This window comes from Paroedura picta, chromosome 3 (assembly GCF_049243985.1).
Source record: "Paroedura picta isolate Pp20150507F chromosome 3, Ppicta_v3.0, whole genome shotgun sequence".
NCBI lineage: Eukaryota > Metazoa > Chordata > Lepidosauria > Squamata > Gekkonidae > Paroedura > Paroedura picta.
The window spans coordinates 27,253,186-27,397,364 of record NC_135371.1 but is presented as its reverse complement, the minus strand read 5'-3'; the positions used below and the strand labels follow the sequence as shown (position 1 = coordinate 27,397,364).

General features: G+C 44.2%; 1 protein-coding gene and 2 long non-coding RNA genes across 6 annotated transcripts; 1 reads left to right on the top strand and 2 right to left on the bottom strand.

The window, feature by feature from the left end:
* Nucleotides 1-5,743: 5,743 nt before the first annotated feature.
* Nucleotides 5,744-37,585, bottom strand: LOC143834556 (uncharacterized). 3 transcript variants are annotated; one of them, XR_013229821.1, is made up of 4 exons: nucleotides 19,839-19,978; nucleotides 18,459-18,538; nucleotides 16,280-16,422; nucleotides 5,744-6,004 (listed from the first exon to the last, which is right to left on the bottom strand). It is a non-coding gene; the product is annotated as an uncharacterized LOC143834556 (long non-coding RNA). The 3 variants fall into 3 exon arrangements; XR_013229820.1 differs by lacking the exons at nucleotides 5,744-6,004; nucleotides 19,839-19,978 and adding an exon at nucleotides 37,529-37,585 and having other exon boundaries at nucleotides 15,979-16,422; XR_013229819.1 differs by lacking the exon at nucleotides 5,744-6,004 and having other exon boundaries at nucleotides 15,979-16,422.
* A 31,461-nt stretch (nucleotides 37,586-69,046) lies between these two features.
* LOC143834555 (uncharacterized) lies at nucleotides 69,047-76,686 on the bottom strand. The gene is made up of 3 exons (XR_013229818.1): nucleotides 76,552-76,686; nucleotides 72,450-72,582; nucleotides 69,047-69,689 (listed from the first exon to the last, which is right to left on the bottom strand). It is a non-coding gene; the product is annotated as an uncharacterized LOC143834555 (long non-coding RNA).
* Nucleotides 76,687-79,907: 3,221 nt separating this feature from the next.
* On the top strand, nucleotides 79,908-133,234 carry RYBP (RING1 and YY1 binding protein). 2 transcript variants are annotated; one of them, XM_077325187.1, is made up of 5 exons: nucleotides 79,908-80,618; nucleotides 81,822-81,947; nucleotides 125,024-125,200; nucleotides 125,740-125,838; nucleotides 129,002-133,234. In XM_077325187.1, exons 1-5 carry the CDS (start codon nucleotides 80,587-80,589, stop codon nucleotides 129,252-129,254), a joined length of 687 nt encoding a protein of 228 aa, XP_077181302.1. In that variant the 5' UTR covers nucleotides 79,908-80,586; the 3' UTR covers nucleotides 129,255-133,234. The 2 variants fall into 2 exon arrangements, with proteins under 2 accessions (XP_077181302.1, XP_077181303.1); XM_077325188.1 differs by lacking the exons at nucleotides 79,908-80,618; nucleotides 81,822-81,947 and adding an exon at nucleotides 122,434-124,592.
* The last annotated feature ends 10,945 nt before the right edge of the window (nucleotides 133,235-144,179 follow it).

Here is a 144,179-nt window from a genome sequence, read left to right as displayed (position 1 = left end):
AGATATCTCCTGCCACTTCTGCCCCAGTTACCGTCCTTTCTTAATGGAGGGACAGTAACAATATGGGAAGGAGTGAACAACATCCTATGGTACTCTAGGATCCCCCCCCCCAAAAAAAAAGAACCCTGCTATGGTTTTTACCATAAAGTTTGGGAAATTTTCTAGAGTGTTTTATAACACCTTTCCTGGCTGGCAATTATGGCTTTTCAGCATGCCTGTGGGGGTTGTTTACTCCTCTTTCGAAAGATACATCAAACTCTCCACTTCCCTCTATGCATTTCGTATTACCTTGCTCCAGGTTGCTTCATGATAGTCTTATGTGTGAAAACCTCTACGAGAGTCAACTGTTTGGCAGGAGAAAGGGCTGTACAACTGTGCTAGGTCTGTAGATAGTGCGGAGCTTCGGCTAAGAAAGCTGGCTGCTCCTACCATTGGCCTTTAACTTGCTGCTTCTTGATGTTATTTTGAGTTTTCTAGCCAATTTATATGTATACTTATACCTCCGCTCCCAGCAAGCTGGCTCGCAGTGGTTTACAGGGAAAAAATCCTATAATCTAATAAAAGCACACACATTAGAAACACCTTAACAACAATCCCCAGCAACGCACAAGATGGCAGGTTCCTATATGACCTAAAATTAAGTCCTTCCCCATACTCTGGACTTTGTCTTGGTGCAGATGTAATTGGGTTGGCAGATAAGAGTGACATAAGGCTCCGAGAACCATCTAGTGCCACGCACAAGAGCCGGGGGGGGGGGGACCAATCATATACCCCGGGGCTCCTACCCAGCCTCAACCAAATGCCTAGTGGAAGAGCTCTGTTTTGCAGGCCTGTGGAACTCAGACAGAAACAGCAGGGTCTGCAGCTTGTCCGGGAGCTCATTCCACCAGGTAGGGGCCAGTACCGAAAAGGCCCTGGCCCTGGTCGAAGCCAGGCATGCTTCCTGGGGCCCGGGACCCTCATGTAGTGCAAGGTTGAGCTCATGGAATTACAATTGATCTCTAGACTACAGAAATATTTCCCCCCTGGAGAAAATAACAGCTTTGGAGAGCGGAATCTATGGCATTATACTCCACTGAGGTCCCCCTCCCCCAATCCCAATTTCCCTTGGCTCCATCCCCAAATCACCAGGAATTTCCTAACCTAGATTTGGCAACCCTGAGCTGTAGATGCTGTTTTATGTCACTCTTTGAAACTTGACCTCTGTCGAAATCAGAAAATTTGAAACACAAAGGTGACCTAGAAGATGGCAGCAGATGAATTCTGTGGTGAATCCCAGATAAAGAATTTCAAGTCAGAATCTGCTAGGCCCATTTTAAAGATCCCATCAAAGCACGTGACACTTCAGGTTGCCATGTCCAGGATGGGGCATACCTGGAGATTTGGGGAGGGGAGGAAAGTCAGTGGGGCATAATGTCGCACAGACTGTCTTCCAAAGTGACCGTTTTCTCCAGGCAAACTGATCTCTGCCTCTTGCAGTTCAGTTGTAATCCCCAAGTCAACAGTGGGATATGAAGGCTGCAGCTTGCAGAAGCCAGTTGCTCTGAGCAGAACTGATGGAAGAATACAAGACAGAACGGCAAATGAACCCACACAAAAATTTGCTGGTTGCATTTTGCTGGGTAAAGATAACCAAATATTATATGTGAGGCTGTTTTTGTAGACCCAGCTGCTTGCATTTCCCAAGTCAGTGTGGGAAAAATGATCCCCGGCACTTTAAAGATGTATGCTTTGGAACTTGACAGGGGGAAAAAGGTCACCCATGAGGGAACTTGAGAACAAGCAAAAATAGTAGGATCTAGGTGTTAGCTTTTCTGTTTGGAGCACAGCTGAATTGCTTGAAGTCCTATACTGGTTCAAGAGCATAAGGACAGGATGAGGAACAGGAAGAGCTGTGTGCTCAAGGCAACAACACGACAGAAATGCTCCTTTGCCAGGTGGCAGAGAGCCAGAGCTGCGGGCATGTGAGAATGCACAAGAAGGCAACATTCAGCAGCCCTCACGCATTTCAGGTTGCTAACAAGATTCTCGTGCCTCCTGTTGCTCGGAGCTCCAGGGGAGGGAGACACGAGGAGAGAGTGTGAGAGAGAACAACGAGAAAGAGTTGGAGCTGCACTGACTCAAAGCGGAACAGTCGGCAGCAGCAGAGCATCCAGAGAGAGAGAGAGAGAGAGAGAGAGAGAGAGAGAGAGAGAGAGAGAGAGAGAGAGAGAGAGAGAGAGAGAGAGCGTACTCCAGCAGGGCGATGCTATCTTGCAATGGACATCTCTAAAGCTGACACGGAGGTGAGTGACAGTATTTCTGGTTTAAATCCTGCTCATTTGCTTTCTAATTATTGTAAAATGGAAGCAGATCTGGATTCTAATGGCTCGTTGATTCATTCAGCATGCTGAAGTGGGCAGCAGTCCAGAGCTTGCCGTGTTCTGTTTTGCAAGTGCTCCCATGTTGGAAAACAGTGGACCAGCAGATGCCTGTGTAGATCCGAAAACACACTACGGCAAATATGAAGCGGAAGAACACTCTTCAAGGAGGAAGGGAGGAGGTAATGAACCTGAGAGGGTTGGCGTGAGATGCGGCATACATCTATCGCTGCCTATCCTGACTATTCAGAGGAGCAGTCCCGGCTCAGTGGGAGAGCCTCTGCTTAGTGTGCAGAAGGTCCCAGGTTCAACCCCCTGCGTCTCCAGTTGACAATGGTCTGCTTCAGTCTAAGGCAGCTTCATGTATTCATGAGTATGCTGAAACACACACAAGCAAAGGAAAACATTGCAATCACATCAAATGACTCAGGAGGACATCTGATAGCAAACTGTTTCGCCCAGTCTTCAGAAGCAAAAAACAAAGCTGCCAGAGCAGCCAGGGAAAGCTTGCTAAAGTGAAGTAACTTTGCAGGATTTATAGAATCTTATTAGATGAAAGCTCTCAGCAGCGCTCTCAGTGTTGGTGTAGGTGCCGCCACCGTTAATGACAAAGAAACCTCTGGAAAGGTGTTCGCTTCTAGGTCACCAGGTCTACTACCTGAATGGCAGTCCTTCAGGTATGCATAGCCCAAGCCATGAAGGGCTATATAGGTTAAAACTTGACTTGTGCTTGGAAACAAACTGGCAACTAATGCAGTTGTTGCAAGATGGTCATGACATGTACAAGCTGAGTATCTGCATGCTGGTTCAGAAGCAAGTTCAAAAAACTTGGGAGAACCAAAGGCCAGCAAAAGAAAGAAAGAAGAAAGTCTTTGCCAGGAGTTGACCTTTGTGTGAAAGAACGGCAGTGCGATCCTGTGCAGAGTCTCTACAGTCCAATCCCGTTTGTTACCTGTTCTTCTGTAACGTGGTGTAATGAGGATTGGGATGAGCCGCCTTGATCTTTCCTTTTGAAACTTAACAGTCTGCCCGAATCAGGACTTGTGCATTACACTGAGCATGAGTCAGCAGTGTGACTTGGTAGCTAAAAAGGCAAACGGGATTTTGGCCTGTATCAAAAGAAGTATAGTGTCCAGATCACGGGAGGTAATGTTACCGCTTTACTCCACTCTGGTAAGAGCTCACTTGGAGTACTGTGTTCAGTTTTGGGCACCATAACTGAAGAAAGATATAAAGCAGTGGTTCTCAAGCTGAGGCACAGTCTCCCACCGGGTACTCCAGGTGGTAGCACACCTTGGTGGCCTCAGGTACAACTGGTGTTGGGATGGCGTTGGGAGCGGGGGATACGGTTGCCAGATACAAGTTAGAACACTCCTGGAGATTTTTTTTTTGGGGGGGGAGAGAACATGGGGAGTTCTTAGTGAGAATCTGCAACATCCAAAATAAAAGGGGACCGATCCCCACAGGTGAGCACGTTCATGACAGCGCATACATTAAAAATGGCAGCAGCAACAAGAATCAAAGGAAGGGAGCAAGTGCTGACACGGTTACTTGCTGCTTTGGGAATACTGGAATATAGCTGCTGAAGAAAGGAACATTTCACCAGGCCAAAAGGGGGAAAAAAGCGAATCTGAGAAACTTCACTAGGACTATGACCACAATTTGACACTGACTCCTTTGCTAACTAAATTATTCTTTAGTATTGTTAGTACATGTACTTAATTTATGGTCCATCTTCCCAATGGGAACCTGAAGTTTATGTCATTTGCCTCTGTTTTATCCTCATAACTGCCCTGTGAGATTAGTTGGTGTCACTAGCCCAAAGACATCCAGCAAACTTCCATGGAATAGTGGGGTTTTAAACCTAGGTCTCCTATATCCTAGTCCTACACTCTTAAACAACACCACACAGGCTCTTGTTGATATGTAGACTGCTATGTTTTCCCTTTGGGTTTAACCTTTTAAGACACTTTTATGTCCCATTTGGCATCTAAGAAACATCTGATTGACTATTATATTTTTAGCTGCGTGGTTTCCATTTTCTTCTTCTTCCCAGCATTCCAGTGGTGCAGTCTAGGACTACCTAGCCACAACTTGTGCCAGTTGATGACATCTAACCATTTTACACGTTTTAAATGTCAAGAAGAGGTAACATGGTGGCCCAAAAAAATGTGCCCTTTCTTGTGTAAATATTCAACCTAAGAGTTCTGGAGAAGCATGTGTTATATGTGGTGTTGATCTGAGAACCAGCTTGGTGTGGTGGTTAAGAGCAGTGGCTTCTAATCTGGTGAGCCAGGCTTGATTCCCCACTCCTCCATGTGCAGCCTTGGACTTGCCACAGTGACCACAGTGACAGCACTGAAAAAGCTGTTCTGACCGAGCAGTAATATCAGGGCTCTCTTAGTTTCACCTCCCTCACAGGGTGTCTGTTGTGGGGAGAGGAAAGGTGATTGAGAAAAGTGGCATATAAGAACCAAAGCCAGTTGTACCCAGGAATACAACAGGCACTAGGATGCACACCTGCACTATGGCATTCCTGGGGGGTGGCTACATGGCAAAAGCTCCTTCCCACACTTGAGGTCCCACCTTCAAACCTCAAGGAACATTACTGACCCAGGGGGTCACAAATCTTCAGCTGCGGCCTGGAAATCTCCTGGAACTGGACTATAGAGATCAGCCCCCCAGGGGGAAATGGCTGTTTTGGAGGAGGGGACTCTACGATGACAACTCATCTCCTGGCTTCTGTAGATGAAAGGGCTTGCTTGGGAGGGGGGAACTCAGCTGCATAATGGGAGAAGTTGGGACTTGGGGATTTGCTGGAATTGCAGATCATTTCCAGGCAACAAAGATCCGTTCCTTTGGAGAAAAGCCCTCACTTTGGATCTCGTGGAGGTGCAGGGATGCCAGGCTCCCGGTGGGAAACAAAGAAAAATGCTGGGTGGCAGTAATTTCCAATAACAATAAACATCAAATAATTCATAAACATGTCCCAGCTTCTTCCTTTAATGAAAATATTTCATTGATAGCAACATTTGCTTAAAGAACCGAAAACCTTTCATTCAGTTCAGTTCAATATCAGACTGAATCAAAATCAGTTGTATGTTACATTCAAACATGAAAACATTGGCTGACAAAGAACCTCCAGCGGGTTTCTCAATTACTGCCTCTATGTCAGCTTTTCTCAACTTTTTGACCATTGAGAAACCCCCGAAATAGTCTTCAAGCTTCAAGAAACCTCAGAAGTGGGAACTCCAGGTCTTAATGGCAGTTATCACATTGATTTTTTTTTTAAGTGGGGGCAATGGGCAGCAAACAGATCCTGGTCTCTGAACCAGCCAAACATCTCTAACTTGACTGTTAAGACCACTGTGTCAGTGATTCCCGTCCCACTGCTTGGGTAGGGAGTGTGCTGTGGTCCCTGGTAGTCTCGGACACTTCTTTGGGCTGGGGGGCAACAGTCAAGTGGACCATCCTGATTGCTGACTTTCTTTGGTGACCATTGGGGCAGAGGACTTCAAGGGGAAAGGTTCTTCCCTTTCCTGGATGTTTCTCACACTTCTGGTTATGTTGGCCTCAGTCATATCCCAGGCACAACTTTGAAGCCACTAGAAGTTGTGTATTCAGTCTTCATCAGCGTCCTACGACTGACAAATTTCAGGATTTCAAATTACAGGAGGTGAGAGTGTTTCTGAGTGTTTCTTCAAGCATTCCCCCCCCCCCAAAAAAAAGGACCCAAAGTGATTTTCAATAAGGCCAATACAATTGAAATAAACATTGTACATAAACAAAATATGATGTCTATGACCAAAGAGGAACAAAAAAGAAATGGTACAATAAACATCCTGGTTTTCTCAAAGGTTTGCCTGGGATTACAACTGAACTTCAGTTTACAGAGATCAGTTTTCCCTGGGAAAATGGCTGCTTTGGAGAGTGGACTGTTTGACATTATACCCCACTGAGGTCCCCTCCCCTTCCCTAAACCCTCTTTTCCCAAGCACCACCCCAAAACCTTCAAGAGTTAGTAACCCTGTCTCATAAGGGGTTCACCGGGTGGTCCATCAAGGCAAAGAGCCCTGTAGCTCTAGCCAAGAGGCTCATACCTCTGAGCACATCCAATCCAAGATGGAAATAATAGCTCACTCTAGTCTAGACCTTGAACAGCTGGCATTTATCTTCCCACATGTCCCCAAATGCCAGACGAACTAGGCCCACTTTGTGGTGCATGCCATTTAAAGTGGAATATAAGAGGTTTCCAGATGTGGCTTTGGGGTTTCCACCTTGGCTTCTAGCCCCAAGTCAATCATTGTAATATGTGTCCCCTGATCAAGAACAACTCTGCTTTAAAACAGCAAGTACAGTACAACAAAAGACATATGTGAAAATCGCCTCAGTCTTATTGCCGGCCATTTCCTCAGCAGTGATAAACCAGCATAACATTGCACTGGTATCAATTTATACAAGAAAAAGGATCCCATCTTTTTTTTACAATGGGGTAGAAAGCTTGATTCTCAAAGTGTCCCGTTGAGACAAAATCCATTTACTTCAATAGGGTCTTGTGCTGGGGAATTTTGTGGAATTGATGAGGGAATATTTTGAGAATGGAGCTGAAAGCCTGCACTCCCTTAATTTGACTATAAATAAGCACGCCTTCCAGGTCTTTATGCCTGCTTAATCTTTTAAGTGATTCCTTTGGAGAAGGCCTTGCTCATTTTAAATGCTAAATCGGTTCACTTCTAAGAGACTTTCAAAGATTGTGTCCAGTGTGAGCTGCCAATAAATAACGCTGCAACAAATCCGAAGGTCTTTACAGCTCCCCTTGTCTGTTTCTAGACAGCAAATGTTCTGGGTACTGAATCATTCACTCTGGAGACAATTTGGTTTGTTTGGGTTGGCATTTGTTCCCGAGATGGGGGAGGAGGGAGGTGAACAACCTCATGGTTGAGATTTAGACCCACACATTTGACCAAGTAATAAAACAGAAAGGGAAGGGCCGGACAGTTTTACATTAGGAAGGTAGCTATTATGGTGCAGCTGTTAATTAAAATTATGACTTGATTACCAGTTATTTCTGAATTGCCAGGGATATGAGCATAGTAGGGAGAGACAATGTGTACCAACATAGACTGTTAGTTCTCAGAGAGACAGTGTGATGTAGTGGTTAAGAATGGCAGCCTCTAATCTGGAGAGCCGGGTTTGATTCCCCACTCTGCCACTTGCAGCCGGCTGGGTGATCCTGGACCAGTCACAGTCCCCTTGGTTTTCTTGCAGAGCAGTTCAGAGCTTTCTCAACCCCACCAACCTCACAGGATGTTTATTGTGGGGAGAAGAAGGGAAAGGGGTTTGTAAGCTGCTTTGGGGCACCATTGGGTAGTAAAAAGTGGGGACACAGGGAGCCTGTTGGGAGCTACACTTCACCTAGTCCCCTCCAAGCTAGTGGACCTTCATGGTCATATTTGCAGGCACCACTTGGCTCCCATGGGGGCTCCTGAGGCCCATTTCAGGCATCATCCATTAAGTGCATAGGAAACCTTAAAACGTAAAAGTATCCCCTGTGCAAGCACCAAGTCATGTCTGACCCATGGGGTGACACCCTCTAGCGTTTTCTTGGCAGACTCAATACGGGGTGGTTTGCCAGTGCCTTCCCCAGTCATTACCGTTTACAGCCCAGCAGCAAGCTGGGTACTCATTTTACCAACCTCGGAAGGATGGAAGGCTGAGTCAATCTTGAGCCGGCTGCTGGGATTGAACTCCCAGCCTCATGGGCAGAGGTTCAGACAGCATGTCTGCTGCTTTGCTCCTCTCTGAAACTACGACATTCTGGATGCAGAATTTCAGCCAAAAATAATGTTAACAGAATGGGAACAACTTTGGAAAAAAACACACACACACACACACTAAAGTAACAAAATAAAACTATGACATGGGAAGGTAGGTGGGTGGATGACCACTAGGGTTGGGTGCTTTGGCGCCCAAAGTGGACGTTTGTTCCCAACGCAGCCAGCGCCGCACTGTGGGGAGGAGGGGAGGCACAGGCGGTGGTGCACTGGTGGTGCACACACACAGGTGCAGAGTTCCATGTGTGCACCCACCATCACTCTGATGCCCGTGCTTCCCCTCCTCCCATGACGCAGCGCTGGCTATGTTGGGAGTGAAGGGCCACTTTGGGTGCCAAAGCACCCAACCCTAATGATCACTTCCCAGGGCCAAAGGGGAGAAGGGTGGACCCTGGACAAGACCCAGAAACCATGTCCACAATGAGGAGATACAGTCAGGGGGCTCCACAGTGAATTTCACATGCTTAGAACCCCAGGAAATAGCTAAACAGTTAACCAACTCAAGCTAACCCAAAGGTTTGTGAATATATGGGGGTCCGTGCAAGTTCAGGGTTCACGACTTCCCCCCGACCTCCGACCACCCACAATCTGGCGACTTTCCATTTTCCAGGTTCGTGCTCATTTAGTACAATGCAACTTCATATGTCTGTAGCATTTGAAATAAGATTAGCCATATCAAGAACTACACTGCCTAATATATTTTCATTCTTAACCTCCTGCATTCAGTTGGGGGTAATCATCTCAGAAACCTTTTCCTCCCACATTTCAGACAGGTGTGATCTAAGTGCCACTGGGCTTCTGTTTTAGCTAATAAATGACCCAAGTTCTTGCTGGTACAGCATGCACAGGGGGTTGTGACTTGGATCTTGAAGGTGCTTTTTCTCCTTTCCTCAGATCATTGAGTGACACAAGGGGAAGATGTCTGATTTTTCATTAAAAACGGAACAGGCAGGCAAAAGTTTCCCTGGTCGACTTCAAATTACCTTAGTGAATTCTGTTAGTCACAGCACAACTGAGCACAGACCAGAGCCTGGTTGGAAGAGAATATGCTTCAGACATCTGAAGTAACGTGGGATGAGGGAGAGTTTAACTAGCTGATCCACTCACTTGGGATATGTTTAAATTTAAATACCTATCCACTCTCTTTACATGAACAGGAATGTCAATCCCTATGATGTATATAAGTGTGTCTGTAAGCCCTCAAGAGCTAGTTTCTGTTTCTTCGCTCAAGAGTTGTATGGGAGAAGTTGGAATACTGGGTGTTAGCAGGTTTCAAGCTGAAGAGGACTAGGATCATCATCATCATCATTATTATTTGCATACCAACTTGAGCTTGTTATTTCCACTCCCTCAAATTCCTGATGCAACTTGAGGCAAGGTGTGCGTGTGTGAGGGTGTGATGTTCTACATTTTCCTTAGGAAGTTTTAGTGGATGCTGGCTTGTGACAAACTCATATCTGGATTGCACATGCTGTTCTGTGGGAAACCACCCATTGAGTTCTGTTTCACTTTCAGCTAGACGATAGATGTATTAGGTGGCCTTTGGATTCTTCCAGCTCTGTTAGTCCATCTCCTTCCCCCAATTTCCATTAGGCTTGCCTGGCCTAGGGCTTTGCCACTGAGGCTCAAATGCTGGGGCTTATTTTAAGGGCACCCAGTTGAAATCGATGGCATGTCTGCTTGTGGTAACCACAACATAGGTCAGCTAGACACTTCCCTACATTTTACGTGTAATATGGAGTTCATTTCATTGCTGTTGTTAATTGTTCATCTCTTGAAAGGCACATGTTTGTGAGATGGCACAATTCCTCAGATGCAGTTCGGCACCTTTCCTAGTGGCCCATCATTGTGACATCACCAAGTCCTGCCCCATGATGTCATCAGCCCCTGCTCCATGAATCTCAGGGTTTGGGATTCTAGAAACCTCATAGCCTACTTTCCATCCAGGTAGGTGTAAAAATGCATTCATGTTATTGCTCAGCTCTAGTTTTTCACAGTGAGCTTTTTAGAACAAAGTTTCAAAAGCCTTAATAAATTGTGGAAATAAGCAAGGCAAAGAGAGGTGGAGGAAACGAAAACTCCGCTGAGAGGTGCTTCTGCAGACTCTGGCACATTCTGAGCAATGTTCAATTAAATTAGTGTCCCAAATGTTTAATTAATTTGTTTGCCCTCCATGTTACCTGACTAAGATAATTGACTGTGTTGGGATTGCACAGGATGATACTTTATTCTTTCTCAACTCAAACAGGTGAAAATTCAGGCTTTGAGCACTGGTACTCACTCCGCCGCTCATGGAAAGCCACATTAACCATTACAGCCAGTCAAAAGAGCCACACTTACTTCCATCTTATCAGGCCTGCACCTCAAGGAGTCTTGCAGTTTACCTATTTCTTTGGCAATGGTTGCTTCAAGTTAGGAACCACCTGTCAATCAAAAGCCCCACCAGGCAAGGACTTGGTGACTTTCCTGAAACATGTTTGAGGGGCAGTGCTCAGAAGAGCCACAGGTAGCTTCTAAGCCCCTGAATGAGTATCACTGGTTTTAAAGGCTCGGACTTTAAAAGGGAATTAGATAGATTCATGGAGGATAGGTCTGTCAGTGGCTACGAGCCGTTATTACTAAAGGGAACCTCCATGTTCAATGGCAGTCAACCCCTGAATCCCAGTGCCAAAAGGAAACATCAGAGGAAGGGCCTCTATGCCTCACTGTTGGTCCTCCAGTGGAACTGGCTGGCCACTGTGTGAGACAGGATGCTGGTCTGATGAACCACTCTTCTTATATTCTTATATTTCTAGGGTCAAGTTTGAAAGATATTAAATTCTGGTAGACTTGTGATAAAGTCTTAATATCCTGAAAGTTAGCAGAGTATCTTGTATAGTGCCATGTTCTGAGTGCATGTGGTCAGAAAACAACAAAGAAAAACACATTCTCCAAGGTTGTACTTAACTGATTTATTAATCTTAATTCTACATACTTGGAGGTAAAGAGAAGATTCCTATTCTAGTCTAAATAGCTGGATGTGAGAGAGTTGCCGGAGGTATCTCTGCTCTAAGATGTTGTAGGCTTGAGGAATGGAGGAGAAGAGAGAGAAGACTCGTGGGTCAGGAAATTATCTGCTATGTGAGATCAGAAGGTGAGTGGTCAGTGTTCCCAACTGTCTCACTAAATTTATGGTGAACAGTGTTCCTGTTTGAGCCTCAGGTCAGGAGACATTGCACAGAGACTTATTTCCAAGAAAGTTCTGGTTTTGTTTAGGAATGTATATCAAGTTCAGTTGGGTATGTCTTTGTTTTGTGGGTTTTTTGTGGGCTCAATCCAGGAAAGGTCAGAACATCAAGAGCTGATTCAGAGTGTAGTTTGTGCTGTGGCTAAAGGCAGCTTCCCTTGTCATGGTGGAAAATGTATGGGTATGTGACATTCCTCAGTTGGATTTGTAACTTGTGAAATAGCCCCTTCCACTGTTCCTTTTATAGCCGTTTGATAAGTAGCAATCGGCACGTGATATTGCCAGGAGAAGCTTTACCTCCTGATTGCTTCTATTAAAACTTCTATTAAAGGGACAGGGGCACTTTAGGCTTTTTTTCTTGATTATTTGGCAATTGTACAAAGCAGGCTGTTGAAGGCAACTGGGAAATGCTTCAACCCATATTGTAAAAACATTTTAAAACGTGACATATGAAATGTCCCTCTAAGACGGATTGATGGATGCAAAAAAGAAGGCGCCCTTCTAAAAAGCATGTGAACTGGAGGCAAGTTGATGTTAAATATAGCAGCTGTTAGTTTTATTCCTTTCTGTCTCTTTGCACATTGGAGATCATCTCTTCAATCAGAGGCACTTAAAGTAATCTTTGACAATTCATTCATATTCTACTCTTAGCTCGAGGGGGGAAAGGAATGACTAATAAAAAGCCCTCGCATGATTGCATTCGTAATGGGATACATTTAGATCCTACTTGCTAAAAAAGAAAAAAAAACTACATAGAACATAAAGTTGAATTTTGTGCAGGGAAAGGCCTAACAGCCATCAGTCCATAAAGTATGTGGTGTTGTGACTTGTTAACTCTTTATCTCCTGTCTCTAAGACTCAGGGCCATTCCGCACTCGTTCAAAATTGCACAATGGTTGGAAATTGAGATCGCTACTGATTTGCTGTTATGCACAATGTCGTTGACAATCTGCAACACTCCTGAAACCGATCCGCAAAAAGCACTTCGTTGTAGCGCTTTCAGGGAAATCCCAGAAAGTGGATTCACCCTCCGGAAAGCGCTACACTCTTGCAACCAATCTGCAACACTAGCGGGAAAGTTCTGTGCGTTACCATTGTTGCGGTTTCTGCAAAGTCCCTCCCCCTGGCTCTCTCCTCTGATCTTCCGGTGAAGCAATCACCATTTTTTTTTCTCGGAGCGAGTGGAGATCAACGCACCGGCGAGCCTTCGTTTACCCAGCGAGGCTTCCCCGGCTGCAGTCCCTCCCCAGAGCTGTTTAAAGTCACCAAGCACCAAGCAACACACAGCCCCGTTTGCTGGTTTATTTTCCCTTTATTTTTCACTCTATTTTCGGCTGAAAATCACGCCCGTGCGGGGGGGGTATTTTTTTTTCACTCGGGGGGAGCGTGGCAACAATGAAACGGCAGCTCAAACACCACTTCCTAGCTAGATGGGTCTCTCCATTGCAATGAATCAACGCAGATTTGTTGCAACGTGGTTTTTTTTTAACCTTCCTTAAAGGGAAAGGGGCTTTTCGGGAGCATGATAACGGCCACCCATTGGCTGCTCGTTTGATTGATGGCCAGGAGTGGGACAAAGCTCGGCAATATCGCTTCCTGGCTAGCGATTTTTGCCGAGACCGGAAACCTGTGGGAAACGATAGAAACGCAACTGGATTCCACTACAAAGGCAGGTATGCATAACGACAAATTCCACTATTTAAAATAGTTCCACAACCAATTTGCTACATAGATCCTGGTGCGGAATGGCCCTCTCTCTTTGAATACATAATGGCAGTCCCCCTTCAGCTCATGGCTCGTTCCAGGTTTTGGTGGACCCTGGGCCTATGGCCACTAGTATGGCCACTATGGTGGGCCCCTCTCCTTGTCCATTCACTTGCATGCTCTCACCTGCCTGTTCATTTTCCCCCTATCCACTCACCATCTTTCCCACCTTCTGCAGATGTAGCTGCCCCTACTGCCAGCTCACCTGTCCCCTGGTGGTGCAGGGTGGTGGTGGTGGTAGCTAGGGTGGTCTTTGCCATCGCCAGCAGGGATGCTGATGCTTTCTGCACCACTCACATGTCCTTCTCCAGTGTGGTGTAGTGGTTAAGGGTGGTGGCCTCTAATCTGGAGAACAGGGCTGGATTCCCCTCCCCTCCGCATGCAGCCTTGGGCCAGTCACATTTCTTTCAGAACTCTCTGAGCCTCATCTACCTCACAGGATGTTTGTTGCAGGGAGAGGAAGGGAAAGGCAACTGTAAGTTTGAGATTTTTGAGTAGTAAAAAGCGGAGTACAAAAAACCCAGATCTTTTCCTCCTCCTCCTCCTCCTCCTCTTCCTCTTCTCTTCCTTTTCCTCTAGCAGCATTAAGCAGCAGATGGAGCTGGGAGCAGAGGAGATAAAGCATTCACTGACAGGCAAACAAAAGGTCTGAATGCTTGTGTCAGAGGAGAGGCTGTCATCAATAGTGGGCCCTGCAGCAGCCATGGGCCCTGACAACTGCCCCACCTCAGGGTATGCTTCAACTAGTCAGTGAAGCCTTCTCATTCTGAGCTGAGGGGAACCCCAGAAGAAAAGCAGAAGAAGCTGATGTGTTCATGGGAGGTGGATGTACCTGCCTCAGATAAGCACCTGCAGAAGGGGATGATGGGAGGTGGTGCTGTTGCAAAGGGACAGGATTACAGGGTGCTTTCCTGAGGACCTCTTCACACACTGTGAAGTCCTTGTGTGTGTTTGTGGTGATGACACAAGACCTTTGAACCAGACATTCAATGGGAATTTTATATCACCCAGGCTCATCATGACCTTTTCCTCTTGTGACTTCTGAGGTACATGGGCAGAAACAGCAGCTACCCTCCCCTCTCTCCTCTTTTCTTACTGGCTCCTTGATTGCCAAAGCAACCGTCATTTCTAAAGGGCTTCACATGTCCCATGAACTCAAGAGGTTCCATTTTGTATTATCTCTGACATCACTGAGAGATCATAGTCTAATTTTTCCTTATTAAAGAGGGGGAGGGGGAATCCAGTGAAGGAACCTTCTCAGTGTGTCTCAGTATTTGCAAAGAATTTGGAGAACAGGTACTTCCACAGTACTATCTGCTTAGGACTGCAGATGAACATCATTATTAGTTATTGTGCAACCAGATTATCCTGTGTAGACAAGCCAGTGTAGTGGTGATTGGATTGACCTTGCTGGCAAAACATAAATGTGGGTGAGATTTTGCACCAACTGAAACCTCTGAACCCTCTTCAAGGGCAGCCCCACACTTAATGCATTTTAGTAGTCTACTCTTTCAGTAACAATGATACTATAAACAGCAACAACTCAAACCCTGAGCAACTGCTATCACTCTATTACTCAACAAGACAATTTGGTGATATCTGAAGAAAACCAGAGGACGGGGGAGGGGGCAACCTTCATGTCTAACTCCCAGTTTACTCAGAAGGAAATCCTAGGTGGCAATGTGGATTGCTTGACTCTCTTTTCCAAGGTAAGTGGGACAATACTAATTCACAGTCACCTCTCTAGCAAACAAGCTTGTGAGATTGCTTCCACTTCCATGGAGCTGCAAGAGCAACAGCCTCAGATCAAATCACCCTGGCTAGTTTGTCATACAGGCAGCTAAAAGATTTCTTGAAGGCAGCTGAAGTTGCTCCCTGAGGCTGTGCCATGTGTTTGCACCCTTTGTCCTTATTCCTTGGCGGCTGACAAAAACATCGCTGGAAACAGCTTTGTTAGGACGGCACTCTCCGCCAGCTGGTCTGTGGACGAGGTCCGATCCTGTCCTCGTTGGCTTAAGGAGCACCCTCTGGTCGGTTTCAGTGGAGCCAGAATTGGACTCTTTGTTCCCCATTTGGATTTATGAGAGGTCAAGTGAAAAAGGCCATGGTTCAAAGGTCAAGAGGGAGACTAAAGAGCTACATTGTATACTCATTGCACAAACAAAATGAGCCCTCTCAATGATAGGTGGTGAAAAGTCTCCTGCTGTTGTGCTTTCTTCCTGAGTAAATGTGCTGAAGTGAAAGCTCCTCCCTCCCAAGGTTTTTAGATAAGGTTGCCACCTATTGTTCCTCCAGACGTTTAGATTAAAGCTGGCAAGGCAGCAAGAGTTTCAGGCCCACACCCTCTCCAGGGGAGGGGACAACTCTCATACCAGGACTGATTCTCAGGTCCATTAGGGCTTGGGGCAACCTGTGGGTTAGGTAGGAAGTGTGGGAATCATTTTATTCAATCGCCATCATTGTGAGTGAGTCACTGTTATGAGGTTTTAATGGGGAATTTTAATGGGTTTTAATGTACTGATTTGTATTGAAATATTGTGAACCGCCGTGAGCCGGTTTCTGAGAGGGCGGCCATACAAATTGAAACAATAGCAATAGCAATAGCAATAGCAATAATAATAACAATAACAATAGTTGCAGCCATACACATCACTACTTTGTTTGCACCAGATCGGCAAACCTATTATTTAGGTTTCTTTCCAGTGGCCAATGGAATAGCTCTGGATTTAAGAAGAGCTGGCTTTTATATGCCGCTTTTCTCTACCTGAAGGAGGCTCAAAGCAGCTTACAGGCGCCTTCCCTTTTCTCTCTCCACAACAGACACCCTGTGAGGTAGGTGAGGCTGAGAGAGCCCTGATATTACTGCTGAGTCAGAACAGCTTTATCAGTGCCGTGGTGAGCCCAAGGCCACCCAGCGGCCTGCACGTGGAGGAGTGGGGAATCAAACCCGGCTCGCCAGATTAGAAGTCCGCACTCCTAACCACTACACCAAGCTGTTATTTCCAGGTGAGTAAGAGGGGATCCCTGGCTGTGTGACAGATTTAGATCCTGATATTTTTCCGCTTTAGAACATACAGACAGTTCCTGAAACATACCCAATTGTCCAGTCTTTTCATCTGCATTCATGGCTGGTGTGCTTGAGCCGATTCCTGCATTTCAGTTGATTTGTGTATTTCGGTTGACTCAGGGCTGAATTGCACATTTCAGTTGATACAGGTTGTATGCGGACTGTTGATTTCTGATGGAAAGGTACAACAGACACCTTGTGAGGTAGGTGAGGCTGAGAGTGCTCTGATATCACTGCTCGGTCAGAACAATTTTCTCAGTGCCGTGGGGAGCCCAAAGTCACCCAGCTGGCTGCATGTGGGGGAGTGCAGAATCAAACCTACCATGCCAGATTAGAAGTCCACACTCCTAACCACTACACCAAGATGTGGTTTTCCTTAATAGTGGCCCACTGGGCCAATTTGTTATGTCTTAGTGGCTCTCTGTGCATGTAGGTTTATGGTGGTTTGGACTGAGCCCAATATTGGATGAAATAGGTGTGGCTCTATTTCCCCCTCCCCTGCAGAAGCCACATTCTTGACATCGCTGCCTGCAGTGGCTGTTGGATCCCGGCTGCCTCTCCACAGTTGCTGCTTCCACAGCATTTGCTGGTACGGTTGCTTGCAATCCAAGCACAGTTTTTTCCTTCTCCCTGAATATTATCCCAAGCACCTCCTCTTCCAGACATATCTTTAAGAAAGTGGCAGTCAATCAACAGAGTGCGGTGTAATATGTAGAGTTATTGCACATGTTGAAGCTTCTGTTTGGAAGCCCCATTGTGCAGCAGCAACAGGGCTTTGAGATGGTGGGTTTCTCCTCATTTTCCCTCTTCCGGTCCACATGGCAATCTTGCCCCTCTCAATGCCAACAGAGAAGGGGCTTTCTCAAAAACAATTCTACCAGCAATTCCCCACAGCAATTTGCTGTTGTATCAGTATGTGATACACCTCCCAATTTGGAAAAAAGTCCCCCGTAGTGGTGTGTGGGAGGGGGTCCATTTCAGGGACTGAGGAAGGGGAAATAGCTGCTGTGAGAGCAGAAACCGGGAAAATCCAGACTTGCTCTCCTAATCAAGGCTCAGCTGTGAACATTCCTAAAACTTCACAGCAAACTCGATTTGTGAAAGAAAAGCTGGGGGAAATTCAGGAGGCGCAGGAATGCCATCACGTCGCTGTGGGGAAACAGGGGCAGAATTGGCTCCCTGACGGAATTTGGCCTGAGGCAAATAACCCCTGAAGAAAAGATCAGAGCCGGGTGAGGATTCTTTAAGTACTGCAAGGGCTTCTTTGCCGCTCCTCCAATGAAAAAGCCTGCACCTTTTCATTTGGGAGGATTTTTGCCATAGGAGAAAGCTTCAGCATGTACACAGTGTCTTCTGTACGCAAGTGAGGACAGTAAGGGCTTGGAGGAGGTGAGGAGAACTCCTTCTTCATACCCCTCCATGGTCTTCCTCCATGGAAGAGGCAGAGATTCATGATTAATTATATCATGCTCCATTAGGTTACAAGGGAAATACATCACCACCTTAAAAGAAAAGTTTCAGTGTGGGATACAACCGCCATGTGCTCAAAGACTGGAAGAAAAAAATCGGATGAATACATCATATTCTGCCGTGGCAGCACAGCAGAAGCAGCAGCAGCAATTCCCTACAGTTATACAAGTTTTATTGAGATAGTTTCCGTTCTCAGTGCATTCTCAGCACTTGCTCTCCTTGGCTAATCAGATGTGTCAAAAACAAAGGGGAAAAAAACTTGCATTGCTTTCTTTTTTTGCCAGAGATAAAGCCAAATTTGTTGGGATTGCAGTGGTAAGCAGCCTGTGGAAAGTTTATGGCTATGAGGCTTTTAAAATTGATTTCCCCCCAGCACAGACCACTGATTCTCCCTCATGCCCTTCTCCCCCCAACGACAGATTTTGGGGATCATTCTTGGCTGCAGCAGGGGGGGGGGAGAAGGGGGGGGAGAATCCTGTTCCACTGATGGAAGCAGGTTTTACCACATAATCCAAGCTACTGGGAGCTCCTAGCTGACATGAAGAAATCTCTGCAAACCTGAGGGACTTTGCAGGACTTATCAGTACATCAAAGTGTTGGTCTCTAGAGGCTGCAGGTTTGTGTATAACCTTATAAGTACTAAGCATAAATGATGGCTACCCCACCGTCTGACCTTTATATTCCAGAGGAAGAAGATTGAGGTTGATTCACAAGCAGTATACTCACACGACTATTACCTTTAAGGCCATTCACATTCTGGGCTTGGCATACCCGAGGGACCGCCTCTCTGCCTACATCCCCCGTGGAACGCTTTGCTCTGCAAATAAAAATAAAACACCAGCCAGTTTGCACTCCCTGGCCCCAAAGAAGTATATCTGTCCTCAATTGGGCCAGGACGTTTTCAGAACTGGTCCCTACTTGGTGGAATGAGCTCCTGGAGGAGCCACCAAAGTGGGACCAAGGCCGAAAGTGGTCAGTTTTATCTCTTTCATTCACAGTATGTGATTAAGGTAACAGGCCTCAAGAGGTCTACTCAGAATTATTCTCCATGTTATTCAGTGGGAGCTTACTCCTAGGAAAGTGTCCTTGGCTTGAAATTGCTATCCTGCAAGCTGCTTACCTAACTTCTCATTACAATCTAATTAGCAATCGTTGCTTGCTTAGACCGTTGTGCAAAAACAAGGGGAGAACATTTGAGAGGGAATGGCCAGAACCAACTGTACTTATTACAGCAGCCCACAAGCTTAATATTGACACAGTCTCTGCTTAACTATATGTACAATAATTCCTGTGTAAATATTGCTCTGAAACAAATCAAATAGTGCTATCAGCAAGACGTGCTTTGGAGTCAGGGCTTGTCCCTCACCTCCCATGTGCCTGTGGTTTCCGTCCAGTGTTCCCACACTGGAGTATGCTGCTCATTCACCCTGGAGCAGCCAAGTGCTTTGGTGGAGGCGGGGGGGGGGGTTTAAACCTGCATCTGGTCTCTTCCTCCCAGAGGAAAACCTTCGACGTGCCCCCATTCTGACACTCACTCGTCCACACTCTCCTTCTTTGCACCACCCACAATTTCCCATGCCAGCTTTTGGATGCAAGTACATCTGCATGACGCCTGGTCATTTATTTGATGGTTCTATCCTGTTCTTCCTTTAGAAAGCTCCATGAAGAGTGCCTTTCTGCACATAAAAGGCCTAACCGCACTCTTGCAGGATTTCACCACCCTGGAGTTCTTGCTCCTGCTTTATCGGTTCTCTTTCCCTCTTACCTCGCCTCCTTTGGAATGGTTAATGGTTCTCAAAGAATACAAGAGATGAGCCGAGAGGAATTCGAGGGGAAGCCTATGGTGCACATTCCAATAGAAAAATGTTTAGAAGCCTGAGTGCAACAGTTGGCCTCCTCCCACTCGGGAGGAGTGGAGGAAAGAGGGAACAAGCGAGCACAGAATGAAAACCTCTGTCTCTTCGTCAACCAAAGGAATGAATCGCCGGAGTCAAAGAAGATGCACACAAGCAGAGTGGAGCGCTGCTGTGAATGTCTCCCCCGGTAGAGTCGTTACCATGGCAAAATTTGCTTGTTGACTGAACACCAAATGGTGAAGGAAATTGTATGAAACCTACCTGCATGGGGCACTTGCAGAGGAACGGCTGCAAGACTGCCGAAGTTTCTTCCTTGCTTGCTTCAGACTGACTTTCCTCAAGAAATGATATTCAATTAAATATTGCATCTCTGGCACTAGTCTGATTTCTTTGTGTTGTTGTTGTTGTCTTCTGGAAACATTACAACCAGTTTGATGCTAGTTGTGTTATCCAAACCACAACACTTCCCCCATTTTAGTGTTTATCCAGCCAATCTCTGTGACTTCACCTCAGGAACAATACATTTGGAAACTGCCAGGCCTTACGTGTGAGATAGTATATCGCCATATGGCATATTGGTTTCCCAACAACCATGGAAAGCCCCATGTACATATGCCCAACCCAATATGCCATAATGAAGGCTGAATGTTTTATGCACAGATTTTTCTTAAACACAGTGTGATATGAAATAAGTGACACCCAAGCTCTCACAAGTTTCAGGACTTCTTTTCTCCCTCCCCCTCCATCCCTCTCTTACACACACACACACACACACACACACACACACACACACACACACACACACACATACAGACCCCTTCCCGCCCCACTTCTCCTTCTCCAACCTACTCCCCGGTTCCCCCCCCCAGGCACGTGCACGCATGTGCGTGCACACACACACACACACACACACACACACACACAAACAGTCCTCCCCCTCCCTCCTTATCTCTTCTCCCAGGAGGGCCCTGGCCTTCTCCAGCCTTGAGGGTAATGCCTGGGCCTGCGCTGGCGATGCATCCTATGCCCTAGTCACTGGAGGGCAGTGTTCCAGCCCTGGAAGCTGCACAGCCTCCACTCCAGCACCTAGAGGCCTCTGCCTTGGCCCCCAGGAGCCATGTGGCTTCCGCTCCAGCACCCAGAGGCCTCTGGGGTGGGGCTTCAGCCTCTGCCAGTTGTGTGGCTTCTGCCCAGGCCACCAGAGGCCTCTGGGTCAGTGCCTCAACCTACACCATCAGTATGGCCTCTGTCCTGGTCCCCAGAGGCCTCCCCACCACCCAGATGCCCTGCTCCTTCCCCTCACCCGGACTCCCAGCTCCCCCCCCTCTCCTCACTTTTGCAGAGGTGCTGGCCTCAAACAATGTGCATGATGTGACCACCGTGCCACCCCACTGCTCCACGACTGCACAGACTGCCTTGGGCAGCACGGCAGTGGCCTAGCCTCCTCCGACAATGGCCCATTCTGCCCTAAACAGCTGCCTGCCGCAGTGCTCCACAGCTCCACAGTCTCTTCTAGCATGCTACCTGGGGTGGCGCTACAGATGTCATGTCCATTTCCATTTCTGTCCCAGGGGTCACACCAGAAGATGTGTTCCACATCAAAAAAAAGTATTTCTAATGTTTACCATTTTATGGGAGTAGTATGTATTTAGCCAGGTACTTCATAGGGTGACTCATCTCCTGTAGCAAGGTACTGAACTGAAGAATATAGGAGAGACATGCAATTTTTAAAAAGTTTTCATTTGCAAAATGTTATTAGTTTTTGTTTAATTTATTTTCATTTCCCCCTGAACTTAATGACAAATACATTTCTTGCAGTCTCATTTTACTTCTCATCTCTTTTCAATTCAATCCTCTAGGATTGAACATTTCACTCCAGGGCTCATGTCAACTAAATCTCAGATAAGAGACAAGAAGACTAACTAAGTTGTATAAGCCCTCTGGACTGCCTTGAGGACTTTTGATCAGACAAGCCTTGCAGCTTGTATGTTCAGAAGCTGATTCCAAGACTCATGGAGGACTAGAGTTGCCAGTCTCTCCCCACCCCTAGTGATGGAGGATCCCCTGCCCTCATCCGGCATTTATCACAGCTGCTCTGAGTAGGGTGGGGTGGGGTAATTTAAAAAAATGGCCATTGGGCAATGGAAAACCTGGAAGTGACACCACTCCACTCTAGGAATTTATTTAAATGCTGTTTTTAAATCATAGAATTCAAGACAAGAAGGACTGGAGGAAACACAATGGAAAGACAGAAAAGCTGCAGGAAAATTATTCTATGGCAAGATCAGTTGACTGTGCTTCCTTTTCAGTTTCATTGTCTCTTGACTCTCTTTCCCCTTCCTGTGAGTCTGAACACAGCTTAAACTCTCTAAACCCAACAGCCAGGTGCTAGAATAAAGAATTTTAACTATTATGAACTTACATATTTATTTTTGCAGAAATATAATAATTTATATGAAGATATCTTAGTTCTTTTTTCATTTATAAACAGGTGACTGCCCCTAGAATATAGACTAATCCCCAGGCTAGAGTGCATGACAGAAAGACGAGACACACATGGAATATAACTACAGAACGTATGGGGAAAATCTTACGTGAGCGATTTTGTGGTAGTGGCAAAGCCTTAAGCAGCTTCAAGGAGCAAATTGGCTGAGCTGCTAGGATTTCACAATATGTTCTAGGAACAACAAGAAGAAATGCCATAGAAGGAGAGGGGATAAGAGTGAATGGGAAGTAATGAAGCAAGACCCAGGTTAATAAACAATCCAAGGTAAGCAACAGTAGAAGAAGGTACAGTCCACAGTAGTAGTCAAACTGCGACCTTCCAGATGTCCATGGACTACAATTCCCATGAACCCCTGCCAGCATACGCTCAGGGGCTCATGGGAATTGTAGTCCATGGACATCTGGAGGGCCGCAGTTTGACTACCCCTGGGAGAAGACCAAAAGGAGGGATCTCTGGTTATGATTAGGTCACTGATTCAGTCCCCTTACAGTGAACTGAAACAAGTTGCCCAGATGCTCACCCACCTCCCACACCCCTAATTTGAAGAGACAAGCTTAATTCATCCTCACCTTACAGAACAGATGTGGTTAATTAAATGAACAATTAACTACAGCACTGCACAACACTTAGAGGGTTAGCTCAGTAGTTCTGCTTGTATGCTGGAAAGCTGCACTCAGCAAGACACATCCCCTGGACTTCCAGCTTCAAAGCAAACAGCTGCTTCCTGGTACTTGTTTGCACTCCACAGAGCCCATCAAATGTCTAAAGCTACTTCACATATAATTGAGGGGCTTCAGATTGAAGATTCAGTGCTGATCCGTCATACCACGGACCATCCATATGACCACAGCCGTCTTTGCATACAGGCTAATGTTTCTTTTGTATGGCACCCTGAGTCTTGATTCTACACAAAGTGGCAGCTGAAGGTAGCTGTCTGATTGCCTGTGGGGAGCTGATCTCTAACAAGAGTTTGGAATCGTCCTCACAAATCCTGTGATCATGTGACACAGTCCTGTGAGCCTTCTAACAAAGATATTAGCCTGTTCCATGGTGTTTTGGCGAGGTGTCTATGTGGGCAATCTTACTGCCTGAAAATATGTTACTGTAGTTGTGGGATTCTAGACAACTTTAATTGGCTTTTAGACTTGGTTCTGTTAAGGCAACTCACTTTACTTTTACAAAAAAACAAAAAACAAAACAGAGTTCAATAGCACCTTTAACACCAACAAATATTTATTCAAAGTGTGAGCTTTCAAGTGCGTGCACTCTTCCACCTTGATTAAATATTTGGTCTTAAAGGTGCTATTGGACTCTATTTTTGTTGTGTTACTTCAGACCAACACGGCTATACACTTGAATTTCTCACTTAACTTTTAGTATATAAGTAATATTTCCTACACAAATTGATACCGATTTTTCCATACAAGGTCATAGCGAAGGCCGATGCTTATAAGAGGTATTATCTCATATATTTCTACTTGGGGCAAAAAATAGATTGCACAGTTTTATCCTGCATAAGAATAGATGCACTGCCAATATTTTTTAATAAAAAGAAGTCCTGAAAAATTCTCTTCTTGCCTGGACCTGCTAGGATATCCCTTGGATATTTACTTTGGAAGATATTACCTTGCATAATACGAAAATCAAAATGTCAGTAGATTGCAGACATTTCTGCAGTCTTGGCAGAGATTTTTTAAAACTCGGCTCTTCAAGACCAAAGCTAATGGCACGATTTCTCAGTGAAGAAAATAGGTAACTGTTTGAAAAAATGAATGTCTCCCCGACTCATTAATGGCAGAAATATATCTTACATTCTTGTGATCCTTGCAACAGATGCTTTTGGTGTCTTTGAAGAGGAAGACTGATATCAGCATTAAGGAACTTTTTGTTCCTTTCTCCTTTGGCCTGACCCAAACTGCCTTAGTCAAACTGCTTTTACCCCATTCTGAAAAAAATATCCTCCACCCTAGAAACCACACTGATATTCCAAAAATTTGTGCAGTCTATGAACTGGAGTCCAATGGCAAGTTCATAGGTTGTCAATAGGATGGTGCTGGGGGATGTCCTCAAACCCCAGGCACAGAGGACTTCAGGGCTAAGCTATGCAGACAGACCTGCCCCATGTAGTGAAACAAAAGTGTTACTATCTAACGTATTGCTAACTCCTAGAAGACTAACAAGGCCATGAGACTAGATCATATTTCTTAGGACTGACTCCAGAGGTGGTGGATTCCCAATAAGAGATTATAAATTCTCAAGACACAAGAAGAAAGCTCTCTTGATCTTAATCTTAGTCTTTTTTGGGGGGGGGTCATGTATATGCAAAGCATGAGTGAATAAGTCTTCACACTCCAACTTGACCATGTATTGAGGAATAAGGGGGAAAGTCCCTACTCTGAGAACTAAGGTACTGATAGACTTTTAAATGCTTCAGCTACAATAAATACTAATGCTACTGTATTGTTTACAAAAGCCAGCTTGGTGCAGTGGTTAAGAGCGATAGCTTTTAATCTGGTGAGCCAGGTGTGATTCCCTGCTCCTCCACATGCAGTCAGCTAGGTGACCTTGGAATAGTCTCAGTTCTGATGGTGCTGTTCTCACAGAGCAATCCTGTCAGAACTCTTTCAGCCTCACTTACCTTACAAAGTGTCTGTTGTGGGGAGAGGAGACTCCTTCAGGCAGTGAAAATCAGGGTATAAAAACCAACTCTCTTCTTTATTGTAAAATCTCTTCTTCATTATTTGCCTGTAAAAGGAAAATTATGAGTACATTCAAGCTCCCCCACAAGAGTAAAAGCAACCTGGAGGTGACTTTTTCGGGCAAGAAAGCAGGAGAGGAAAGGGTTAAAGTTTCCATTGGCCCCACCCCATTCTTTTTGGAGATCCTGGCTGTTCAATTTTCAAAAGAAAACAAAAGTTGTTTCAACTAAACACAGAAGGAATCAAAGCAGGGTAGTTCAGGCCTTACTGGATGACCTTAGACCGACCTTAGACTGTATCAGCCCAGCCTATCTCACAGAGTTGTCCTGAGGATAAAATGTAGAAGGGAAGGTCAGTGTATGCTGCCCTGACGTCCCTGGAGAAAGAGAATAACTCAGATGTTTTTTGATAATTAATTTGTCTTAGATACAAACATTGTAGGTTCCCCTTATCCTTTGGGTCATTTATATTTCTGTAGCACTTCGCTTTGCAACCTATTTGGTTAATTGCCCTGTAATAAAGTCTCCATTTCTCTTTTAAAAATGAGACTCCAAAAGTGGCACGAAGTCACTTACCCCAAGTCATCCCATTAAGGTCAAGGATTCCCACTGTTGCAAGATCTGGCAATAATTCTTGCCCGCTTTCCGTTCAGATGACTAACTGGGCTGATTTGCAGCTTGGCTGCTTGATACGTTCCTTCATTAATGGTATGTAATCTATAGGAGATATTACTGCATTCAAATGTAGATGTAAAAAGCGTATTCCGGCAGGGATTGAAAAGCCCACACGGAGACCATTGGCATTATAGCTGTGCTTTTGAGCCCCCCTTTTTTTACTGCACTCCACAGGCACAAAAGACCCTTCTTGGAGAAGCCAGAACAGCACGAGAACTTGCAAGCAGAGAAGAGGAAACAGGAGAAGCCCTTTTTGTGCAAGAACATAAATCCTAAGTGTCTACATCCATTGAAACGCAGATGTCACGCTGATCACATCTGGGGATCTCCCACCCTTTCTCTCCCCTCCCTTCCCCTCCCAGTCTCTTAATTATAAAAACAGACACTTTATGTCTTTGCTGTTTCCTGTCTTTCATGTGCTGCATCAAAAGACATCTAAAGAACCTTTCCAGTGGTGCCTACAATTATCGACCATTCTTGCAGAGCTTCTAATCTGCAAAGTGTTTTACGGAGGTCTACATGGACAACCACCATACTGGACTCAACCCTGTCTAGTGTTGCGAGCTCTGGGTTGAAAAATCCCTGGAGATTAGGGAGGTGGAGCCTAGGAAGGGCTTGGTTTGGGGAGGGAAGGCGTCTCAGCAGGTTGTAAAGCCATAGAGTCCACTCTCCTAAGCGGCCATTTTCTCTAGGGGAGCTGATCTTGTTCAACAGGAGATCAGGAATAATAGCAGGAGATCACCAGGTGCCACCTGGAGGCTGGCATCCCCAACACTGCCCCTGCCCTCTGTCATAGAGACATACGACTTGTGGGTTCTCCTCAGTTCCTGTATGCCTCCAGTCCCAACTTTGGATCAGAACCTCAGTGAACGTTAAGAAGCAGATTTATCTTCACACACAACCTCCCTGACATTTTCTTAGTCTTCAATTGTCCCCAGGACACTACTGGCTTATAGAAGAAGAAGAAGAAGAAGAAGAAGAAGAAGAAGAAGAAGAAGAAGAAGAAGAAGAAGAAGAAGAATTTAATAGTGCATTTCATGTTTTCTTGTGAGTGAAGCAAACCACTATAGAAGATTTGATTGTTATACCTCGCTTTTCACTACCCAAAAGAGTCTCTCAAAGTGGCTTACAATTACCTTCCCTTCCTCTCCCCACAACAGATACCCTGTGAGGTAGGTGGGGCTGAGAGCACTCTGACAGAACTCCTCTGTGAGAACTGCTCTTACAGCCCAAGGTCATCCAGTTTGCTGCATGTGGAGGAGCAGGGAATCAAACCCGGTTCACCACATTAGAAACCACCGCTCTTAATCACTACACCAAGCTGGCTCTCAAAGTAATTAATTCTTAAATGTAAATCTTGAATTTACTCTGAATATCTAGTCTATATAGTGAAAAGCTCCTTGAATTTTTAATTATGGTAATCCTGGAACAAATCACTGAAGTGGACTTCTAAATCTGACCTTCCCAAATCTGGTGAGATGCCTCTAAAATGCAAATATTGCCCTGAGTTTCCAAGACTTCACTGCTTTCTGGGTTCCTGGATATTTGGGGTGAAGCCTAGCGTGGACAGAGCTTTGGGGAGGAGTAGAACTGATTCCGCACAGAGGTGTAAAACGCACGACACCTCCTGCTTGCAAATGTGCAATAGGAAACCGTGCATTTGCAAGCTTCCATATGGGAAACCCCTCCTGCGTTACCTCGCAGTCTCTTCATGGCATTTTGCCTCTCATCAAGGTGGCAGAGAAGCAGGAAGCGTGGACAACCCAAAGTTTCCCTCTCAGCTCCTCAGGTTGTCAATCAGCGGAAGTCACCAATCCCTTCACAGCGGAGACTGGAGGCAAGGGAATAAATATGCAGTGGTCTCTTAATTAGAGGCAAGAGAGCGTGCTTTCTGAGTGGTGGCACCCCATAATGCCACTGCAATGCTGCCCGTGAATTATCTCCCTTCTTGCATCTCATTCTTTCAAAAATTCTCTCTCTCTCTCTCTCTCTCTCTCTCTCTCTCTCATACACACACACACACACACACACACACCCCTACCTGCTTGTGTTTGAGTCTGGGAAGGCTTTCCCAGCTACCCTCCTTCAATTCTCTCCCTGAACTCTTGTTGCATTGCAAATTCTTTCAGGCTGCTTTGGCACCGGTGTGAGTGGCAGGTGTATTGCCACCTGGGTCACACTGGCACTACTGGAAACAAAGGAGACAATAGACTTCCAGCTATAAAAATCAAAAGGCAGCTGCTTAGCAACTCCTGCTTTCACTGTTCTCTCTCCCCCTCCCCTTCCCCCAAGCAAACAAGCAGACAACAGCAATGCAATGAAGGGGAGGAGAGGGAGAGAAAAGATACCGGTGCTGTTTGTAGCAAAGGGCCCTCTAAGAAGTGTGTGCATCTCTGGGTGGAAAGAGACTGAAGAGGATTAAAGCTGGCGACATTCTAACCAAGCTGTCATGGGGCAAAGGGGTTCTTTTGACCACTGTCTTTGTTCAGTGAGCAAGAACTCAACAGGTAGCTTTGGTGGTGGGACCCACGAGGGAAGTTTTGTGGTATGGAGAGTCACTAGTACACCTCGTTTAACTGCTGTGTTGCTCTGCTGTTCTGTCTGTTAGGAGGAGCTGGAGCTGAGCTGATGTTATTTGAGCACATAATGGTTAGTTGCTGTGGACTCCTGGGATGGAAGGGGTTTGACCAAGCCCGATGAAGATAGGTTGAGGGACTTGGGAATGTTCAGCCTGGAGAAAAGGAGGTTGAGAGGGGACATGATAGCCCTCTTTTAGTATTTGAAAGGTTGTCATTTGGAGGAGGGCAGGATGCTGTTCTGTTCCCATTGGCTGCAGAGGAGAGGACACACAGTAGTGGGCTTAAACTACTACAATGATATAGGCTAGATATCAGGAAAAACCACCCTGAGCCTCCGGGGAGGGCGGTATATAAATATAATAAATAAATAAATAAACAAGCAAACAAACAAATAAATAACCATGGTGTTTTTAGTAATCCTGGATGAGAATGACTGGTCTAACAGAAGGATTGTTTTTCCCCAGAGAGTTCAGCAAGTTTGCTTTGGATGTAGGAAATGAACACATGAAGTGTCTTTATTGGGCATTAGACCAGTGATCCTGTAAGGTCATTGCTGTCTGATCTGACTAATAACAGCTTTGTCCGGTCTCAGGTGAAAGTTTTTCATGCCACCTATTGCTCAATCCTTTTCACTGGAGATACCAGGAATTGAACACTGGCTCTTAGGCATGCTAGACAAATGTTGTGTCATTGAAATACAGCCCCTCTCAGATATAGTTTCACACCCCTGCTGGGCTGTAATGCTCATTTCACAGGCAGGGCATTGTCAACCTAACCTTCCTTGAAGTAAGGCATAGATACAGATGAGGTGAATATCAATGAAAAATGGGTGTAGGGCTCCAGTTTCAAGATTCTATCTGCACATCACTGGATCCTGTGTTATTGTAAAGAATCACCCCCTAGATTTTCCTGTCCAACAATATCCTGTGATGCATGGATCAAATGACTTCTGCAAATACATTGGCAAAAATAGTCTTTGACATATCAACAGTGCTGTTGCTTTTTGTTCAGATTTTAACAGCAGATTTCAAATTTTGCTTTTTAAAATCAGACACAGCATTAAAAAAAAGATGTGATCCAGCCAGAGGTAAAACAGTTTAGTCTCACTGATTTAAAATAACTGGTGACTGTAAATGTATCTGATGAAGGGAGCTGTGGCTCTTGAAAGTGTGTACCCTAGAGTTGGGACTTGGCTTGGTCCTGAGTCTCTCCAGAGAAACAGAGCTGCAGAGTAACATCATTTTAAAAGTATGCAGTTATTAATTACCTTTGTGGATCAGGCACAGATCCAGACTCACAGAACCTTGAGGTTTAAAAGAGAGTAATCTTTACTGGAAAGATTATTTACAAATATATATCATATTCATCTGCTTCAGTCTCCTTACTGAAGCAGAGTACAAAAACATAAAGAATAGTTACAAAAGCAGTGCATTGCAAGCCTCTATGGCTAGGCTGCAGGCAGACTGTATGTCACACATCAGAGAGAGCTGAGCCTAATGGTGGCTGCTTGTTTGCTTCAGCAAAAACACATGCAGCCTCTCTTTCTGAAGAAGGAGGAAGTAGGCAGGAGCCCATCTTAAATAAAGGAATCCCCAGAGCATGTGCTTGGAGCTTTTCCACTGCAATCCCAGCCACCCACTTCTTCCTCTCCCATCTGAACTCTCTCTCCAAGTAGAGTGGGCTTTGGGCTCTGTATTAATCACCCTGATGCATCCATTAATCACTGATCCTTGGGAGGCTCAGAAAGCATCACCTTTTTGCTATATGGCGGCCCCATTCTAGGCTACCTGCTCTCTCAAAGTACATGTGAAACGCATTAGGTGGATCCGATCCTTGCTCATAAGATAGAAAAGATAAGGTAAAGGCCCTATTGAAGAATTAATGCTGAAGAATCAGGTGAAAATTAAACTCTCTGGTAAAACAAGGTAAGGTTGCACTGTAGAAATGGTCTCGCTTGGACTCAAGGTGGAGCACACAGAGTGAGACTGATCCTGATCCTGCGGTCTGTCACTGTGCAAACACCAGGTCATGTCTGACCCTTGGGGTGACGCCCTCTAGCGTTTTCATGGCAGACTCAATACGGGGTGGTTTGCCAGTGCCTTCCCCAGTCATTACCGTTTACCCCCCAGCAAGCTGGGTACTCATTTTACCGACCTCGGAAGGATGGAAGGCTGAGTCAACCTTGAGCTGGCTGCTGGGATCGAACTCCCAACCTCATGGACAGACAGCTTCAGACAGCATTTCTGCTGCTTACCACTCTGCGCCACAAGAGGCTCATTAAACAACTGTTGGATGTCAAAAACGAAAGAACCTTCAATTTTGAAAGCTGGCCTTGGAAACTGGATCAAGGCTCCCAACATGTTGCCCTTCAAGCAGCCTGATGCCTTACTTGGTGATATTACAGTGGAGCAAAGGGGCTGGAGCTGGTCTCTGTGACAATTGTACAGTTCCCTCCATCTCTTATGAAGTGTGTGGAGGGAAAGACTGGTCCACATTGATGTTCTCTGACCGTTCATGCACTGGGAACTTCACTGCCCCAGCTCCCATGCAGGTGCACAAATCGGGGACAGATGAGGTGCACGAGGCTAGATGCTCCCCCGTGTGGGTGCAGGAAGAGGTGGGGCAACCTGCTACAACTAAAACTCCAGCCTGCAGCCTGGCATGAAACCTCCAGTGCGTAAACGGTCTCTGTGTCTCCTAGCATGGTGGCAGTTCAAAGTCATTTAGAACTGGCGGAGAAACAGGCCTAAGCCCCTGAGGCCCTTGCCTTCACCTGCCTAGTTTTCCTGCCTTGCAAATCAGCCTCTGACACCAAAGCTCAAATGTGCCACCAGCGAGGGGAAAGCTGGCAACAGGTAGCTGGGTGCTGAGCCATTAGCAGCAATTACGTCCCGGCTCCCTTGAAGGCTTCAATTAAATCTCGTGGTTCTCCGGGAAGTATTTGCCTCACTAAAATATGAGCCTCATTAAAACTGGAATATCATTTGCAATGTACATTGGCGTTCACTGCTTGTTAGCCAAACTGCCGTACATATTTAATTTATGAAATACTTTGAGGATTACTTTTGTTCCTAGTGTGTACACAGAACATGAGAATAACAATAGTTTTGGTTCGCTTACAACTGTTTTAAAATTGAGTTGAAGTTCTTATTTCTTATTTAAGTTATCCAAAACCACTTCTGTCCTGTTTCTCAACCCCCAGTGTCCAAGCTGGCTCAAACAACTTTGCAGTGGAACAGTCAACGCTGTTTCAGTAAAATTACAAAGCAAAGTACCCCAACAGAGATTGTACCAAACGGGAGTCAATTTCTGTTTGGTTCCTGAATAATAATAGACTCTTGAAGAACAGATCTAGAAAGGGGGTCCCACAAAGTGGGCACCATAATAGAAAAGGTCCTCTCCTTGATACTCACCTACTTTGCATCCAATGACAGAAACATACACAATAAGATGAAATATTCAGATCAGTGATGAACAAAGATTTCACTGAGATTTCTACATGGACTGGGGTACTCTTTGCAAAACTATGAGCATTTACCAGTAGGAGTCCAAAACCCAGACGGCCACCAAAATGCTGTCAAGCAGAGTCACATAGACATTTCTGTCACCACAAATTGCCCCATGACTACTACATGCCCTGTGAATCATTCTATCAAACACATGTATACAGCAATAGAAAGTATAACTTTTAATATTAAATGTATAACAATAACCTTTTCAGTTACCAAAATACCTCTGGCCATGTAGGGTTGTCTTCACAACTGAACCTTATCCAAGGGCAGGGATTCCCAACCAGGGGTCTATGAGCCCCAAGGGGTCCGTGGGAGCTTCAGAGGGGGTCCATGGCTTTCCCCTCCTGCCTTGATGGACTTGGCCACATGCTAGGGAACCAGCCACTTCTATTGCTCCCCCTTCTCACCATCTGAGCATGAGTGAGATCTCTCATGGTTTCTGTGCCTGGGATAGGGCATGGTAGAGGGTTACCACCTTCCAAGAGGGGCCTGGATATGTCCCAAAGTTACAACTGGTCTCCTGGCAACAGAGAAAATGGTTTCTTTGGAGGGTGGCTTCATACCTTGCTGAGGTTCCTCTCCTCCTTAGACCCTGCCCTTCCCAGGTTGCACCCCCAAATCTCCAGGAATTTATGAACCCACAGTTGGAAACCCTAGGCGACAAGATTTCTATACTGTCATTGGCAAAGAGGAATATAGTCATGAACGAAGAGGAGGGTGCTTGAGATGGGAGGAGAATAAGGAGATAATATTTTGAAGAATTGGGACAACTCGTGGGATCAAGAAGCTGGGCAAGTTATGTGATTGGGTTTTCTTGTGTTTGTGTCTAAGGCAGGGTTAGTCATCCTGTAGTCCTCCAGATGTCCATGGATTATAATTCCCATGAGCCCCTGCCAGCATTTGCTGGCAGGGTCTCATGGGAATTGTAGTCCATGAACATCTGGAGGACCACAGGTTGACTACCCCTGGTCTAAGGGATATAATGAGAGGGGCCCAGAGGGGGTACTTGTGCCTGAAGGGGCCAGCTGTTCTAGCTCTAGCAGCCTGCTTGCCATAACAACAGCAGAGAAGATGGAAGGCTTAACAAACATGCACATACAAGCCTTCTCCAGCTTGGTGGTACTGAGCAGGTATAGGGGCCAAATGTAGAGAAAGTTCAACTTGGAGCAAGCAACTAGACTGATCTGGAGAGCACCATTTCCAGCTCAGTCTCTCTTACTTTCCACATGGCTGTCCTAGTGGTGCCATCTCACGACACTGGAGAGCATGGGGGTGGGGGCAGAATTCACTCCCTTCTTTCTCCTCAGGCCACAACACTCCTTGGAAGCAACGGCCCCACAGCCACTCTTACGGATACCAAATGCCCAGGAAATCCATCGTCCCATCAAAAGATGCACTGATCTGGAGGCCAGAAGGCATCTCAGTGTACAGAATGTGGACCTATCCATGTGGTTCCCCATTTTGCTGGGAAGTCTCTCGGCTTTCTTCATCTGTTCTGTTACTGCTTTTTTGCAGCTTATCTTGAGGGAACAGGAAGGATCGTGCAAAGTGTGTAATCTGAACCTAATGGACAATTTCAGAAGAGGAAAAACTGCTTGGAGGGAGTGATTGGGACTGGTGTGTGTGTGTGTGTGTGTGTGTGTGTGTGTGTGTAAGGTTTAACCCTTTTTTTGGTCTGCCTCCAGTGCTCAAACTAGCCATTTGGAGCATTTCCCACCTTAGGAAAGTGCATTTGAAATCGTGCTTATCTGCTCCATTCCTTCCCTCTCAATGGTCTTTCCTCTTCAAGAAGGGCTGTCATTTGCATATAATATTTGATAGGGTCCTGAGAGTCTAATATTTTTAAGTTCAGTCATGGTGATTATGTATCCCACCAGGAGAGCTGGAATCACAATATTAATGCCTTTTTGTATAAAATACACGCAGCATAACTTTATACTTCTTAAAAAAAAAAAAAAAAAACCCCAAACGGTGATCTCTGTGTGTGCAAATCTTTGCAATAAATCCACTGGCTTTGAAAAGCCGTCGTAGGAGGCCCGGTTTCTATGAGCACTGGGCTTTTTAAGAAGAATTTGTTATACTCAAGTAATTATGTTTTAGATCACATTATCCATTAGCTGTAACCTGACAGTTTCATCCATCATAATATGCTATTTCGTAGAAATGGATGAATGACTCCTTCTCCCTTAGAGGACCCTGATAAAATTCCTCGCTACCAAGCTGCTTAAAAAAAGCTTAGAGAGGAAAAGCACAAAATGGAACCTTATGTCATATTTATGTTACAATTTTAGAGTAGTTCAAACTCAGTTTTCCTGTCCTGAAAGAACCCTAGGAGATATTTGCCGAGGTGCCAAACATTCTTTATTACAGGTATCAGTTTCCCTTTAGAGAACTGTCATTACCCAACATGTTCCTAGGTTGGGAAATGTGGTTTCAAACTAGTATAAAACTATTTTAACTTTAGAGTGTGGACTTGACAGTAAGTGTTGGCTATATAGTCAGTATAACCAGATGCTCTTACACAACCATTTCCCATTTTTTAGATTGGTCCTCCAATGTATCCCTGGGACAGCCTTTCTCAACCTTTTTACCACTTAGAAACCCCTGAAACATTCTTCAGGCTTTGAAACCCCCCAGAAGTAATGTCAGCAGGCCACACCTCCCTGCCACACCCCTGGAAGTCACATGTCACCAGAAGTGACATCACCCAGACACTCCCACCAGATGTGACATCATGCCCCATGACCACCATTCCCAACTCCAGAAACGGCCCAACAGCTTACCCTGCTGGGCCAGGAGCAAGGCCGGAACAGGCCTCAGTCTTCCCTCCGATGCTAGACTGCTCTCTCCAGCGTTCTCTCCCTGGCCTTAACACTTGTTTGCCTGTCTGTTCCTTTGCCAAGCTCCAGGCATGCCAGCAAGAAAGGCACCTCTTGCACGTGGCTTGGCGGGCTGCTGCGATCGCAGGGCTCAAGTGGGCTGGCTTATGAGAGGTGGCCATTAGGCCACACTGTGCTTCCTTTGGAGGTGGCCAGCCCTGGCCTGGAAAGTAAAGTAGAAAGTGGGTTGCAGGGTTGAGGATTCCTTGTGCATTGCACATTGCAGGGTGCTTCCTCCATTAGGGGGACAAAAGCCGTAGTAATGCCTCTCCACCCACCCACATGTGTGCTTCCCCTGTGCTTCCCTTTCCTCCCCTGCAATGAATGAAAAAGAAAGGCCAGGTTTTATGAAGAAAAGTCAGTCTGGCACGTTGCAAACTTCCCACTCCCTGCATGGCTCTTAGTCTTTTTAAAATGCCAGCTTGCAATGGGTTGCTTGGGTGTACAATGAGGGTGTACAAAGTGCCTTAGCTATTCATCCCTTCCCTTTCTGCAGCCAAGCTGGGAAGGGAGAAGCTGAGGCACTTCCCCTTTAACTCCCCCAAGAGCAGCTTGAAGAGGCCAGGATTGTGCCCAAGAAGGCACAACACAGCTCTCTGTCCTTGCCCAAAAGTGGAGCAGCTGCAGTGTGTAAGGGGCTGGGGGCAAAGAGCACTCTGTTGTGTATGCAGACCTGCTGATGACCTGAGCTTGAGGTCCAAGGCAAGATTGTAATCCTGCTACCGTGATTGGCCAAGGCACAGCTGGATCCCGACTGCCGGATCCAGTTAGTTTGAACTGAAATTGACCAATAGCGCACACTGGCAGGAAGTTGCTTTGGTTCTACCCTGTATATACGTTGGTGTTTTCAGGGGTTTCCACAGCTCTATTTTGGTTCTCTGCATTAGAGCTGGGGCCAATAAAGAGCTGAACTGAATTCCCAGTATCCTGCTCTCTGAATCCATAGATTTAACATGCTCCATCACTCCTCATACCCCCCCACCCCCCAATTCTAGAAATGGCCCAGTGGCCTACTCTGTTGGGCTAGGAACAGGGTTGGGGCAAGCATTTGCCACTCTGTCACCCCCCCCCCCCGCAACCACCCCACTATGCAGTTAAATGAGAGTACTTACCTCTCTGCACTCCAGGCACTACCATGTCCAATGAGCCCCGGCCAGCAAGGATTTGTATTGCTGAGCCCCCTCCCCTTTCCACCCCCTCCAAGCCCATCATTGGCCATTTCGGGAGGGGAAAATGCAGCAACATAACCATATATGGTCATATCACCCAATTAATTTTTAATTTTTAATAAACTATATAAAAATTAACTCCCACCCAATTGGAAAACCCTTCCGGGGCCATCAAGAAACACCAGGGTTTAATGAAACCCCTGTTGACTTAGAAGGACAAGAGGACATGTAGTATTTCTGAAAGGATTTCCCCCCATGAACTGGCCATCTACACCGAGAAGATGAAGGATACTTCATGCTGATCTGTGTCTGCTGAGGAGAGCACCTGGTCCTCAGGCAAAAATAATCTTGCAATCCATTCCACTGGCAATTGCAATGCTATCATTGCTGAGAAACGTCTTCAAGTGAAAACTCTGTGGAGTCCCTAAGGAAACCTTTGTCAGCCTTGCAGGGGAGATGTTTTCAGGTAACAGGAAGTGTTCAGGTAATGCCAATTTTTTTTCTTGGCTTCACTGTAAGGTGTAGGATTAGGTGGGGGGGCATTGCTGAGAAGAGAGACAATATTTTTGCAACTAATTGCTATGGCAACCATGGCTACATCCGCACATCACTGGATATTATGCTATAGCCGACTGGCTCGCCCATAACAAGCCAATCATTGGTATAGTACAGAAACAGTATAACATTCAATGATGTGTGGAGACAGCAGGTCTCACAACATTTATAAATACCTTTAGAAGTAGGCCTCTTTGAGTGCTGTCCTGTAACACTGGACTATAGGGAGGATCCTTACTGTAAACGATGAGATATGTAGACCCCCTTCAACAATGGTGCCTCTGTACACTGTATCTACCACCACTTGCCAGAGGAGTAGGAGTGCCACTGAAACAAATAAACTTCTCTTCTGGTGAATGCTTAGAAGTCACACCATGCCATCACAATGCTCAAGGGTTTGTCCCAAAGGCTATGGGTTTACCATAGAATTTTGGTTGAATCCTCAAGCATCGGGCAATGGTGTGGTGATGTCATTTCTGGGTGTTTGTTGGAAGTGACATCATGCTCATTACATTAGATTAGATTAACATCAGGCTAATATTAGATTGAGATCAGTGCCCCACCCTGAACAGGGAGGGATTATTAGAGATTATGGTTGCCATTGCATAGTTGGTTAGTATGTGATTGTTATTTCAATGGGGATTTTATTGGAGTGTTATTGTTTTAGAATTGTGTGTGCAAACCGCCACGAAGCTACGGCGAGCAGCGGTATAGAAATCTAATAATAAATAAACAAACAAACAAACAAACAAACAAACAAACAAATAAATGGTGCATTTCTCTTCATCTCCATCCTCCCATCCCTATATGATGCAAATACAGCCATCTTCTATAGCTTTAGACCTATAACTCTAGGATTGCTCCACACTCATTTTTACATATTATTGGTGAAATAATATTACATTCCTTCCGTCAGAGTGAGGCTTATTGTTTTTATCTTTCACAGCAAAAAGGTTTTACAGTTATCTCCTTGAGTTAGCTTCCTCTGACAGAGTTTTCACTGTTCTCACTTTAATTTAATTGTTGTCACAGAAACAAGAAATTTGGAATAATTAGAAATTTTGGAAAAGCATCTCCCTCCTTCCTGTTGGTGGGGATCATCAGAGTCTGTCAGAGGAGAGAGTTCCAGCCAGCTCTCACAGAAACCAACTGCTTAGCCCCATCCTCCACTGGGCCTCAGGTGACGGAAGAGGAGGAAGGGCTATGACTTACCTCACTCCATCCACGTGACTTGAGACATTTAGTGCTGTTTATTGTGTCATAATCCCTGTTTACGGTGACTTTTATTGTAGGCATGCTTTGTGGGGAAAAGATGGAACGGCAGCATTTTAAATTAAATAAATAAAATATGCATACACATCCACTGAGTTTCCCTCACCTGTTTCAGCAGTCATCATCTCACAGCCCTGAAATTACTTCAGTCAAAATGATCCTGTGGTTTGGAGAGAAAAGGCAGAGGCTTCATTCAGATGTAACAATAAACCATTGGCTTGAAGCCATGCTCCCTCCCCATCCATCTTTCCCTTGACCGCTCAGGAACTGAAGACTCCTTGGTTTACAATAAACCAGAGATTCATCCCAACAATGGTACATTCCTTTCCAATAAATTCCAAACCAGGGCAATATTGTGGTCTAAAACACAACTAAAAAATAGAACTATTATCATGGATACCTAAAACCAAACCCAAGCAGGCCCAGTAGGCATGTTCCCGGGACTCAATGATATTTGCAAGGAAGGTCTACTTTGAAGTTATATCTCTAGCATTCCAACCCTACCTGATAAAAGTATGAGCCAGTACTGTTTTATTAGTTTTGTACACACAATGTTGAATGGTATTTCTGTGTGATATAATGACATGGAGTCCATCTTCCAAAGTAGCCATTTTCTCCAGGTGAATTAATCTCTTTTGCCTGGAGATCAGTTGTAATACCAAGGGCCATTCTGCACGACTTAAATGTAGCAGAAGTCTTACCTTTGGTAAACGCTACTAATTCAACGTTCCGCATGACATCGCACACAATCTGCAACACTCCTTGCAACACTCCCACAAAAATTGCTTCGTTGTCGCGCTTTCGGGAAATCGGGAAAAGTGGATTCCCCCTGAAAAAATTGCTACACTTCTGAGCACAAGCTGCAACACATCAGCGAAAGACATGTGCGTTCTCAATGTAGCGGTAGAAAGAATGTCCCTCCCCCGCTCTCGCCCCTGAAATTCCGGATAAGCGATCGCCATTTTTTCCCCTTAGACCGGGGAATGCAACAAACGAGTGAGGCTTCTCCGGCTAAAGTCCCTCCACAGAAGTGATTAAAAGTTAAACAAAGCTCCCTACTGCAAGTGTCTTTGAAGTTCCCAAGCACAACACATCCCCTGTTTGGCACTGCCTGTAATTTTGGCCACAAATCACGCCCATGGGGGGGGGATTCTTTTTTTTTTATTTGAGGAGCGTGTAAACGATTAATCGCCAGCTCCTACACCAGCAAAAAAGATCTTTCTGATACAATGAATGAACACAGATTCGTTCCTATGAATAAACACATATTCGTTGCTACTGGTGTTTTCAGCTTTTTAAAAAACAGTTTTTAAAGGGAAAGGGGCTTTTCAGAAGCATGAACACAACAGTTCATTGGCTGTTCTGTTTGATTGATGGCCAGGGGTGGGAAGAAGCACAGAAAAATATCACTTCCTTTGTTGCGATTCCAGTGAGACTGGCAACATGTGGGGAATGAATACAACGCTACTGGGACTTCTATATTCCACTAAAAATAAAGGTATGCGGAATGACGAAATTCCACTATTTAATATAGCGTTTCTGCATTCTGAAAACATTTGGCAACATTGGTCCTTGTGCGGAATGGCCCCAAGAGATCTCCAGCCACCCCCTAAATGTTGGCAGCCCTCACTGGAAGAGACCAGCACTCTTTGTTGTGTACATTGAGGAAGAAATTCCTCAGACAGTGGAATCAATATTGGGTTATTTCCAGGACATCATTCCATGTGTCTTCTATTCACACCTTATCTGTTGTTGCATCAACGAATAAATGCTTCTAACAACCATCCTACTGTTTGCTATGGTGATGTGTAGAAACGTTTCCATTGCTTAAGGGGTCAAAAGTAAATGCAACTGGGGGGAGGAGCAATAATCTCCAGCATTGCACCCAGAACCACCATGGGGTGTCCAGATGTGTTTCTTCACATCTGCTCGCTTCTTGAATTCAAGGAGTCTTAAGTGGAGCCAGACAAAAGGAGGAGATGCAGGGAGGTGCTTTGCTGGCTCACTGACTAGCAAAGCACTGAGCTCATTCCAGGCAGGAGTGTCATGACTACGCACCCTTGGCTTGACTGTAAACAGACTGGCAGCCTCCCATTGTTTGGAAACCAATAACAAACAGCATCTCATGCCCAAAGCAAAGAACAAAGGGTGCCCATTCTGGCTAGGAAGATTCCTGGATATGTGGGGGATGGAGCCTTCAAACCTGCCATTTTCTTCAGGGAAACTGATCTCTATTGACTGGAGATCAGTTATAATTCCAGGAGATCTCCAGGCCTCACCTGGAGGTTGGCAAACCTAAAAGCAACTTCTGTTCCCTCACTTCCAGGCAGCCATTTTGTGATTACTGCACACCCATTTTATGCTAATGCATCTCCCTCCCCTGAAATTAAAAACAAAAGCACCTCAGTCTCAACAAAGCTGGAGACCCCTAATCTATTGAGCTTCCAAAAGACCATCAGAGATTCCAGAGCAAGGGTGCACGGCCCATGATGGAGTAATGTTAAGATGGCCATGATCCAGTTCCCTGGGCCATGATAATGCTTTCATTTTTAGAAGAAGAAGAGCTGGGTTTTATACCTCACTTTTCATTGCCTGAAGGAGTCTCAAAGGGGCTTACAATCGTCTTCCCTTTCTCTCCCCACAACAGGCACCCTGTAAGGAAGGTGAGGCTGAGAGAGCTTCTGGCAGGACTACTCAGTCAGAACAGATCAGGACTGTGAGGAGCCCAAGGTCACCCAGCTGGCTATGTGTGGAGGAGCAGGGCTTACAAGAGAAACTCCATGATGGGTGACATCTGAAAGCTGAGTGAGATCCATTTCCCTGCATAGAATTTTTAAAAAAGTTTTTAAAGCCTTAACGTTACAAGACAGACAATTGTTGGGTTTGCTCTACTTGTGCTATGACATCAGGAGTGGACAATACCACAGAGAGGATTTCCTGTTATGGGTCTTCTTGATCAGTCAGGGAGACATTTTCTTCCAGGTCAGACTGGCTTGTAGCCCTGCAACTGATTGATTTGTTTTACCCTCCCTTCCTGCGTGTGGTTTTTGCTGGCTGGCTCAAAGCCTTCCCGGAGCTAATTACTTGGCATCAGAATCTGCTCGGTGCTTGTGGGTTTCTTTGTTGTACAGGTTGGCCTGTGGGATGCGGTTTGTGGATAGATCGGGCAGCCCCAGGTTTGGCTCAGCAGCCAGTTGGGGTCTTCCAGCTCTATATTCCTTGGTTCTGTACCTAGGAGTACTCGACGTTCTCTGAAAAGCACAGCTCATCCGGTTTGCAGACGGACAAGCTTTAAGGCCCAGCTGAACCGGTTAGAGAGGTTTTTCAAGGTTTGGTATGATGAAGCGGTTTTGAGTGTCAGGCTTGGATCTGGGAGGATCCCCACTTTGCCCTGAGGCTCGCTGGGCCAACCACCTCACAGGGTTGTTGGGAGGATAGAACAGGGAATGGAAGACCCCATACGTCATGTATAAGCTCCTTGGAGGAAGGCCAGGATAAACATTAAAGAAAAAACTCAAAGATGTCTGCACAGATGCCTTCTGCGCTCTCTGTTTAGCGCCTTAGAACATAACTAAAAGCACCAAAACCACAGTAGAAATTATATGATTGATATGATGGTGCCATGATTCTTTTCTGTGATGCAGACAGCCAAATGGATATGTGAACAGGTAAAAGCCATTGCAGCCATTGAAGGGCATGGGTGGGCAGTACTTGCATTTCTCTTCCCAAAATTGCTGTGCAGATTTGTCCTCGGTGCTTTATGTGCTGCACAGGTAACAGTGCATTAGTAAGCACAGTGCCACCTTTCCATTGAATGGGGTCAACTGGGGCCAATCACTTTCCTCAAGGGGTTGTTATTAAGATAAAAGATGAACAAAAGTGTGCAGAAGTCCCTGGGTTCAATCCCTGGTATCTCCAGTTAAAAGGGCCAAGTAGAAGGTGATATAAAAAATTTCCACCTGTGACCCTAAAGAACCACCTGTGAACCACGTGTGTTACATGAAGCTGTTTTATACAGAATCAGACCCTGGGTTCACCAAAGTCAGTATTGTCTGCTCAGATTGGCAGCAACTCTCTAGGTTCACAGCAAGCGGCTTTGGTCTCCATGGTTAATTCAATCGGTAAATAAACCAATAACTGAAAAGCAGGTGGCAAGAGTCATTGGTGTCTGTGTCACCTGTAGCATGCTGCCATCACCTTCATTCATTGAACGTCGTGTTTCAACAACACAATAATGGGTTGAAAAGGCTGCTGCCTTCACGGCAAGGAAGGGCAGCGGAAGAAGCATGAGAGAAAAGGGCATGTAAGGCAAATGAAACCCATGCAAAGGAACAGTGTGGGATCAGGAGGCAAGGAGGATCTCAAACCCATTCTAATTTGGGAAAAGAGAATCAGGGTGAGCGGAGATCGCAACGCTCTCCTAGAGCAGACAGGCTTCACATTTTGTCTCTGTATCCATCCTGTAGAGCAGTGGTCCCCAACCTTTTTATCACCGGGGACCACTCAACACCTTTTACTGAGGCCCGGTGGGGGGGGGGGGGATAGTTTACTCCTCTACTCTCAACCACTGCCCTAATGCTCTCTAATCGCTATGGTAATGTTTAAACATCCCTTCAAAATAAGATACAGACACGCCACAACAATGAACATAAGGAACATTTTATTTTCATGGAAATTTTAACTCATGACAATGACAAATCAATGGGAACCCTGAGCTTGTTTCTCTGCAATGAGATAGTCCCATCTGGGAGTGATGGGAGACAATGACACCCAAAGTGTGTTGTAAAGGGTTGGGGAGGATGAAGTAAAGGGCCGGGGGGGGGGGAGAAGGCATCCTTTGGGGCCCACCTCCAATTAGTCGAAGGACCACATGTCATGGGAATTGTAGTCCATGGACATCTGGAGGACCACAGGTTGACTACCCCTGCTGTAGAGGTATATCAGCTCTAGCTTATATACTGCAGCTGTGGTTCCCTCTAACGAGAACAGCTCCTGGGACAATGAGCTAATGAATAGCTGAGCTAACACGTGTTACCTTTATTTTGGCGTCAGCTGTGATTATCCTTGGTGGCGGCACTGCAGCTCAGCCCTGAGCTGTCAATCAACGCACACCCAGAGAATTCTGTGTCCTCAGTTGCCAAGCCTAGGATTCAGGTGCTGAGTGAGCTGCTGCTAGAATAGGCACCTGCCGTAGCTTGGGAAAGCAAACGTGCCGGGATCTTCTCCCTATGCGGCCGCGCGGCTGCAAGTGACAGGACAGATGCAAAAGCGTGTCTTCTCACCAGCTGAGCCACCCTGCAATTACCTTATGCGACCCCATCAGTTTCCCGCTCCAGAGAGATGCAACAAGGTTATTAAGCAAATATGATTAAGGAGGAGGGGGAGAGGGAGAAAACCCCTCCAGTGTGCTAGGAATTAGCTTTTGAGGCCAGCAGGGAACTCGAGAAATTCTCCTCCATGTACTGGGAGGGGGAGGGGGGCTTGTGGCAGGTTTCTGCGGTAATAGGATTTGTATACGCTGTCTAATGGGTCGAATTCATCTCGAGCATCCTGGCTTAGAAGCCCAGGAGATGAATCCGACCCATTAGAATGTGGTCACATTATTAATGCCTGCAATTCTTTTAGGAAGCAACTCCCAAGTGCATTCCTGTAATGATTGTAATGCAAACTGTTCTGCTTCTGTTGTGTCCACATGCAGCTTTCACCCTGCTTTGCACGCACTTGGTATGTGCTACAGGAAAGATGAAATGTTCTGGACGCCCAATATTTTCATACAGACTCCCATCCCCTACCCCAGTTTCCCCTAACATTTTTTCTGCTCTTTCCCCCCTTCAAAGTCTATATGAGAATCGCTTCCAGTGGGAGTCTAGAGACTTGTTTCTACACATTACTTGAATTTTTTAGGTTGCTTGATGAGTCTGCCCTTGAAGAGGATCGTCTAAGTACATGATACCCTCCATCTCTTATCAGGTTGCAGGTGCACAACTTTATTCAGTCAGGTGTAGATTGGGGGAACTCGCTTTCAAAAGCACTTATTTGCTCTGAGCTACAAGGGGGCAGAAAGAGACTCTGGTTTCCCTCTTAATCCACATTCGCTGGCAGGAAGAGCTGTGGGAGGAGCTTTTCACTCTTGTTCTCTGGCTACCTGTTTTCACCATTAAAATCAAGCTGAAGTCCTGAAAACAAGATGCGAAAACTACCCAAAGCCGTGTTCAAAAGCCAGAAGCGCAAAACAAACACCAAACCGCCTAAAACGATGTGGACAAAATGGTCCTCAAGGCCAGCAGCAGTAGACCATTAAGAAGGTTTTAAAAGATAGAACCCTTCAATTAAAACCAGGTTAAAAAGAAATGTTCAAGGGGGAGGGCATTCTATAGGCGAGGCTCCACCACCGAAAAAGCCACGTCTTTGACTGCCATCCAACTTGCCGCTGCGGGGGGTACAGAAGACAGGGCAAGAGAAGAGGATTTTAACTGGTGGGTTGGGATATATGAAGCAATCCTAAATATGTCAATCTTAAAAAAAAAAAAACTCTTCAGTCATTTTATCTTTTAGAGTCCGTGGTTCTCAGATTTAATTATAATAAAACTAAATAAAAATCCCATGCCCAGACTTACTTAAGTCACTGTCAAATAATAACAAAATAAATAATGTATCAGTGCCACATTAGCTTATAAATAAAACAAATACGTTGGTGTTTTTCATGAACTCAGATTCCCCCCCCCTCAAAAGTTAATAAACATCCATACACTTAAGGAGTCATGAAAAAGAAGAAAGAAATTAAATTAGGGGATGGTGACCCACTTGCTAAAGTCTGAAAACAGTTGTTTTAAAGTGTTATTGTACTTTATGAACTACAGAAATTCTGTTCAAAGCCTACGAGCTCCAATGGACTTAGAAGGGCATAACTCTGTTTGGGATGGCCCTGCTAATGGGCTGCGTTGATTTCGCTCCTCTTGCCTGCCTTCAGTACAATTATAGTTAGTACAAGCATCCAAGCCTCAGATAATCCAGGATGCCGCATGGTCCCAGGCTGTGGAACAGACATCCAGCACAGGGCACGGAAGCTCCTACACAGGGATTTCCCTCTTCATGGAAGGCCAGGAGCCCCCACGTTAAAGGGGGACATCCACATGACACAGGCTGTTCCAAAGATGACTCATGCACTTCCCATGACTTCCCCTGTTAAATCAGAGGGAGGAAAAAACAAACCATTCTTCTCTGGCTGGAAGGTGTGTTAGAGTGCCCATGTGGTCACCCCCTCCACTGTTACTATGAGGAGGTGGCTGGAGCGAAGCTTTGCTATGAAGATGAAGAGTTTGTTTTTTACCCAGCTTTTCACTACCCAAAGGAACCTCAAAGCAATCGCCTTCCATTCCTCTCCTCATAACAGACACCCTGTGAGGTATGTGAGGCTTAGAGAGCTCTGACAGGACTGCTCTGTGAAAGCAGCTCTAACGGAACTGTGAGTGCCCCAAAGCCACCCATAGGGCTTCATGGGGAGGAATGGGGAATCAAACTAGCTCTCCAGTTTAACCACTACATCAAGCTGGCTCTTGAGCACCTAACTGCCATATACCTCCTGTTCTTCAGAGGCTTTCCCAGTCCTTCCCTGTCGACCCACACCATGAGTCGTACCAGGAGATTGGCATCCCTAGGTCTGTCTGCTCCACAAGCACGGCCTCGTGATTGGCACATGAAAGCTGGAGGGAGGGGGACCTCTTGGCTGGAGCTTGACAGAGGCATGAGGGGAGGCTGGCTGACTGGCTGCTTCCTGGCCTCCCTCTGAAAGATTCACTGGTGGGGCTACAAAATGCTCAGAGATTCAAGGATGCAAAGAAGCAGCACGTACTGCTGAGCTTTCCGGGGGGGGGGGAGGGGAGAGGGCTTCTGCTGTGTGTCACTCCATGTATTGATCCTGTGCAGCCCCCCCCCTCCCCAAGTCATTTGAATGACGCTCATCTGAGCCCCCTCAGAGAATTGGAGGTCCTGCCGCAGGAGGCCTGCTTGAAGCACTACCAGTGAGCTTTCCCCCTCTCTCGATTCCTGTAAAAATAAAAAGTCTGCTCAATCTGCGGGGATGAAATTTATTGCCCTTTAACAGGCCTGCGAGTCCAAATCAATCTTGCCCAAGCTCTTGTAAGAGAGCTATTGAGATGAAAATGATAAAAAGCCATTTCCTTAAAGATTCTCTTAAAGCAAATGATGAATAATGCTTTGTGTGACAAATTCTCACACGCACGCACACACACCCCTGGCCATCCCCTTTCCTGCAAGGAACATGGTGGGTATGAGAAGGAGATGTCTCTGCCCAGGCAATGGAACGCCAGACTATTTCATTCCCGGAGGGATTCCCAGCCAGGGTTCTGGAAAACCCTGAGCTTACATGAAAGCTCGCCAGGGGTTACACGACCATTCCCAGAAGTTCAGATGGCCGCTGACATCACTCGGCATCACTGGAGACCACTTCTCCCCTTGCCCGACAGGCCAGGTCTCTTTCTCAACAATGGAAACGGTAACTGATCGATCAGTTGATTGATTGGCTGGCTCCCGCATCCATCTTCCATGCTGGCTGCTCTGAAAGGCTATTTCACCACTTCTGGGGGTCCCGAAGCTTGAAAGATATTTCAGGGATTCCTCCAAGGTCAAAAGGTTAAAAAGGGCTGGGAGAGTCAGCCAGCCTGGCTCCTGAGCACCCCACCCTGTCCCAGACGAGTGCTACAGGTACCCAGATCAGGTTTATAGGCCCTCCCTTTCCTTTCTCCCCCCTCTCTCATTTTTACCGCTGGCGCAGAACCAGAACAGAGTCGGTAGAAGGCACAGGATGAAATCAGAGTCTGGAAAGGCATCCCCTGAATGTAGCAACTCAGTCCTGAGCCAGCTGCAACTTCTCCTTCCCTTGGCATTTAGCCGCACTCACCACCTTCCCTACTGAGATTCAGAGCACGGTGCTGACTTTTGTAGTATTATTTTGCACATATTGGCGGCCATCCAAAAAGACAGTTGGCACAATTAAGCCCATTGAAAAGCCATGGGGTTTAAGTGGACTCGGCAGAATTGTGGGCTGGCTGCTAACGCATGGTGTGTGTGCGTGGTTATTTTCTTTCTTTCCCTCATGTTGGCAGAGTTTAAATAGGCAAAGAGGGGCATAGCACCAGGATGCATATAAGAATAAAATAGTTTTATTAAGACAAGATACAAACTTTATATAGAAAGAGGAGAGAGAGAGAGACCTAGCTGTTCTGTTCTGTGTTCATTCTGTCTGTACTGGAGGGAAGCAGGGAGCAAGTGTGCTCAGAACGGCAGGAAGTGTCCAAATGAACCAATCAGGATACTGGAGATCATTTGAAGATATCAGGAAATTCCTATTCTAACTATGCTAAATGCAAATTCCCTCTAGGGCCCCCTGTAGGATATTCCTCATATGCTCATGAATCGTGCACACTACAGATTTTGCATAATTCAGCAATTTATACCCCACCTTTCTCCCTAGTGAGGACCCAAAGCAGCTTACGTTGTTCTCTGTCCCTCCATTTCATTCTCATCACAACCTTGTGCAGGTTAGGCTTGTTGAAATATGCAAGATCTATAGTGTGCATGAAGTTCCTCTTTGGGAATCTCTGCTCTACTGTAACCCGCAGTGGCTCTCCAGGCGCTTGAAAAGAAAAGGGTCTTTCCCAACTGTTCAAAGGAAGCCAGGATACTGGGAGTTCAATCAGATCTTGGTTGTGATCTTAACATGAAGGTATAAGAGGGAAAACTGAACCGAGAACACCTTCCCCCCAAAAAAACCAACTTGTATACATGAGCAGACAATGGATCTTCCCGCCTGTATGCACTATTGGTCAGTTTCAGGTTTAAACTGATTGGATCCTACCAACAAGATCTCACTGTGCATTGGTCAATGACATTGCCCGCTTTGATCCTGCCTCAGATCTCAAGCTTGGTCCTCAGCAGATCTACAAATACAACATTGAGACCTGCTATCTGAGACCCTTTTAGTTGGAGATGCCAGGGACCGAACATGGCACTTTCCACATCCAACTTTTGTAAACCACTATATCACAACCATTCTTTTCATCTTATAGATGCCTCACATCCTGGCAGACAAAAAGGTAACAAACTTCTGTACAAATACTGCCCGGCTTCTATTTCCCATTCTCCTCCTAACTAACTTTTATTGCAGCCCTCCCCTTGGAATATTGAGTAGAGATCACTTTGTGGTGGGAATTCTCATCCTTAATGCCCCCGCCAGCCACCTAGCACCCCCTGACCTATTTCAGGTCAAGAAAACATTGCAGAGAGGAGGTAAGGTTGCCAGATTGGTGTAGGTTCATGTTCTGGAATTCCACACTACCTTTGTTGTTAGGTGCGAAGTTGTGTACGACCCATTGCGACCCCATGGACAATGATCCTCCAGGTCTTCCTGTCCTCTGCCATTCCTTGGAGTCCATTTAAGTTTGCACCTACTGCTTCAGTTACTACTCCATCCAGCCACTCCATCTGTCGTCTCCTTCTTCTTTTGCCCTCGATCGCTCCCAGCATTAGGCTCTTCTCCAAGGAGTCCTTCCTTCTCATGAGGTGGCCAAAGTATTTGAGTTTCATCTTCAGGATCTGGCCTTCTAAAGAGCAGTCAGGGCTGATCTCATCTAGGACTGACCGGTTGATCTCATCTAGGACTGACCAAGGGACTCGCAAGAGTCTTCTCCAGCACTAGAGTTCAAAAGCCTCAATTCTTTGATGCTTGGCCTTCCTTATGGTCCAACTTTCGCAGCCATACATTGCAACTGGGAATACCATAGCCTTGACTAAATGCACTTTTGTTGGCAGGGTGATGTCTCTGCTTTTTAGGATGCTGTCTAGATTTGACATAGCTTTCCTCCCCAGGAGCAAGCGTCTTTTAATTTCTTTGCTGTAGTCCCCGTCTGCAGCCACACTACCTAGGTGTGCATAAACCTGACTAGGGTCAAGACTGGTATGCACAGAGAGACCTCCGCTTAGGGTTGCCAGCTTCAAAGTGAGACACTAAACTTACACCAAACCATGAACTATCGCTCTCTCTCTACCCCACCTCCCTCATGGGGAGTCTGTTGTGGGGAGAGGAAGGTGATTGTAACCTGAGGCCTGATGGGTGACTGTGGACCAATCCTAGTTCTCACAGAGGTCTCTCAGCACCACATCCCTCATAGGTTGTCTATTGTGGGGAGAGGAAGGGAAAAGGTGTTTGTAAACTGCTTTGAGGCTCCTTTGGGTAGTAAACAGCTGGGTACAAAAATCCAGCTCTTCTTCTAAAGGACAATAGTGAAAGAAGCATGTGGATACATAACATTATATCAACAGAAAAAATAGATAACATTATATCAACAGAAGGAGCAGGGCGGACACCTGTGTACTGTGACTACCCCATGTGTATTAGGGCAGAGGGACATTTCAGTATCTGTGGCCTAATTCACACAAGAAGGGAAATGAGGTTGAACGCAGAACGAGGAGGAATTGGTTGCCATGTAATCTTCCCCTAATAAGAGTCTCCAGTCTGATTTTTCCTTCATGTATGTGAAGATATGGCTCTGGAAAGCTCATCTGTAACCACTATGCCACAATTCCCAAAGGTCAGTCCTCTCCCACACTCAACTAACATTCCAAACCGCAGGTTCTTGACACCCATCTCTCCACACCCACACCCTCATTTGTCACCATGCCACCACAACCTCCCACACAACACACATATTCAACTTCATGCCCTTACAAACTGGACAACCCCTCCCCTTCCTCTTCCCAGTGCCAAGCTCTCTCTATCTTAATCACTCTCTTCCTTTCTACCTCCCTCTCTCTTTGCTATTTTCCCCCTGCCCCCTGCTAGCGCCCATTGTATCCGCTACAACGGGCTTTAATTCTAGTATAATCATCATATATAATAAAAAGAACCCTTGAGGAACAGAATAAAAGTGAATGTTTTGGGGAAGGCCCGGAGTTTCGTTTGTTCTTCACGCAGAGACTAGAGGAGTAACGTGGTATCTTTCTCCTCACCTTCCAGCATCCACCTGTCTCTAACAACCATCTCAGTTAATTGGATAGTTGATCTAATTATCTAATTAGGCAGAATTGCTATTAGCAATTAGGCTCAGCACTGCATCCAAGCACAAACGGTTCCTTCCCTTTTGGGCTGTTCAGAAGAGAAACAAGACAGCAATGTAGTCCCATTCCTCTTCATTACTTTTCAGATTTGTAACTGAAAATGCCTGGACACGCTCAGGTGCCAAGAGCCTGTCTGAGGGGAAAGTAGACAGCCAATAGAAAATGAGGAGACTTCCTTCAGATGATTTGCTGTCAATATCCCACCTAACCAATGTGTGAATCTGAACCCTGCCTAAAGCAGCCATGCATGTTATCTTTCGTTTTAATAAGTTTATATTACAATCAGGCAACATTTTTGCTGAGCACTGTCTCTAAGCATGGGTTTCTCAACTAGGGCTTTGTGAAACCCTAGGTTTTCTTGACAGCCCTGGAAGGGTTTCCCGAATGGGTGGGAGTTACTCAAATTTTAATAGAGTTTTAAAGTTTCTATGTTTTTAAGAAGATTCTAATGGATCAGGCTAGGGGTCCATTGCACCCTGTCTCGCACAGTGCCCAACCAGTTCTTCTGGAGATCCAACAACAGAGAACTCTTTAATAGGCAGACTCCACCTGGAGAGCCCAGGCAAACAATACGACGGATCTCGGAGGCTAAGCAGGGTCAATCTTGGTTAGCACTTGGAAGGGCAACCTCCAAGGAATACCAGGGTTGTGATGTGGGGGAAGGCAATGGCAGACCCCCTCTGAATGTCTCTTGCCCAGCATCCAGACAGTTTTAGGATGTCCTGGCTACTTTACACACATAAAAACTATATTAAAAAACTATACAGAACTAACTGCATATGAACAGACCAAACGCTTTTCGACCCTACTGGGTCTTCCTCAGTAGTCAATAAAATTAAATAATGCATTCTTATCTAAAATCATTTATGAAATATAGCTGGGTGGTCAAGGGAAATCTGTTAGGTGTAGCCTCAACAAATACTGGTATGGTGTTTTTGTTTTTTTTGCAGCACCCCTGCTAAGATATGTAATATCTAGGAACACCACTCTCAGCTATTGTTTTACTCTGCATAGAGAGTGCATCTCATGTGTGTCAGAAAAAAAAATGTTAAAAATGTATATTGTTTTATAGATCAACTATTGAGCTCCTGACTTTGTTAACGTTGGGTTTTCATTCCCTTTTTGGTTTTGCATTTACTTTACACACATGCCATACAGTAAGTAAGTAAGTAAGTAAGTAAGTAAGTAAGTAAGTAAGTAAATAAATAAATAAATAAATAAATAAAATCTTCAATAGGCACAATGTTAAACAAGTAAAACCAAAAATTCAGAGTGGGAGAGAGCAGAAAAAATAACATTTGCTGTATGAGCTTGCAACAACTCAGGCTATTCTTACTTCATGCAGTTGTGTACAAACTGATGTACATGATCACGAGGGAGAACTCACTAATGTGGGCCACCATGTGTTGTAAATCATGTGTCGTAAAACAGTTGTTAAAACCTTTGCTCCATCAAATCAGCAGTTTAAGCACTAACCCAACTTTTGATAAATCACAGTCTTCCAAAGACTTACCTTACAGCTTAAGTGATCCTCTCAGACCCCCTGTGACTACTTTGGGGAACATGAGTCTTGGTAAGGTTCACAGTGTTTTTTTAAAACAACAGTGACGACAAACGCCACAGAGTTTGGTAAACACTCCTGTATGGCTGCTATCCAGCGGTGGAGTACATGGTCTTGAAACACTTTGTCTATATATAATTTCTAAATAATTTTTGGAGATCATTTTAAAATGACCGAGCCAGGGCAGTTGTGTCACCTATCCCTAATAATGCCGTAAGCGCATGATGTTTGTGATGCATGCAGAGCCACTTTACATACACACACACACGCGAGTCACATTTTATCAACACAAAAAAGGGTTTAGAGTTGGGGGGTGGAATATCACTGTGTTATAGAAGCACAGAGTCAAGGAAAGATATGTGCCTATAAATGAGAGCTGACTGCACATTTTATTCTACAAAACCCCTCTGATCATGAGGAAAAGCCGCCAGCAGATGTACTATTGATATTCTCTGGTGATGGACAATAATCACACCTCTCTAGGGACACAAGTATAGCTATTATCTATCTTTAACCCACTAGTCAAACCTTACTTCTTTCAATGGATAAATAATGTTCCTTTCACTTAATAGTTTTCAGCTTAACCACTCAAAATTGTGAAAGGGGCTTGTGGACTAACCATGTCTGTGGAATGGTCTAGAAATGCAATATGGGATTGTACGTACTCTTTAAATATTAACATGTGATAGTGCCATTAAAAACTTCACCTGCTGATTTCTGAAGATGGAACTGTCATCTTCTCCCTCTGCTTTTTATGGGTTTATGACACGAGAATATTTCCAAGTCTTTTCAGTGTCTCAATATGTCTTTCTGAGGTGCTAGTTATATGCAGTGTGCTCCAAGTTAGACGTAAGGGACGTCAGATGAAGAACCACTTAAGGAACCAAACAGATTAATGTGTTAGGGACTCTTTAACAATATCTCATCTGTACATCATCTTCCTCCTCATCATCATCATTAATATTATTATCCTTAACACGCCCGCTAAATAATTCATTAAGCCCTCAGGCGGAGGGCTTTGTCCGTGATGAGGAAGGGGCCTAATTGGCCCCTTCCTCCTGACAGACCATCGGCCGGGCCAATCGGCAGGTGCGAAGCGCCTGCCGATTGGCCCGGCCGATTCCTAGGCTGCTGAAGGAAGCAACTGCGAGCCGCGCGCTTACCAGCAACTATTTGTATTCTGGGGTGCAGACAGACAGACCAGCATCAGTCCTGTGAGTCTGGAAAGTGCAGGAAGATCTAAATAAAAAATATTTACAGCCTGAAACTGTAATATTTACATCTTGAAAATAGTGAACAAGTAAATGGCTGGAGAGACATGGGAACTGGAATTACTTTTATCAACCTTGGCCTGGCAAATAAAAATCCAGTATAAAAAACCTTACTAAGGTCAAGACTGCTGTGCACAGAGAGACTTCCTCTTAGGGTTGCCAGCGTCCATGTGAGGCTCTCTACCCCACCTCTTTCACGGGGAGTCTGCTATGGGGAGAAGAAGGGAAGATGATTGGAAAATGCTTTGAGACACCTGAGGCCTGCTGGGTCACTGCGGCCCATTCCTAGTTCTCTCAGACCTCTCACAGCCCCACATCCCTCACAGGTTGACTATTGTGGGGAGACAAAGGGAAAAGGTCTTTGTAAACCGCTTTGAGACTTCTTTGGGTAGTAAACAACAGGGTATAAAAATCCAGCTCTTCTTCTAAGGAGCAATAGTGAAAGAAGCCTGTGGGCACATAGCATTTTATCAAGTGAAAAAATGGAGACAGAAGGAGCATGGTGGATATCTGTGTACCGTGACTACCCCATGTGTATTAGGTCAGGGGAACATTTCCATGTCTGTGGCCTAATTCATGCAAGAAGGGAAATGACGCAGACCTGGGAGGAATTTGTTGCCATGTAATCTCCCCCTAATAAGAGTCTCCAGTCTGATTTTCCCTTCATATATCTGAATACATGGTTTTGGAAAGCTCATTTGTAACCACTATGACACAATTCCCAAAGTCCTCTCCCATACTCAGTGAACATTCCAAACCACAGGTTCTTGACACCCATATCTCCACACCCATGCCCTAATTTGCCAACATGCCACCACACCCTCCCACACAACACACACATTCAACCCCATGCCCTTACAGACTGGACAATCCCTCCCCTTCCTCTCCCCACTGCCAAGATCTAGCGCCTGTTGTATTCCTGGATATAACGGGCTTTGCCCCTAGTAATACAATAAAACAATAACCCATTAAAACCCCATTAAAATCCAGTATCCAGATGGGGAGTCCCTGCTTGATAGGACTATATAACTATCAGAGGCAGTCTGGGATATGATGTTCAGAGCCAGATGATTTCACTTCAACCAGAGAGTGGGCCCCAATTTGATTCTAGCACTGCCCTGACCATAGACCTGGCGGAAGAGCTCTGTTTTGCAGGCCCTTCGGATAGCAGAAAGCTCTCCGAGGACTCACAGCTCCACCAGGAGCTCATTCTACCAGGTAGTAGCCAGGATCAAAAAGGCCCTGGCCAAGGCCAGGTGAGCCTCCCTGGGGGAATCAGCTGTTTGGTCACTGACTGAATAAATGTGATCTGAGCCTTCAGTAGGCGCAATTAAACAGACCCCCCACACAACAAAAAACCTCTCACATCATTCTGCGTTTTCTTTTCCTCTCCAAGCTCACTTGGTGACATTTCCTGTGTAAAAATATTTTTGCCCTATGATACTGTGATACTGTCTAGCTGAAACTTGGCAAGTGTTTACAGGCTTGGCGTTGTAATATTACTTGTTAATATTAACATTCAGTTAATTAGAAAAGTTGGAATGAGATCTAAAAACAAGCCAGCCAGATTTTCAACTTGTATATCCTCTTCAATTGCCTGTGAGGAACAGAAGAACAGAGAATATTTCCCTATAAGGAATGGAGAAATAATAGGGAATGGCATGAAAGAATCGAGCTGAATTAGGAAAATAGAATCATGTCAGCAAAGAATTTTATTTTATTTTTTAAATGTATCTTGTTCAGGGGCATACTAACTCAATAATACTCAATAGCTAATGATTAAGAATTTTCCACTCAGTATACAGCCTTTTAAAATCTTTTCATTTTCTTTTTCTTCCTGTTGAATTTTGCTTGAATCTGGTTTGTATTAGTTGCCTTGAATGGTTTACAGCTGATGTCACGATTCACCAATCAGATTTTTCATATGGATACCTTTTTATTCAAGCAATGCTATTCAAACGTGCCCATGAGATGACGGCTTAGAAAATCAGAATGGAAACCCCAGGTCATGTCAATAGGATGATTTCCATGGAGAGAGACCTAGTGCTGACTATTCCAGTGTGAATGACAGTGGGGTGCCCTGCCAGGTTACATGGAGCCCATTCAACCACCTTTTTTTGTTTGGCCCAATACAATCTGCAGTTCTGCTAACTACAAGTGTTTGCACCATACGCAAGAATGTTCTGTCTGCTAACAGTGGCCAAAGCAACATGGAAAGGGAATGGAACACAGTGGCAAGATGTACCTGTGACAGAATCATTCTGTCTTACATAGAGATTGCTTTTTTCTTCTATAGACATTTCATGTTTGTTGTCACAGATGAAAAACATACTTTTCATCCCTTCAGAAGCCAGCTCACCTGTCAGACATGTAGCCAGCCTGTGATTTCATAGAGTCTAGAGTGGTTGCCAACCTCCAGGTGGTGGCTGGAGAACTCCTGGGATTACAGTTCAGCTCGAGACAAGAGAGATCACTTTCCCTGTAAAGGGGTGTAACTCCGTTGTGAAACTTAGGCGCTGCCATGCAAGTCATGCCTTTGCACAAACTTTTTAAAAAGCACCCAATAATCTCTTAGTGGTTGGGTGTAGCCCTGGTGTGGAAACTCAGTACTGGAATGCTTTATCACAAGCAGCAGAGAACACATACACTGTCATGCCAGCTGCTTTGTGAACTCGAAAGGAACAAGCAGATCACTGCATCCCCCCCCCCCAGTGCCACCCCTTTTTTTGCCAGGAGGAAATCAACTTGAGTTGTTGGAAACACAGGGTGACGGGGGAAAGCCCACTCCTGTGCCTTCCACAACAAAGTTATTTCCATCATCTTGTCATGCTTAGACAGCATTTTGTTGTACCTGGTTCAGGGGATGGAATATTGTACGAAGGCAAAAGGCAGACAGAGAATGCTTTGGCTATGCACAGAGACCCTAAGGAGCCTGACCCCTGTAGCCAACCACCCTCCTACACTCATCCAAAGAATCTTTCTGATTGCTTTCGGTCCAATGAGACAGGACCTGCGTGGGTTGAGGGCAGACATTTGGCAGGAGCGGGCAGGCATTGACTTCGAACGTCAAAAGGTGCATGTGACTGAGAGGGGAAGAATGTCTTTATTTATTTAAAATGTTTAGACCTGGCAAAGCCCGCTCGCAGCCCAGTGGTTTCCAAAGCAGCTTCCAATCAATAAAACAGCATTTAAAATATAACCACCAACAACGGTAATTAAATCTGCAGCTGGCAACAAGAACACTACATTTCCACATTACTTATTAAAAGGCGAGAGGGATCAAACAGGGAACTACGTAGAACAGAACTCGGCAAAAAGCCTTGGCGCATAGAGAAGATTTTCACCTGGTGCCTAAAATGCACAAGGCTCAGTGAGTGGCTGTGGGGGTTTGTGTGAGGAGTGGAGTCTGAAGAGTGGAGGTGCCGGCACAGAAATTGCACCTCTGCCCCTTCTTTCTAGGTCTGAGCAGCCTATGCCCTTTTTTATCTTCACAATAACTCTGTGAAGTGTGCTTGGCCCAGAAAACTTCATGGCAAGATGGGGATCTGAAACCAGGCCTTCCAGATCGTAGTCCAGCATAGCCCATTATGCACATGTCAAATAATGCACTTTCAATGTGCTTTTGCATCTGGATTTACTGGTGTGCATCATCTAACGTGTGCATAATGGGCCCTAGTGGTCCTCAGAATGGTGCCCCAGGGTACCATGGAGAACATCTGCTTCTCCACCAGAGCAAGGAACCAATCCTGGCTCTTCTCTACCCTCATTGGAGCAGGAGGTGCTTTTAAAAAGCCCATGAGGCATCACCTTCTGATTGGAGGAAACCCCTATTCAGAAACAGTAGGGGGGTGTTTGGCTTGGAACCTTCCGGTGTTTTGATTTGGCCTCCGAATCGGAATCACACAAGAGCGAGAAGAGACTATAAAGGGACATCCAGTCCAGTCCCCCATCTTCTCAGGGACTTAAAAATCACACAGGTACTCATCTAATCTCCTCCTAAAAACGTCCATTGAAGGAGACTCCATCACCCTCTAAGCCAGCTTATTCCATCTATGAACAGCCCTCACTGTCAAAAAATACTAATATGTGAGACCTCCTTTCCCATAATTCAAGCACATTGATCCTAGTCCTTTTCTCTGAAGCTATGGTAAACAAGTTGGCCCCTTCTTCAACATGTCTACCTTTTACACAATTAAACACAGCTTCATATCACCCCTTGCCCTCCTCTTCACCAAGCTACACATATCAAACCCTGAGTTCTCCATGACATTCATTCTGTCATTGCTGCCTCTCAACATTTCAGAAATGCCCAATGGCCCACCAAGTTTGGGAACCACCATTGTAACCAGTGCATCATACTGAACTCCCTACCTTGTCCTCTGTACTTGCTCTCGGTACTGACACTTTTCTCAGAATTCCTGTCCAGTGCTGGGACTAGACGAATAAGAAAAGCTGGACTATCAAGAAAGGATCACTGTGCTGGGAGGGGGAGAGTTCAGCTCCCCATTTCTTACCAGATGGCTCAGCTGAATGCATAGAATCATAGAGCTGGAAGGGGCCATCCAGGCCATTGAGTCCAACCCCCTGCTCAATGCAGAATCAGCTAGAGCAGTTGTCCCCAACCTTTTTATCACCAGGGACCGGTCAACGCTTGACAATTTTACTGAGGCCCGGGGGGTAGTCTTTTGTTGAGGGATGTCGCCACCACCTGAGCCCCTGCTCCACTTGCTTTCCCACTGGTGCCCCTGACTTCCCACTGCCCGCTGGGAGCCCAAGCCATGGCGGCTGCTGGAGAGCACCAAAGGTGAGCTGGCGGCAGAGTGGCAGGGCCACCCCTGAGGCAGCAGCCAGTGAGGAGGATGAGGAGGAGCTGCGACCCGGTACCGACTGATCCACAGACCGGTCCTGGTCTCCAGACAGGGGATTGGGGACCACTGAGCTAGAGTATCCACAATAAGTATCTGTCCAGCCACTGCTTAAATGCTGTAGAGTTCATCCTGCAGTGGTTGCTACAAATTCTTGTTGAAGTATCGTACTGCAAATTTTCACCTATACATGACTGTTTCTAAATCCTTTTAGGAAATTGCTTGGATAAAGGGTGCTTTCCCCCTCCGCAGCAACAGCTCTGAAAGAACCTCCATAATGTTGTTCTTATCTGCACAAGTGCTGTCAGTGTGTTTCCATCACACATACGAATATTCAGCTTGCTGAACTGCCCCGTAGAGTCTCAAAAGAGTCTCTGCATTAGAGTGCTTTGTACAGTATTTATTCTTTTTTTTTTAAGGAATATTTTGCTCACAGGTGATCATTGCTATGGAAATGGTTCCCAGGCCCATTTATCATTTCCCACGTACAGCAGGCTATAGGTTGTCCTGGTGTCGATCCACACTGAGAGCTTGACTAGCCTACAAATTGTCCGGGGCTCAAGGGCCAAGGTACTTTCTCTTAGTTGCTTGCATCTGGTGACGAGAGGGAGGAATCTGAGCTCTTTGTTGTTTCGATGGATAATAATCAATAAGACCCATTAGTGAGACAACTGCATACATCACTAAACTTTGACCTATGATCCCCAGAGCAATCCCAAGATACCAATTCTTACAATGGTGATATTCAGCATGCGCTGTTACAAAATCTTCCTCTGACAGAGGAAGCAGGACACTTTGCCCTTAACACATGCAGAACATTGTGGCCCACATTCTTGCTGGTAGTCTGGGTAGTCTGGACAACATGCATTTGAAAGACAGGCAAATATTCCTACAAGGTAATCCAGGTCAGTAAATGTTATACGTTTCCAAGGACTGCCTTGCTAATCAGACCAAGATGCAACTATCAGGTCCCCATTGGTGTGAAAGGCAGGATATAAAGCAAATAGATACACAGAACTCGCCCCTGTGCTGTTTCCTGTTCTGTTTTGCAATCTCCACAAGGGATCGGATGAGCGTCTGTGTGGGATCACTGCTTCCCCCATGGTTCTCACGTCCCAGGGTCTCTGGCATTCCTAATTAAAGAGGGTCTCTGGGAGCAGGTGTTGGGAAAGATCTTTTTCACTCCAGCAAACACAAACAGTGCTGAGCCAGATGGACTGGTAGTCTCACTTGAAACAAGATACCATCATAGATTCAGTCTTTCTTCTGAGGAGACCATGTATTAGGGTAGTGGTCAAGAGCAGTGGCCTCTAATCTGAAAAAAAACTGGATTTGGGTCCCCACTCCTCACAGGCAGCCAGCTGGGTGACCTGGGGCTTCTCTCAGAGCTCTCTCGGCCTCACCTGCCTCATGAGGTGTCTTTTGTGGGGCAATTGTAAGCTGATTTGTGACTCCTTCGGGTAATAAAAAGCAGAGTACAACTCAAATACTCTGGCCACCTCATGAGAAGGAAGGACTCCCTGGAGAAGAGCCTAATGCTGGGAGCGATCGAGGGCAAAAGAAGAAGGGGACGACAGAGAATGAGGTGGCTGGATGGAGTCACTGAAGCAGTTGGTGCGAATTTAAAAGGACTCCGGGGAATGGTAGAGGACAGGAAGGCCTGGAGGATCATTGTCCATGGGGTCGCGATGGGTCGGACACGACTTTGCACTTAACAACAACAAGAAGAAAAGGGTTAGCGGTATTTCTATTTTGGCATGTCAGCTGCATCTGCATAGACATGTTCATGTGTGGAGCCAGCTGCGTAGACAGCAGCTAGGTGATTCAAACTCTGTTCTGAGTCTAACTCTTGCATTTTGTGTTAAGGATCCTGTTTGTATGGTGTTAAGGATCCTACAGTGTATGGTGAGGGATGAGTACGAGGCATGCCCATGTGACGGGGTCATTCCATCATCTCCGTGTGTTGATTAGTGCCTTCCGTGCATGGGGAATGTGGAGGCACTGGCAGTGCACAACACTCTGACTGATGATTGCTGTGAGAATATCTATCAGTGTTTTTGTGTGATCCTTTGCTTCTATTGATTATATTTTGCTTCTTAAGCTGAAGTTTATAGGACTGTGCATAGGATTGTAGGTATATTACACAATGCATAGTATTATAACTATATTACACCAAGGCAACAAAACTATGTCATCAGTAGACACCAGTATAGTAATGCCCCAGAATTGCATGGTTCAAGCTATCAAGCGTGGGGTTGGATCCTGGGCTTCCAATGTCCTCTTCTGGGGACTGGGAAACCAGCTCCCAATCCCCATTTCTTGCCCCCAAGGTATTGAGGAATACAAGAAAAAGATGGATTCTTCATAGGAATTGTGTCTTATTTCTATGATAAAGACCATAGGTATTAGGGCAGGTAGTCTAGAGCAGAAGTAACATCACATCCTTCCCCACTCCCCTCCCAAGGCATCACGTCCAAAATCTCTTGAAATTTGTGACAGAAGTTCAATGGGAATCCTAATACAGCACCTGTCCTTCCCACTTTTTCTCTTTTCCACAGCCACCCTCCTGCATGAATTTTGCAGGACCCATAATCCTCAGTGTAGCGTTTCCAGAGGTCAAATGGTTCCCCTCGTTCCTTTTTTGCCAGCTGAAGACATGTCTGGATCCACTCCATAGTCAAGGGAAGTGAATTCCATAAGCTCATTGCGTACTGTATAGAAACCTACCCTATCTACTGCAAATCAACATAATTGATAACTGTAAATTCAGTGTCATAGCAAGGCAGCAAAACGTTTCTTAATTGACTTTCTCACAGCACTGTTGTCTAGTGATAGGCATGAACTGATTCACAAATTAAAATTGGTTATGAATTTTGGCTGGTTTGTGGTTAATGAACTGAAGTTTGTGGCAGGTCAACTGGCACAAACTTTCTATGAACTTTCAAGCACTTTGTGGAAGTTCATGCCAGTTCACTTAGGGATACATTTGCAGACAGACTGTCTCTACTCAAACAAAATGTTTACCAAGCATCAGAGCAGGGGTAGTCAAACTGTGGCCCTCCAGATGTCCAGGGACTACATTTGTTGGCAGGGGCTCATGGGAATTGTAATTCATGGACATCTGGAGGGCCGCAGTTTGACAACCCCTCCGAGCAATGGCGGCGGGGGGGGGGGTGAGGGGGGAAGAGACAGAATTCTTCAGCCTTGGACACTCTTCTCAATTTCAAATTAGTCATGTGAATATCAAGGTCCCCCCACCCTTTATTGGGGTTCCTTTCCTGCATAGAGCTTCCAATTTCCTCCCCATCTTGCTTAGATTTGTGATTCTGTGCTCTGAGATCTGTGCTCTTTGCTCTGCCAATGGCTTGCAATGCCACTGACACTGTGTTTTGTTGGGCATTCCGCACATTTTAATTGCTTGTACTGGGCTTGCAAAATCTCCCCATCCCCTTGCTAGTGTTTCTTGTGACTCTGTTTTGCGAGCAACCCTTTTAAGTTTGTAGTGCCCTAGTGGCACCAGGTTCTGCTGAGCAGTTTGTACACTGGACTGGTTGTGCTAGACCTGCTTCCCACCTTGTTTGGGGGGTGATTCTGTGCTTCACATCAGTCCTGCTGAACTGGCATTGTCACAATGACACCGAGTTCATCTACTTGGCACTAGTATATTGCACGGGCTCTGTTGGGCATGCAGCCCTCGTTGCTTGGAATGTAATTCTGTGTCTCTACCATACTGGGAGGGGCACTCTATTGTGTCATGAAACTCACAAACTGAACTGGTTCATTTGGCTGTTAAAAGTTCCAGACAGTTTGTGGTTCATGTAATGGGCGTGTCATGTACCATCACAAAGTGCATTTTTCCAGATCATGGGAGAGGGCAGGGACAGCAGTGAGCAGGACTTGCCAGGGACAGGATAGAGGTCTCCTACTTAGCTGGAAATGGTGCTGCTGAATTTGTTTAGGAACAATGATATCCAGCAGCTCAGGAGCCAGGTATGTGGCTTTTCAACTAACAGAGTGCTCAATATCTACATCAAACTTGACCAACCTACACTTTTCAGAACTGGGGTGATGCTGTCGTGGGACTCAGACTAGTTAAAAATACTATATCATTCAAGGTAGATACAATTTTATTTTTTCTTCTTTCAGAAGCTAGGCAGGGTCAGTGCTTGGATGGGAGACCACCAAGGTAGCCTCTGCACAGGAAGGTAATAGTAAACCACCTCTACTTCTCTATGTCACACCTACCGTGGAAGCCCCTTGCTGAACTCACTAAAATCAGAGTCCAGTAGCACCTTTAAGACCAACAAGGATTTATTCAAGGTGTGAGCTTTCAAGTGCAAGCACTCTTCATCAGACTATGAACTCCTTACATGACAGGGAATATATGTAGTAGACTGTGTCACACAGAAAGGAACAGAATTAATTTTTGCTACATATTCCCTCTCATGTAAGGAGTTCATAGTCTGACAAAGAGTGCTTGCACTCGAAAGCTCACACCCTGAATAAATCTTTGTTGGTCTTAAAGGTGCCACTGGACTCTGATTTTATTGTGCTACTTCAGACCAACATGGCTACCCATTTGAATCTATCCTGCTGAACTCACCGTAAATTGGCTGTACATATATATGTAAGATCAGCCTGCGAGGCAAAGACTGAGAAGGGATTTGCATGCCTGCTCTTCAGCTTCTTAAGACTGGATCACTGACAGTGCTGTCCTAAGCAGAGTCACACATTTCTAAGTTCCCCAAAGAATGTAGCTCTGTTTAGGGTATCACTGCTAGCAGTCCCGCAGTTTCCCCCCTGCCTTCTTCCTGATTTGCAGGATCTGATTCTCTGGGATACTGCACTCTTAACAAGCAGGCTACTTAATGCAAAATTAAGAGCCTGAAGCAGCAGCCTCTATAACAGCTTCCCCCAGCCACTGCTTGCAATAAGGAAAACGTAGTTCCTTAAAATATCATCACAGATCCTTTAGACGAACGTTTCATGGGAATGCCCCCACCACATTAGCACTTAGCGATCTGAAAGAGGGCATTTTAAAGAATGCACGTCAGTCATAGGAAAACATCAGGTGTGCGGGTGGGGTGGGGGGAGAATTGTACATATGCCACATTGGTCAAGGAAGCACAGAGGCTCAGGTGAACATTTATGGTTGGCATCAAACTCTGTGCACAAATGCCGCCATTGATTCCTTATGTTTCATAGGGGTTTAAAAGAGTCTGTGTAGACGGCCCAGGTGCAGGTAAATAATCCTGGGATCTCAGTAGCCCCATGCTAAGGAGAATCAAGACACAACCCAGATGCAATTAGCTCCGTGTTTGTCTTGAGGAAGCCATGCTTCGGAGGCCGAGAGGAAAACCCCTGCCAGATGCACTCCCCAGAGCCGCACATATTAGACCTGGGCAGGAGGCCATTTACTAAGCTGAAGCAGAGGAGCTGGAGTTGTGAGGGAGAACTCACCAAACATGTCCATATTAAGGATTTTTTTTTCTTGTCAGGGGTGGATGGGAAGAGTTTGCCAAGGGTTGTGCCCAGTGCAAGGTAATTTGGCACAGCACTGCCCAAATAGACAGTATGCCTATTAGCATGGTGACATGACTATGCATCACATGAACTATACATGTATTAAATGTTGCTTTCCTGAATTGCTTTGGAAGATTTTTTGTAGATTGCAAGTTATTTGGCCATAACAACATGGCCCCTCAGATTCACAGGGGACTCGGATTCTTTACAAGCTGTTCTATGCACACAGAAATTTAACAGCCTAGTGAACATGTGTCTACCAGTAAAAAGAAAGAGTGACCAATGCAAGGCATCGATTGCTTCCATCCTTTTCTTTGCTAACGAGCGAGTGCCTTTTCTAATTTATTCATTTAATTTGATTTCATAGCCTGCCCCATCCCAAGAGGTTAATCGTTGTAATTAACATATTGTTAATTACCAGACCTCCTATTACATTGACTCAATCCCAGCCCATTTCCCTATCCCATCCCAGTCATCGAAAGGCCTTATATCACTTCCAGACTATGGGCCTTTTCGCACAGGGATCTTTGTTGCAAATTGTTTGCGGAATGAAAAATCGCCATTTAAAATAGTGGAATTCGTCGTTATGCATACCTGCCTTTGTAGTGGAATCAGTTGCGTTTTTTAGCGTTTCCCACAGGCTTCCGGTCTCGGCAGAAATCGCTAGAAAGGAAGCGCTATTGCCAAGCTCGTCCCGCCCCTGGCCGTCAAGCAGCCAATGGGCAGCCGTTAGCATGCTCCCAAACAGCCCCTTTCCCTTTAAGAAAGGTTTTTTTTAAAAAACAAACGACCCATAGCAACGAATCTAGGTAGATTCGTTGCTACGGAGAGACCCATCCAGCTGCCTAATGTGAGCTGTCGTTTGATTGTATGATCGTTTGCACGCTGCCTCGAGTGATAAAAAAAAAATCCCCCCCCCCCCTCTCACGGGCCCGATTTTCGGCTGAATTTATTTGTAAAAAATAAAGGGACTTTATTTCAGCAAACGGGCTTTTCAGTGGTTTGTGCTTAGTGACTAAAGGTGAAGGACTGAAGCCAGGGAAGCCTCTAAACAGAAAGAGGCTCGCCGGTGCGTTTATCCCCGCTTGCTCGGAGAAAAAAAAATGGCGATCGCTTCGCCGGAAGTTTGGAGGAGAGAGCCAGGGGGAGGGACTTTGAAGAACCAGCAACAATGGTAACGCACAGGTCTTTAGCGCTACTGTTGCAGATTGGTTGCAGGAGTGTATCGCTATCCGGAGGGTGAATCCACTTTTCTGGATTCCCCTGAAAGCGACACAACGAAGCGCTTTTTGCTGATTGGTTTCAGGATTGTTGCAGATTGTCTACAACGTCGTGGGTTATGGCAAATTAGTAGCGTTTCCAAATAGCAACCATTCTGCTACTTTGAAGCCGTGCGAAATGGCCCTATGAGTTGAGGTGCAGCCACTCAAAGCGTCTTGCACCATGCAATTTTGATCCTGACTGAACACAAAAACAGCAATCTTCAGACTCAGCAATGGGCTTTCTTAAAATGCATTACTACCCTCTATTATTATTATTATTATTATTATTATTATTATTATTATTATTATTATTATTATTTCGATTTATTTCCCGCCACTCCAAAATGGCTCGTGGTGGGTTACAGTGTCTTAAAAACCCCATTAAAACTCCCATTAAAAGACTTTAAAATGTCACAGCATGGCGGCACAATAATAAGATCCCCTTCCTACCCCCATTCCTAAAAAAGGGGGGGGTGGAGGAGAAGGAGGTCAACGATGTTCAAGAAGAAGCCCGGGGGAGAGCAGTCGATGTACCCCAGCAGCCCCAGCCTCAACCATAGACCTGGCGGAAGAGCTCCGTCTTGCAGGCCCTGCGGAACATTGAAGGGTTCCGCAGGGCCCGCAGCTCACCCGGGAGCTCATTCCACTAGGTGGGGGCCAGGACCGAAAAGGCCCTGGCCCTGGTCAAGGCTAGGTGTGGCTACTCTAAAGTAGATGACATGGTGCTGGGTGTAAATCAAATTTTACAAAGCCCCAGAGGCTTCTGGGATTTTTTTAAAAGCAAAAATGAATTTTTCCCTTTGAAACTGTAGAAACCAACTGGTCAGCAAAACCTCCGAGACGCTATTTGAAAAACAAATATAATGTTGTAACAGCCCTTATATTAATGACGGTTGAGAATAAATTTAGATGATATGTTAGGGAACATATCAATAGGAGCCAAAATAAATAGCATTACAAATTAGTGTGAGGGTATACACTGTAACTTTTACTGATACTCTCAGGACCTTACTACAGATTACACTTTTTCCAGTTCATCAGGAAGACTTTAAACCAGACACGTATTGTGAATTCCTGACTGACACCTCAATTTCCAGGTCTATGGGGGCCCAGTTAAGGACCAATGACACACAGAGGAAGGAGTGGTTAAGCTTCCCCCTTACTAGAAGTCTGATCTGAAACAGGCTCAAGGGATGCTATTTACTCCACTGAAGAAACATACGTGAACCCTGTTTCTGTAGCTGGGTAAATGTCCCCTCCGAGGTTATTTCAGGTCAGGAAAACAGTGCAAGGGGAAGTACCACAGCCTGGGAATCTGCTGAACACCTTGAGAGTGTAACTGAAAATGCTTGTGGCAGATCTGAGCATAGTCTGAAAACTGTGTAATGTATACTTGGGGATGCAGTTTTAAAGGACAGGATGCTGGGGTTAGGGACAGTCCATGAATTGCTGTTTTTTTCATTTTCAAAGAGACTCTGTTTTTGCTTTTTCATCCCAGGACTTTCTAAGGCAAGCTTTCTCAACCAGGGTTTCATGAAACCCTGTGGTTTCTTGATGGCCCTGGAAGTGTTTCCTCAATGAGTGGGAGTTATTTACTAATTAATTTATCAAATTTGTTAAACATTTATAATGTGATATGACTATATATGGTTGTCGACCCACACACCTCCTCCCAAAATGGCCAATGATGGGCCTGGAGTGGATGGGAAGGGGAGGGACCCTGCGCAGGCGTGTCTACAGCCCTGCTTCCCAACCATATTCTGCACAATCACGCCACTTCTGGGGTTTCTCAAAGCCTGAAGGATGCTCCAGGGGCTTCTCAAAAATAAAAATGTTGAGAAAGGCTGCTTTAGGACATTGTGAAATCTGATATGCAACCAATACAATGTAATCCAGTAAAGTTTGCAGCACTTCCTGGTCTCCATTTTAAGAAAATTGCAAACTATAGACTTTCAGGTGGGTCACCTGCTGCTGCATGCCACTGCTCAGCTGGACAGTGGGAGGTAAAGGGGGTGGGGATAAGTGTCACCCAGAGCCATGATGCTTCTTTCAATGTGACCCAAAAGTGATGTGTCTATGATGGGTGATGCTCTAGCATCCACCCCAAACTCTGTGGTTAAATCAAAGAGTCTAGGGCAGTGGTTCTCAACCTGGGGGTCGAATGACCCTTTCACAGAGGTCATGGCAGGGCAAGCAGCTTGGCCAGGGGGCACCATCCACACAATAGCCTTGTGGGGTAGATCGAGATAGAGTGTATGTCTGTCTGGAGCAGCGGAAAAGAGTGAGATAAGCATGGTGGGGCAAGAGGCAGAACAGAACTGAGAAACTGCAGGGAAAACCCCAATTTATATACAATCATGAACAATGGATCTTCACGCCATTTGTCAATTTCAGTTTAATTTATGTGAAAGAACGCATAATTTTATGGTTGGGGGGCCACCACAACATGAGGAACTGTATTAAAGGGTCACAGCACTAGGAAGGTTGAGAACCACTGGTCTAGGGTGAATGTAGGGTTCCCAGCTCTAGGTTGGGAAATACTTAGAGACTTTGGGGATGGAGCTGGGAAGAACCTCAGTGGAGTATAATGCTATGGAATCTACCCTTCAAAGCAGCCATTTTTACAGAGGAATTGATCTCTCACCTGGAGATGATGTGGAATAACAGGATGCCCAGATTGCTCTGGAAGCTGGGTCATTGTGCCGGACAGCACCAATTCCCCCACACCCCCATAAGTCCCCTCCTTCCTCATCTCCTGTCTGGAAAACCTATTTTCAAGACTCTGCATCATCTTCCTTCTCTCTGTCTCTCTGGCCCATTTTTTCCTACCTAACAAACAGCCTGAGAAATATTCCTAGTGAAGGTTTTTGCTCATTACTTTGTGATATTTGATTTTAAAATCCTCCTTCTGGTGTTTTTGGAAACTTTTTTATTGATCAGTATGCCTACCTATAACATTTGCCCATCCCAAGAGACTGTTCCCACTAGGTCTTAATGGTCGCTACAAATCAAGAGGCAGTGCGAGATGCGGTCTCCTAGATATGTTACTGGGCGTAGGCCTTTTGGAAGGTTGTAAATCTTCAGCAGCACTCTCACTATTACAGTAAGACAATGGTTGTAGAAACTGGGGGGAGGGGGAGGATGAAAAAAATGTACATGAAAACAAATTCAGACAGTACAGAGGACAATGAGCAATTTTGTTTTTTGAAGTTGAGAAAGGATGGTCTACAGCAGGGGTAGTCAAACTGCGGCCCTCCAGATGTCCATAGACTACAATTCCCAGAAGCCCCTGCCAGCATTTGCTGGTAGGGGCTCTTGGGAATTGTAGTCCATGGACATCTGGAGGGCCGCAGTTTGACTACCCCTGGTCTAACCCAGCGGTAGTCAAACTGCGGCCCTCCAGGTGTCCATGGACTACAATTCCCACGAACCCCTGCCGGCAGGGGCTCATGGGAATTGTAGTCCATGGACATCTGGAGGGCCGCAGTTTGACTACCCCTGGTCTACAGGTACCAACTGGTCATTATAGCCACTGGGACTTTTCTGTGGACTAATGTTGCCAGGCAGAGTCTGCTAACTGGTAGGAGATGAAAGAGCTGGGAACCTCCCATTTTCCTGGGGTGTGTGATCAGTGTCACCAGAACAAGTATGCCAAGCTGCTGCTGATGCTCTGCCACTTGCCCCCTATAGTTTGACCACAGAGTTTTGGGTAAATGCTAGGGCATCACCTGGTTTGATGATATCACTTCTGGGTTCTGCTTATCAGGCTCCCTCCATTTCTCCCCAGCAGTTTGTCCTCCCTCCCACCTGAGCAGCTGCAGGCAAGTGTAGCTGGGGGTAGGTCATTCCCCACCCCAGTGGACAGATGGTAATCACACTGCAGGCTGATGGTCTCCCCTCACCACCACCACCTGGATTAGTCCAGCCTAGTGGCAGAAGGGTGGTTCCTGGCCTACCCTAGCCTGGCTCAGGCTGCTTCTCCCTCCCTTCTTTGAGGTGGACCAGCCTGGGGTAGGGCCTTTTTCCAAGGTTGATTTTTCTGTCCAAGTCAAACATTTTCATCAATAGCTGTCTTATACATGAAGCTGTCTTATACTAATCAGACCCTTGACCTATCAAGGTCACTATTGTCTACTCTGGCTGGCAGGGGCTCTCCAGGGTTTCAATAGAATTCTTTCAGATCATATAGTACCTGATCCTTAACTGGAGATGCTGAGGATTGAACCTGGGCCGTTCTGCATGCTCAGCAGATGTTTTTACCCTGAATCACATACCTTCCTCAAGTGCAGTGGAAATGCCACTATGACCTGACATGGCCAGTCCTATGTCACTGTTTCAATTTGACACAAAATTATTGCACAGGTTGGAACGGCTGTAGGGTGGCATTGGTTCAATTATGTGGCATGCACACAACATTTTGATTGTTGCCAAAATATGATAATGGGCAAGATTTCTACGCCCCTAACCTAGCAAATGATGGACATGCTGCACATGCCAAGCACTAAAAGCAGACGCACCAGCACAAATGTTACATATGCTTATCTATGAGACTGTGATATTACATCAAGATTTTGCCAGTGTAAACCTGCGCATGTCCTTTTATGTGTTGCTAGTATCTTATCACAACCCTCCTACTAAACCAGACCACCCTCCCTCAGGTAAGAGAAAACAATTGTATGAACTTGGGCAGGGTGGAGGGGTTTAAAAGGTCAGAATAAATCAACAAGAATGGCAGCACTTTATAGTATCCTGTGGTAACTGAAAACCACTGATGCAGAAGTGTGACCTTTGGTAACAGCCACATGAGATCAGACAACCAGCCCCACCTAATGCCACCCTTCTGACCACTGGAGTCAAAAATCAAAACTCTTAACGGATTTGGAGGTGCACAATTAGGCCTGTAGCTCAGGAAACCTGTACTGGGTCCACTGATGACTTAAAGAGCATTTAATAAACAATATAATTATTACATGAGCGTGGCATTACAGGAAAATTACACTGTGGCTGGATGAGCTGGCAAACTTTCAGTGTCTGCTCTTAGGATGCGCTAAGAAACAAAAAGGTCCAGAGAACTGACATAAGTTCATCTTGCAGACTTGAGGGAGGAAAGAGAAAACTGAATAACTTATCCTTGAAGGCTGCCCAGGCAGCCTAGAGCCTCTCATAGTTATGATATATTTGTACAGACTAGGAACCTAAAAGGTTGAGCAGCTGTGCAACCTTTTAGGTTCCTAGCTTGTGTATACAGATTAGGTTACTTTGTTACCTCTTTTGTTGTTCATCCTGTTTGTACAGACTGTCATTTACTATAAATGAGGCTGGGAGCTGCATTTTTAGCTAACTTCCACCCCCACCTAAACAAATAACTGCACACTTTTTTTATGGCTACAACAATCCTGCCCAAATCAATTACTGGATGCATGGTCACATTAGAGTTTCCTCTGCACTATTTTGCTCTTCCTTCACTGAGTGGTGGGAAAATCAGGAGACCTTTTCAGAGACTGTATTTTCCACGTGTTAGAGTGGTGGAGTTTCATTGTACTTTTTAAAAGCAAAATATTTACATTTTTATAAGCTGTTGAACATAATAGATAGGCAGCAACTCAATCTATGTGATCTCCTGAGCCACATCGGGGTACATCTTGAAGTCCTAAAACAAAAGCAAGACCTTACTGTGTCTGCTGAAAATCCATCAAGATCTGCATTCTACACCCAGTAGTGGCTGCTGTGATAGCTCTGAGGAGGGGATCTTTGAGGCAACAGCTTAGTGAAGAATATCCAGTCCCCCATTCTGGCCTCTCCTACAGAGTTTTTATATCCCAAATGCCCAGAATCAAATAAAAAGGGGATGCAAGCTTTATATTGCAGGTAGGTAGTGTAAGCTATGCGCTCCCTAAAGATCTCATTATTTGGAAATCTGCTGGGCATCAACTGTTCAGGAAAATAGAGATCACATTTTCTTAGATATCTGACTTGACTGACAAGGCACATATCATTATTATTATTACATTTCTAAACTGCCTCCCTCCCATACAGCTCAAGGCAGTTTACAGCAGCGGTCCCCAACCTTTTGATGGTTGAGGACCGCCTCCAGCAGTGGGGAAGAGACGGCGGCCCGGGCACTGAGCATGTGTGTTAGCATCTCCTGGTGGTGAAAACGCGCATGCGCGGAGCTGCCGCACATGCACGTTTTCACCACCAGGGGATGCTAATGCGCACGCGCGGCAGCTCCGTACATGCGCGGTGTGTTGTGTTTGTGTTCGCCGGTGTGCCGGCGGCTGCGCCTACCTCTTCCCCACCCTCTAGTAGCAAGAAGCTAGCCAGGCCGCGAGCGAAGCAGCCGCTTTGGTGGCCGCTTCTCTCGTGGCCTGGTGAGCTTCTCACTGCAGGGGTGGGAGAGGCGGGCGTGGCCGTGGCCGCCACCAGCCCATTACTGAGGCCTTTGCGGCCTGGTACTGGGCCGCAGACCGGGGGTCGATGACCCCCAGTTTAAAGCATATCAAAAATACATATACATACACACATATATATATATACACATATACATATTCTTGTTGTTAGGTGCGAAGTCATGTCTGACCCATCGCGACCCCGTGGACAATGATCCTCCAGGCTTTCCTGTCCTCTACCATTCCCCGGAGTCCATTTAAGTTTGCACCAACTGCTTCAGTGACTCTATCCAGCCACCTCATTCTCTGTCGTCCCCTTCTTCTTTTGCACTCAATCGCTCCCAGCATTAGGCTCTTCTCCAGGGAGTCGTTCCTTCTCAGGAGGTGGCCAAAGTATTTGAGCTTCATCTTCAGCAGTGGTCCCCAACCTTTCTGAGGCTGGGGACCGGCAGGGCAGCGTACCGCGCCCACACAGCGGGCCGCGCCTGTGGGCCGCGCCCGCGCGGACCACGCCCGCGCAGTGGGCCGTGCCCGCGGGCCACGACCACGCCCGCAGGTTGGGGACCACTGATCTTCAGGATCTGGCCTTCTAAGGAGCAGGCAGGGCTGATCTCCTCTAGGACTGACCGATTTGTAATGTTCACATTCTAAAAATTAATCACTAAAACCTGAAAAACCTATTATCTATCTGGCAACTAATTTTAACTATCTAACTACTTATCCCCCCCCCTTGACCATCTTTTTCTTTCCTCACCTGTTGAATATGTAGGCACTTCAGTGACATGGACAAGAGGGGAGTAGGGAAGAACTGCAAGGCTTGGAGGGAGATTCTTTCCATAGGTTTCCCAGGCCTCAACCGTAGAGTGCTGCCTGGGGGGAGATTTGATTTCTTTCTCTGGACAGGTTATTTCAACAGGTTCAAGGCTGCTGTTTTCTCTCTCAGAGAACATTTCCACAAAACCTCCATATAGTGATAGGCATGAACCAGTTCATGAGAAAAAATTCAGTACAAACTTAGCCTGGTTTGAAGTTCCTGAACTGGTTTGGAAAGGTGCCTTCCCCAAACATATATCCGACTTTTGTCTAGTTCAGTTTGGCTTAAGCTGACCATCTGTCCTGCCTTTGGCAGGGCAAACTCGCATTTGGGGAATTTGCCCCGTGTCCCGCAGCGTTCGCATATATTTTTTAAAATTACATTTAAAATAATAATTTTTTTTTGCCCACACAGCAGGCAGCCCACTAGACAGCCCGGGCTCAGGAGGCCCCCACGCAGGCGCCAGGGCTCCGGGAGGAGGCTTCCCAGCCAGCTCTGCTGCCGCCTTTTATTCCAGGCCTCCCTGGCTATTCCAGGACCAAGCCTTGAGTCTCCCCTTGACCTGGGCCACCGCCGCCCTAAGGGAGGGAGGAGGGAAGAAGGAGGGAGGAAGGAGGGAGGGAGGAGAGAGGGCCCCCCGCTGCCACCACCACCCTTCTAAGGGTTGGGGGAGGAGGAGGGAGGGAGGGCCCACCTGCCACCGCCACTGCGGCGGTGCGTTCCTGCCTTGCAGGGCCAGATATCTGGTCACCTTAGTTTGGCTGTGTGAGCCATTTAAACCTAGCAGCTGAGCATCATGGATCCCCAGGTGACCTACTAGGTTTAAATGTCTGTGAGACATTTCACCAGTCAGTTTTGCTTCCCCCTGCTTTGAAGAGGGGGGAAGTGAAATGGAGTAGTAAAATGGCTGCCAGCCATTTCGGCCTAACAGCTCACAGGCGCACCCACCCTGCTGTTAGGTTTAGATGTAATTTGTGGCAGGCCACAGTTGTGAGAAAGGGCAATCTGAACTGGCTGGTTCAAGACATTTTTGGCTTGGTTTGGTTCAGGGACTATCCTGAACCAAAATGGAATTTTTAGATTCACGCCCATACAGTTAGGAATCACAGGCCCCTAACTGGATGCTCACCTGTTATATAAAATTAATCTTACTTCCCCAAGCCAACCCCCAAATCTTAACTGAAAGCAAAATAAAAGTCTGACTCACCTGAACCACAAAATCCCTATGCAAAAGAAACAAGTTTCTTGTTTCTAAGGCTGGTTCATCCCCTCCCATCCAGCGGAATTCCATAGGCTTGGATTGGCTGACAAGTTGGCAAACACTTGGATTTGCATGAGGCCTAAATCACAAGGATTGGTTCAGAGCTCTGGAGGAGAAGGGGGACTTTTAAGGATGATTGCTGTACAAACAACAAGCAAGTTGTGTCAAACACTATCTAATGAAAAGGATGATTCTTCTGAATGTGGCAACAGATAATTTGGTACAGTCTGCGCACTGGTTCATTAATTGTTCTTCCTAATTTCAGATTATGTACAAGCAAATTAAAGAACACGAGTTCTGATGCTGAATAGCCCAGGCTAGCCCAATCTCAGAAGCTATGCAGGGTCAGCCCCTCGTCAGTATTTGGATAGGAGGTATCCATGGAATACCAGCGTCACTATGCAGAGGCAAGCCGTGGAAAACCACCTCTGGATGTCTCTTGCCTTGAAAACCCTATTGGGTCACCACAAGTCAGCTGCAACTTGACAGCAAAAAAGAAAGAAGTCCTGATGTCAGTTTACTACCCCTGATTGTAAAAGCTGCCCATGAATTCCAGGACTCTGTTTCCTAACTTGCAAACAGTTACCATTCCATAAAACAGCAAATCCTCCTGCATCATTTCCTTAGGCAGTTCTGAGGAAGGCCATTGTCAAAAGCTTTCTTGAAAATCCCATATATTCTACATTGGAACAATAATGTTCAAGATAAGATTGTTCCTGATGTGAACCTGGGTAAGCTTTATGTTCTAGGAGGCATGTATCTAAAATAGAACTATAGACTGCTCTGGGAAATATAATATAGGTATATTTCATTAGATGGAATTTCCCATTTTCAAATTGCATTGTGGAACTGTATTTGTATTACTTTGTAATGGGGAATTTTAAAACACGTTAGGAAAAGAGAAAAACACATATAAAAACATCTAGCGTATAATTCGTATCTATGGTTATCCTCAGGGTCAAGATTATGCCGACGTTTTCTCTGTCATATTGCTTTCTTTATTCCTCCTTAGCCTATATGAGGACCCCATGTTGATAACAGATGACATGGATCCTGGTGGGCTCTGTGGCCTACAAGAACCATTCCTTCACTGGGCCATGCATGTCTGCAGAGCAAGGGCAGCAAAAGAAGGAACAGGCTGTTCTTCTTGCTATCTTCACATTTTCCTATCTTCACATTTTCCTGTTCATTTCCCCCTCAGCCATGCTGCCTGTAAAACTCAGACCAATGCCATGTCACGTGGGGACACACAAAATTATCTCCTGCTGATGATGAAGCAACAAGTGCACCTCATGGGCAGAATACTAGATCATCTCCAACATATGCTGAGGGCCAGGTAAGGGGTGTGTTGCCACTAGAGCCAGCTTGGTGTAGTGGTTAAGAGTGCGGACTTCTAATCTGGTGAGCCAGATTTGAATCTGCGCTCTCCCCACTTGCAGCCAGGTGACCTTGGGCTCGCCACGGCACTGAGAAAACTGCTCTAACAGAGCAGGAATATGAGGGCTCTCTCAGCCTCACCCACCTCACAGGGTGTCTGTTGTGGGGAGAGGAAAGGGAAGGTGACTCTTTGAGCCTCCTTCGGGTAGAGAAAAGCGGCATATAAGAACCAACTCTTCTTCTAGTTCACTCACATGTATGGGCAGTAATGGCTTGATAACAGTCATACCCCCCCCCCCCGGTTCTTCTACAATTATTTTGGTTTCTAGACTACTTGTGAGAGATTTCCTCCCCTGTACATAAATATGAGAATAATTACGCCTTGCACATGAAGGAAAACCCATCCAGTGAGTATCATGTATGAAAATACTCTTAGCTGTCCAACAGATAACCACACTATTCAATCCCCCCCCCCAAAAAAAAGAGTTGCACTGCTTAGGTACCCCAGATGCACAGAAACCACTTATCTCTTCCATACTGCCATTCTTATTGAAATGAAAACTTGCAAGATATTGTGACGTAGTAATACAGCTGAAGAATCTAGTTTTGGATCTGACTTTCCTTCTTCCCTGGTTGCATTTGTGTTCATGGGAGAATGCATACAACAGGGGTAGTCAAACTGCGGCCCTCCAGATGTCCGTGGACTACAATTCCCAGGATTCCTTGCCAGCATTTGCTGGCAGGGGCGCCTGGGAATTGTAGTCCATGGACATCTGGAGGGCCGCAGTTTGACTACCCCGGCATACAAGAAGAGGAGTTGGTTTTTATACCTTGCTTTTCACTACCTGAAGGAATCTCAATAGGGCTTCCATTCACCTTCCCTTCCTCTCTCCACAACAGACAAAGAACTCCTTTGAGAGCAGTTCTAACAGGACTATGACTAGCCCAAGGCCACCCAGCTGGCTGCATGTGGGGGAGTGGGGAATCAAACCTGGATCAGATTAGAACCTACTGCTCTTAACTACTACAATAAAGATGACCCCGTCCTGCAAGAAGTATTGTTTTCCTTACTTCCTGCTTGTTTTGAGGTTCTTACATGCCTTTCCCATAGCACACTTAAGCCTGTAATACTGCACATAATTACTGGGGCATTAGCCCCACTGAACTCATAGTGAGGAGACTTTTATAGGAAATCAAATGGTAGAAAGTGCCATCAAGTCACAGTCGGGTCTTGCCTTGAAAACCGGTAGGCAGGATACATTCAGAGATGGTTTGTCATTGCATGCCACTGCACTGAAATCATGGGCTTCCTTGATGGTCTCCCATCTGTGTACAAAGCAAGGTCAACCCTGTTTGGCTCCCAAGATCTGACAAGATCTGACAAGTGCAGGAGATCATATGCCCCACAGTTATTCTTCTGTTCCCCCTGGGGGAATTAATGGAATATATCTGGGTGGGTAGGAAGAAACATATTCCTTAGCTATTGGAGCTGTTTTTGGTGGCAGCTTTCCCCCATTGCTCTTGACAGGCCCCTGTTTGCCTGAACAGTTGGATTTGGAAATGAGGATTAAGCAATGATGTAAAAGGCCGCGGCTTCTGCTTGTGGTAACTGAGTCAGCATATGCTGTGAACAGGGGGTAAAGCAACCATGTGCTCATTGCCTTTCGCTACAGGAGAAAACAAGGTTAGTCCGTTGTGCATATTTCTTGCTAATTTAGGATCTGAGAAGGAAGAAGGTGCATGAAGCACAAGCGTTGCCTCTTGAGTGCAGTTGCCACAGAGAACACTTAGCGAATGAAAATACTTTTTGGGAATCAGAAGCCAAGGAAAAGGCCAGGTGCATTTGTTGGTGATGCCACTCTTCCATCAGGCATCAGCTAGGTATGCAAATACATTTGACCCTCAAGTAGGAAATTTAGAGCCAACAACAAATTATATTTTCCCTGAGGATATTCCCAGGTCAGGATGACAGACATGTTCTGAAGTTTCATCTTTCCATGGGCCCAGTTCAGATAAGGAAAGAACAGGAGAGCGCAGGGCTATGCTCCCCCCCCCCCACACACTTGCTGGTAGCCAGGGAGTAGGCTTACCTAGAAATCAGTTATGTGATTATATAAGGCAGAACTATCATCAGAATTGTTATTTTTAGTTATAGAAATGTGACAGGAATTTATACCTGTTTAACAAATACTTATAAATACTTGTATGGATGCTTTTAAATATTTTATAGTAAACTATTTGGTGTCTGTCCTAGGACTAGTTTAAACCAAACTACCAGGGTATAACTGATGTAAGAGTAAACAGTGGAAAAACAAGAACACAAGATGACATTCTTCTAATACTGGTGGTGTGGCTTGGGGGAGGGGGGTTGTTACTCCCTTTGTTTTCTTTGTCCTTAGGATTGTCAGCTCCAGGTTGGGAAACTCCTGGAGATTTGGTTATGAAGCCTGAGGAGACAGAAACCTCAATGGGGCATGATGATGTATAACAAGGGGTGGCGGCCAAATGGTGGATCTTCAGATGTCCATGGACTACAATTCCCATGAGCCTACTCACCAAAGTGTCACTTTCCCCCAGGGAATTTGACCACTGTACCATGGAGATAAATTGTCCCATCTGGAGGCTGACATCCCTACTGATTTCCCATTCTCCGACGCAGAGCTTTGCTTACATGATCCCAGAAGTTTTCCTTCCGGTCACACTCTTTTCTTAACTCATTCTGCATCCTGAAAACAGCCACAGTGCATTTATGAAGGAAGTGATCCTGCTCACCCTCGCCCCAGTCAAGGCTGCTTGTTGAAGACACTGAGACACGAAGACAGAACAAGATAGGTAGCTGAGTTAGTATGCCTGTAGCAGCAGTCTGAAGAAGGGAGCAGTGATTCATGAAAGCTTCCACCAGTTTTGTTAGTCTTTAAGGTGCTCCTGGACTCTTGTTCTTTTGTACAGTAGAACATGTACAAGAAGGCACGACAACTAGACAATTTCACTTCTTCCTCAGCTGTCCCAGGCTCCTCTTTCTCTAGTCTAGTCTCTAACCCTCTACTCACTGCTACTTTCAGAAAACCCATCTTATTACTAACAACTACTAATCCTTTCTATATCTTGAATAACCACACATAGACTGACCTTTTATTTGTACCTGTTAGACCCTTCAATCAGTTAACATTCAGTACATCTCAGGCTTGATCTTATTGGTTCCAAGCTTAAAGGCCAATGAAATGGTTAAATCATCCATCCCCACAGGGGTAGTCAACCTGTGGTCCTCCAGATGTCCATGGACTACAATTCCCATGAGCCCCTGCCAGCATTTGCTCATGGCAGGGGCTCATGGGAATTATAGTTCATGAACATCTGGAGGACCACAGGTTGACTACCCCTGCACCAACTGACTAATCATACACCTGAACCATCAGAGATGATTCAGTTTGAATCTTTCTGTACCATATAAATATCAGTAAGACTCGCTGAAAGCCAATACCTTAGTAACTATAACTAGGAAACAGTACCACAGTTTAGCCTGTGTACTTTGTGGTTTTACTTCCCTCACAAGGGTAAAAGTTCCTTTACCTTTTAACTTCATAATTTCTTAATCTTAAATATGTAGTGTTAGAATCATAGAGTTGGAAGGGGCCATACAGGCCATCTAGTCCAACCCCCTGCTCAACGCAGGATCAGCCCTAAGGATCCTAAAGCATCCAAGAAAAGTCTGTATCCAACCTTTGCTTGAAGACTGCCAGTGAGTTTGCTTGGGTTGCCAGCTCCATGTTGAGAAATTCCTGGAGATTTGAGGGAAGTTATTGGGGGGGGGGTTATATGAGAAGGGGAGGGTATCACAGCAGATATAATGCGGCAGCATTTGCCCTCCAACTCAACTACTTTCTCCAGGAGGACTAACCTTCATAGTCTGGAGACTGCAGAGTAAAACCTGGAAGTTGTCTAACAAAGGGCGCTTTGAAAGTGTATACTCTGTTGGTCTCTAAGCTGCGACTGAACTTGAATTTAACTGTTCTGCTGTGAACCAACATGGCTACCATCTGAAACCTGGAAACTGACAACTCTACTTTTTATACGGAACTATTAATGTCACTATATAGATTCAGTTTAGTAGCCAAGTTGATCCGAAGCAGCAAAGTTTGACTCCAGTTTTATTCAAATCTATAGATTTTGTGTGCTTGCTTGAATCTTGAATAAAACTTTGTTGATCTTAAAAGTGCCATGGGATTCAAACTTTGTTCTAATTTAGGATCTGAGAAGGAAGAAGGTGCATGAAGCACAAGCGTTGCCTCGAGTGTAGTTGTATATGTACGATAACTTTCTGTACAAGGTTTTTGGTTGTTTCTGTTTGGGGGTCTAGGGTCTGGTTAGATGACACATGATATTGTAATGAAGTGGATGAGATTATCAGTATCTGGGGCTGGGAGAGGTGTCATCCTGGAAATTTTATCCAAATTGCTTTGAGTTCTAAGAGAAGAAACGTGGGATTCTTTTTGTTTTGAATGATGGTGGCACATTCCTCACTCAATCGGAAATACTGTGGATGGATTAATTCTTTACCCGGTGTGTGTGACGTCCCATGTGTCATAACACTGCCTGCTTTCACGGCCACCATTGCTAATCCAAATTAGTCACATTGCATTCCACCTTTGTCAAAGCGGTTTGTGTAAACCTGAAGATTCTGGTAAGGAGATGTCCACAGGCAAACTGCTTCTTCGGACAGAACAATCCCTGAAGCTGGGCATTTGCTCCGAAGGGGTGAAAAGCCTTTCACTGATCTTTAACCTACGCCGCCTGTGGGACAAGATGCTTGAAGAGTAACTGATCCACATTAAGTAACCTTGAAGATGTGGCTTGATGGATGGCACACTCTCCTTTTCTGCCTGTGTTGAGACACAGCTTCATTTATGTGGTGATTGACGGAAAATGCCTATCCTGCCCTGATGAGTGGCTAGCTGTGTGCGCACATGCCTTCCCTTCTTCTTCGTGGGTGATGTGTGAGGGTCTGTATTTCTCACAGCATAAGGCAGCTAACATGTGCTAGTTCCCATAGTTGGTAATCATAAGGCTTGTGTACATGTTACAGTGCTTCCCCTTTACAACCAGTAACTGGATGAGAGGTTTAAATCCTGCATCCAACTGCCATAACATAACTCCTCCTCAGTGCACATATAGAGCAAACCATAGCCTTTTTCAGTTGCTATGGTTTTGGGGCTCCCATTCTATGTACCCAGAGAGTATCCTAGATAAAATCCTCTCAACGTGCATACAAGGGTGTGTGTGTGTGTGTAAAGTGCTGTCAAGTCACGGCCAATTTATGGTGACCCTGCAGGCTTTTCAAGGCAAAAGACATTCAGAAGTGGCATGGCATTGCTTGCCTCTTCATAGTGTGACCCTAGATTTCCTTGGTGGTCTCACATCCAAATACTGACCAGGACTGATCCTGCTTACCGTTTGAGATCTGACCAGATCAGGCCAGCCTGGTGCCATTTTGCTTTGGTGCTTCTGAATGCATAACTCAATGAGCCCGAGTTCCCAAACCTGTGCACCAATGCTTGAAAAATGCAAATCTTACCCTGTCCGCACCCCCCAAAAAAGGATGAACAACCGCCGAAAGCATCGCGCGTGGTGCGCTCTCCTGACCTGGGATCACCAGGATCTCGAGGGCTGAAGAGAGACCTTGTGCTGCGGCCACCGCTTGCACGCGCATTCCCTATTAACTTGTGAACAGATGGTGGCCTGGAGAAGCGTGCCGGGGAGGCGAGCGCAGACCCGCCGCGTGGGTGGCTCCCTTCTCCCCTCCACTGGCGATGACGCAGCTGCCTGAGCGGGTCCCACCGAGGCGCGAGTGGGAGCCCGGGAGGCGGGAAGGCGTGCGGTTAAGCGGGCCCGGAGCGCGCGCTGTGTGGGGCGCGAGGCGGTTCCCCGGTGACAGTTGGATGCAGGCGCTGCCCTCGACGCGAGCGGCGGAACTTCGGCAGCACCCCAACCCCTCTTCCCCCCCCCCCCGCCGCGTGACTGCGTCCAGGGGGAGCGAGGGGGCGCGCGCTCCCTGCTCTCCCTCTGTGAGGGCCCGTCCGAAGGAGGGCGGGAGAGGCACACACAGACACACACACACGTTGCACGCTCGACGCGAGCGGCGGTGGGCGCCTCGACCGAGGCGGGGTCACACGCTGGCCTTGTGGGTGGCTGGCTAGGCACCGCCCAACGCTGCCGCCGCCGCCGCCACGCTTGTGCTCGCTCTCCTCTTGCGCGGCGCCCGGGGAAGCACCCTCCCTCCTTCCCTCCTCTCGTCCGTCCGCCCGTCCCCCGAGCGCCCTGCTCGCCGAAGGACCCCGCGGCCGCCCTCCTGCCCCGGCCGGCCGGCGGGGCGGTGTGTGCGAGTGTGCGGTGGGGGAGCACGTCCCCCTGCCTGCGCCCCAGCGGAGCCCAAGGCCCGGCGGCCCGGATTGGCCGGGGAGGGCCGCGAGCTCCGCCCGCTGTAGCCGTGCTGCCTGGCTGGGAGGGGAAGAGGAGCGGGGCTGCGCTCCCTGCGCTGCCTCGTCTGGAGCGGGAGAGCCTGGCAGCGGCGGCGGCGGCTGAGGAGCAGCCGGAGCCTGCTGGTCTGAGGCGGCGGCAGAGGAGGAGGAGGAGGCGGCGGCAGCAGCCAGCCCCGTAGCCCCCTGGGCTCCCGGTGCGCAAGGCAGGGGGGCGCCCCTTCCACCGATCCATGACCATGGGCGACAAGAAGAGCCCGACCAGGTAAAGTGGCTGGCGGAGAAGCCGAGCGAGGAGGAAGGGGAAGTCGGCGGAGGAGGCGAGCGGAGCTCTTTTCTAAGATGGAGGGAGCGTGTGTGCCAGCCGGAGCCTCCCCTCCCAGCCCGCTTTATGCTCTGGGGAGGCGCCGAATGGGGCGAGTAGGCCCAGGGGGCCGGGGCGGGAGTGGGGCTGCTGGTGGGGAGAGGAGGGGGCTTTTAAGATGGAGGAAGTGGGCATGGAGGGGAGCTCGTTTGTCTGCCTGCCTGCCTCTCAGCCAGGTACAGAAAACTCCTTGTTTTCAATTGTGCGAGGAGGAGGAGGAGGAGGAACCCGGTGGAGGGGCTGGGGGTGGAGAGGTTAGTTAGCGGGGTAGAAAAACTGGGGCGCCTGGTGTGGCTGAGCCGCCGTGGAGGGGGTGGGTTGCTCTATTTTGTGCCCAGAGTGGCTCTTAAGATGGAGGGAGTATGTAAAGGCGAAGAGGAGGAGGAGGAGGAGGGCGAAGTGTTTGTGTGTTTCTCTCTCGGTTGGTGCCAGGGCTAATCTGGTGTTGGAGCAGCCATGGCGGCTCCTCACTCTCTCTTTTTCCCCTCCTCTCACACGCACGCATACATACTCCTCGTCTCCTCGCACTGACTTCTTCCAGACAAAGGGAGATTTAACAAGGTAAAGGAGACAGACAGACAGACGGAGGGGGCGCATGGAGGGACACGCCTACAATCCTTTAAAGTACAATCAACACCCCCCCCCCCCTCCAAAGAGGGAGGGTAGCCAGCCCTCTCAGATGTCTTCCGCCAACCTCCTTTTCACTGCCCTTCCAGATTCAGTGGGTGGTAGCGGTGGTGGTCGTTTTTGTGTGAAAATCGATTGTCTTGGGATTGAAGATTGAGAGGAAACGTTCTCCCCCCTTTTTCTGTTTTACTGGGGGGCACACTGGTGGGGCCGTTGGGAACGAGGTAGGATGGGTTTTTGTTGGAGGGGTGGGGGTAAGGAGCTGAAATGAGTGTTTAGCTTTGTATATGTTTTGCATTTTCCTGCCCAGTGCAACCGCATCCCGGAATGTGATTACTTTTTAGGTAAGGTGCAGAAAAAGAGGCAGGCAAAAGCAGAGCAGCGGGCAGCGGAAAATAGGCTTCCTTCATGATCTGGTTTCTAACGTGTGTTTTTCTTTCTTCTCTCCCCCCCCTCACCCTGCCAATACTTCTCAAGGCCAAAAAGGCAAGCAAAACCTGCAGCCGATGAAGGCTTTTGGGATTGTAGTGTCTGCACCTTTAGGAACAGTGCTGAAGCTTTTAAATGCAGCATATGTGATGTCAGGAAAGGCACTTCTACAAGGTACACTGGCATATATTTAAATATGAAAATGTGTGTTCACTCCTCCCTTCATTTTAATGGTGCTGACTTGTTGATTTACTATGGTTGTTGAAGCAAGACTTTCTCATGTGAAGAAATACCTCCCTTTGAATGTGTAAGCCTGTGTTTGTGCTATGATCTTTGTACATGCTAACATCAAATGCTTTGAAGAAATATAGTAATGGCATGCATCAAGCAGTATGTCTGTAAAAGATTGCTGGTTGTCTTAGCTCATTCCTTTTTACTGGGAGTAGAGTATTTTCTATGCCATTTGATACAGGCTGCCCCCCCCCCCCCCCAAGTGGCAGTGGAGATGCCTTTTCCCTCCTAAAGGCTGGAGACATGTATATTAACAGCTTCAAAAATCCTGTGTTTTTACTCTGCAAATGTTGTCTTTGTTTGAAATGAGAAAGCTTTGTAGAAAAAGTGCAGATTTCTGAGAAGCTGATGTCCTCGCTTTCAAATTAACATATAGCAATAGGATGGAAATCCTTAACAAAATGTTGACACTGTTATGAATGACTTAGATGTAGCTTTCCAAGTTGTTGACAAGTTGCGCTTGAGTATGAATTGAGTTGCTTATGTTGCATTTTCCCTACTATCAGCTTTCAAAAAGTCTTTGTGCATGTGGATACTGTGAGATGTTCTAATTGTTCCAAGTTGGTGATATGCTTTTTATGTTGATGAAATAGTGCAAGGGAGTGAGGTTGTTTGGGTTTGGTTTATTTATTTTGCATGACTTATCTTGTTTATATTAAGGCCTTGTGGTATGTCAGGTACTTGGAGTTCTGTTTTATGTTTGAGGATTTGAGGCCCCATCTCAGCATTCAATGCAAGACAAGAGCTCTAAGAAAGAACTCTATGCTTATCTTTTGGTCAGGAAAATCCTTCTGGATCATAGGGGCTTTCTGTGACATGAGTCTACCAATTAAGTGTCATGTGACAGCACTCAGGAAATTGACTAGTATGTTTTCACAAGTTATGCTGTTCTGAAGGACGCTGACCAAACTTAACTGGAAGAGTATACCACAGTACAAAACACATGTATTTGTGTGAGGACCATTTGCGTCCCTTTAGCCTGAAATATGACAATTAATTCACCTGTGGGTTTTTGTTCTTGGCTACAACCTTGTTGATTTCATTGGGGTTTATGATCACTTAATTTGTTAGCATGCATTGGCAGGATCTGCATTTATCTAGATGGTACACCACAGAGATGGACAATTGGCAGCTCATGGGCTTGAGCTGGTCCTAATACAACTTTTATATGACCCATGCTGGTCCTACTGAATTTTAATTTGGGCATGGGGAATGTCGTTGCCCTGTGGAAAGGCTATAATAAATTAGCTGGTTTTAATACATAATATGTTAGTGTATGTAGGGCTCTGTCAGAACACACAGCTTCAGTAGCTAGGGAGCCTTTACTGTGCCAGCTTTGTTGTGTAGCTCAGTTTGTGAGGCAGGATATCCTTCGAGCCTCAGGAGAATAGAGCTTCCCCTGAGAACACAGAAATTGGCTACTCCTGGCATGTGAGCAAACTTTCTTGGAATCTTTACTTGCTAAAGCAGCATTTTCTTGTCTCTTTCCTTCATGTTAATATCAGTCCTATAAAATGAAGACAAAGAGTAAAATATAGAAACTCCAAAAGCAGTCTTAATAAATGTATTCTTTTAACTTAGTGATACATTAATAAATGATTGTTAGACCAAGAAAATCATGAGGTTTCTTTCTGGTTATGAGTTGCCTATATCAGAAAGCTGCAATAAACATATCGTGTGACCTTCTAATCCTACAGTAACCTGTATGAGTATAACCTCTCCCCCCCACAAGAACTCTGTTGTATGCACTTAAGGTATTTTCAAAATAAAATTATCATTTATGTTGTATGTGTAGTTGAAGCGGTAGTTGGTTGCTTATTGTCCTTCTGAAATCTTTAAAGCAGAATTGTACATATTTTTGCTTAAAGTATGTTGGGGATATTTTATAATAAATATATATTTTACCATTTTATAAGCTGAAATTGAGGATGTGCATATTTTGTAAATGACTGAAAGCATAGGAACTAATGTGTGAGGTTTAGGTGGAGTTTTTGTTTGTGCTTTTGAGCTTGAAAGTTACTGTATGTGATATATGTTAGTACCAAGGGGACCATCAGTTTTTCATAGATGTTTACTATACAAAAATGCTGTGGTTTATAGCTGGCTATTACCCGGAATATTTGTGTGGTGACATAGTCAGTTAAATGGTTTCAGTTAACACAAAACTTGTTTTGATAATGGTAGACTAAAACCCATAGTTCAGACTAAAATCCATAGAACATAAGAAGTAGGCTAGCAACTTTTGACTAATGTTTCTGAGGTTGCAGGCTGGCAGTGGAGTGCCTGACAGTAGAAACTCCCCAGATCTGTTCATTCACTGTCTACATGGAACACAGAAGGTGAGCAGTATGTGAATAGGGGGTAACAACTTCTTGGCTTAAAAAAGAAATGAGATTAGCTTTAGCTGGTTTGTAGGGCATTCGAATACTTCTCAGTGTGACCTGTGCAATGAAATAATTCTTCATGTTCTGTTGAATTTCTGTCTCTCCATCATTAATGAGAGATTATTGGTGGGGCTGTGGTATGTGCTATCCCATTGCTTAGTATTCATCCCATAGGGGCTTGCCAGGGACTTAAAGTAGGCCTTGAGTACTTGGTGGTGGGTTTTCTATGGTTCGTGAACTGAATTATGAAATGATAATGGCACACCTTCCCCAGGGAGGTGCACCTGACCCCCCTCACTTTTGATCTTGAGGAGGTGGTTGAGGATGGCTTTATTTAGGACTGTGTTTGATTCATTTGGTAGCAGTCTGTAGATTTAAATTCAGTTTTTAATGTTTTATTTTATTATCATTTATATTGTAAGCCACCTTGGGTTCTTTAATGTAGAAAGGGCAGCTAATGTTTTAAATAGATAAAATGAGTCAGAAATTCAGCTTTGTTATTGTGGTGTATGTCAAAATCTCATAGCAGTTTGCTCACTCTAGAATTGTTCTTTCAGTATTCCAGCTTAGTTTTGCACAAAACAATGGTCCATAACTATATTGTGGCAAAGGAATATATACAGCATGCAAAGATCTACCTGTGTAAAGGTTACTGCTTACAACTGATCCACTACAAAATTTAAAGACATGCAGATTTGGACCCTTAAGAACTCCGTATAACAATTCCATACCCATGTCCAGGCATGGCCTTTTTTATTATTTAGAGTTTTAAAAATAACAGACTAAGATCAAGCTGGAGCAAGGCCGTTAACAATAACATATTTTGAGAGGCATTCATTTATTGGAAGCGAGTTGATAGCATATAACATGCATTAAGAACATACAGTGAAGCAGCAGAGATCCACTAAAACAGTAGTACAACATCCAGTTCTCCTCTCTAACTCCTATCCTTTCTGTCCCTTAGCACAGGGGTAGTCCACCTGTGGTCCTCCAGATGTCCATGGACTACAATTCCCATGAGCCCCTGCCAGCATCTGGATGGACATCTGGAGGACCACATGTTGACTACCCCTGCCTTATCATGCCATTCCTGCAGCTTCAGAGAAAGAGAGAGGGAAAAGAAAAACACAAAGCCAGAGAAACATTGGTCTAGACCGGCAGCTCTGGAGTTATAAAGTGTTGCTTGTAACTTTTGACTTTTGTCTTTATAGTACAAAAAATAGAAAACTTGACATGCTGTAAAAATATTTGACATTTTTTAGAATTCCATCAGTCTTTAAAGATACAGCCATGTACAATATTTCTGTTTTTGAAGTATTCCAGTTAAAAATTTTAAGGTACCTGAGATTTTTCCACTTTTAAATTTTAATATTGAAAAGCATAAGTCAAAAATCAACGTCAAAGCTGTGATGGATATAATCAGTCTCTTCACTGGAACAACAGTTGGTATCTTACAAAAGGTGGCCCTTTTATTTGTTATTGGAGTGTAATTGAAGCATAAGCTCTGGAAAAGTTAGTTACTTCAACTTTTGCTGCTGTCCTTTAGTTGGCAAGACAAAAATACATTTGCTTTGGTTACATGCCCATTGTTTGTCTATTTCTTGGGTTTATATAATCATAGAGTTGGAAGAAACCTCCAATGCAGGAATTCACAACTACCTGCCCACCCACAGTGACCCCAATTTCATGCTCCAGTGATCCCCTTCCCCCAACCAAAAATCTCCAGAATCCAGCCTGCCCTGGAGGAAATTCACTGACCATCCCAGAGCGGTGATCAGCAATTCTTTGGGTATGCAATGAAGAGCCACAAGAGACAAACACTGGCACATCCCTTCCTGCCCACCCATTCACAATCTGCCTAAGTTCATAAGTTATATACCACTCCTCTCAAACCAGCCCTCTGATGCTAACAGTTACTGAAAATTATTAGTTCTAGAAGAGTGTGTGCCCTCTTTTTGTGCTTTGCACAAGTTGCTGTATTTTCCTACTATTTTCTTTGCCATATCATCTCTCACAATTTCATCTATTGCGCCTTATTGACACCACTGGTATAAAATTGATTAAAATCCCTGTGCTCATAATTAGTTTCAGATTACTATTAGCACTCTAAGAAAATTGGGATTTGTAATCATATTAACTGGGATATTTTTCTCTCGATGGCCAAACTAGGTGATTCAATCTGGGTTTGCACAATTTTCATATCAGTGGAGTAGAAGGGGGACCTGATTTTGCTTAAAGCACAACCATTATGTGAGTGCATGCATACACATGTGTATGGTCCTCCTCTGTGGCTTAACACCTGGCTGTCCATCTCAGCTTAGTTCTCATTTTGGAAATCTTATTTATTTATTTTATTTATATACCACCCTCCCCGGAGGCTCAGGGTGGTTTACATAAAACGTATATATAATACATGAAACATTCCATAACTTATAAATATCATAACAATAATACTAATAACTGATAATTGTAACAGTGCAAACAGGTCCAGAGCGCACTGATGGAGTTCTGGGAGGGAGGGAGCAGGGGCCCTGCAGACGTTGTTGGTTATGCCTGGCCTCAACCAAATGCACTGAATTGGGATATAACCATTTGAGGAGGTGATTGGCTAGCATGGGGACAGTTCAGGTCCCCACACCTGTTCAAATCAGAACTTGAAAATGTTTCTGATACTGTTGTAGATAGTTTATTAGCCCTGACTGGGAAATTTTAAGAGTCATGGGAAAAAGCACAATATATGGCAGATTTCCAAGGTCTTTCTTATCCTAGGATTACTTGAATCTCCCCATATAATTCTTGTATATGAATATATGGCTGGTTATTCATAGTGAACTTGCTTCATTTTAGATGTACCAGCAGCTGAAATTGATTATGATGAATTGGTAATTTAAGACTGTAGTCCTCCTAAATGTATCTAGTCAGGGTTTAGTAGTCCGATTGGTGTTCTTGCGAAATGCTTGTGGAGTTGGGTGCAGTGGGCACTTGGCATCATTATTTCAGTAGTCACAGTTAGAGGTGTATGTCGTGTAAAACAGATGAGCTGAAATAGGGAGGGGGTTAGACATTTACTGGCTTCTCCTTTCTCAGCTTCTGCATCGTCTTGTTTGTATGTTTTTAAAATTATGTCAGTTTTATTTTGTATCATCCGTGAGCTGACCTAAGTTCCATTGGATTGCCCCAGTTTATTGATTGATTGATTTACGTTTTTAATATCTGGTCTCATGTGATAGGACAAATGCTCAATCTAGTTTTCTGTGCTGGGTGGGGGGGAAGGCAAGTGAATAAGTTTACAGTGACTCCATTGTCTAAGAAGGATCCCTATCTGATGGGAAGACAAAATGTTGTGTGTGCTAACTACTAACCTGGATATTTTTGTGGTTTTCACTCACAGTACAGCTTTTCCATGGGTAGAGCCTTAGGATAGGAACATATGTGTTATGCCCTTATCCATCTGCCAGAGGGAAACAGGCTCTGGTACAATGGTGGTTCAGTGCAGTTAATGTTTAACTAAGGGATGGGATTTGTTCCTGTGACCTTGTGTGTGTGTGTGTGTGTGTGTGTCTGTAAGATGGGTCAATTCCAGGTGTTCCTAGTAAAGAAAATTTATCCTGATCCCTCAGAGTGATTTCTGATTGGACAGAAAATGCCTGTGAGTGTATTGTGTTCATGATTTCAGACCTCTCAGTCACCGGTTTGAGGCGGGGGGGGGTCTGTTTTGCAGGGCTTGTAGTTGTTCTCTGTTTGCCTGAGACGGTGATGATGTGAATCTACTACTTTACCTATGCTTATGAGGGTTCTTTAACAGTTTTTCCTCCTGGGCGGTGTAATATAAAACTAGGATGGGAAGGTCATCTGGGGATGAACAGCAGTGTTATGATGCTGGCAGCTACTGGGAGGCAACTTTAATTGTTTGTCTAAAATTCAGTGATGGATTGGATGTTGGCTAACAGAATGAAAAATCTAAGTGGTGTCACACTGGGGTATCAGAAGGACATCAATGTATTTGTGATTGATCTTTTGCTGAGATCCTGCTTCCCTTGTCTGTCTGTGTTGATTGACAAGAGTGGTGGATATGTGACAGGAGTCTTTTCAGATGTTGTATTAGGTATGTTTATATTTCTATTTGTATGCCAGATGATAGAATTTGTAGTTCTAGTGGGCTTGCATGGCTTTCCTTTATCCTTTTTCTTCTGACCAGTTATATTTTGTCTTTATTCTGCAGCTTTTTTTATTACCTGATCTTTTTTAAAAAAATCTTTGTTCTCATTATGGTATATGGATTACATTTTGATGCAATATTTATCTACATTTAACAATCATCTTAGAGGGCTTGGTGTTACAGATATAGCAAAAAGGCAAGATATAAATACTCCAGCGGCCTGTCAGTTTCATCGTTAATAGACTAGTCAGGAAACTATAAAATGAACCTATGGAGAACTTTTACCCTAACTGTTCCTTTACACAGGCCCTTTAAAGAAAAGGAACCCTGCCATTCTGTTTGACACACAATAGTTCTGTGCTATGTAGTATGGTTAGAAAACAGCAAGATCGCGGCATGTGGTGATCTCAGTAACCTGTACTTTTTTGCACTCTGTGATGTGTGTTTGTCTTTAGACTTAGTCATAGTGTTGCACTGCATGAGTGTAATGCTTAAAAACAGTGAAATCCAGTGACCTACTTTGTGAGCTTTCAGAAGGTTCTGTAGGTCAGTGGGTCTCTTTTCTAGAATGTAGGTTAGAAAAGGTGTGCAAGTCTCTCCCCCTCCCCCCCCCCCAACAAGCTTTTGACTTACAGTGAAATTTACTCAGATTATATTTGCAGCTACCAATTTCTCCCCCTCAAAAGTAGATGCTAGTATAGTTCAAATAGCTAGATGTTGATAAGCATGGTTGCTTTAAAAAAGTAGGTGGCCTGACCATAGATCTTTTGTCATATCACCTAATTTGGAAGTTAGTGTTCATTTTTTTAAACTTGCCTTTTCTTTAAGGTAGAATTCTTCCCTCCTCTGTTTATCTTCCTAATCCTGTGGTAGAATGGCTGAAATCATCAAGGAATCCTAGAGAGATACAAGGATTTGAATCTGGATCTCCCCAGCCTAGTCTGACATTCTAATGACCACACTGATTTACTTTCCATTGGGAACTTTTTAGGCCACAACACATTGTTTAGAGACCTTAAAAGTAGAGGAAACAAGATAATTGTGTCTCTGCTTGGCTTTTTCTCTCCCCTCCCCCTGAATCTGGCATTGTTGGAAAGTCGCTGTACCTATTTTGAAATGACAGAATTATTGTCAAGGCAAATCCCGTATGGAATCTTGAAGCAGTCATTGTTTGTGTGACAGTATCTCTGTTTGTGCTTGGGTTTAAGCATAATTCTTTTACATTGCCGAACAAGAATTGCCCAAAGAAGACCACACTTTGCCTAATTCTAGTACCTCATAGTACTAAAGGTTGAAATGGGAACCTTGTGTTGTAGGTTCTTGTGCTTCGCTCTGGCTACAGGCTTGATCCAACAAGAAGCTGTGACGTAGTTACATTTATGACTTGCATAGCTGTGCCCCAAAGCAGGTAATTGGCTCTTACTGTGACCTTGTTTGCACATAAATATATTGAGGCAGTTTGGGGTCCCTTGCCTGATGTATTCAAAAGCTTTGCTATTCAAGTATTACTAAATCCTTGCCTGAACTGCTTCCTACCTGTTCTAAACCTTGCCCTCCTGCATTCATTTCAGCCCACCTTGTACTTGGATTTTGTCCATGCTTGATCCCATGCCAGTTTGATTTTTCTTTCACCTATATTTTCCTTACTGAGATCGATCCTGCCTGAAATTTATATGTGCAGTTTTGCTAATTCCTCCCTACCAAGTAGACATCTGATACTCTCCCAGCTGTTCCTGGGGGCCCCTGTACTGTCAAGAGCATTTAGAGTTGTGGTACTGGGGGTGGGGAAAGAGTTTTGCTTCCATGGATAGGAATTATTCTACACACAGAACTTTTAGGTGGAATCCAAGCCCTGGTGTAGCCTTATGGCATGCCTCTACTGTCTGAAAACTAAGTTTAGATCACGGCTTTCCTATTTGGCTAGAGTGGGAAAAGATTAACACAGATTTTACTGAAATACATTCATTAAAATATAAAAATTGTACTAACATTATTATAACATCTGGGCTCTAATTTCACTGGATATAGGGAAAAGAGCCCTTTTCTTTGTCAGTGATAGGGAAAACTGGCTTGACAAGGGAAAAAATGAAAATAGCTTACTTTGTTGCTTATTGCAAGTGAAGCCTTTAGGATGCTGACCCACACATGCACAGATGATACAGTGCGATTTTCTTAAGTGGGTTAGTGCATTGCCTTTAAAAAATGCCAAGGACCAACTACTTCTCACCAATTATTCCTAAATTACCAATAGCTGATTAACTGTTATTTATCAGTCAGGGGATCCTAAGATTGTCTGGCTGCTAGGCAAGAGATGCTTGGAGGTAGATGCCATTGCCTGTCCCCATGTCACCCCTCTGGTATTCCTTGGAGATCACCCTTCCAAGTGCTAGACAGGGCAGACCCTACTTCACTTTTGAGTTCTGAAGGGATCAGACTTGTCTAAGCTATCCAGGTTGGGTTCTTATTGTACAAACAACGTATGAGCCTACAATGCAAGCATTTGGCCGTGAGGGGTGGGGGTGAGCAGAGGAGTGCATTGTTAAAAATGAGTATGAAATTGTACATGAAACTGCATTATACTGAGTTAGACTGTGGGTCTATTGAAGTTGGTTGTGTCTCCTCTGACAGGCAGCAGCTGTCTAGGATCTCAGTTAGAGACCTTTCATATCATCTATTAACTGATCCTTTAAATTGGAGAGCCTAGGGATTGAACCTGGGATCTCCTGCATGTTTAGCAGATGCTCCACCACTGAGCCACAGTGCTATTCCTCAAGGGGACCAGTAATAATACCATAGTGCTGTATAGATAGATGGCTTACCGCTCATGCAGAGTTAAGCTATATACCCGTAATTATATGAAATCCAGATGTCTACTTTGTAATAATTGCCTCTTGGTCTTTTAAGTATGTGTGACGTTTGCACGTGACCACCAGGGGTATGCTTTCAGACTCTACTTCTTATTTTTTCCTTCTTACTTGACCTAGCTGCACTGGAGAACTCTTAATTCTGAAAGTGCTTGTGATGCCGAGCACTCTCTCTTCCTGAGATTTCAATAGAAGAGGCAATACTTTGATGGACGATGGCCCCGTGATGGAGTCAATCAGCCGGCACAGTCATTTGTCTCCTGGGGTTACTCAAATGGAGCACATCATTAGCTGCAGAAAGGGAGACTTTCAGACTTTCCTCTGTAATGTTAATATAGCTCTCTTGCCCTTGTGCTACTAGTACTGAATCATTAGAAGTGCATCGGGGATGGGAAAGAAAAACAAATAAATAACTTTTCTCTGAAGTCTTATTAATTTATGTTTTACCGCATAATTGTACTTCACAAACCATATGAAAGCTGCCATATATTTCATACTCAGAAGTGGATTGAAAGTGGTAAACTAATAGTTGTGATTAAACTATTTGTTAATTGCACATTAAATAGGATATTAATTGTTGGTATTACTTTGTCGTAGGAAAACTGGGTATTTAAAGGTTTGGGAAGGGCATCTAAGATAACATGCTAGGTGGTTTGAGTCTTACAAACTTTGGAGGTATATAAAATTGTTCTCAATACACATATGCATCAAAGAGATGTCTTGAGAGATATACTGGCAAGCTTTTTGCCTGGCAGGAGTTGCTACACATTTAATAAATTGGCAAGGGGCTAACTGCAAGACTGGGCTTGATTGTTTTGAGTCATTTATATTGAAAGCATTATGGTGTAGTGCTCTTAACAGTATGGCAGTACGAGTCCAGATCTAAAAGTAAGTGGACAAAATACCTTATTTCGCCACATAATAGTGTTTCAATTTCCAGCTAAGTCATATGTTTATAGACGGAGGATTCACATCTAATTTTTAAAAAAAATAAAAATAGCCTTTCTTTCATACACAAGAGACTACCAAAATGGCTTAGTGCATAAAATATAACTACTGAAAAAAGGAACTGTATGCCCAAACGGTATATTTTCCAAAATAGTATATTCTTTATATACCATGCTTTAAAGAACTGTGGAATAAAGATACAATTGTGTTTTGAAAATAATTGATTTCTATATATGAAATGTGTGAGAATCAGATCGTTGCAGATTATGTGGGAACACATAGTCTGCCACAATTTGATAACTGCACCACCACCAGGACACTTGAGAGGGGTGTCCTGCTCCCCATACTGAGTCTCCTACTCAATGGTGGCCCAAGGGGTGGCTCCTGCCATCCTGGGCCGGCCTGGCATTTGTGGCCAGGCTGGCCTCACGACTCCCCCAGGTCTGCAAGTGGCTTTGGCCCACCCTTCAAACTGGGGAAGGGCTGGGCACCGAGGTCCAGTGGGCGGCAGAGGCAGAGCGGACTGTGGCTCCCTTTCCTGCCTTGCCTCTGCTGGGCCGAGCTTCCCGTTCCCTGGTGCTACACACTGTTCATGTTGCTGCGCTTCTTGCCTGGGCTGCCTTCTCAGGCAGCAGTCTTCTGCAAACGGGCACACCACTAACCCCTGCTCTGATATCCTGGTTTAAAGCCAGGAGGAAAGAGGGGCCTGCGGCCGCAGTAAAAATGGGATACAGCAGCAGCAGCAGGTGAGGGTGGGTGCTGAGTCCATGTGTCAACCATCGCTGCCATTGACCCTGCCACTGCCATTCCTGCCACTGCTGCTTGTACTGGGCTCGGACCACAGATATCACTTCCGTGGCCGTTTCCATCCCAGGAGTATTGTGTAGATGTGCCCACATAAAAAATTTGCCTTTAAGTTACCACTTCTAGCCCAAGAATTTGTGTCAGTTGGAGTTTATAAGGTGTGTTTTCATTGACATATCCCATGTGTTCTGGTTACTTATTGAATTTATAGTATAGGTACAATTTTTAAATATCTACCAAACAGTTAAGTTTCCTCAAAGCTGTGTTTTGTCACTAAAGAATTCTTCATTACATAACTCTGCTGATCTGTAATCAGTAGTTTTTTACTGGTTTACAGAAGTTTTTTACTAGTTTATATATATATATTGGCAGCATAACCCAAGGGAGGGCTGATCAGGTAAGGAGTGAGTTGGTTGCACACAAGTTCCACTTAATCATGTTTAGTGATAGTGAAGCGATGATTGCGATAGTGATGGCTGAATTTGCAGGCAGAATGTCAACAGGTTTAGCAGTTTTCTTGAGTGAAAATTAAATCTCAGACACTACTTTTCATTATTTGTTTGGAATATATTTTATTTAAAAACAACAAATCAGAACTGCTATCCTTCCCAGGATAACCCTTCAAAATAGAGAAGTAAGGTTCGTGGTGGTGGTGGTCTCCCCCCCTCCTTTCTTCTTTCCTGTCAAGTCACACCTGAGTTATGGGGACTCCACAGGGTTTTCAAGGCAAGAGACATTCAGAGGTAGTTCGTCATTGCTTGCTTCTGCACAGCATCCCAGTATTCTTTGGTGGTCTGTCACTGAGTTGATAAAGGCTCCTGAAAGCTGCTTCTTGTCTCAGATCTTTTTGTAGGCTCTGCAAAGGGTTCAGTGTGGTATACATGGCCCTCTTCTTTTTAGCTTCACAATAATTGTATGAGGTATATTAAGCTGAGCAAAAAAGTGACAAGTCCAAGATGACTGAGGTAGCTTCACAGCAGAGTGGCATTTGACCATTGGTAGTACAGTGTTCTAACTTCAATACTACACTGGACTTCTGAGTTGCCGTGCATCCCTAAGCAGAGGTAACACCACTCTAAATGCATTGAAAGTTTAGGAATGCCCTGTAAGTGAGCTGGGAACCCTATAAAATCCCATACGGCTTGTAATTTGATTTATAGTCGGCTTTCAACAGTGGCTATAAATGATGATCATAATTCCAATGGATTCTGCTTTTGATAGGGCTTGAAATATTTATTATTGGATTTTTCCAACAGTGGCCTTCCATAGTGTATAACAGTGTACATTTGACACTATACATAGCACTTTGTTGTAAGAAATTATTTGTTTGCTGTTGAAAGAAATTGTTTTAAAGTCCTACTGCTTTAGAAAAGCTCTTCAGAATCATGATATACATCACTTCTTTTTTTCATTCAACTCATAATGGTGATATTCCCACTTTTTTCTACGTATGTGTCTTTTAAAATTTAAATCATCTACCCTATAGTTTTACTTAAAACTGTCAGCTTAGAATAATCAAAGCTAGGATAGTAACGAAATATGTCATCTCTTCTGTAGTGTAACTTATAGTTTGTGTTAGGAATTTTACCTAAACATTGGCCAATAATCTGTCAGAGTGGAAAAATCCAAAACACAATATTCTTGCTTTTATTTTTAGTACTATGACTTGTGCCATTATTTAGCTTAATCCAAAGGATGATAATGCTATTTTTAGTACGCTTAAGTCTTAAAGACTAAAAGCCCACTAGCTTTCTTGCTTGATTCGCAGTAGTTCTGAACATGAAGTAAATCAAGTGTAGTTTTAAGCATATAGTTTCTGTGACTCAGCACAGATTCTTTCTGGTAATATTAAAATAATGTTCTCTAGACTGCTGTGTAATCCTTTTCTAGTTAAATTTATTTTCTCTTACCACGGTGTAAGAATGGAAACTCTTAATTTTGCACCACAAATGCAGTAAATACAGCCATATAAGATGTAATATTGTCATAAGGCTGTCAAACATATTCTTATGATTAAAAAAACTTTAAATGCATTAAAAAGTACTATAGGATTGGCAAATATCAAACATCTTTCCACAAACATGAGAAAAGCCCCAAGTATCCAGAAAATCCTGAAATGTTAATAACAACAGCAATCTTTTGTGGAGTTAAAAACCCACTATAGTAATAGATGTGTTGCCTGTCCCTTTAAGAAATTTTCTGCGAAATCTCAGGGATCATTGTGCTGTTTATTGGTGATCACAGCAATACCTTGTCTTCTGTTAGTAAAAATAACTGTTTCCAGGGCTGTTTTGTCCTCCTGATCCATCTCTCCTGTTTGGGGTGGGGGGGAAGCATCAGCCACTGGGCAACTTGCTACCCTGCAGCTTGTGCTAATTGCCAAGGTGCAGCAGTGGCTGTGAGAAGACTTTATGCCATAAAACTCACTTGGGTCCAGTGGCTGTGTCCACACAACTTCCATGACTTGGTGTCATGCCTGTGCCCCTGGCGCCATCTGACACATAGAAGATGACCCCAGGCAGGGTGCATTCTCACATGGGTTATCAGGGGCGGAGCTGGCCATTGGGGATCTAACTGAGTATCGGGGCCATCCAGACCTGGTTAGCACAAAACATCCTGGTCCCAGCAAAGAACCCACCCAGCTCTTCATGTCAGTGCCACTGCTTCAGGAAGTGGGGGTCCTGTCTCGTCCTGAATGCTTGCTGGAGCGGCAGAGGAGCGCAGGCGAGCTAGTTTGACAGCTCGCCAGCAAAGTGCAAGGCTGTCAGCATGCTGTCAAGCCAGAAGGTGTGCAGCTGAAGGCCCTTCCTTAGACAGGGCTGAGCCCAGCTGCAGGCACTCTGAGCTCAGCCTAGAAGATTTGAGAAAGGTGCATTTAAAGAGAGGGTTGCACCAAGCCTCTTTGTGGGTGCAATGCGTGCGTTCCCTGTTCATTTACCTGGACTCTTCCTGCACTCTCCAGTGAAGCTCTGTTGGTTTCTTCCCCGATTCCTGACTTTGTCTTGACTTTGTATTCTTCTCCTGTTCCTGGCCTTGACTTGTCTTCAGACTTCCCTCTGGTTCCTGACCTTGGTTTGGCTTTAGTTCCTCTGTTTGACTAAGCTTTGATCTTCCCCCTGGCTTCTGATTCTAGACCAGTTTTGAATCTTCTCCGGCTTCTGAACATAGTACAGCTTTGGAACTCTCTCAGGATTCTGGCTCGACTCTACATTGCTTCATCTTGCACTGCCTCTCCTGGTCATCTGAACTCCCTGGACTGAACTCATGGCCTGACTCCCGGACTTTGTTTCTGCCTGATGATTTGGTCTCTCCTTCCTGGCTAAAGGAGTATTTACCAGGTCCTAGGGTGTGGCCCAGCAGGGCAGCACACTTGGCAGTTCCCAGCAGTGGCCACCACACCATTTATCTGAGAAAATTGCCACATGTCTTTTGCAACTTGAGCAGACTTTTCCAGGGAGAAGCTGCTGGGAACAGGGAAGGAGAGAAAGCTGAAAGCCAGTGTGGTGTGGTAATTATTTATTTTTTATTATTAGTTATATCTATAATCTGCTTTCCTCCTTGGTGGGATTCGAGGCGGATTGTATAAAAGACCATAAAATCCCCAATCTTTAAAGCCGCACACCTCCTGATGGCAGAAAAGAGAAAAAGCCTTCTACCCCCTCCACAACCATCCACAAAGGGTTCAATTGATGATATAGCAAAACCTGGGGGGGGGGGGGGTGGCAATGCTTTTAAACAACCTGGCCTCAACTAATTAGAGTGTCAGCCGAGATCTGGGAAACTTAGGCTCATATACTCATTCTGCCGTGGATGTTTTTAAATTGATCTTGAACCATTTATTCTTTCTCAGCCTAATCTACCTCATATAATTGTGAGTATAAAATGGAAGAGAAGAGACTGATGTAAGTTGCATTGGGCTCTCCCCTGGGGATAAAGATGGAGTATAAATGAAGTAAATCAAGGTGGAAACTGAAGGGGGGGAAGGGTAGATACAAAAAAGAATAGTTAGTGAGTTGAAGAGAAGGAAGCAAGGACACAGAGGAGATACAGGGGCTGCCAGGAGTAGTAAGAGGAAACGTTATAGAGAAAGGACCATTGCAGGTTCTTGTCAGTCCCCTGCTTGTCAGCATATTTCGTTCTCAACATAGCCCAATCTGGGACCTTGAAACATACAGGGCAGTCTTTCTACAAAAACAAGAAAAGACCCAGGTTTGCCCCTCCCTGATCTATATAAAAATCACTGAGGTTTGCCCCTCCGTCCCCCCCCCCAAAAAAAAGTACTTGTAGCTTTCTGCCGTGGTAGTTACTTGTTTTTATGCAAGTTGTATTATTCACACATGCCTTGCTGATTGTTATTGTTCAACAGGAGCTACTCTATATAAGCCAGTAAGGTACAGTGGTTTCATATTAGGATCTGAGAGACATATGTTTGAATAACTAGTCTATTGTGGAAGCTTATTGGGTGAATTTGGATCAGCCTCTCTCTCTCTTAGTTTAACCAACCTCACAGAGTTATTGTGGATATAAAGTGGAGGTGGTCAGAATGAATGCTTTGGGTCTCCATTGTGGAGAAAGAAAGAGTTGTTTTTTATACTTCACTTTTCACTACCCAAAGGAGTCTTCACTTCCCTTCCCCCACAACAGACACCCTGCGAGGTTGGTGGAGTTCAAAGAACTCTGACAGAACTGCTCTGTGTAAACAGCTCTATTAGGACTGTGACTAGCCTAAGATCACCCATCTGGCTACATGTTGAGGAATGGGGAATCAAATCTGGCTCTCCAGATTAGAAGCTTCTGCTCTTAAGCACTACACCAAGGTGGCTCTCTCAAGGCAGGCTATAAATGAAATAATAAATGTAGCTGAAGATGGAGAGGCAGATAAAAGATAAGTTGGTTGACAGGAAAGAGATCAGTGAGCACGGAAAGATGAGTGGGCAATGTCAGGAGCAGGAAAAGAAGAAAGAGTGTGACGACCCTTACAAGACTTTGCAGTTTCCCTGTTGTACAACTGGGTCAGGCCCAGTGGTTACAGTGAAACTTAGTCAGAATTTTCCCAGGATGAAACTACCAGGGTGAGGGTAGGAAAGAAAGGACTTCCGAGATAGCAATAAATAATTAATAGTATCTATTAGTCAGTAGATGAAAAACTTTCAGCTGACTTGCAAAAATACAAAAAGCCAGTGGTGTACAACATTTTAAGTTGCTAAAAACTTTGATTGGTTGCAATTGACTGTTGATGCCAATAGTATCTGTATAGTGGACTTTTTCTGCTTTGGAAAATATACCAGAAATCTGTTAAATTTTATTCTGCAAGTAAATATATTGATTGTAAGGACTTTATCTCTTTGAAGCCACTCAACCAATTAGAGCTCTTAGGACTGTTGTTGGTTCCCAGCAACCAATCAATGTGTACTATTGCTATGCTGTGATGTAATCTTGATGCTAAGTGGCTGTGGGTAGTGGCAGTTGTACAAAGGTTTGCTCTTTGAAAGAGAGGAAAACCAGTTCTCTTTCCTCTCCTGATGCAGAGAGTCACTGATTCCATTTTAAGAAAATTAAGAGGGCTTCATTTCCATGTTAGTCATATGTTGCCATAAGACATTTCCTGTTTGAAATACCTTATTTTGAAAGTGGGGCAGTTCAGTTTGGGAGTACAAGTGAGAGTGACCAGATTTTATAGATAGCAGCTCTAGCTTAAAGGATGTCTTGCAGCCTGCTTTAGAAGGATCCTGTGATCCAGGAGAGATGCTTTCAAATAGTTCAAAAATGCACAGACTGTTTTGAAGAAACTTAGACCATTAGACCAGAAGGGTATACTCATGTAGGAGCTCTCCAAGGTGTCAGCAAATGTCTTTCTCAGTGTCGAAGAATTCTACGAGAGATTCCAGAATTTGCAATGGGAAATTTATTAACAGAAGGAATGTGTTTCTATCACTTACCTGTGGTGATCCTCCCATGTAAAACACAATGTGTTCCCTGTGTCCCATTGTCTCATTAAAACTTTGTTGACCAAATGTAAGTTAGCATAACAATGCTGAATTAGATTACACTGTATTTAGGGCATTTGAAAACGTTCTAGAAAATCGTAGTGCATGCTTTCCAGCAAATGTACATCACTATTTTATTACCAAAAACAAAGAAGAGACTTGTTAGGTTTTCTTATGCTGTGATCTAAGACTAATGCCCAATAAATGCTTTCTTAATTGTTAATATCTAGAAAAATAATTGTTTGAAATCCATAGCTTTCTGAATAAATTGTTTTAATGGGGGTTTGGTGGGTTTTTATATGGACAGATTGTGACCTGCCACAAGCCAGTTCGGGAGTGGCAGGTAATAAGTTTAAATAATAAATAAATAATTAAACACAGTGCATTAAGTTAAATCCTGAGACATAAATGGTAGCTCCCCCTCTCTGGAGGGTTCTGAAATGGTTGCCAGTTATAATGTGTGTTAACACACAGTAGCTGAGAAGGTACATGTTTTAGTTCCTTTAAAATGAGTGTATGCAAGGTAGGGCAATAAGCTACTTGTTAGTCTGTGGGTATGTATGTCATAGTGATTTGAGGGTAAGGCAAAAAGATCAAAGGAAGTGTCAGGTCAAAAGGACAACAGTTTAAAAGCAATGAAAGCCATACATGTGCCCCTTATGAAAATTAGGTATCTTTCTAGATAGATCCTGGAAAGAGTTGTGTATGTTTCCAGCATGCTCAACTTGTCTTCGAAAACATCTAGCTCATTCTTTAAAAATTATATTTAATGGGAATTGGGTTTTTTTTTGTACTCCCCCAAATTTTGTATTTCTTTATCAGAGAATAAGTGGGAAACAAAGTTCTGGGTGGGGAAAATGTGCAGGGGAAAAGTCCCAGCAGTTTTCTGTTTTGTTTTTCCTGGGCGTTCCCATCTCTAGACAATAGGCTGTATTCAAATCTCATGACAATCCTGATTGCTTGTCATGGGCATGAATACCTCTTCTTGGTTTGAGAACTTTGGTTTGTGAAGAAGATGCACATTCCAGTTTGCTCAGGTACATGCACTCAGATGTCAAGGCATGTTAGAGTTTGATTCAAGAATTATGAAACAGGGAAGTTTTCAGTTGCACACCTGTGTTCAAGTAGAGGTGGAGAAATTTGGCAGTGAAAAAGCATGGGCAAAACTGAGTTTAGGCCAATTGTGAACAAACGTACGTTTGTCTGAATGCAACAATGGTAAAGCCATTTACCATTGTTCACATTACTTCACATTACTAACTTTAATTTTAAACAGAAAGTATTGGGGCAACTGAGAACTAATTAGAGCAGGTTAATTTCTTTGTATAGTTGAAGTGTGCCTATAACATACCTTCTATTTTTATTGTCACTCTTTCAGAAGGTATAAAGCCTTAAGCGGCAAGGTTAATAAAGCAAATCTGTGAAAACTGCAGTCCTACTCACACTTACTTAGGAATAAATCGCATTGAACTCTTTGGAGTTTGTTGTGGAGTAAACAGGGAGAGGATCATGCTGTACATTTACTGACTAATCTCATTGTGACTTGCCCTTAACAATTAAGATTCTCTTTCTAAAGGTTCCCTTACTGATCACCTGTGTATGTGTTGGGAGGGAAAGCATCAATTCTGAATGTTGGTCATATTGACTTGAGTTCAGTTCTTTAATATTAAGAGAATATTGTTTTGTTAGCAAATCATATCTGTATGTATCAATAGATATGTGGGAGTGATGCTGCCTAAGTGAAAGACTTCCTAATAAGCAGAATACTCCATCTTGTTTTGGCTAAACTGTGAATGGTAGCACCTGGTTTGGATAAAAAATACAGTTTGGCACTTCAACAAAAAGGAGGTATGCTGCTTTGGCTTCTGTCCAAGAACAGGGAGGAAAAAATTGAATGAGCAGAGCACATGTTAAATCAAGGAGCACAAAGCAGTTATTTTGCTGTTTCAATCTTGATCCTTTGTTACCATTATTATTGTGCTGTATTATCTTTTGGAGAATGTTTATAACTTTACCTTTAAGTGATAGTTGTTACCCTGTGAACTTGTAGGTTTGCAGCAGTACAAAAAGTCATTATAAACAAAGTTGTGTGTGAGTACATGCAAATTATTATTTACTTAAAGCCTGTCTTAAAAAAATGGACTTTGAACGGGGCAACAGGCTAAAGGGTGCTGGCAGAGTATGGGGCCTGGCCTCCCTCGTTTACCTGGTTGGCAGGAAGGCTGGAGCAGAGTGTAGGGTGCTGAGCTCTCAGAGTGAGGTGGTCCAGCCACGATGACCAGGTGGCCAGTGCCAACATGGTCAGCCTTCCCTCTTCCTTATCTGCTGCCAGCTCTTCCTCCTCCCAAGTGGCAGTGATGAGTTGGAGCAAGGGGAAGGGAAGACCTGCAATTGACCCTCAGTGGGGGAGTGCCTGTTCCCTATTGTGGCATATCCCCCAATGAGGGCCAATCAGGTAGGGTGTGCGTCATCTGCACATCAATTGAAGATTATCTTGACTAAATATTAGACTTATAAATAATTTATTATTTATAGATTTATATCTTATGAGTTTACAACAATATTCCTGAAGTCACTGTTTTGCTGAAATGAAAAACTGTTCAATCCACTAGACATACACTTTGACTGCTTTCAAGAAAGTATCTACGAAGACCTGGGCTGTCCACAAATATAGAGCTTCAAGATTTTACCATCATACCAGTTTCTTTTTAAGCCACCGTTATCACAGGGATAGCTTTTATCAAGCTGTAGCTGCTATTATGGGTATCCAATAGTTTCTATGGGACTCTATCTCCAAGGATAGTCCATATTGTATGGTGTTCTTAATCCATGTCTGAACTGGCCTATGATATTCCATTAGAATACCACAGAAAACATTCTGTGATCTTTTGAAACCACAAATAACATACCAGCTTCATAAAGCAACACTAATTTACTTAAATAGCTTTAGTGATTTCTTCCCAATCCCCAGGGCTGCTTTACAAAGTACAATAACATATACTGAGCACTCCTGATACTTACTTAATATGCTGAAACAGAACATTACATATATTTTCCAAAAAAAAGAAGAAAGAACTAATCTTTCCTACTGTAGTATATACCTAAAACATCTGGAGACTTTAAAAGATTTCTAACACCCATTAAAATGCTTAATTGGGAGGGAGAAGGAGAAAAATACCTTGAGGAAGGAAGTCTTCATACTATGTTTAATATACTAAGTAGGATGGGCAAGTTTTCATTTAGAATATTATTTATATCCCGTCCAGCCTTGTATACCACCTGAACTTAGACCTTCTACTGGGCCACTGAAAGGACATGTTGGATCCTAAGCATCATGACTGGAGATGTGCTGCAACTTCCCTACCTAACCCTCTCACACTGTAGCCTTCTTTGCCTGTGATGTTCATTCATGTGAGTGCGTCCAAAGAAATTGTTGGGGGAAGATACTGGGAGCTGGGTTTAATCCTCTTAGTCTCACCACCTATGTTTCTTGTGATGGGACGGAGGTTAGAAGGGGCTTGAGCATTCCCGCATGTCTGGCCCCTTCTTCTCTTCCTTTTCCCATTGTCACACCTCTCATGTCCCTGGTCTATTGGATTCTCTAGCCTCTCCACCCTCTGTCCCTATCCATCTTCTTCCACCCTTATAATGCTGGTGTCCGATATGCTTGAATGTGTCCAGAATGGTTAGGGACCCATTTACCAATATGCTGGAAAATCTTATCTGAACACTTGAATATATCTGGAAAACACCAACCAAGAATTTTTTGTTTATTTCTTTGGACCAGAAATATCCAAATACAGATCCTTAGTGCAAGATCTCACAGACTTCTTTTCAATATATTCACTGGTCACATTTTTTACCCATGTTAATGTAACTTTAATAGCTGAAAGCTTTGAAAGCATGGAGCCGTTGCTAACCAAGCATCGTTTAGTTCTGCTTCAGTCTGAGGTTCTCCAGATGACATATTGTATTAGGCTGACAATTCCACACGTGTTGTGGGTCAAGGCATACTGCCAAATGCTTAGCATTTAGCCAGCTGGGGGAAAAAAGTATTAGGAATCTCAATAATCCACACATCAGCCTCTGTATACTCCTTGGTCAGTCGAAATGGAGAGCAAGTGAGCTGTGGAGAGATTGTGGGTATTAAGTGGGTTGGATAATGAAAGGCTATATTGGCATTGATGTGAGATTCTTTAAATGGAAAATGACTTTAACTGACAGTGCCAGGATGTTTGGCGTGATACACAGTTGGCACAGCTTCACAGTAGAACTGTGAGTTCTTAGCAGGAACTTATCATCTTGGCTTCTAACATCCAGGTTGATGTTAGGACTGAAGAATATTTCAGTTTGTCTGAGTTTTCCCACAAGATTAGGACATGTGTTGGGATAAAGATCAAAATGTATACATTCTATCTGGTATGTGCTGATAGTATCTAGGAGTAAATGTGGGAGCAATTAACCTTCTAGATTGTTTTGGTGAGTAATTATTGTATTTGAGCTACCAGCAAATACAAAACCAAGTATGTTAACCCAATAAAGTGCTGTTTATAAAATTATTACATTATTACTGTTTTCTCACTAAACCTGGTTTCTTGGGATGTAGATTTTTTTTAATGAAGATTATTAAAATATGGCATGCAGTGATTGGATCCCATAGAAAATTTCCCCAAGAACAAGGTGAACACTCATTTCTGCTGTTTCCTCTTTCCCACAGCAGCCCTCTAATTCCCCCCTCATGTTGCTTGCTCCTGTGTCATGTTTCGTCAAGGGAAGTTGTGCTTGCATGCACAAAATTTAGAAGCAATCCAATGATTTTCCTTCATAATACGCAGCTTGTTGCTTCATTGTGAATTAGTAATATATGTGGAACTGATTGCCAAACAAGTAAATTTCTGCTGAAGCTTCTTAATTGCAGAACAGGAAAGAAAATGGGGGAAAGCTATGAATGGTATTGTAATGCCATTTTCATTTCACTGACCGTTTATGCACTGGAGGTTTCATGCCGGGGTGCAGGCTGGAGTTTTAATCGTGGTATGTTGTCCCACCTCTTCCTGCACCCACACAGGGAAGCATTTGGCCCGGTGTGCCTCATCCGCCCCCGATTTGTGCTCCTGCATGGGAGCTGGGGCAGTGAAGTTCCCAGTGCGTAAACGGTCACTGTAAGTTCAACAAATACAGGGTAAAATTTCAACTGCTAAAAGCATAACAAAGACAAAAGAGGACTATGCCTAGATGACTCGCAGCCTATCTAATTGGCCCTCCTGGGCATCTCTCACCATGGAGGACCAATCAGGTAGGGGATCTCTCCCCTGCCTGCCTCCTTCTTCGACTTGCAGGAAGAGCCAGCATAAGGTGCACTGGCCAAAGCAGGGTGGCTGGGATAGGAAGAGGGAATGGCTGGCTGGCCAGCAGACCAGCTCCTGAATGGCTGGTTTATAGGCTGCCCGCAGACCTAAGGTTCTGGAGATGGGGACGGAAGGCCAGGAAATGGCCACCCACCAGCAGGGCAGGGCCCTCTGTGGCCTGTAGGGGCCTGGCATGGCCCGCCTGACTTGGGGAGGGCAGGAAGACCCTGCCAAAACCCTCTGCCGGCCTGGACCCCAACTGAGAAGGCCTCAAATGTCCACCCCCACCCCCCCGGGGCCAACTGGCCCATCTCAACCTTCATGAGCCACGGTGCTTCCATCCGGGTCCCTGGGGGCTGGAAGGCCCCCCAAACCCCATGCCCTGCTACAAGCCTCTGCACCACCTGCCCGCCCATCTCCCTGTGGGGTGAGGAGCAGCATTGACAGGGCCACAGTGATGCTGCCACCTCCCAACCCCACACACTCATAGCTGCTGAGTGGAGAGCAGGAGCTGTTGCCTTATCCCAGGGAGTTCCAGATCTCCCACCCTGAGAACAGATGGCTTTAAAAATGGACTAGGAGCTGCCAGCCACCTCCCCAGCCATCGTCAGACCCCCAGCCCAGCCCTTGCTGTATAACTATGGGGGAGGGGGGCAGGAACCACCATTACCTTTGGTACCTGGGTGGGGGACCCTGCCAATTTCTAGCCTGCTTTTAAAGTGAGCTTAACCCCTAGTTTCCATATATATATAGCAAAAAATGTCCTATATTCAAAATATCATATTAGTTATTCAAGCATATGAGAATTACAGGGGGGGGTTCATAGGTTACAGTAAAGCTTTTGATTGTGTGAACCATGAAAAACTGTGGCTGGTTTTAATAGGAATAGGTTTACCGCAGCATCTGATTGTTTTGAAGCACAACCTATACTCAAGATGAGGCTATTGTTCAGACAGAATATGAAAGAACAGAATGGTCTCCAATTGGCAAATGGGTGGATGAGGTGGTGCTTTATCTCCATATCTATTCCATCAATATATAGAATATATCATAAGGAAAACTGGATTAGATTTTGATGAAGGTGGAGTAAAAATTGGCGGAAGGAACATAACAATATAAGATATACAGATGATACTTTATTACTAGCAAGCTTGTTTACTTCATAGAAGTCCAGGAATCGAACCAGTAAGCGTTTTAAGCCAATTTGTGAATGGGACAGCACTACAGCATCATCTGCGTATAAAAGCAGTGGGATGTTTAGGGAACCAATTTTTGGGCTATGGCCAGCCTTGGGGGAAAGGTCATTCATAAAAAGGTTAAATAGGAGGGGAGCCAAAATACCAAAATACACCCTTGTTTTTTACCCCTTTGTTGATTGGTAGTTTAGGAGTAGGACTCCCAAGGGGGGTGAGTCTGACTTGGCAACAGGTAGAAGAATAGAGTTTCCTTATAAGATATTACTAGCAGAGAATAGGAAATACCTGAAATAGCTACTAATGAAGGTAAAAGCAGGAAATATCAAGGCACTCCTGAATATCAAGACAAAAGTAATGACTATTGAGGAGTTACACAACTTGAAGTTGACAAAGAATAAATTGAAATTGCTAAAGATTTTCTGTTCCTTGACTTCACCATCAACTAAAAAATAAGAAGTTTGAGTGGGATTGGCATTCATGAAGGAGCTAGGAAAAAATACTTTAATGCAAGGATGGGTTTGGTAATGATTATTCATACTATGATATTTCTCATTATTGCTTAAGGGTGTGAAGGGTGGACAATGAAGAAAGTTGACTCATTTTAAACATGGTCCTGGAGGAGTTTTACAGATACCACAAACCACCAAAAAAACTAGTGGATTCGAGATTGAATCAAACCTGAACTCTCTCTAGAAGCTAAAATGAAAAAAACTGAGATATTATAGTCACAGATATTATATTTTAGCCACAGTATGAAAAGGCAAGGGGCAGTGGAAAAGATAATAATGCTTGGAAGAGGAAGACCCAAAATGATATGGATTAAATCAATAAAGTAAGTTGCAGTTCTCAGTTAGCAAGAATTGAGCAAGGTTGTTAACAATAGGATATTTTGGAGGTCATTAATTCATAGGGTTTCCATAAGTTGGCAGTGACTTGATGACACGTAACACACAGAAAATTCAAAACTTAGTCACTTAACTTGGGGTTTAATTATAGTCAAAATTGACCTTCTCTTCCTTCAGAGAAACTGAATTGGAAGCAAATTAAAAGTAAAAATGTTTTTATCTATTGCATTCACTTGACCAGTTTTTATGAGATTTCATTGCCACAAATATACCACAGCATGGATTTGTTCAGCAGCTATTTAAATTTGTGCTGTAATGCATCAAACAACTCACAAACAATGCTTTTTGTAGTAGAGAATTCCATGCATGTCCAAAACATACTAAATCTATGGCTATAGTCCTATAGAGCAGGGGTAGCCAACCTGTGGTCCTCCCGATGTCCATGGACTACAATTCCCATGAGCCCTTGCCAGTGTTTGCTGGCAGGGGCTCATGGGAATTGTAGTCCATGGACATCGGGAGGACCACAGGTTGACTACCCCTGGTATAGAGTATTCTAATCTGCTATTTCAGCTGTGTCGCACATACTAAGAACAGAGGCAGTTCAGATGTAAGTGGTTTAGCCTGAAAGTCTTTAAAAGGTTACACAAGAATTCAGTTGCTTCTTTTGAGTCCTCAAGTTACGGTGAAATTATTATTGCCCATCACACTTTAAGAAATTACCTTCTGCAGTTCTGTGGACAAAACTCAGTCCGTTTTGAATAAAATCCCTTAGTTAATTGCAGTTACTTTGCTTTGGTTCCTCCAGCCTTGAGTTGTGATTGGATGTATTGAGTGTTCTGCAGAGGCTTTGAAGGACCCAGATTGATTGAGAAAGAAAGGCTTAAAGCCAGAGAAAGAAGGTGGGGAAAGCAGCATGCTTCCTTATTTATCCCTCCTGTAAACTGGCTCCTGTGGCTGAGGGTTAAGTGGTGAATGGCTGTTTCCAAACTGCCTGGCTTCTCTCCATGCATTCACAGCTGCTCCAATACAAGCTGCTGGTGGAGGATTTCACATGTGCACCACAGGCTCTGACAGCAGCCTGCCAAGCTTCTCTTCTCTGCTCCCACAACATTCATCACAGTCATTGCAATACATGCAGCCCTGCCCAAGTTATCACCAGTAAATAGTGCCAGTCTTCCAGAACCAAGCAGAAAGTGGCTATCTTACTACAAATAACAGTAATAAAGGGATGAGAGAAGAGAAAGGTGCTGAAACCAAATAAAGCAGAAGCATGAAATTAAGGGGGAGGGTATGATATAGTTTAGCCTTTCCTATATCACTTAACATACATACGCTAATCTTTTTATTATTGAGGCTCGTTCATATATTAATAGAATATAAGACAGATGGCCCTGGAGTCAACAGCTATTTTTTCTTAAGGACCATTGTGAGAAGAATGTGAGGGATCTTGAACCAATGTGTCATTCCTCCTTAGAAGGACTAGGATGAGTAGGGATATAACAAAGCATGCTGTCTCCAGGGTGGGCAAAAAGCCTTAACACCCTTAATCTTCTACCTGCTGCAGGATTTGATGGCCAAGGGTGGTTTCTGAAGACTTGTATCCAGTTGACTACGTTGTAGGTTGAATGAAGGTTGAAGCGCTAGGCCAGAAAATACCTATTTTCCCCATGGAAGTTCTGGTTTCCAGGGCTGTGGAAGTGGCCATCTTCTTAATGGATTGGGCTGAAATACCCTCAAGGGCTGGGAACTTGTCTTCCTGGTAGGTTAACAGGATGCTGGACTTCAAAGAGGGAATTCTGGAAACAAAAACACTCAGAGCTCCCCAATTCTTGCCTATTTCATTGGCAGAAAGAGAAGACTTGAGGGAAGATGGGGGGACTCCTTTCCCTCTGGAATAATAAAGCTGGACTTCCTGCCACTAAAAATGGATGGAAAGAAGTTCCCCACTCAGTGCCCTACTCCTTCCAAGGGAGCACTGGCTTTTACTAAGAATGTAACGTTCCCATACACTAGATAGTCTCAAAGTAGTTACAGCTGAGATGGCTCCATGCCTGTGTTCATGAACATTTCACACGATTGTGAATACGGTACTGCAAGCATCACCTTTGCTTTAAGTGCCTGAGAAATTAAACTAGTAAGTTGATTTATATTGTTGTGTACTAACAAGTCACAAGGTATTTTTGTGGTCCCAAAATACTGGCATAATGTCCATGTAGAGATCCTGAAAAAACAAATAACACTGTCTTTTCTCCATCATTCATTGTCAGTAGCTTAATTCGTCATTAAAATGTAAGGCTGAGAAGTCTACCTTCCTTATAAAGACATGTTGCACATACCATTCCATTACAATGCCTAAACCTCCAGAGACTCAATTGGAAGTCTTGTTATAAAGACGTATTTCTCTCTTCCAATGATAATTTTGTAACTATGAGAATTTTACAACTAAGACTTCAGACATATATAACAGCATGTATCCAGTCGTGCTTTTTCTCTGATGTAGCAGCATGTCCATCTTTGAAAGAGGTGGTGATAGTATCTGCCAATAGTATCCCCCCCCCACTACCAACCCCCAATTGACCTCCTGTTCTGTTCTACTGACCCCCCCCCCCGGAGCCAAATTCCCACAGTAGGAGGGGGAATTGGGTAAACTTTGCTCTGTAAAGTGTGGGCAGTTGCACATGCATGCCTGTGCAATAGTTTATTTCTGCTGTGTTTACATGATGAATTTTCAATGGTGTGATTTTAAAAAATTATTTTAAAATGCATATGGCTTTTTAAAGTTTTCAGAGAAGTGACATCATTTGTTAAAAAAAAAATAAACTGTAGGAGAAAGAAGGGAAGCTTAATGATTCCCCTGCCCACTATTTCCTCTCTTATAGCCTTTTCCTGGTTTTCAAACATGTGGATTGTTCATTTAAATATTTCTTTTCCTGCTCCTCCATCTTAGTGATTAATACTTGTTTTGACCCTCTGAGTGAAAAGCCTTCAGTAGGTGGGAGGAGAGAGGTGATTGCCCTAGCAGGTAGATGCCTTGTATTAGTGAAGAAAAAAGCCCAAATAGTATCTCATCTGTGTTCAAAGGTAAAATCCCATCTGCTTTCTGTAGGGTAATGATCATAGTGCTGATGGAAAGCAATTATCCTCTGAATTCAGAATGCAAGCCACATTTAAGTGTCGTCTGAGTGATCTAGAACAAGACTGTCATCATACATTGAGAATGGTATACTATTTGGGGACTTAATTAAATATATAAATTTAAAGGATTAGCATATCAGTCTTTGCATAAACATGCAAAATACTGATGTTCAGACTTAGTTGCTGTTGGAAAAGTAACTAGTGTACCATGTGTGGCGTACATGTCTTTATAACAAAAAAAAAATCAGAACAGTTCATAACTACAAGGTGAAGCAATAACTGATAATCTGGATATTGAGTACATAAGTGCTCAAGTCGTAGCCAACATAAAGTGACCCCAGCAAAAGACTTTCAAAGTAAATGAAAAACAGAAATTGCTTGCCATTGCATTCCTCTGCAGAGCTTTCTTTGGTGGTTTTCAATCCTGCTTTACTTCCAAGATCTGATGTGATTGATGCTGCCTTCCTGCTGAATAGATATTCTAAAACAAAGCAAAACAGAAAAAACTTCCGATTTTTGTAATTCTTCTAAACATAGAATTCAATCTAGAGCAATTTTCATTTGTTGTAGAACTCTTGCACACATGGACACAAGCTAGTCATGAAATGAGAGTATGGAATGAGAAAGTAGTAACTTTCTGAAATCCATCTGGTTTTTGTTTAAGGAGAGAAACATTTAAGTTTGTTGAGACAGTGGATATTGTTGCTCAAATTTCTAGTTTGCCAAAAAAGAAATCCAGATATTTAGAGCTATATATTGAGACCCAGCTTGATATATCAATTCAGTGTGGCAACTTCTAATCTGGAGAACTGGGCTTGATTCCCCACTTCTCCACATGCAGCCAGCTGGGTGACCTTGGGCCAGTCACAGTTCTCTCAGGGCTCCCTCAGCCTCATCTACCTCACGTGGTGTCTGTTGCGGAGAGAAAAAAAGTAGGCACTTGTAAGCTGCTTTGAGACTTCTTCAGGTAGTAAAAAGCAGGGTACAAAAAACCCAGCTCATCTATATAAGCTGTTACTGTCTTGATCTGGTTTTGTGTTGCTTTATTGCTCACTATACCTTTTAAACTTTATGCTGTTCAAAAGTAATGTTGAAAGTTCCTTTGAGAACAGTTTCATTCCAACCAATATTTATCAGCCCTCTTACTTATATTGTACAAATATTTTAAATAAATAGTGGCCCTCTTTGGAGGTTGTGGAGGCAATCCGCGCTTTGATAAGAGGAAAAAAATGGAAGCTTCTCAACAGTTTGGAATGGAGAACAAATATCGTTTTAGCTACCTTTAAACTGTAGTGGAAATTTCTCCATTACTTTGTGAAAGATAAACAGGGTAAAGTTGAATTGTTGTCCACATTGATATTATGTTAGAAGGGCCAAGCACAACATGGCAAAGATTTCACTGTGAATTGTAGTAGGATGCCAATTAATTTAGAAAGAGCTCTGCTCATTTTGGGAACTAGCTTTTCAGTAATTGATTTTTGGAGTCCAAAGTAGTAATGGAAAATAAAGTTACATACAAGTTTATAGACTTCTACATTATGCCAAAGTAATATCATTGTGTCAATGTGCTGCTGTTTATTTCTTTCCTCTAATGTAGCGATCCCCAACCTGTGGACTGCGGACCACATGTGGTCCTTTGACTAATTGGAGGTGGGCCCCGAAGGACGCCTTCTCCCCCCCTCCCCCGGCCCTTTACTTCATCCACCCCGGCCCTTTACAACACACTTTGAGTGTCATTGTCTCCCATCACTCCCAGATGGGACTATCTTTTTGCAGAGAAACAAGCTCAGGGTTCCCATCGATTTGTCATTGTCATGAGTTAAAGTTTCCATGAAAATAAAATGTTCCTTATGTTCATTGTTGTGGCGTGTCTGTATCTAATTTTGAAGGGATGTTTAAACATTACCATAGCGATCAGAGAGCGTTAGGGCAGTGGTTGAGAGTAGAGGAGTAAACTACCCCCCCCACACCGGGCCTCAGTAAAAGGCGTTGAGTGGTCCCCGGTGATAAAAAGGTTGGGGATCACTGCTTTAAAGACATAGCTTAGGTTAGTTTTTTATTATTCTGTTAACATCTCTGAACTTGCTTGTGCTTTGAAAAAGACATGAGTTAATCTACAAGCTAGGATAAAAGGGAAGCACCTCTGAAAAGTGATGTTAAAAGTTGATTTCTAATATTCTAATAATCGTAGCTTTAATGAACAAGAGAATCTCCATGCATCACTTAAATAAATTGATAATAAAGATACTGGTGGGATACAGCTGGTCATGAAAATAGGGAAAGTGATTGTCTAATACCAATTTAAATTATTGGTGTGAAAACATCTTTAGTGGTGCCCTGGGGGCAGGCATGCAACAGAAATCATGACAGAAGTGATGTGGCACAGCGGGAGACAAAGGAAGGAAACAAGTGGAGAGGAGGGCTGGCCCTGCAGGCTCCCCACCCCACCCCTCACCTCCCTCCCTGTCCAGAGTCCCCATTAAGGAGTCCCATGATTACTTTACCTCCCCACTGCTCAGTCGAATGGTGTCTTAAGCGACTCTGGGAAGTTCAAGGGAAGGGGGTAAGGGGAGTAAGCCTGGCTTGGGGTAATGCATCAGCACTCTGTCAAACAGGGCTGCTGCCATTGCTGGTGCTTTCCCACCTTTTCTCAGTGATCCTGTGAGGGCCAGCTGCAAAGACATCACTCAGCAGCAGCCCTTCTTTTCCTCAATGCTCACCTCCCTCTCCTCACGCCTAGTCACCATTGGGAGTCACTGAGTACCTTCTCTGTCAAAACAGCTTTGACTGCCCAGGAAACACAGGGGCGGAGTGAAGGAAGGAGGAAACTGAAGCGCCTGGCAGCTGCCTGGTTTGGGGTGCCTTGAGTAGTTGCGGCTTGGGGTGTGTGGTGTGTGTGCACATGCTGCCTCACTGCCTAACGATGCTTTTCCCAGGCTGGGTATGCAGCTGTTGCTATCCACCTAGGTGTCTCTTGGCATCTTTGCTGCCAGGAGGCATGGAGTGCAAGCAGTCTTTCTGTGGCAGTTTTGGCCCACCACAGAAAGAGAGACAGTTTGGTGTAGTGGTTAGGAGTGTGGACTTCTAATCTGGCATGCTGGGTTCGATACTGCACTCCCCCACATGCTGCCAGCTGGGTGACCTTGGGCTCACCACTGCACTGATAAAACTGCTCTGACCGAGCAGTGATATCAGGGGTCTCTCGGCCTCACCCACCTCACAGGGTGTCTGTTGTGGGGAGAGGAAAGGGAAGGTGACTGTAAGCCGCTTTGAGCCTCCTTCGGGTAGAGAAAAGTAGCATATAAGAACCAACTCTTCTTCTTCCTTTCAAGTCCATTCATAAGCATCCACATAGCTCAGCTTCTTAGCCTGCACTGAAAATGAATCTCCAAAAGCAAAATAAATACATTTTTAAAAATCTCTTTATCTTTGCTTTTTTAAAAAATGCTGTGGAAGAAAAATGGAGGAGGGCTGCATTGGCGACATAACTGGGGGAGGATGGCTGGGTATTTGCATCCCCCCCCCCCCCCGGCATGACATTTGAATAGATTCCATGCAAGAATCCTATTCTTGCAACATTTTTTGCTGGTAGGTCGGGACCACATCAAATATTTTAGAATTTCTATTAATGGAAGTCATTTAACAATGCAATAGACACCTAATAGAAAAGCCAGTAATTCAGCCCTTACTACACATTTGGTATAATTTATTCTGGGAAGTGTGTCATTTATGTACCTGACTTAAACTAGTCAGGATACATTGTGATTGGGATGATAGCATGAAACATTTTTGTAATTGGTAACTATGCAATTCTCAGTTAACTAGCATCACCTAGAATAGGTGTCCTGAGTGGTGTTGCCCCATAGCACAGTGATGTTTTATCATCTAGGCAATCAAGTAAAAGCAAAAAAATATTCTGCTTCTGTAAGGGAAGGGAAGGGAAGGGAAGAGGAATGAGTTGGGAGAGGAAGATAATGGAGGTGAATCAGTGGCTGCGTAGTTGGTGCCGGCAGGAGAGATTCGGTTTCTGGGACCATGGGATAGGCTTTCTTGAGGAAGGCCTACTAGCACCTGATGGACTGCACTTATCGAAGCTAGGGAAGAATGTGTTTGGCAGGAACCTGGGGAGATTCATCAGGAGAGCTTTAAACTGAAGCCACAAGGGGAAGGAGACGATCAACATAGGGAGTGTAAGGAAGGAGAACCATCGGGGGCAGCCCAACCGGCAAGGCCAGCTCATAGGGAACCAAAAGTAAAAGGATTCAGATGTCTTTATACTAACGCCCGAAGCATGGGCAATAAGAAGGAAGAGCTGGAACTTCTCATGCTGATGGAAAGGTATGATCTAATAGGCATCACAGAAACTTGGAGGAATGATTCTCATGACTGGAATGTAATGGTGGATGGATATGAACTGTTCAGAAAAAACAGAATAGATTGAAGAGGTGGAGGAGTGGCACTGTATGTGAGGAAAGGGCTTACCTGTCAGGAAATTCTAGTGAAGGAGAGCATATCTACAGTGGAAAGCATCTGGGTGAAAATAAGCGAGGGGAAAACAAACAGTGTGGTGGTTGGTGTCTGCTACCGACCGCCTGACCAACGAGAGGATGTGGATGCTGCACTTTGTGAGCAGCTTGAGAAAATATCCAAGCGGCAGGACCTTGTCATCATGGGTGACTTCAATTTCCCAGATGTGTGCTGGGGAACAAACTCTGCGAAGCATCCTCAGTCATGCAACTTTCTGACCTGCCTGGCTGACAATTTCATTTATCAAATGGTAGATGAACCCACAAGAGGTTCAGCCATACTGGACTTAATACTGACCAACAGGCAAGAGTTGGTGGATGAGGTGAAGGAGGTGGGGACCCTAGGGGGAAGTGACCATGTCCTCATAGAATTCCTTTTGAGATGGGGAGCCAAGGAAGCTTGTAGCCAGACGCGGATGTTGGATTTTCGTAGGGCAAACTTTAATAAACTTAGAGTCATGATGAGTGTCATATCATGGACAAGAATGCTGGAAGGGAAGGGAGCATGTGAAGGGTGGGCGCTACTCAAACAAGAGCTATTGCATGCTCAATCAATGACTATCCCAGAAAGACGAAAACACTGCAGGAGCTCTGAAGCCTATTTGGATGAACAGAGAACTTCAAGAGGAACTAAGAAAGAAATGGGAAATGGAGGGAAGGACAGAGCTCTAAAGAAGAGTACCTACAGGTTAGTAGGCACTGTAGATCAATCATCAGAAAGGCCAAAGCTGAGAGTGAGCTAAGATTGGCCAGAGAAGCCCATTGTAACAAGAAAAGATTTTTCAGTTATGTGAGGAGCAAACAAAGTAAAGGAGGCAATGGGCCCACTGTTGGGTGCGGATGGACAAACGGAAGATGCAGAGAAAGCAGAAAGGGTTAGTGCCTATTTTACATGTTTAAGTGTTTAGGCACATCTAGAGATGGCCGTAGCCGAAGGATAGTGTCTGGGTGGCAGGTTAACCTGGATAGAGAGGTTGTCGAGAGGCATTTAGCTGCACTGGATGAGTTCAGATCCCCTGGGCTGGATGAAATGCACCCGAGAGTGCTCAAAGAATTTTCCAGAGAACTTGCACAGCCCTTGTCCATCATCTTCGGGACCTCTTTAAGGACTGGGGATGTCCCGGAGGACTGCAAGAGAGCAAACGTTATTCCGATCTTCAGAAAAGGGAGGAAGGATGACCCGGGAAACTACAGACCAGTGAGTCTGACCTCTGTTGTAGGGAAGATAATGGAGCAGATATTAAAGGGAGTGATCTGCAAACATCTGGAGGACAATTTGGTGATCCAAGGAAGTCAGCATGGATTTGTCTCCAGCAGGTCCTGCCAGACCAACCTGGTTTCCTTTTTTGACCAAGTAACAGGTTTGCTGGATCGGGGAAATTCAGTTGATGTCATTTACTTGGATTTTAGTAAACTTTTGACAAGGTTCCCCATGATGTTCTGATGGATAAGTTGAAGGACTGTAATCTGGATTTTTAGATAGTTAAGTGGATAGGGAATTGGTTAGAGAACCGCACTCAAAGAGTTGTTGTCAATGGTGTTTCATCAGACTGGAGAGAGGTGAGTAGCGGGGTACCTCAGGGCTTGGTGCTCGGCCCGGTACTTTTTAACATATTTATTAATGATCTAGATGAGGGGGTGGAGGGACTACTCATCAAGTTTGCAGATGACACCAAATTGGGAGGGCTGGCAAATACTCCGGAAGATAGAGACAGAGTTCAACGAGATCTGAACACAATGGAAAAATGGGCAAAGATGCAATTTAATAAAGATAAGTGTAAAGTTCTGCATCTGGGTCCTAAAAATGAAAAGCATGCCTACTGGATGGGGGATACGCTTCTAGGTAACACTGTGTGTGAACGAGACCTTGGGGTACTTGTGGATTGTAAACTAAACATGAGCAGGCAGTGTTATGCAGCGGTAAAAAAGGTGAATGCCATTTTGGGCTGTATCAACAGGGGCATCACATCAAAATCACAAGATGTTATAGTCCCATTGTATACGGCACTGGTCAGACCACACCTGGAGTCCTGTGTGCAGTTCTGGAGGCCTCACTTCAAAAAGGACATAGATAAAATTGAAAGGGTACAGAGGAGAGCGACGAGGATGATCTGGGGTCAAGGGACCAAGCCCTATGAAGATAGGTTGTGGGACTTGGGAATGTTCAGCCTGGAGAAAAGGAGGTTGAGAGGGGACATGATAGCCCTCTTTAAGTATTTGAAAGGTTGTAATTTGGAGGAGGGCAGGATGCTGTTTCTGTTGGCTGCAGAGGAGAGGTTGTGAACTCCCCCTCACTGGCAGTCTTCAAGCAAAGGTTGGATACACACTTTTCTTGGATGCTTTAGTATGCTTAGGGCTGATCCTGCGTTGAGCACGGGGTTGGACTAGATGGCCTGTATGGCCCCTTTCAACTCTGATTCTATGATTGATTCTATGTAAGTATTTTAAACTTTTGTTTAATACCAGAGTCACCTCTAGTAAAAACATACTTTAACAAGTTTCAGTATTCTTCTCATGGCTTCGTTTGGAGTACTGTATTCAGTTCTGTGGCTTTTCAGTTTAAAGAGATGAATAAGAGGATAGAATAGAGGCTTATAAAATTACAAGTTGGAAGCCAGAATACTCACAAGGATCTTTTATGCATGGCAGCAGCTACCCTGCGCTGCCGCCGTGCCATTGCGGTGGAGCATTGTATGCATGGGGGCGGGGCATGCAGCCCCAGCGTAGCGTGTGTGTGCACTTTACACCGGGGCCAGGAGGGCCGGATCGCTGCCAGATGAAGCGGGATTTGGGGAGGGGCCGGGGGAGTGGGGGGGGCAGGCCCCCTTCACACACACTGGGGGGGGCAGGGGGTCGCCCTTGCTAGCTCCGTGGCTCCATGGAGCCTGCAAGGGCGTGCAGTGTCACTACAGGGACACCGCAGGTCAGGGCTGGGCGGGCTGACACGGCGCTGGCTATTATGCACATCACTGGCCCGCCTCATCCCCTGCTGGCCCCCGACGTACCCAGGAAGCTATGGAAGTTCCTGCGTTTGCTTAATGCGGGCCTTCCGTAGCCCTGGGCTGGGACGCAGCAGCACTGGTGGCGGTGGCAAGCATTATCGGGGATTTTCCCCGAAGCGCTGCCACCACCAGCGCGGGCATTATGGCCCGTGCATAATGGGCCAAGGGGAGCCCTTTCCACACTTAACTTACCACCCTCATTGATGCTGGACCAGCTGCAGCTTCTCATCTACCACTGAATAAGCACAGGTGTTGTTGGGCCTACTATAGCTCTCAATCATTTCCTTGTTGCCTCCAGACCCCACATAGCTCCTGGTCCTTGCTACCAAGCTTGTCACAGCTGCTCTGTGGCTCATAGCAACCTCCCCACCATCACTGCAACCAATGTTGGGTCTTGTGCCCCTCCCAGACTCTGCTGCCAAGCCCATCACTGTTTCCTTCCAATTTCTGCAGCTCCTGAACCACCCATCACCTCAGGCTCCATCATAGCTATTCAGATCAGTAAATATTAATGTAAATATAAAAATATCAAACTGCTTTCTCACCCAGCATCATTTCCTGTCTTGTCTGAAATCAGTTTCAATGTGTTCTCGTCTACCTGATCACCACACCCACCAATGGTTTATGATGGTATCTGGAGAATAAATTTCAGATTTCTTTTTTAGCATGTAGATGACAATTCATTCCAAAACTTCAGATGGCTTTATTCAAAGCCCTTGTATAAATGTTTTAGAAACATAGCAAAGGGCAAAGCTTCTTGAGGAATGTTACAGGGAAGTTCCCAGGGGGCTAATTCTGCCTCTGCAAAGGAAACTCTTTGCCAGCAGTTAGACAAGAAGGACCTAAAGAAACAATACCGGTTGACCATTAGAAAAGCAGCCAAGTTTTGGGAAGCACTGTCCTCATCTATTTGCCGCTGGAGATCAATGTAGCAATACTGACTCCAATCCCTAATTGTAAGGGTGCAAAAAAAGTTGGTGTCTCATCTAGGTGAGCCTGGAGTTACTCTGCTTCCTATCATCTATCTCCCCAAAAAAACAATTTTTATCAGCAATGAAAGGCATGGGCCTAGTCGGCAAGTTAAATCTTAAGGAACCTAATCAGTATCAGTCATAGTGACCAAGCAGAAGTGATCCAAAGAAAACACGAATGGATGCTTCTACATCGCCTTCTACTCAGGATCTGCAGTTAATTTAGCATGGAAGACTGAAGGGATCTGGGAGATTTTATCAGCAAAGAAACTGTTACAGCAGGCCAGGGGTGAGCCCTCCTCCTGAGGTGTCATAATAGATGTTAACAGCCTGTAAACCGCTCTGCTGGATGAGATGAAGCTGATGTCCTGACTCAGCGCAAAAGAGAAAGAAAAACAGACTTCACCACAGTTATTAGTGCTGGCATTGATGCTGCGTCTTGTCAGAGTCATGTCATGTTTTTCCTCAATGTTGCAAGTTTACATTCTTCTAGGATATGATAGGGCTACTTTTCTTCTGTAGCCACCGGGGAGCAATCCTTACTATCACTAAGGATTCAGCAGATTTGCTGTTGATACTCCCTAATCCTCTAGATAATGGAAATGTATAAGATTCACAGTTCTTAGAGGGTGGACCACTATAATGGGTTTTCCACCCTGTGTGGGTTGGATCAGCCTTCTTAAGACCTTCAGAAGCTAGTGGTATATCCATGACCCATATCATAATACCAGGCCTCCCAGTAGCTCACCAGTGTGCTTCCCAATGCAGAATGGTAACTCTAGTTAATATGTCCCATCCTCTGAGATTTATGGATCCCGATACTTCCTGAGATTTTAGGAGCCTCAGTGACATTTTGGTTAAACAGTTGGAATAAACGCTAGGCTATCTGGATCAGTTGACTGGGCTTGTCTTCTGCATCTCTCCCCCTTGCTCGGATAGATCGCTTGCTTGCTGAGATCTGGAGGAACTTGTTCATCTTAAGAGGTTTGAGAGATGAGTTGAGCATAGCTGGTTGAAGACTTGTGATGAACTGTGGAGAATTCCTATGAGGTAGTAACAAAGGTGAAGATGTGCTTTGCAGTCATTGCATCAGTTGAGTTCATGAGATCTTTTAAATATTGCATATGGCTTTTTAATACCTCTTTATATCTCCTTTGAGATAGCCTCAGGTGCCTGCTGTGAAGTTTTTGTTAGATTATTTGCAGATAAAAGGATGTGCTTGTTTGCTCTACCTTTTCAGGTTAAAAGTAGTTGCCTTACCTGAAGTGTTAGTTAGTTCAAAGATTTCCTACTTTGGCTTTCTTATTGTTAACAGGACTCAGAGCTAAAGGCTATCATATATAATCTTGACAATTGTTTCTCTTGGTTGATTAAGTTATGGTAAGACGAGTCAAGAGTCTCTCTGCTGAGGACTGTTAAGCACTACTTTGGTGAACTTTCTGGGGGTGGTGGTAATCTTCTCTATATAAATATGACAGGCAATTATACATTGTATGACTGGAAAGGTGGGCAATCAAGATGATTAGGGGGTTGGAGCACCTTTCCAGTGAGGAAACGTTCAGGACATACAAAAGAAAAGCTTTTCACACAAACCGGAATGTAGCGTTAGGGTAGGTTGTAACTATGAACATAGATATATTTAAAAGAAAATTCAGTGACCATGGCCACTGAAGGGATCCTCCATGTCCAGAAGTAGCAAACCTCTGAATAAGATTGCTGAGAGGAAGCAGTGCAGTAGAGCCCTGGCCTAGATGCCTTGTTTGTTCTCTATAGGGCTACTCTATGAAACAGGATGCTGGACTAGATGGACCACTACTCTGATACAGCAGGTTTTTGTTCTGTTATTTAAAGTTCAGAGTTGAATCTCTCAAATGGATTGATGGCTCAGTTGTAGAGTATGCTGGAATTTGCAGTTTCTCCAATTAAAAGAAAGACCTCTGCATAAAACCCTGGAGAGCTTCTGTCAGTCAGAGTACTGAATACTTTTCCTTGTTAGACCAGTGGACTGATTCCATATAAGGTGGCTTCATGTGGTCTAGACTAGAGCCCTTGAATGTCCAGATGTATATATTTGTGGCATCTTGAGTGCTGTCCATTAGTGTTAAGAGTGCCTGAGATTAGAATTTATCACCTGTATTTAGGATTATTAGAAATAGGTTACATGCAGTGCTGTTCTTTTTGCTACTTCTCAGTCCTGTGAGGTACTTATGGCTAGAAATGCTTCTTGTTAATTGCTGACAAAATGGTCCCACATTCTCAAGATGGTGAGAGAAAGGCCAACAAAAAATGGAATCAAGATGGCAGCTGGGCTGACAAATTCAAGTTAATTTTTTTTAATTGTTTGATGTGTTTTAAGTGGTATGTGCTCTTTTTTTCAAGGTTCAGAATCCCATTTGTCAAACTGATGTATATTCTGTACTGAATCATCATCAATTTAAGTTTCTGAAGAATTGCTTGTATCTTCAGTGTTTTGAAGTAGGTGGTATGATTAATTGAGCTCTAAATAATCAGTTTTGATGTTAATCATATTCTTACTGTTTACTGCAGCCTGTAATTGTGTCAAAGTTCCATTGACGTGAAGAGGAAGTTGAAAGCTTATGCACAGTTACATACAGAAGAGATCCTGGGGTATGCTTTTCTGAAAGTATAAAGAGGTTATTTTGATTTCACAGAATGAGGTTTTGAATGTTTGAACAGCTCTGAATTTCTTGCTAGTCTTCTTCTTTGCTCTGTGGCAAATCTAAACTTGAAATTAAGTGAAGTGTAATTGCGGAGTAACACACATCTCCTTTTTCTTGATGGCTTTAAAACAATTAGTCATAAAATTACAGATAAGGACAAAATTATTTCCTGGAAATCCTCATGCTCAACCATCTAACTAGCATCTAGCCATTTTTTTTAGTGATGTGGCATGTTACTTTATATTTTTTTCTCAGATAGAGGCAAGCTTATGAACTCAAATTACCTTTTTGTCCAAAAGTATCCTTAACGAAAACAATGGTGCTACTAATAATAATTTACATTTTTGTAATTGTGAATGATTATTTAATTTGTTAAATCTATGTTTTTCCTGATGAAAAATGATAAAAGTACAGACCTTGTTTACATGGGGTTTTTCTAGATGATTATAAAAATATCTGATAGTAATCAATTGGATTGTAAGCAGATACTTCCATAAGAATAAGACTTTAAGAGGTTTATAGAATGCAGCCTATGTTTTTTAGTGAATCTTCCATTTGTTTTAATGGAACTGGTTTTAGGATCCCTTACTTTTGGCAGACTTTCATACATACTAAGAACGTTGTGGTGTGTGAGTCCCTTCTTGAGGTACAGTGTTATGATGTGTGGCTACTCCTCTGAGAAAGGTTGTGTCATGTCATGATGCTGTTGTGTTATGGTGAGTTAGGGTTGTTATGCTTTTATTGTGTGTGTGTGTGTGTCCATTGTTTGATGCAAACTGTGGAATTAATTGTATGTCGTAAAGTTGTATTGGAAGATCAGTTTATATAGACGTTGAGAAGACTGGGTAGGTTTGATTTCAGGCAGACAAAATGTCAGGTGAGGATAACATACCTGATATTGTCAGAGTTGAACTAGCTGTTCACACACGTCATATCATATTTCTTGTTTTCCTGTATGTTGCATTGTTACCAATTTTCCGGTTTTCCCAGGCAGTGGCTTTTCTCCTTTGCAGTCAGATCTTTGCAAGGAGGCAGGAGGCGAGTGCTCCCCAGCAATAACCTTTGAAGAAAAACCCCAGACAATAAATTTCCATGGAGATGTCCTTGTCCAGCTGTAAGTGTTTGGGCTACTCCAAATTTAAGTGAGTAACTCCCCACCGGGGGTTCTTTAGGACAGTGGTCCCCAACCCGCGGCCCAGTGCCGGACCGCGAAGGCCATGGCGCCGGGCCGCGGATCCCTCTCCCCGCCTCCCCCCTGCAGTAAAAAACTTCCCAGGCCGCAAGCTTGCGGCCCGGGAAGCTTCTTACTGCGGGAGGGGGGGAGAGGGAATCAGGGCCGCGCCCGTGCATCGCGCATGTGCGGCCGAAATCCCGCATGCGCGGCACTTTCGCGCATGTGCGAAAGTTCCGCGCATGTGCGAAAGTTCCGCACATGTGCGAAAGTTCCGCGCATGTGCGATTTCGGCCACGCATGCGCAGCATGGGCAGGCGGGCAGTTGCCCTTCCGGTCCCCAGCCTCAAAAAGGTTGGGGACCACTGCTTTAGGATCAGGAAAAGTGGGGGGCAGGGTCCTCTCCTCCACCAATGCCTAACCCTTTTCAGCAAAATCTCAGCTTATCTGGTTGCTTAAGTTATATTCTTGAAGATGATGTGTGACTCAGATCAAAATGCTGAACCCAAAAACAACTGCTAAACAAACAGGGACTCTCACACCCCAGCCCTTCACAGCTGCAGCCTCCTCCTGCCCTGAAACTGCCCTGCAGGTCTGCGAGTTGTTTCCTCTGTTTTCTGGTTAGTTGTATGGCCACTGAACAGTTCTTCGCAGGAAAGAAGTAAATATAAGTGTCACAGTCTCTGCACCTAGTTAAATATATCTGTTGTGGTTCTTGACCATTGTCTTAGGGCCTGCTTAATTTGTCAGTAGCATTTCACTTACTATATTGTGCCATCTTGAACAGCAAGTTAGAATATGTAGGATGGTATTCTATGGGTTTCAAACGTTTCTGTGTGGAAGAATGCAGAAAGTAAAGGGAGGCATGAAAAGTTAGCATCCTGGGGGGGATTTGGCTCTCTATGTTAGACAGGGTGCCAGTGAAGATTGTAGATTCAGTGTCAATTTTGACAGTATTCTTTTATCTGCCCCATTCATGGAAATGAAGGTCTTTGTTATTGCTAGGAGTTCCTCTGTCATTTCTATAGGGCCAGGAATGTTCATCTATTTTTGGACGCAGTTAACCTGGCCACACTTAACTGTACTCCTGTAACTTTGATACAGGATTACTGTAACGTACTCTAGATCGAGTTGCCTGGGAGAATGACTCAGAAGCTGAAATGATTCTAGAATGCAGCAGCCCATCTGTTAACAGGTGTTAATCAGACTACCCCTCATATATAGCTGTAACATTACAGGCAACTGCACTGGCTCCCTGCCTTGGGGTCTAGTTCAGTGTCCCATTTTTGTCTTTTAAAGATCCCATTGTGGGTTCCTCATATTTCAAGATCCTCCTCTCCCCATATAAGCCTGAAAGGACTTACAAATCCTGACAAAGTTTGTTCTTTGAGGGAAAGTAAGCTCTGGGAGAGGGAGCTGCTTGTTGTTTGTCTGTGTGTGTGGCCTCATCCTTGTAGAATAGGCTGCCAGTTGAAACAAGGGCTGCCTCTTTTCTCATTCAGTTTAGATGCCAGTGTAAGACTATATTGTTTAGGTGGGCTCTTTCCTTTCCTGGTTTTTATTGTGTTCAGTTCTGTTAATGTTTTTAATATGTCAGGCTTCCGTGTTCTGTCTTCTTTCGATTAGAAAGGGGCGTGGTGTAAAGCCCCTTGAAAATGAAGGGGAAAAAACAGTTAGGTGAGCACAGGGAAGAACGATGGAAGTATGAGTTCAAGCAGTCTGAACATTTGTATGCTAATTAGGAGATAAATTGCCATTACAAATACCTTGTGAGTGAAAAGAGGTTTTCTCTTGTGTTCCATGCCTGTGCATTTCTAAATGGGGAAAAGTTAAAAGATAGATCTCTGAGTTACTCTTGAGTGACACCACCTTCTTGAAGTGCTAAGAAGGGCGGTAGTGTCCAGGTAATTATTTCTGATCACCACTGCATTTGATACATTAAATCGAGTGTGAAGCTTTGGGGTCTGATTTCCCTGAAAAACCTTGCTCTCCCTAGTAAGGCAGCAAAGGAACTGAAGACAGGGTGACTCCCACCAAGGAGACAGGAAGAAAAAGGTTGTTCCTGCATCCGTGGGAATCACTTAGCTGCTTTTGGTTATAGCGCATGCCTGCCTATTCTCAGTTTTAAGTTTGTCTTTTGATTCATAACTTAAATGAAAATACTTTCCAGTTTTGCTGCTTCCCTATTGTTACAGGTTTGTGATTGTGGAAGGTTGCAGACAGTAGTATTAAGAAGCAGTGCCAGTGGGAGTCTGGCACAGAGAGAACTGCTAAAGACAAGTTGAATGTATCATTTGTTTTAGATTTGCTCTGATTGACAGTCTCTCTGTTGCGAATGTCAGGCTTGCAGCCTTAGGAAAGAAGAATTTATTCTGAATAATTACAGTTGAATGAGACATCACTAACTCTGTTTTCTGTATTTAACAATTTACCAGTGTCCATTTGATGAAACAGTACAAGCAGCCTGGGTCAGTTAGCATAACACTTCAAAGTACAGACAGTGTGTGAGTTTCATGGCTTTCACTGGCCTCTTCAGCATGTTTTCATGTCCAGACTTTTAAAACTGTGCTTCTTCTGTAATACAGATTGTTAAACATGTTTTTAATTTCAGAGATGAGTATTGTGTGCTAGGCTCAAGTTCTCAAGCAGTCATGTTCAATCCTAAAGACAGAGACTTTCTCTAAAAGAAGTGATTGCAGAATTCCTAATTTTACATTTAACAATTATTCAGAAAGTAATTGGGCAGTATGAATGATAAAGTTTGTGAGAGAGTGCCGTTTTAAAATTGTGGACGTAACCCATTTGCTGGTTAACACCAGACATTCCTTGTTTGATGAAATACTTGTTTTACTAATGCTTCTGCTGCAGTGAGCCATTTGTTTTAATAAAGTCACTGACAATGAGTATCCCTTTTTTATTTCTTCTCACATCATAGGAAACCTAGGATAAATTCTCAGCTTGTTGCACAACAAGTTGCTCAGCAATATGCTACCCCACCACCTCCTAAAAAGGAGAAGAAAGAGAAGGTGGAAAAGCAGGAAGAAAAAAAGCCAGACAAAGAAAAAGAAATTAGTCAAAGTGTTATAAAGAAGAGTACCAACAAGAAGACTAAGTATGTTTCTGGGCCACCCGTCCAAATTAGAAATTCCCAACCTCTTAGCTTGTGCCCCTTTGCAAGTGATCTAATCTGATGTGCCCCCTCCCAATTTCCCTAGTTTAAAATCCCTACTAGGTGCCTCAAATACCCAGTGACTCCTTAGTTTCCCTTTGATCCCCAATACTTTCCTTCTCTCTTAACTGCCACCAATTCTTGATTCATGTGACTTGGCTCTTTCTTTGCTGCTGCATTCAACTTTAAATTTTTGTTGCTCTTTATCCTCCTCCCAGAGTAGCTGAGAGTGAAGAGGCACATTGATACTATGTAGGACCTTATTAGAAATTTCCCTTCTCCTAGCATTCCTGTGGTCTTATTGATGGGTGTGAGGGTTGTAATCATTACAAGGTTTTGTTTTCTTTGTTTTTTGGCTTTGTGTATGTGTATTAAACACACGCACAAGCACCCACCATGATATTAGTTATCCCAGTTTTCAGAAGTGATTTCCTTTAAAAGTGCAGCACCCTCCTAGTATTTGTTTTTCTCTTCTCTTTCAGACCAAAGTCAGATATTGTGAAAGATCCACCAAGTGAAGCAAACAGCATAAAGTCTGGGAATACAACAACAAAGACCAGTGATTCAAATCATACTTCAAGGTAATTTAATACAGATTTCCTGAGTATAGTCTTCCTGAATTAGCTTCTTGGTCTGACCGATTATCTCTGTACAGTATGAGAAGGCATTTTCTTCCAGGATAGCGATCTTGAGCATTTAACTTTTCCTTCCAGCCAATGAATTACTTAAGTCATGGAGTGTGTGGCAGGGTGGAGAACAAATACTGTCATTTTTCTACAGTACTTTCATTGTAATTAGGATTGATCTAAATTTACCAATTCAACTGCATAAGGCTTATGCTTATGATTCTCTGTTGGGCAATCAATAGAAGGAGAAGGAGAGTTAGTTTTTATATGCTGCTTTTCTCAACCCAAAGGAGTCTCAAAGCAGTTTACAGTCGCCTTCCCTTTCCTCTCCCCACAACAGACACTCTGTGAGGTGGGTGAGACTGAGAGAGCCCTGATATTGCTGCTCAGTCAGAACAGCTTTATCAGTGCTGTGGTGAGCCCAAGGTCACCCAGCTGGCTGCAGGTGGGGGAGTGCAGAATCGAACCCGGCTCGCCAGATTAGAAGTCCACACTCCTAACCACTACACCAAACTGGCAGCCTGGGCTTCATGTGTTCGTGTTAGGACTGCCAGCTTTGGGTTGGGAAATACCTGGAGATGTTGGAGGGTGGGACTGAGAGTGGGTGGGATTTGGGGAAGGGAGGGACCTCAGTAGACTATAATGCTATGGAGTCCACCCTTCAAAGCAGCCATTTTCTCCAGGGGAACTGATCTGGAGATGAGATATAAAACCAGGGGATCTCCAGGTCCCACCTGAGGACTGGCATCCCTAGTTCTTGGGTGTACCAGGTTATGGTCAGGTAGTCCTTCTATTCTTTCAAGGCCATCCTTCTTTTAGATTTCCTTCTGCAGCCTGTTTTGATGGCTCCAAAATGGAGAACGTGTTTCTGTGAGGGTTTTTTGCACTTCTATGCACTGTGCATGTATTTTGGATTCTGTTACTCAGATCAAACAGTAGTGTGCATGTGTTTATGTTTTGCTCCATTCCTCCCATTCAAGTGGGGGTCATGTAATATCAGTGGCTGGGGAGCCTCATTTTTACTTCGGGCAAACAACAAAATACCACTTCCCAGTCACCCTTGGTGACAGCTGTGCAATCAGTTGAGAGGATTAAGGACAATGAAAATCTTCCCCTGTCAAGAGAAAGCAGAACCTCCTTCTACAGCAACTCCCCCCACCTTCCCCAGCTTTTTCTTTGGTGCAAAAAATACAGTCTGAATTGTAGCAACTCCGTCATTGAGTTTACATTGTTTGAAGTTTGCAGCTGGTACATTGAGTTTTCCTGCCTCTAATTTGCTATGCAGGGCTATTGTTGCCGCTTACCTTAAATGCAAATCTACTATGCTGGCCATTGTATAGTAATAGGATGAAAATATTTTTAGTATTACGCAGCACTGGATGTTCCTTCTGTTTATAATCCTTGTAGAACTGCATACCTATCAAGTACCATAGGGCTTGAAGGAAAATAGAATTGTGTGCCTGGTTTGGACTGTAACTTTAGTTTATTTATGACAACTATGTTTTGTGATATCACATGTAGTGTTGTGCATACCCAGGTTACACCCCTCTCATCATCCTTCCCATGTGCTGATTGAAGAAAGAAAACAAAATAAAACAACAACCCCACGAGGACATTTAAATGCAGCATTTAAGCAAAAAAAAAAAAGAATTTTGGGATATCTAGGAGCATGGTAAAAGAGTAGACCTGAAGGTTAGAGAAGCAAAGCAATTTGGGTAGTTCTCTAACAAACAGGATGTGATACAGGGACCAATTAAGACACAAAATTGTCTCCCTTGTGGGTTTTTGTGTTGTAGGCTGGGTAAGCATTTCCAAGCCCACAGGATTGGATTGAAAAAAAGTGCCTCTACACTGCTGATAATGGACATGTAGGTTTTAAAGCCAGTGACCAAAGCATTGCTGTCTTGCAGTGAAGCATTAGTCAGATCTACCACTATTTCTTGGACTGGGGTGGTGAGAAGGCCAATTCTGTGGCCTGCAGATCAGCCAGTGTTGTACAAAAATGCCTTTAAATTGACCTTCTTGGCATGCCTACAAAAATAAGCCCTCTTCATATAGCATTACTGGTTCCAGCTACATTAACTCTTGTACATCAAAGCTAGCTCACTGTTCAAAGTTTGGCCTTGGAAGTACAACCCTTTAATCTTGTGGAATGAATGCTTTAGCTCTTCTTATTTTTTTTTAACAGCCATTTGTTTTCTTGAGATCTTCTTTGTTGCTCTGCTTCAGTTCTTTGGGAGCATCAGCAGGGAATTTTGAGGCTCCCAGGTAGTGAACTGATTTGGCTCTCTCCGCTGTCCAGAGCTGGTGTGGCTAAAGAACCTCAGATGGTTGCAGGCACTCATGGGAGTGGCAGTCTGTGCTTTATTTGCTGGCTTGATGACTGCACAGAAGCATGATGCAAAACACGCAGAGGGTTCTGGATTTGAAAACAAAATACCACTTTTATTGGTCTACTTCTGCATCCTGCATGAATTTCTTTGGCTTCTTTTCAGTAGCCATAACCAGAAGAGACTGTTTGAACAGGTTTCTGCCTGGGCTGCTTTGGGCTACTTCTTCCTTTAAATTGTCAGCCGTTGCAAAAAAGTCACCAAGTTGTGCTGGTGCTTGTGGTGTTTGAATGGCAGAGATCTCCTGTGCAGATGACAGTGCCTCTTTCAGATTTTTTTTTTTTTTGGTGGCTTAGCATTGCAAAGTCACAGCTTTGGGGCACACAAGAAGATGACGAATTCCAAGTATGAAATTCTTTAATCCAGGAAGGAACCTTGAGGCTTTCTCGATACTTGTGTAGTTCTGTCTTTACTGTTATTTGTGGCTGGGTGCAGTCGAGGATAAATTCCTACCTCTGCAAGCCTCCAATAATTTATTCCTCAGCCACACGTAGGTTCTGGAGGGTGAACATGCTGATGGGCTTAGCATTTTGAAAAGAGCAAAAAGGTCAGTTGGAGGGGAAGGAAAGAACAGTCATGTTGTTCAGTATGCATTTGTTTATCATTGGCCTGGTCCTCGATTCCCTTTAGAAGGGATCCTTGTAAGCTAGCTAAGAAAAATGTCATAACAGAAGCCTCATCTGTTGTTTATAAAGGGTCTCTCTTTCTCTCTCTTTTTAAAATTTAAGGCCCAGACTGAAAAATGTGGACAGAAGTACCGCCCAGCAGCTGGCAGTCACAGTGGGAAATGTCACAGTAATTATCACAGACTTTAAAGAAAAGACTCGCTCTTCTTCCACATCATCATCCACAGTGACCTCCAGTGCAGGATCAGAACAGCAGAATCAGAGCAGCTCGGGATCCGAGAGCACAGACAAGGGTTCGTCCCGCTCCTCTACGCCAAAGGGCGACATGTCCGCAGTCAATGACGAATCTTTCTGAAATTGCACATGGAATTGTGGGAAACTTATGAAATCAGGGTATGAAATTCAAATACTCCACTTGTCCACTAGGCTGTAGTCCTCCAGGGAAAGCTCCAGTGCCACTCCCATCTCTTCTGCCTCTTCTTGAGATTGGACATGTTTTTTGGACATCACCTTTTAACAGATGGCACCAGGATCATTGGTACTGGCTGTGGGCATCTGGCCAGCAAGGAATTTCGCACCCTGACAATAACTTTTTGACACTTATGTATTCCATTGTTTTATATGATTTTCCTAACAATCATTTATAATTGGATGTGCTCTACTTTTTTATAAATCTGCCGTGCACAGTTTTTTCCTTGAACATTGCAACCTTTTTGCTTGTTTTTGGGGTATGAGGAAATGTGAGGTAAGTGGGAGGGAGAGGGCTGTAGGAGAGTTCTTTATTTATTGCATCCACAAACTCCATCCTTGTTTTTTTGTCCAGCATATCCTGTTCTGACTTCAGTTCCCCTTCTTCTTCCAGTTATACTGTGTACTATCAGTTTTGATATAAATTATATATAAATATATAAATATATATATATATATATAAATAAAAATATATATATAGGGTTATTTGAAACCAATACATGGAAACGCTGGTGCTTGAAACACTGTGAAGCGAAACAATTTAAGATCTGGGACAGTGAGTGCCCTTTGGAAAAAGCTGAAACAGGACCGGATCTCATAAATGAACAGAGTGTTCCTGAAGGTTCAAACCGAAACAGGACCTGGCTTCCTTCTTGTGCTTTGGCTGAAGAGTACTGGACAAAGATAGACGTCTATTTTCTTATTTTCTGTTCTGTTTTTGAAATCTAAAAGGTGCTCCAAGTCACTTGCATTCCTAGTAGAATACCTGAAAACAATAAATCTCCAGCCTTGCCCTATGGCAGTGTACACGTTTGAATGGCCGTGAGCCATGCTTGTTTCAGAATGCCTAGTATTAATGTACAGGATGACCCACTAACATTGCCTAGTTTTGCATAACCTGCCTCACATTAGTATGGTGTTCTGTACCTTTATCCAGATCTGTATTGGTTATGGGGGTAACATTTTGATATTTGTGTGGGGAAGGAGGTATTGTCAGGTTTTACAGTTTAGAGCAAAAGGTGCCGGCTGCTCTCCACCCAGCTAATATAACAAATCTGCTACATGATCTGAGGTCTTATGGCTTGTTCTTCATGCAGATCTTTCACGTCTGTCTTTATGCTGTTTTGTTTTTAATTAATTCATTGTGTATCCGCAGAATGATCTTAAAAAAAAAACAGCCTGTCACCCAGTGACATGTTGGGATTACTGGTGTTTAGGCATGTCTAGATAATCCTGCCATGTGAGATGAAGTTGTGAAGTACTTTTTCATACTGGTAAGGGAGCTACTGGATGATGAGTAATTTTTATTCTTGCTGGACAGATGTTTTGATGTCGACTTCCTTCCAGCCCCGTTAAGAGTTGTATTTCAGTTTTAACTAGCTTGTGTGGTACCCTTCTTAAAACACTAGAACGAAGAGATGGAACACTGTTTTGTTTTAAGACACAACAAACTTCGAGTTCTCATTGCGTGTGCTTTTTTTTTTTTTTTTTAGGCGACCCAGAGTGCTTTGCTGTAATTTCAGCAACCTTTTCTCCCATTTCTGTCACAACGGATACTGTGTGAGCGTTAACGCTCAAAGGGCCACTTTGCCAGAACTTGGTGCTAGACAGTTCCTATACTAATGACTTGCTTGAAAAATATAAATTATTTCTGTTGTGTGGAGGCAATGAAATGGTTGCATTTTATCAGCTCAGTTATAACTGGCAGACACAAGCTCCTTCCGCATCGATTTTACGTTTCAGCCTATGCTTAACTGAATAAACCAACTCTGCTCAGAGCAGTGGAGAAGCAGAGCCGTGCCTTTGCAGCTGCAGTTTGATTCTGAACATGGTGCGTTCCTTATTAAATTGTTCTTGTATCTAATTTTTTTTTGTTGTTCTTTGAAATCCTGTTATTAAAGTATTTATTGAAAAAGAAAAAAAGAACCAAAGGAAAACCAGATGATTCTCATAAGTTCCTGAAACAATATTATCTGTAGTTTTTAGTAGTCCACATTGGTCCACCTTTTTAACATTGATACGATATTGTAAAGGCATTCCTTTTCCAAGTTTTACTATTCCTTTAAAGGATCTCAGGGAGGGTAAATTGGTCAGCCATATTTATTTTTTTGGAGAAAATTTTTAATTTTTAAAGAGATGTTTGAACTTAGTCCCAGATGTGTGTATTTTGCACAGTTTTTTAAATGAAATGAACCAGAATGAATTAGGCCTGTTTGCATTTGGGCGCTTTCCAGCAGAGCTGTGCTGTGGGCGAGGGAAGTGCACCTGCGTAGTCAAAGGGTGCCTTCTGCAGTTCTCGAGAACAAGGCCTTGGTGCAGGGGGGGAAACAGAGTGTGGGTATGCTGAGAAAATTACACGGCAAACATCACCCACCCAGCACTGTTGCCCTGCCTCTTCCACCCGTCTTTGTGTGGGCTGCCATTCAAACGCTGCACAGCAGCTCAGGTGGGTTGTTGCGCCCAGTGAACTACTGGGATGCGCCCAGTGAAACATGCCCCTTAGATTAGGTGGTAAAAGCTTTAAAGGTAATGAGCTACTCATTGGCTTACCAATTCAGTGGAATCCTCTTTGGGTTTTCTTTTCTTTTTCTTAACGTGTGCCTCTGTGATATGTTAGCTTGTTAGGTGAAAAGTATGCAAATCTATCTTTGGCACAAGTGAACTGACTGAAGCTGCATTTGGTTGAAATTGTCAGCTAAGCATTCAAACTTTCTTGGGCCGCATTTTTAGCTGTTGCGTTGTCAATCTGCTTTTCTACTTACCCCCTGTGATGGACGATACCCTTAAAAAGCAGCATGTTGTCTTAAAATGGAATTCCCCTTCACCTGTCTACATTTCAGTTTGCCATACGGTAGTTGGAGAGCATGTTTTAAATACTAGCGTAGAGGAAGGGCCAGAGACGCTTGGTAGCCAGTGACACAGTGAGCAGGCGAGGAAAAAGCACAGTGTTAACATTTTGCAAGTTTCAATTTTTACACTTCACATACACACATGTGCGTGCACACCCATACACACAACAGCTTGCCTGACTTGCTCAGTTGGACATAGTCACGCAAAGGGAACAGTGAAAAGCATTTAAGTTTAGCAATTTTAATTGAAAGCATTTCACTTGCTTTAAAAAACCTCCAGATTTTAAAATTGATCAGTAGGTATGTTCATTGAGAGACACTTCCACCTGCCTTATCAATACCAGTCTACTTTCTAAACAACAGTAAACGTAAATTATTGAAGATTTATTAATTGCTGACTATAATAACCTTTGCTTGTATGTAACCGGGGAAAAATGATTTAAGAGCCAACATTTAGAATATGACAATGGAGCTGAACAGTTTTTAATGCGCAAGCAGTTCTGTTCTTGTGTATGACTTGTAACCTTAATTTACTGTGTAAAGATGGTTACATTATTTCTTTAGCTTTGTTTGTTTGGAGACCAATAGAGAATGCTTGTTTAAGTATGTCAAGACATAATTTTATCTTGTGGATTTTTATGTTAATGTATTATACGAGCTATATTTTTCATTTGCCCAGAAAGACAGCTTGTATAACGCTTTTGGAAGTTTTCTGCTCTGTAAAGTCTTTAGAGCTGACAGTCCTGTTAGGTTTGTTTTTAATCTTCATGCTAAAAGTGTCAATGGTGGTTTTGTGAACTGGTCAGAAAAATTCACAGGTCTTAAATGTTTTCGGGAAATTTATATTGGACACTGCTCTTTGTCTAGCAAATAAAAGATGTTAATATATTCCTGTTACCGGCATGTGCACGACTGTTATTAGAAGCCACTTTATCATTTTCCTGCTTTAAATAGAAATGTCTATTTATGAATTCTGCTTGTAGTTTTTTCACAAATAAAATAGTAACGTTTAATTAAAGCTGAATTTCTATTCTTTGGTGTTTAACATTAGTGATGAGGGAAGGGATAGTCGTTTTTTGAGATAGCATTTTTCAAGGTAACTTTTATAGTGGGGTGTATATGTGAGCTTGTATGGTCACTAGTATTTCAAATAAGCAAGTTCACATACTCTTTTTTTTGGTTCTTGCTTTGCTTTAAATTACTGGAGTTAAATGTTAAGGACTTTGGAGTAAAATTTTCCTAATTTTACAGCTGCAGAAATCTGACTCTTAAGTAGAATGTTTAGCATGCATCTGGCAAAGCATGACTTGGCTAATGAAAGCTTATGCCGCAATAAATTTTTTTCAAGAGAGAAGTTGTTTAGGCCCCACAAGATTTAACACAATTACCCTCTTATTTTAAGACTTGTAACAAGCAAAATCCATTGTGGGATTCAGCTTGAAAATAAAATGAGAACAAAACTTGCTAACTGTGTAGGACTTTCTAGATGCCACCATTTTGTTTTGTTTTTGTTTTTAAATGGAACATCATTCAGTAATGGGCATGCTATGGCGGGTAGTCAACTTTTCTCTGTGGCACAGGGCAAAATCCTTACATTGCAATCTTAAACCAAACTGCACCCTTTCAAGTCCTTGTGGGTTTACAAAAGTGTAAGCTCTGTTTAAGAATACACTGAGCACTTGTACACTGAGTTTCAAAGACTTGGCATAGTTTGATATGGATCACTGAAAACATTTTAAGATGCTATGCAGTAAACTCTTTCATACTTTGAAATACTATTTTGTGATTCTGTTATTTAGATTAAAAACAACCTTGATTTTTCTGCTGTTTTAGTGTTTTGAAACTAATGTAAACGCAAGCAGTTTCGAGTTGGGTAGAACACTTGTGATTGTAGGAGTCGAGTAAGAAGAGTTTTTAAGTTTTTAGAAGCGAGGCAGGCTTTTGCATAATGGCTCCCTACACACCTGGTACCTGGGACAGATTCCATCTCCATCTTTGTGCTAGAAGACGCAAACCGATGAGGCTCAGCAGAGGACAACTTTGCATCAAACAATGGCAGTTGGGTAGAAATGTACCAGATGTAAAGTTTTACTTGCTAATCAGCAGGACAATTCAGATAATAAAGTTGGCAATGCTCACTGGTTTCCAAGGAAGAGTGCTTGCACTCAAGAGCTCACGCCTTGAATAAATCTTTGTTGGTCTTACTGGACACTGGTGCTACTGGACTCTGATTTTATTGGTTTCCTAAGTGTTTGATAACATGGACAATGTGGGAAATTAATGCTTGGTTGTGTCTATCCAACCTGAACTTCCATGTCATTTTAAGAATAGAAGGATGGCCGAACACACCTGGACTTCTTGCTCAGTAACTTCAGTTTCTGTGAACAGCCATTTTTCAAAAGATGATGAGTATTCTTGGCAAGTGAAACATTTAAGAAATAGGACTGTCCTATCTAGCTAGGCTTTGGCATTCATTTCTAGGAAAAAGGGACAGTTTATACCAGATTATGAACCTTTTTTTGGCAGGGATTATAAAGCTTAAGCTAAAATATCCATAAAGCTACTAAACAAAAATTCTTTTTTGGCTTAGTAACTGAAGTGCGCAGAAATCACTTTCAAAAGTGCTGTAGAGGCATAAGGAGTAACACAAGGCATTATATTCTTTAATCTCTCTTGGAAGGTTGTCAAAATGCTTGTTCCAAAAATAAGGAAGTAGCTATTCCTTTTGGGAGCCCCAAGCACATGTTAGACATGTCCCAGATTATGCTTTCTGGTGTTGACAGGTAAGAATAGAAACACACACACCCTCCCCGTATTAGACCAATATTGTGCCAATATATGTCCCCTGAGAATATTTTTTAAACTAAAATGTGCATTCGTGCAACCCGCACTGCAGATCTTATTTTTGTTGCACAACCTAATTGCCAGACAAGGACAGCTTTATATTTCTGGGGTGGAGGTGATGGCCCACAATGTTCATGTCTGTGTGGTTCACACTACATAATCTCTGCAGGATATCAATGGCTTTAAGGAAGTGGGGAGTAAAGTCACAGTCTTTGTTCTCCAAATGCCAGGATGTGAGGAAGGGCCACCAGGATTGATGCTGTCAGAAATGTGGACATATTTTGCTGAAGTTGTAAAAGACCTGTTTTGAGTCATTTGCCCAAATTTTTGTTGCCCATAGTTGCATGTTTTACAGTACAATGTTCTATGCAGTTACTCACCTTTTTGTCCACTGAAAACTGGTTTAAGACTGGAGTAACTCAGCACTCCAGTCTGAGTTATTGACAGTTGCACTGTCAGTCTGCTCACATTGAGGTCTAAAAGCAATTCTAAATAGGATGATGACACCAAGCTTTATTTTGGAGATTATGTGGAATAATCTTCAGTTAGTACAGAATTTATGAGAATTTTAATATGAGAATGTAAATCATTGTGCCGGGCTAGTGAATAACTTGGCTGTACTTTATAATCTTGAAAGACTGATTTTAATTGTATTAGGTGTGGTTGTTTGCATCAGACAATGTTATGCTTGGAATTTTGAATAGGATCTTAAGGTTTGCGGAAATCTGGAGTGCCTTTTGGCAATGTGATGATGTGTCTTCACCTTGCGCATCACAGAAGTCTTCAAGACTTTATTTCTCAAGAAAAGCATGATGTTTTGGTCCAAAGTGCTATTCTTTCCTGAGCCTTATCAATGTGTTTTTATAGGTATGTACTGAACATCCCCTTCAGCTTTGCCCCACAGAGCTTGGTCCCCAGGCCCCTGGATCATTCCCATCACTCTCCTCTGAACCCTCTCAATTTTGTTTGCATAAGAACAATGTTCTCCTTAACTTCTGTTGCCCAATTACAAACACACAGAAAAAATATTCTACTTTCCTTGCTACGCTTCCTCTGCCCTGGCTTCATTCTCTACAACAATTTAGCCTCCTCCCTTTCATGGTCCATCTTCCATCAAAGGAAGTGAGGTTTATTCTCTGGCATTAAATAAAAATAGTCAGTATCAAGTGCCTGTTTTTTAAATGGCATCCCTGAGCTACATCAAAACCTTTGAGAGTGGGCATTATGAAATGTTGCAAGTATCTGTACAAGCCCTGTTGGGTTAGATGGTTTTAGACAGAGTTTGACTAACAATGATAATACTTAGCATTTATAGAGTTTCTGAAAGTTCAAGAAGCTTCATATAACTCTTATCTCAGGAATCTCTATAACCTCACTCTGAGGAAGGTCAGTGGTGTTATGGTGGCAGGCCATATTCGGATGCAGACCTTAGAGAGTGTGTGTACATAATAATTCTATATTTAAAGGAGTAATGATTAGAGACTGAGTGATACTGAATTAGTTGAAGGTTCTAGCAAGGAAGTAAGAGTCAGTCGTGGCTTATGAAAATTCAGTGCTGGTGGAAAAAGGACTGAGCTGAAGAAGAGATGAGTCTTCCACATACACAATTGAAGTCCTTATTCTAGCATCTTGTCCCACCCTGGCAAAATGACTAACTTTATACAATGTGCAATGAGAGATTGAACGAAAGAAATAATGACCACTGCAAAAAAACAGACATGTCGCAACAATTGATGGTGAAGAGATTGCGCTCAAGAATTCATTTTTCTTGGATCACAAATTGATGTGACTGGTGATTGCATTATGGAAATAAAATGTCAAATTGCTCTGGGTCGCTCAGCAATGATGAGCTTGAACTGAACATGGAAAAGCAAGGACATGTACATTAGTCCGATCATATTTCCAATAGTCACTTATGACTGAAAGTTGGATGATGAAAAAATCAGACAAGAGAAGAATCTATTTGTTTGAACTCTGGTGCTGGAGAAGGCTTTTGTGGGCTCCATGGATAGCAAGGACAAGGAAATACTATGGCACATAAAGCCAGATATATCACTGGAAGGTAAAAGCACGAAACTCCGGCACACTTACTTTGGCCATATCATATGATCCAACTCAATGCAGAAAGCAATTATGCTAGGATTGGTCAGTGGAAAAAGGAAACGAGGCTGACAAAGGACATGGTGGTTAAACATCATCAAGATGGACACCAGCCAGAACACTACATAGCTGAGGGAAGCAGTGCAGAATTGGGGATTGTGGTGACAGCTGTGCCATGGGATTGCCAAGAGTTGGGCACAACTGAATGACTGACAACAATATTTAAACAAAGCAAAGGAGGAGCCTGGCCAAAGTAAGACTTGAGAGCGATTCTGTAAGTGCTAGCTTGGTGTAGAGAAAGAGAAATGATACATTTTCCAATTGTTTTTCTCATCTCTATGTCAGATGGCCTGCTTCCTTGTTTCTCTGTACAATGGGCCCTTCTCTTCATAAGGTGATCTTCATGCTCTCCCATTTTCTCCAGACATCACTTGCTACTTAAATGCAGAACCACATTAGCAATGGAATTTCTCATTTCATGAACATTTTGGAAGTGAATGTGGTGTGAATTTACTTGGAAGTTTTTAATCCCAAATTTCTTTCATCTTTAGATTTTGGCAAATTAAATTCTAATTTGGGATCTGCTGATATTTATCGTTCCTTTAGTCGCCTCAGCTATGGACATGGCATTGAGCAGAGGGTTGGATCCTTCAACTCAATGATTCTAGAATTCTATGAACTGCATGTAGCCCATCAAACTGGCCCAGGTCACTAAAGTTCTGGGCTGTCTCTGTGCTATTCAAGGATGACCCCAGCCACTCCATCCTCTGCATTGTGAAAAGTCCCAACCAAGAAGGAGGGATCCGGATGCTGCTTGAATTGGAATGGGAGGCTACCTGGTTGTATCGATTCCTTGCCTGCTTGCCATATCCCCCATTTCCATGGCATGGATCTCCATTGCTGTTTCACAAACAGATGACCCATCCTTCCATTCAAAGGAATGCAGCTGCACCCGTTTCCAAGAGATGTGCCTTCAAGTTAAATCACCTACTTTGGAATGAAAAGCCTCCTGAGAGAGGTGCAACAGAAGGGTCTTGGAAAATCCTGATCATTCTGCATACCCTTGTTCGCATTGGCCTTCATTTCCTCCTGCAGGCAGGTGAGTCAGAAATGTCTAAAGCATGTAATGCTGACTGATTTCACTTAAGTACTATGAAATTCCCTGTGTAATACACATTTGCGCGTAGCACAGCATGTAGTTTTTCGGAAGTATTAATTGGACACAGCTACTAGAACTGGCTGGAGTTTAAAGGCAGGGAAGTTAGAACAAGTGGGATCTGCCAGAGAAGGAAAGCATGGTTAACCTGTTTTCTACCAGGCTATGAAAATGAAGAATCTCTCTGGTCCAAGAGGAAGCCCACCCAATACGCTACAGAGTGAGAACATGTTGTCCCCCTAATAAAGTCAAACTTGCATAGCGGTGGCTTGCTATCTTCACATGCCTTTCAGATTCCTTGCTGAGAAAAATCCAGAGGACTGAGGTGTGGACTGTGTGTTCCCTGCAAGCTCTGCTTTTGTTCCTTTAGTCATGCTGATTTGGCTGAGCCATCATTTGCTTACAAATAAAAGTGGTGGGAGGGGGGGGGTTTAGTAATGAAACCAGCTTCAGGCTCCTAGCAGAGCCCGTGCAAAGCTAGGAAATTGGCAGCAAGGAGGCCAAGCCCTGACCAGAGGTATGCTACATAAGCCCATTATAAAATTGAAGGAAATAATTGAATTTTATGAAAGGGGGGGAAAAAAACTAAAGCAAAAAACCTGTAAGCTGATAAACCCTCGGCTCTTAATGTTTACTTTCCCTCCATTCCTCAGTATGCATAAGAGTTTGAACGCACACTGAGATTTGTAATGTTACCTCATGTATTGCAACTGTGTTCTTGTGCCCATCCCCACTTTTTACAAACTTGTGCCTGTAGCAGTTCTTCTTTTCTTTATTATTTTTTCCAGGACAGGGAAGACATTCATTCTTGACCAGGGGGGAAGGAGAAAATTATTTATTCAGAAAAGACTTGTATGTACAAGTTAGTGTGCAGTGTGTAGTCTTGCCGCTTGAAACAGCAGGATGGAGTGCTTTTCTATGAGCAGGTCTGCTGGTTTGTGTGCAGGAATATCGCAGAGGTTAAGAACACAAGAAGAGCCCTCGTGGATTAGAGTGGTCCAACTAGTCCAGCATCCTGTCTAACACAGTAGCCACCCAGTCCAACCACAGGGCACAGAGGCTGAGGCCGAGGCCTTCCCCTGATGTTGCCTCCTGGCTCTGGGATTCAAAAGCTACAGAATGTGGAGGTTCCCTGCAACAAATTTGGAAGTGGCCTCTGACTGGGTCATAATACCCAAAATGAGATGTAGACCTGCACCTGATGTGACTGGAGCAAACCTTTGTGGGAAAACAGGTGGTGTTTTCACTGTGTGCCAACCTCTATTCAAGCACTTTTGGCAGCATTGTACTGCTAAGTGAAATGCCCTCAGTGCTTCCGTACTGGAAGCCAATAGGAAGCAGAGAGGGCTGTAATCCTCAACCAAATGTGAGATAATTGAATAGAGGAGGATTCATTTGGCAAAGACATCTTTTCCCCATGCTTGAAACTGGAAAACCAATCTGCCATCGTGAAAGAAGCAGTCTGTGTTTATTGTGTTGTGACCACAGGCATTGATTGGCTGAGTTGGTGTTAGGACACAATGTTTACAGATATGCCAGCAACACAAGATAAACTGAAGAAAAGGAGCCTGAGAAAAAGGTATGTGAAAGTGTGTGATGGTGATGCTGAGGTCAAAAAAGAGAGCTGAAGAAACCTTGCAGTGCTTAAGCTCAGCAAAAGCTGAATGGGACTGTGGTCAGGAGTGCTGAGGAAGCTTGCAACTAGGGCCAGGGCCTTTTCGGTCCTGGCCCCTACCTGGTGGAATAAGCTCCCAGAGGAGCTGTGGGCCCTGCGGAAGCTTTCTGCATTCCTCGGGGCCTGCAACACAGAGCTCTTCTGCCAGGTCTATGGATGAGGCTGGGGTCTAAGATCTGATCGCCCCCCTCCCCTTGATGCTACGCAGCAGTATGCCAAGGTCATCTACAGTGGGGGTTATGGCCCTAATCTTGCCATTTCCCTATTGGAGGATGTTATGGGGGGGATGTAGTGGATTTATACCGCCATGTTGTACAACCTGTATGTTGTCGTTTTTATGTCCTATTAAATTTTAATGGGGTTTTAATTGTGGATGATTATAACCCGCCATAAGCTGGTCTCGGGAGTGGCGGGAAATAAAAATCTAAATAAGAAGAATAAAACAAGTGAGCAAAAAGCCATAGGGGAAAAATCGCGAGCTGAGAAATGGACTTGAATAAAAGAGAAATAAGGAAAGGGCACAGTGAGGATAAACAAGGCCAGGTATGTTGGAAGAGGGTGGACAGGAAGCAAGTTGGAAGGGGGTTAGGGAAGGGGACTTATGGAGGCCGGAAACACAGCAAACATGGTTGAAGGTTCCCAATGGGTAGTTGTGTTGATTTCAAGCAACAGAATAAGGTTGAGTCCAGTGGCTCCTTTATGATCAACAAAGTTTTATTCAAGGTATGAGCTTTCGTGTGCATGCAGACTTCAGATTTCAGAAGGGCAAATTTCAAATTATGATTAGGATGACAGAGACAGATCTTTGTCTTGTAGTTTCTAGTTCACAAGGACTGCAAAACAGCTCCCCAACATTCAGCGCAATTAGAAAATGAGGAAAAGTTTGGTACAAACGGGTTTGGAATTACTAGTAAGGTAAAAATTCCCCCAAATTTTAAGAAGATGCAGGGTTTTGGTGGGGGACATAAAAATGGGAGGGAAACTGAAATGCATCCAATAGTTACTTCCTTCTTAAACCTAAACTTATTTTACTGGTTGCATGATTTAGTAAGAAGAAGAGGTGTTTTTATACCTGCTTTTCACTGCCCAAAGGAGTCTCAAAGCGGCTTCCCTTCCACTCCCAACAACAGACACCATGTGAGGTAGGTGAGGCTTAGGGAGCCCTGATATTACTGCTCGGTCAGAACAGCTCTATCAGGGCTGTGGCTAGGTAATTCGGTTGGCTGCATGTGGAGGAGCAGGGAATCAAAACTGGCTCACCAGATTGGAAGCCACCAGTTTTAACCACTGCACGATTCTGACTCTTGTATATAGGCATATAAAATTGTTCTACTCCGCATTTTAAATGTGTGCAAAATTAGTGACCTTTGAACAAACATGTCCCTGAAAATAAGTTATGTTTGTCTAAAGAATACACAGGAACTATCACTTTCTTACACCAAAACTTCCCCACCAAAAAAAATCTTCCCTGTGTGTGTATCGGTAGAGGGTAGAAGAATTGTTCTTGGGGGGGGGGGGGAGAGGATTTCCGTACTTGGGTTTAGATAGTTCCAGGGGATCTTGCCTCACCTTTCAGTGGGTGAGTGGTGCCATGCATATAACCATGTGGCTACTAGCATTGTGGCACAGACAGTGGTGTGGTATCTTCCTACTGTAATTTTAGCTGGTTAAGTCAGGCAGAGGTAAATCTTGGAAGCGGATACCCACATGGCTAAGAGAATGAGAACTGGCACAATAGTAAGCTCTTCCCTGAGTCTGATACAGAAAATGAGAGAAACCTTCAGATCTCTCCTAGCTCTTTCAGTTCCTTTACATATTTCTAGATAGGTAGGTGGATAGGTAGATACCTCTTTATGGATGCATTCAGAAGTCTCCTCTTTAAGTCGTTGGGCCACACTGACACATAGAGCCTTGAACTGAGTGCACAGAGCTGTTGCCACATGAATTTCTTGGCTTGCGGTTCAAAACAATGAAAGGACACTGCTGAGTAACCAAAGGATATCAAGGTTTACCAGTTCCATTGTTTTCACAGGAATGACAGAGAAGTGCCAGCATGGGCCTCCGTAACTCTACAGCATGTCAACATTTGGTCTGTCTCTCAGCAGCTGCAGAAATCCAGGTTCTTAGAGCTGGTCCGTGGTGGTTCTAGCTGCTACAGTCCAGCATTTCAGCTCCCAAGGCAACTCCTGCTCTGAGTATCTGTCGCTTCCTTGTCTCCGTTCAACAGGCTATCTGAATAATTTAAGATGAATAAGCCAGTGTCCCCAAAAGGAATTATGGGCAGGGGAACAATTCCTTCTCCCAAGCCCAGGAGTGATTTAAGGACTCGTGGGGGCTGTACCATCAGAGCCGGTTTAAGAATGTGTGGGGCCCTGGCAGAGTATAATTGCAACAGCAAGAGCCAGACTGGGAGCAGAGGGGGCACCATAGTGGAAAGTCATGTATCTCCAAGTGTCCTGGAAGGGGGGGGAAGGAGAGAGCCTGATCCGGGGGGGGGGGGAGGCACAGTGTGGGGCTCCTGGAAGTGCAGGGCCTGTAGCATGTGCTAAACTGGCCCTGCTCAAGCCCCTTGCCTTTTCCCTCCACGTTTTTCTTCAGCCGGTTCTCAAGAGCTCCATGTTGTCTGCCTGGAGAATATGCTTCAGTTAATTTACAATCATTTTGTTCTGCAGACCTGGGGTGTTTTCTGAATGTGCTAAGGCTCTCATTGTCTGGGCTTTTTGTGCCTGGCACAGACTGGCACTTCACCAGCGTCATGCAGCTTCTCTGTACGTCTTTCGTTTTTAGCTGGCATTGTTTCCCGTAAGAAGGCTTGCCACTTCTGTCATTATTTCAGTCCTTCAGGCAAACAGCTTTACATGTACAGATTCTATTTGTGCACCCAGTATCGTGAGGTGCTGTAGCACTCAGACATCTTTCCCCGTAGAGGGAACAGACAACGGGGGCTTGGCCGGCACAACTGGGCCTACACAGGACAGTGCGTGAAAAATCCGTGTTTCTTTGCAATGGAGCTTGCATGGAATGAATCCCCACAGGGCTGGATTCAAATAACTCAATAAGTGATCATCTGATTTATGAATTTTAAAACAGGTTTTTGATAACAAGATAATGTAAAATCCCTTGAGTTTTCAAAATGATTAGATCAGACTGAGTGATTCAGTTCATATAGGAAATTGTTTTTTACCCCTTCTGCCTTCACCCCTGCAGTTTTGTCTCCTCTGATGTCTAAATTGAGGCCCAAACAGGCCCAAACTATGCCTTATGGCAGGGGTAGTCAAACTGCAGTCCTCCAGATGTCCATGGACTACAATTCCCAGGAGCCCCTGCCAGCAAACGCTGTCCATGGACAGCTGGAGGGCCGCAGTTTGACTACCCCTGCCTTATGGGGAAAGTGTCAATACAGACTGGTATCCCCATACCTATGTGAGCCTTTGGCCAGTATTATACTATTAATATATATATAAGGACTTGTCACTGATGAAAGAACTGAAAACGGAGATTACCTGGATTCCGTTTTGAAAGAAGTCCTAAAGAATAAAGAAAAAAGGAAAACTACAAAAATAGGAAATTTTTCTTTCTTTTACGAATATATTTATCATATTGCCAGTGGATAGGTCTGTTTCTCTCTGTTTGGTTTAATTATTAGACCGTCCTTATACGCTTGTAAGATTCCTTCCCTCTTCCAGCAGTCTCTCCCTGGGAATAGTATGGCCTAGTTTTAAATCATGCAGTGGGAAGTTGCTCGGGTGAGTTGTGTAGTGGCCAATTGAACCAGAATTTTTAGGTTCATGTCCATCCCTACTTCGTTGAGCACTCTATCAACTTCACTTTAAGAGGCCACTTAAGCTTATTAATCCACTTGGAAAGCTTACCTTGTAAACTTTCTCTTGCAGGGTGACTTTGGGCCAGCCCCACACAGTCACTGTAACCTACCTCACAGGGTTGTTGTGAGGGTAAAATGGAGGAAACAACAATGTAAGCTACTATGGATGGATCCCCCTTGGGGAGAAAGGCTGGGTATAAATGAAGAAAAACGTTCATTTTTAAAATTCCTTCCATAGCTATATATTAACTTGCTGTGGGCAGCAGAGAGGGTTAACAAAGGGTGGTTCTTGGTTCATTAGGAATATACTTCAAGAAAGTTCCCAAGCATGTTATTAAGGTGAGAGGATGCAGACCAGAAAACTG

What these genes read in the sequence shown, in the direction of transcription:
- RYBP (XM_077325187.1), top strand. Translation starts at nt 80,587, where the DNA reads ATGACCATGGGCGACAAGAAGAGCCCGACCAG. An exon ending in GACAAGAAGAGCCCGACCAG is followed by an intron (nt 80,619 to 81,821) that starts GTAAAGTGGCTG and finishes ATACTTCTCAAG; the next exon opens with GCCAAAAAGGCAAGCAAAAC. An exon ending in GATTCAAATCATACTTCAAG is followed by an intron (nt 125,839 to 129,001) that starts GTAATTTAATAC and finishes TTAAAATTTAAG; the next exon opens with GCCCAGACTGAAAAATGTGG.